The 122,989-nt window shown below is 44.5% G+C and overlaps 6 protein-coding genes across 15 annotated transcripts; 1 reads left to right on the plus strand and 5 right to left on the minus strand.

Moving 5' to 3' along the window:
* Positions 1-16,965: 16,965 nt before the first annotated feature.
* Positions 16,966-22,990, minus strand: LOC111858981 (ovarian cancer G-protein coupled receptor 1-like). The gene is made up of 2 exons (XM_023841250.2): positions 22,643-22,990; positions 16,966-19,939 (listed from the first exon to the last, which is right to left on the minus strand). Exon 2 carries the CDS (start codon positions 19,899-19,901, stop codon positions 18,831-18,833), a length of 1,071 nt encoding a protein of 356 aa, XP_023697018.1. The 5' UTR covers positions 19,902-19,939; positions 22,643-22,990; the 3' UTR covers positions 16,966-18,830.
* A 4,758-nt stretch (positions 22,991-27,748) lies between these two features.
* On the minus strand, positions 27,749-68,891 carry LOC111858983 (protein Daple-like). 5 transcript variants are annotated; one of them, XM_072702621.1, is made up of 30 exons: positions 68,858-68,891; positions 68,199-68,623; positions 66,097-66,197; positions 64,580-64,688; positions 54,574-54,643; positions 52,648-52,706; positions 51,499-51,582; positions 51,237-51,377; positions 49,418-49,611; positions 46,334-46,415; positions 46,062-46,220; positions 45,181-45,327; positions 44,931-45,075; positions 44,030-44,211; positions 43,732-43,869; positions 42,545-43,573; positions 42,176-42,303; positions 40,568-40,709; positions 40,253-40,417; positions 39,392-39,553; positions 38,980-39,257; positions 37,518-37,661; positions 36,562-36,748; positions 34,993-35,138; positions 34,777-34,866; positions 34,424-34,674; positions 32,431-32,610; positions 32,300-32,359; positions 31,633-31,826; positions 27,749-29,430 (listed from the first exon to the last, which is right to left on the minus strand). In XM_072702621.1, exons 2-30 carry the CDS (start codon positions 68,256-68,258, stop codon positions 28,531-28,533), a joined length of 5,727 nt encoding a protein of 1,908 aa, XP_072558722.1. In that variant the 5' UTR covers positions 68,259-68,623; positions 68,858-68,891; the 3' UTR covers positions 27,749-28,530. The 5 variants fall into 5 exon arrangements, with proteins under 5 accessions (XP_072558722.1, XP_072558724.1, XP_072558723.1 ...); XM_072702623.1 differs by having other exon boundaries at positions 68,199-68,399; positions 68,858-68,873; XM_072702622.1 differs by having other exon boundaries at positions 68,199-68,399; positions 68,482-68,873.
* Positions 68,892-69,411: 520 nt separating this feature from the next.
* Positions 69,412-82,948, minus strand: LOC111858985 (serine/threonine-protein phosphatase 4 regulatory subunit 3-like). Its single transcript, XM_023841254.2, has 15 exons — positions 82,142-82,948; positions 81,619-81,674; positions 81,302-81,400; positions 80,503-81,120; positions 78,797-78,874; positions 78,544-78,660; positions 78,237-78,353; positions 78,000-78,131; positions 77,744-77,846; positions 77,154-77,312; positions 76,618-76,787; positions 75,406-75,548; positions 73,225-73,415; positions 72,318-72,553; positions 69,412-71,174 (listed from the first exon to the last, which is right to left on the minus strand). Exons 1-15 carry the CDS (start codon positions 82,281-82,283, stop codon positions 71,073-71,075), a joined length of 2,463 nt encoding a protein of 820 aa, XP_023697022.1. The 5' UTR covers positions 82,284-82,948; the 3' UTR covers positions 69,412-71,072.
* A 2,236-nt stretch (positions 82,949-85,184) lies between these two features.
* Positions 85,185-88,941, minus strand: eif2s1b (eukaryotic translation initiation factor 2, subunit 1 alpha b). The gene is made up of 8 exons (XM_023841241.2): positions 88,781-88,941; positions 87,590-87,832; positions 87,391-87,470; positions 87,075-87,226; positions 86,675-86,781; positions 86,295-86,392; positions 86,050-86,193; positions 85,185-85,944 (listed from the first exon to the last, which is right to left on the minus strand). Exons 2-8 carry the CDS (start codon positions 87,828-87,830, stop codon positions 85,819-85,821), a joined length of 948 nt encoding a protein of 315 aa, XP_023697009.1. The 5' UTR covers positions 87,831-87,832; positions 88,781-88,941; the 3' UTR covers positions 85,185-85,818.
* A 1,166-nt stretch (positions 88,942-90,107) lies between these two features.
* Positions 90,108-100,448, plus strand: atp6v1d (ATPase H+ transporting V1 subunit D). Of its 2 annotated transcripts, XM_072702780.1 has the most exons (10): positions 90,108-90,331; positions 98,184-98,301; positions 98,387-98,466; positions 98,564-98,631; positions 98,720-98,764; positions 98,944-99,047; positions 99,247-99,313; positions 99,413-99,491; positions 99,746-99,875; positions 99,930-100,448. In XM_072702780.1, the coding sequence occupies exons 1-10, from the start codon at positions 90,291-90,293 to the stop codon at positions 99,942-99,944; spliced, it is 747 nt and encodes a 248-aa protein (XP_072558881.1). In that variant the 5' UTR covers positions 90,108-90,290; the 3' UTR covers positions 99,945-100,448. The 2 variants fall into 2 exon arrangements, with proteins under 2 accessions (XP_072558881.1, XP_023697040.1); XM_023841272.2 differs by having other exon boundaries at positions 90,109-90,331; positions 99,746-100,448.
* A 1,669-nt stretch (positions 100,449-102,117) lies between these two features.
* Positions 102,118-117,351, minus strand: pals1b (protein associated with LIN7 1, MAGUK p55 family member b). 5 transcript variants are annotated; one of them, XM_023841269.2, is made up of 14 exons: positions 117,275-117,351; positions 111,182-111,691; positions 109,657-109,865; positions 108,347-108,424; positions 106,132-106,281; positions 105,710-105,871; positions 105,535-105,612; positions 105,270-105,453; positions 105,085-105,156; positions 104,908-104,979; positions 104,011-104,178; positions 103,119-103,321; positions 102,819-102,929; positions 102,118-102,602 (listed from the first exon to the last, which is right to left on the minus strand). In XM_023841269.2, the coding sequence occupies exons 2-14, from the start codon at positions 111,555-111,557 to the stop codon at positions 102,426-102,428; spliced, it is 2,040 nt and encodes a 679-aa protein (XP_023697037.1). In that variant the 5' UTR covers positions 111,558-111,691; positions 117,275-117,351; the 3' UTR covers positions 102,118-102,425. The 5 variants fall into 5 exon arrangements, with proteins under 5 accessions (XP_023697037.1, XP_023697039.1, XP_023697038.1 ...); XM_023841271.2 differs by having other exon boundaries at positions 117,238-117,287; XM_023841270.2 differs by lacking the exon at positions 117,275-117,351 and adding an exon at positions 117,187-117,263.
* Positions 117,352-122,989: the final 5,638 nt, after the last annotated feature.

Genomic DNA, 122,989 nt, shown 5'->3' on the forward strand with positions numbered 1-122,989 from the left:
GCCATCGGGGCCAGGGGTTTTATTATTTTTAAGATGTAAAATGACATCATCAAGTTCTCTAGGGGTAATAGGCATGTTCAGCTTTTCCTTTGCACCATCAGGTAGTTGTTTTACATTAATTTGGTCTAGAAATGTTTTTATCTCATTCTCACAAGTAGAGACCCCTGGATTGGTGTAAAGAGTCTCAAATATTATATTAAGAGACTTCAGATATTGTAATGTCAAGAAACTTTTGCCTGGCAAAATAAGTCACCTGTCCAACACGCTGTAATAAATTGCCTGATGCATGTTATGGCACCATAAAGGGAGCATACATGTCTATTTATCAAATTTATCAAAATAACCACTTGAGTTCATTGCTGAGTTCATTGAAAACAATTTTCTCAATCTTAGCCATAAACAAACGATTTGAGACAGGTCTGCAGTTGTTTAACACAGAGGCATCCATGTTAATCACTCAATATGTTTGCATCAATGACTTAATTATCTTGAGGTAATCCGTGTTTTAAAAAAATGAGTAAACTTAACTAATTTGGGTTTACATTGTACAGTAACTGTCTCTGCGTTCATGGTTGGTGACTTAGCTATGTCATCCTTAAGCTGAGTTCTACCATCATTTATGTACATTTTCTTAACAAAAAACAGAACTTGTTTGAGCATCTGGAGTTATTAAGAAGTCAAAAAAAAATATATAAACTGGAAATGTCAAGAGCTTTAGAATTAATTAGACCCAAAGTATGGCCTTGAGTGAGCTCCTTCACATACTGAGAAAACCCAAAAGAGTCCAGTAGTGCCAAATGTTCTTTAATGTCCATGTTGTCATCAATGTGGATGTTAAAATCTCTGGTTATGATAACAGAACTCACAATAGTTCAGCAAACTCTTGGAGGTTTGTAAATGGTTACTAATAAAATTTCGGGATTACCCTTCAATATTTGAAATTCCATCTCCAAAAGTGATCTATTTGCACTGGTGTGCATCTTAAATAAAGCAGCTTCTCACCCTCCTTCCTTACCAGGTCAGAATGCATCCATAACACTGAAGTCTACTTGTGCTGATTCCTTGAGCACAATATAGCACCACTGCCATCTACTCACCATGTCTCAGTAAGAAAGAAAAATCAACATTACAAGATGTTATAATGTCATTAACTAAGATCGATTTCTTAGCTAAAGATCTGGCATTAAGTAGAGCTATATTTGTAAAGAAGAGATGATTTGTAGAGATGATTTAAGTGTGTAAAAGCAGCCTACCTGCCTTGCTGGAGAGACACTGCTGCTAGACCGGAGAGCAAGCAAAGTGAAACAGACTGACTGTATCTGATATCAGCGGAGATCAGAAGTGAAAGTTGCACATGCAGCGAAATTCATACAGGTACTTTCAGAGGAGGACATTGGATTAATCCAGGCCACCAAAGTAAAGTGGGTGCTGTCCGTTTATGTGCGTGTGTATGCTGTGGTGGTAAAGTCCGATCTGAAGAGTCTCGGGAAAGATTGGAGAAAAGCGTTATGGACAGATAAATCTAAGTTTGAGGTTCACATCATAAAGAGAAACATTTCTGAGGCATAGACCAAATGAAAAGGTGCTGGAGGAGACCTTCACACCATGGAATGTCAATAAAATGCGGTGACTTATAGCTGAAATAACCACCAACAACACAAAGTGTTTCCCCTACAACCGTACAATGAGCCAGAGCACAGTTCCAAACTATACAAGAACTGTTTAGGGAAGAAACAGTCAGCTGGTACTCCATCTATAATCAAGTGACCACTACAGTCACTAGATCTTAGCCCTATTGAGCTGTTGTGGGGTTAGCTTGACCATATGGTGCGTAAGAAGTGCCCATTGTGGAAGGAAAATTGTTATGGGACTGAGAAAAGGTGCTTAGTGGGATTATTGTCATGTTTTAGGCTTTAGGCACAAAGAGTTTGTTTTTGTGTTGTTAGGGGTTGTGTACGTGCTTCCAAAGAGCTTGTTGAAAAAACATGCTGAAATAGCAAGGTCATGAAGAGAGCAAGAAGCTGAAGAATAGGGAAAGTCTGGTGGAAGGAGGAACTTGCAGTTTTGCCTTGAATAAATAATCTAGTGGGCTTGGGCTGAGTTTGAGAACACTGCAAAGAGAGACTTCAGTTGCAATATGACATAGCTGTGCTAATGCGGAAGATTTTGTGTGCATAAGTCGACATATATGCTTGAGATTACAATGAAGAAGCAATATTAAATTGAAAGGCCAGGCAGTGCAAAATGTACTGTGGTAAGAACGTACATTGAAGGGAGTCACGTAATCATGAGGTGGGGCAACAAATAATAACTGATGTGCATTTTCATAAGTGATGTGCTTTTTGAAGAAATAACCAATAATCTATATGCTTTTTGGTAACCTGGAGCAAAGTGTATAAATTGCTGTTTTCCTTTGTTCAATGTGTCACCACTTTGGTAGGGGGACACTATTTGTTTTTTCTGCTTACTAAAGAAAGTTTACCTTACAGAGTCTCACTTTGAATTATTTTCAAGAAGTTGAATAGCAAGCCAATCCAACTTGTGGGAGGTGCTTCAGGAAGCATGGGATGAAATCTTCTCAAATGACCTCAACAAATTGATATCTAGAATGCCAAAGTCTCCACAGCTGTAATTGGCCAGGTTTGTATTGCTCCAAACATCTGTCATATGGCAATAACACATCCTCAATGTGTTAAATACTCTTCATTGACTGTCAAGCTGGACTCCAAGGCATCAAGACCGCATTCTTTGTCTCCTCAGTCCCCCATCTCCCCAGTTAAAAACTCTCTAAACCCCAACAAGTGAAAACGGTCACACGTATTGCAGCACCTAATGGGCAACAATTTAACAACAATTAATGAGTTCATCCCAGATCCTACACAAAAATTTATTGCAAATAGATAACACACTCAGACCCTGCTGTCATACTAGCCACATTATTTATAAGATGCAAACATACAAACTTCATTCTCAGATTGTTCAAAGCATTGCCAAAACCCATTAGGGGTCTCTCTACATTTGGAAAACAGAAGGATTGAAGACTCAAAACACATTCGGGGACTTTATGAGGAATGCCAGAAAGCTTCATGAAGATTCCCCAGCCCCTCACATGCTATAAGTGACATAGGTGGGAAGCAGGACAACATTGGAAACAGAACTAGGAGAATCAACAAAGAAACACACACAATGACTCATTAGGGAACTGGACACAGAAAGGAACCTAAATACACCAAACAGATCTGGGCTAACGAAGATGCAGGAGTGCAAAATTAAGTAATCAACCACTCACAGGAAGCACAACGTAACATGCAATAGGTGGAACTAATCAACAGAGGTAATCACAGAACTAGGGAATTTAACAAACAACTAGAAGACCTTAATCAGACACTAAGAACACAAAGCAAAACTAATCATAGAATCCAAAGATATATACAAACTAGAAAACAGTGATCTAATACTTGGACTACAAGGCTAATTACAAAATTCAATAGGTACAAAACAAAACCAGAACCTAACACAAGGAGGGTACACCATGGGCAGGAGAACTCAGACAGAAAATAAACAACAGGAAAGCCAAAAACCAAAACTAGAATTTAATGATCAATTGTCATTGCTGACACACCACAACAAAATGTGTCCTCTGCATTTAACCCATATGTGAACCATGTGACATAGCAGGGGGGCAGCTAATTCAGCGGCCAGGGAGCAGTGCTGGGGGGCGGTACCTCGCTCAGGGTACCTCACTAGTGCCTTTCTGGTCAGGGATTCAAACCTGTAATCATTCAATTACAAGTGTGCTTCCCTAACCATTAAGCCACCACTGCCCACAATGCACTACAACAAAAGTCAAACACAAAACCCAGTACAGAGCAGTCGGGGACTTGCCAGCCTCAAACCCACCCCCACATGTGCACAGACTCTGAGTCACATGCTTAGCCCACTGAGCTACATGGTAATCCAAGCACAGAAAGAAACACATAAGGGTAAGGGATACAATTACAGAGAAGGGGGGAGGGGGGGTTAGAGTGGCGAGATATACCTGCTTGCCAGACGGGGAAGAGGAGCAGGGCGAGGTCAGAATGGGCACTGTCTGTGACAATTATCAATTCAATTAAAATCATTATTTCTAACTTTGTAAAAGACTATTTCCTATTTCTTTTGCTATATTTCCTATTCAAACTCATTTCTTGTGTATTTTCATGGAACGACGTCAGCTAACACCAGCACCACATACTGGCCAAGCCCAGAGTCAATAGCCAATCATCTCTCATGATGTGTGATGTGTTTTAGTTTTCAGTACGGTTATCCAGTGGCTAAAAGCATACTTATAAGACAGCGGCTTCTTTGGGCGTTTTTCCACCACACCAGGTGCCGTACTTTTGGTACTTCAAGATGTTCGTTTTCCACTGCCGTAAAAACTGGTACTGGTTCCGAATGACATCACAATGCGAGGCGGGATATTTTGTACTGAATTTTAAAAATGGCTGTAGTATATTATAGGGCTGCATGATGTGTGATATTAATACCAGCAATGCATATTATGCACATGCATTTCTCATATTGCTAGTCAGTTAGTTTAAGATCAGATTTTTACTTACAGTACTTTTGACATTATACCGCAGTCTCGCTAAAACAAAAACCCTACCTACCTTTGCTATTTTAATTTTAATTCCTCTTATAGATCATCTAAGATAATTAACAATCAGTTTAAAGTTTCCGTCTGCTGCATTTGCATTATTGCTGCATGCATACTATAAGACAATAACAATTATTTTCATCCTTGCTGTTTAAAGCACTCCTAGACGGGTTTGTGAGAAATTTATGAACTTTTTTTGCGTTATGAATACCCCAATATTTTTACAATAAAATCACATCGCTAGGACAGCACGCTATATATTACACAGATCTACAAAAAAAAAAAATTTCAGGTCCCAAGGTTTTTTGAATGGATTTAGGGTATTTTGAGGGTGCTGAATTCAAAAATCACATTACTTTTGCTGAATACGTTCTAGTTTTTGAGATAATGGACATCCATGAAAATAATGCATTCCCCCAATGCGACTTGTGTGTGGTAACAAATGCAATAGCTTTTGGTCTGTCTTTTGACTCTTTAACAGTGTCTTAGGTAATGAAACGAATGATGAAGCATTGAAAGAGAGTCTGAAAATAAAATTTGAGTAAAGAATCAATGTGCGTGTTTGCATGTTCATTTAATGATGTTATTACTGTGGTGGTGAATATTTACCCAGATCAAATCTGCCAAGTCCTTCCAAAGGAAGGGCATCATGGGAACACCTGTCTGGTATTTAGCCAGGAATGGTTGAAATGCTTGTGATAGGGCCATGAAAAAATGTAGTTTGGCCAGTTGAAGGGGATCCATTCGGGCTTCACAAATGCAGTCCAAAGAAGACGTCCCTGGGTTTTTCACCTTTTTGACTTCACCAAGTCCACATATTTCACAGTAGTGGGCCAGACTTCCAACGCTCGTTCGACAGCTGGCAAATTTTCGAGCCACCAATGGCCACAGAAAGGTAGAGGGAATCTTGGATGATGTTGCAGCTGTGAAGTCCTCTCTTCTGGCTGGTGCAGCGTGGAAAAGAAAATGTAGTGCTTTGAGCAACTTCTCCACCATCCACACTTCACAACCAGTCTTGAATGAGCTGTGAAGGGTATGTAGGCCACAACTTCCTACAATTATTAACTGTGTCCCAGCAAATTGCTCACCACAGTGTGAATGTCATCATTGGACATATAGGAGTGATGTCAGCTAACCGTTTGCAAAGCCCATAGCACTTCTGCTTTCAGTGTGTCGGTTGAGGAGAATGTACTGAAGGCATTGCTTGTCGTGGGATCCGGAGACACTGCCAAAGCAGGTGTAGGCCTATCTGTAGAGGTTGTACTTGCAGGACTGGCAAACAGCTGAATGGGGACAGTTGTTGTCCGACTTTCGACAAAACGCTTGTGCTTCTCTCCCCTGATATGTGAGTCGATGGCTTTAGAGCCCATTGTTGCCAGTTTGATGACTTTTTTACAAAGGTTGCATCGCGCTTCATATTCATTAGTCATCTTTTTCAACCAGCCACAGTACTTTTTTTTGAAGCATTGACATTAATAACAATTAATGACTAATTAATATTGTATTATTTAATCAAATCATACATAACTTTTTCCTGTCACTGTTAGATATTTTAAATTTCTTTTTTGTATGATATTAGACATTTACTTACTAGTTGTAACTAAAATAAAAATATTCTTGCAATTCTGAATGCTTTTCAAACGTGTTGCATTAATTAATTAATTAATTAATTAGTTAATTAACTATTAAATATCTCAGAAACTAGAGCCACTAGAACCGTTCAGACATCGTTGGCACCAAAATCACTGTATACCAGTGTTATATACGCTATATGCATGCTGTCTTAGTATATTAAACTAAATACTTTTTATATTTCTTCTGATCTTTTTTGTATTTGTTCTTCCAAAAAGATCACAATTAATAATACCAAAGAAGTACTCCAGCTGGTTTGGCACTTTTGGTACTAGTATTCGACTGGAAGTCAATGGAAAAGGAAAAGTACCAACAGTACTGTATGGTACTTGGTGCAGTGGAAAAGTGCAATTTATTGCAATTGGAAACTGTTTCTCAACATCAACATTCCTGACTTATGGTGTCCCCCAGGGGTTGATCTAAGGGCCTTTATTGTTCAACCTTTATATGCTCCAATTAAGATAAATCATTAAATTCAGTAAGATTAATTTTCGTAGCTATGCTAATAACGGCCAAAGTAATTGATCCCTCTCACCCCATTTTATGGTCTCCATTGTGTCACGGTCGGTGCTGACTGACCCTGGCCTTTGTGTCTCTTCCCCGTTTGGCCAGCAGGCACTTCTGGTCATCCTGCTCCCCCCCACCTCTGTCTCATAGCCACTCTTACCTATTTTGTTTATTGGTTTTCTGTGTTACCTAGGGTTTGTTATCAGTTATCTTTGCTTCCCTGTTCTGCTTTGCCCTGCCTGTGTCCTGTTTGATTTTGGTTTCGCTTGTATATGTTATTTCTTTGTCTTTCATAGTGTAGTCAGCCTGGTTATGTTCCCTGGTTTCTTGTGCTGTGTGGTTAATGTTTCCTTGTTTCGATATTTGTTAAAGTTCCTTAGTTCTGTGGTCATTTATTGTAAGTTTCTCCACCTATTGCTTGTCGCCCTGTGCCTCTGTTGATTGGTTGTTTTGGTCATGTTCCACACACCTCCCCTCATTAGCCCAGTTGTCGGTGCATATTTAAGTGCCTGCCCTGTTCTTGAGTTTGCCACTGCTTGCTGTTACTTTGCCTGTTATTACTTTGCTTATTTTCTAGCCTGTTCCCATTGTTTTCTTAGTTCCTTTGCTGTGGTTACTTCCTGGTCTTAAGTTTAGTCTGTATTGTTTCCCATTTGTTTTGATCCCTCATGGTCCCTTTATTTTTGTGGTTTTCCCCAGTATGTGTGATAAAACCCTCTTGTCTTGGAGCGACACCATGGATCGTCACCTTCTTTTCACCTTCACCTTCACTTTTAGAATTGGATGTATCCAATATATTTGCCTTTTTCTTTTCACTTGTTTGCTCAAGATAAACATGAAAAACTCATCACTACTTACAGTGCTCGTAGCTTGTTTGACAATTTCATTTGGTACAGGCACTTTTCTCAATCAGTTGCAAAAATTTCACATCTTGTTCGGTGTGAAAATTTTTGATCTATCATACTCGCATCCGAATATTTCATCCAGTGAGAACGTCCTAATGACCTTTGAAGGACTCCAAAAAAATGTCTAGGGTACATTCAAGTGCACATTCAGAGGATGTCCTGGGGACTCTTTTTGTGTTAGCTGGGGCTACGTTGGTTGTTATCATAACCCTATACATAAATCCTTAGCAGTAAACTGATAAGGGTGCTCTATGGGACAATATGCTTGTCTATCTCCTACAGGATTTTGAGTGCAGTTTTCAATTAGTCCTTCATTGAACCCTGACATAGAATCAACAGGGAGAACAGCAGCTCTGGACTTAAAAAAAAATTATAAGGGAATCAACTACATACTATATGAGTTGTGTGCCTACCTGGATTAGGCTGGAAAGTACTTTCATGCCTCGTTTCCACCAACACAGAGCCGGTTCTGGTGCCTTTTCAGAACCTGCCACGTTTTCTTCCAGTTTCATAAAAGAACAGAATGGAAAGCAAGTCAGAGTAAATTAAAGGTTTATATGTTTTCTGTTTATTTTTTATTTATTTTGATCTGTTTCGTATTTTAAGAGTTTGACTCATTGCGCTCTGTCTCTATTGCCCGTATCCGCTTTTGTATACTTAAAGGGGGAGTCTATCCTCCAGGGGGCAGCAGAGGAAGTCAAATGAACAAAATGGCAAAGTTCCAATTCACACTGTCCCAATTTTAACATTTGGATCTCAAAGTGGGGGGCAGGTAGGTGTTGGTGCTTCTTCAGATGGCAGCAGGGCATACAGGAGAGACGTCACAGGCCAGAAAGACTCCACAAGTAGTGAAAGCATCGCAGGCAGCAGGGTAGGCAGAATATCTTGATAATTTGGGGTCTCCAGACAGCCCACCGCAGGAGGAGTAGGGGTCATAAAATGTGCAATTAGCTAAAGTAGGGGAGACTAGAGGCAGTTAGATGAGTGCAAACAGTTAGATGAGTGGAATATGTAAGCTCCGGCAGATATGGCTATGGCAGCATAAGAAAGAGGGAGAGGCAGGTGGGAATGCAGGCATGGGGAGTCCCTGAAATGTCAGAACTCCAATTCCACAAGGGGGTGTGAAGCTAAAGTGACAGCAATGACAGTTCAGTTCATCCAAAGCCAATGGCACCGATCCCCACCCAGCTCTACACCTCACACTAACTGGGAGTGAGCAGTTAGCTAGAGCTAGAACTAGAGTCCCTATAAGCTAGACTGAACAAGTGTGGTTTTAGTCTAGACTTGAATATTGAGAGTGAGCCTGAATCTCGCACATCCACTGGAAGACTATTGCACAGCTGTGGAGCTCTGTAGGAGAAAGCTCTTCAGCCTGCTGTAGGTCTTTCTACTCCAGCTACTAATAGATACCCTGCTCCTTCAGGTCAAAGCAGGTGAGGAGGACTGTAAGAGACCAGTAAATGTCTAAGATATTCTGGTACAAGGCCATTCAGTGCTTTATAAGTTAATATAAGTATTTTGTAGTCAGTCCGAGACTTAACTGGAAGCCAGTGAAGGGAGCACAGAAGAGGGCTAGTATAATCAGATTTTTAAATAAGTATTCAATAAGTTATTTAATAAAATTATTCAATGTTTCCCATTTTATGTACTTTTTGTAGATTACATGCATAGTATTACATGTTTGTTAGGTCCGGAGGTGAATTCACTGCTTCCTTGGAAACAGTCCAGTGGATGAGTCACAAGAAATAGAAAATCTCATCATCTGTGATGGCCGTAATGATTCTCAGAACGAATTAAATAAATCCCCTCCTGGAGCCGACACCTTATCGTGGTGGAGGGGTTTGCGTGTTCCAGTGATCCCAGGAGCTAAGTTGCCCGGGGCTTTATGCCCCTGGTAGGGTCACCCAAGGCAAACAGGTCCGGGGTGAGGAACCAGACAAAGTTCGGCTCAAAAGACCCCATATGATGAAAAAGATTTTGGAAACACGTTTTCCCTTGCCCGGACGCGGGTCACCGGGGCCCCCCCCTGGAGCCAGGCCTGGGGTTGGGGCTCGATGGCGAGCGCCTGGTGGCCAGGCCTATACCCATGGGGCCTGGTCGGGCACAGCCCGAACAAGGCACGTGGGTCCCCCTTCCAATGGGCTCACCACCCGTAGGAGGGGCCATAGGGGTCGGGTGCATTGTGAGCTGGGCAGTGGCCAAAGGCGGGGACCTTGGCGGTCCGATCCTCGGCTGCAGAAGCTAGCTCTTGGGACATGGAATGTCACCTCTCTGATGGGGAAGGAGCCTGAGCTGGTGCGCAAGGTTGTGAAATTCCGGCTAGATATAGTCGGGCTCACCTCGACGCACGGCTTGGGCTCTGGAACCAGTCTCCTTGAAGGGGGTTGGACCCTTTTCCACTCTGGAGTTGCCTGCGGGGAGAGGCGCCGAGCGGGGGTGGGCATACTTATTGCCCCCTGGCTGGGCGCCTGTACATTGGGGTTTACCGCGGTGGGCAAGAGGGTAGCCTCCCTTCGCCTTCGGGTGGGGGGACGGGTTCTGACTGTTGTTTGCGCTTATGCGCCGAGCGGCAGTTCACAGTACCCACCCTTTTTAGAGTCTCTGGAAGGGGTGTTGGAGAGCATTCCTTCTGGGGACTCTCTTGTTCTGCTAGGGGACTTCAATGCTCACGTGGGCAATGACAGTGAGACCTGGAGTGGCGTGATTGGGAGGAACGGCCCCCCCGATCTGAACCCGAGTGGTGTTCTGTTGTTGGACTTCTGTGCTCGCCACGGATTGTCCATAATGAACACCATGTTCAGGCATAAGGGTGTTCATATGTGCACTTGGCACCAGGACACCCTAGGCCGCAGTTCGATGATCGACTTTGTAGTCGTGTCGTCGGACTTGCGGCCACATGTCTTGGACACTCGGGTGAAGAGAGGGGCGGAGCTGTCAACTGATCACTACCTGGTGGTGGGTTGGCTCCGCTGGTGGGGGAGGAAGCCGGCCAGGCCTGGCAGGCCCAAGCGTATAGTGAGGGTCTGCTGGGAACGTCTGGCTGAATCCCCTGTCAGGAGGAGTTTCAACTCCTACCTCTGGCAGAACTTTTCCCATGTCCCGGGGGAGGCGGGGGACATTGAGTCCGAATGGGCCATGTTCCGTGCCTCCATTGTGGAGGCGGCTGACCGGAGCTGTGGCCGTAAGGTAGTCGGTGCCTGTCGCGGCGGCAATCCCCGAACCCGCTGGTGGACACCAGTGGTGAGGGATGCCGTCAAGCTGAAGAAGGAGTCCTATCGGGCCTATTTAGCCTGTGGGACTCCAGAGGCAGCTGACGGGTACCGGCAGGCCAAGCGGGATGCGGCTTCGGCGGTCGCTGAGGCAAAAACTCGGGTTTGGGAGGAGTTTGGTGAGGCCATGGAAAACGACTTCCGGACGGCTTCGAGGCGATTCTGGTCCACCATCCGGCGGCTCCGGGTGGGAAAGCGGTGCAACATCAACACTGTTTATGGTGGGGATGGGGTGCTGCTGACCTCAACCCGGGACGTTTTGGGTCGGTGGAAGGAATACTTCGAAGACCTCCTCAATCCCGCCTTCCGATGTGGAAGCAGAGTATGGGGACTTGGGTGTGGACTCCCCTATCTCGGGGGCGGAGGTCGCTGAGGTGGTTAAAAAGCTCCTCGGTGGCCGAGCCCCGGGGGTGGATGAGATCCGCCCAGAGTTCCTGAAGGCTCTGGATGCTGTAGGGCAGTCTTGGTTGACACGCATCTGCAGCATCGCGTGGACATCGGGGGCAGTGCCTCTGGACTGGCAGACCGGGGTGGTGGTCCCCCTCTTCAAGAAAGGGGACCAGAGGGTGTGCTCCAACTATAGGGGGATCACACTCCTCAGCCTCCCTGGTAAGGTCTATTCGGGGGTTCTGGAGAGGAGGGTCCGCCGGATTGTCGAACCTCGGATTCAGGAGGAGCAGTGTGGTTTTCGCCCCGGCCGTGGAACAGTGGACCAGCTCTATACTCTCCGCAGGGTTCTGGAGGGTTCATGGGAGTTTGCCCAACCAGTCTACATGTGTTTTGTGGACTTGGAGAAGGCATTCGACCGTGTCCCTCGGGCAGTCCTGTGGGGGGTGCTCCGGGAGTATGGGGTGCCGGGCTTCCTTTTAAGGGCTGTTCGGTCCCTGTATGACCGGTGCCAGAGTCTGGTCCGCATGAGCGGCAATAAGTCGGACTTGTTTCCGGTGAGGGTTGGACTCCGTCAGGGCTGTCCTTTGTCACCGATTCTGTTCATAACTTTTATGGACAGAATTTCTAGGCGCAGCCAGGGCGTTGAGGGTGTCCGGTTTGGTGACCTCAGGATTAGGTCTCTGCTTTTTGCAGATGATGTGGTCCTGTTGGCCTCATCAGACCATGACCTTCGGCTCTCGCTGGGACAGTTCGCAGCCGAGTGTGAAGCGGCTGGGATGAGAATCAGCACCTCCAAATCCGAGACCATGGTCCTCAGCCGGAAAAGGGTAGAATGCTCTCTCCGGGTCGGGGATGGGATCCTTCCCCAAGTGGAGGAGTTTAAGTATCTCGGGGTCTTGTTCACGAGTGGGGGGACGATGGAGCGGGAGGTCGACAGGCGGATCGGTGCGGCGTCCGCAGTGATGCGGGCGCTGCATCGGTCTGTCATGGTGAAGAAGGAGCTGAGCCAAAAGGCGAAGCTCTCGATTTACCAGTCGATCTACGTTCCTACCCTCACCTATGGTCACGAGCTGTGGGTAGTGACCGAAAGAACGAGATCGCGAGTGCAAGCGGCCGAAATGAGTTTCCTCCGCAGGGTGGCTGGGCTCTCCCTTAGAGATAGGGTGAGGAGCTCGGTCATTCGGGAGGGACTCAGAGTAGAGCCGCTGCTCCTCCGCATTGAGAGGAGTCAGATGAGGTGGCTCGGGCATCTGATTAGGATGCCTCCTGGGCGCCTCCCTGGTGAGGTGTTCCGGGCATGTCCCACTGGGAGGAGGCCCCGGGGAAGACCCAGGACACGCTGGAGGGACTATGTCTCTCGGCTGGCCTGGGAACGCCTCGGGATTTCCCCAGAGGAGCTGGAGGAAGTGGCCGGGGAGAGGGAAGTCTGGGTTTCCCTGCTGAGACTGCTGCCCCCGCGACCCGACCTCGGATAAGCGGGAGAAAATGGATGGATGGATGGATGAATAAAATAAATACTTTATATTGGTTTATTACAGTGTGTCATTTTAAAGAGCTAATTATTCAAAGAACAAACAAGAAAATAATTTTTTTCAAACAATACCAGAAACACATGAGAAATTTCCTGTTTGCGTAAAATGGATTGATATGCGTGAGTGGACATGTACGATTTTTCAACAAGTTTGCATGTTAGGCGAACAATTTTAGTAGTGCAGTTTCTGGATTTTACCACACAGTGGCGCTGAAGTACGGGATAATAATGACATGGCAAACTGAATACCAGCCTTCTTCTTCTTTCCCCGAGTTCAACGTGTCCCTGGGTCAACAGTCTTCCTTGTGTGACATAACCTGATTAATTAAAACCTGTGTTTTCTGTTAAGCAGCAAGGTGCAGATTTATAAAGTACCTGTTTTATTTTGCATACGTTTTGTTAAGGAATATACATAATATAGGAACATGCTTACCTGAAAAGGCTTTATGGAGCATTGCAAGGGCACACCTTTATATCATGATGATAATAATAATAGTGATAGTCTGGGGTTTAAGGATCTTGCATGTTTTTATTTTGCTGATGGTTTTCAGTTTATTTTATTCTTTTGTTGGAGAGACTTAGCCCATTGAGCCACACACCACCCTGAACCTTGGGGAAGCCTTCAGTTTGAAAATGAGAAAAAACTGACTAATATGGCGAGGTCATACAATGAAGACTGTGACAGGTTAAAGAAGTGAAACACAAGCCAAGACTTGCTGACCTAGGGACGGTTTGAACTCGGGAAAATCAGGATGGTCAACCTTCTACCCATTATTCTTCTATTGAATAATGAAACATCCACCCACACATTCATTTCCCATATTCGACTGTCATAGGAACAACAAGAACAATATTATTAATAATAATAAAATTCTTCACCCTGGCTATAGGCCTACATGTGGAGTTTGTATGTTTTCCTGCAACCTTTGCCAGTAATTTATTTCTGCACTGAAAACTATAATCAGAATTTGTTGTCAAAAACAATGACTGTATTTATAAAGTAACACACACCTTCTCTCGTCAGCAGCAAGTTGATCTGAATAATACGCAGACCTTCATGTGCACAGGAAAGAGAAGTGGTTTGTGTCCTTTACGTCAAACTCCATTTCTGCTGCAGACGCAAGATAAATTTTCTGCTGGATTTCCCAGTGTTGTCCAAACCATACTGACTAATTTACAACATAAGCTGTTTTATACCCTAATTTTTTGTCTCTGCCTCCCTGAAAAAAATATATGGCCAGTCAATTCCTGCAGAGTATAGGAATAAAGTTATTTTAGGGGATAGTACTGTATGGCGGGGTGTGTGTCATACTGTATTTCTTCTTATTGATTGGCAACCCTGCAAAATCCTAGAATGGCCCCTGAACTACACAGAGCAAAGGAATACAGCATTTATCTAAAGTCAGGGTCGGAGTCATGGGTTGGGGGAGGGGGGGTGGTTATTGAAATTCAATACCATTTTCGATACTCAGCAGAGTAACTTGACTTTACATTTCTGTAATCCCCATCATCAAGCGCTTTTTATACTTTATATGTGAGAGTGTCGTGAGAGTACAGCCAGGTTAAACAATGGATACAATTCCTGGAAAATGCATGGAAAATACTGTATGTCCCCACAACCCTTTTATCATTACATTTGTACTGACCGCTGCATCAAGCATGTTAATAAATACAATCTGGAGACAAGTAAGTCTCAACTGAGCTGTGTGGTGTAGCAGTATTTCAGCCATAAATTATTAACAAGATCCAGACATTATAAAAAGATCCAGCAACAAATTTATTTATTTATTTCTTTGTGCAATCAAGGACAGTGTTACTGTACATCTGATACACACCTATAATGTAAGAAGAGTTATATTGCCAAATCCATGTCTGTTCTTTTGAGCTATTAAATCAATATTAACATGCGTGTGATAGCTCACGTAGTAGGTAACAAACTGTTTTCAGAACTGCAACCTATTTTCCTTAGATTGTTTATTGTATATCAGAATTTTCACAAAGTACAATGTTGTATGATATGTTGCACACGATATATGAAAATTATTTTCACATGTTAAAAAAAGCCTTCCTTTCACTGTTTCAGCTGTACACTTTTTAATACCTGTAGACACATGGCATGAGCTTTAAGTGAGACTAGTGAGAAAAACATTCGCGTTTATCAGTTAACCGCCTGATTGTTTTTCACTGTGGATTCACCACAAATAACACAATTTGGTAAAACATGTTTACACTAGCTGTTCTTTCAGCAATGACCCAACAGTTTGTTTGGAACTTATGTTTTAACTGGAGTCAAAAATAATATTTGATATTCAGCAGTTTTCTAAATCTTACAATATTTTTGAGAAATGGCTGCCTTGTTTGTACTTCTCTCTTCCACCCAAGAACTTTCCATTTGCAATGAAGATTTCATCATATATCAATGTTCTTTTTTTTGCCTTTTTTCCCCACATCTGAATGGCCATAATGTAGTTAGAAGCTTCACATAATATCCACAAACAGCAGCTGACAGGATATCGGTCACGTGGCAGCAGTACCTCACTGTTTCTGTTCACACTTTATGCCTCGAATGTCACATGTAACTTGGAGGTCTGTCATCTGCAGAAGTTTGCAGATGTCTTCTGTGTCTCGGGCTGCATCGACAGGGAGATTAGGGGCTGTGGGAACTTGCTAGAGTTAGATGTTGGAGTGACAACTTCATAACCCTAAACAACAGGATGAGGAGGAAGATGGGGGGAGATTTCCATTGCGCTGGTGAGGCCCTCTCACCTATCACTAAACAAAGGCATCTTGTGGAGATGGTTCATACTAACAAATGTCCAGCAGTGATTCTTGGCAATAGTTGCAATGGGAAAATATCATAGATGCACAGGGACAGAGCAGATTTTATTTACTGTGCTAACCCTAACCCTAACCCTTCCTCATCTTCTCTTCCTCTCTAGGCACTGAAAACTGCATCCTTCATTGCAAGTCGAGTTTCCTAAACATTAGGCCACCAGCTTCCTTAAAACATACATTTGTGAAAGGTATGTTGACCTTGTGGTAGTAAGTGGTCACTACTCTACTGTCAAGCCATACAGTATTGCAGGGGTTTAAATATCTTTACCCTATCTAGGACCAAATCATTGCCCACCTCTCCAATATATATAGCTGCTTATGTCTATCAACCATTCATCCTGCTCAGGGTCACTGGAGTCTGTTCAAGACAGTTTGGGGCAACCCCCCAGACAGGATGCCAGTCTATTCCAGTACACACTGCAGGCAACTTTCCAAAACTCACTCAGTCCATGAAATACGTTTTCGAGAAAATTTCTATGGAAATTTAACTAGAGGTCTTTGTTGGATTAGATGAGGACTAAGTTTTGGTTCCCAATAATGTAACATATGACAAAGAAGCCTGACTTTAGGGTATTTGTGGTCACAAAAACAAAAAATGGACAGAGTGACTTTTGTAAATTTGCTCTACAGTTAGCTTGACTGCACATTTTTGGACGGCAGAAGAAAACCAGATGTGGAGAGCTCAGATCCAGAAAGTAAAAATCCAGACCAATATTTTGTTTCAACCAACCAGTTGAGTACTCTGTGACTGTGACTCTTTATGCTCAACTGCTGGGTTGAAACAAAGTCTTGGTCTGGATGTTTACTTTCTGTACCTGAACTATCCACCTCTGGAGGAAACCCTTGTGATATAAGTAAAACATACAAGCTCTATAAACACAGAATGGAGGCGGGATTCCCCAAACCTGCAGGCAGGAGGCTAGAGTGTGACTCACTGTTCTGCCTCAAAGCTGCGTAAATGAATGGTAACAGAACACAACAGTAATTATATATACCCCACAGCTTGACACGTCCAGATCCTACATCGTCAGGATTATTTGGCTGGAGATTGTTTAAACTTTATTTTTCATAGAAATGAAGAAATGCCTCTCACGCATTACCGGCAGTGAATACATTCAATTATTTGATTAAGTCTGAAAAAATAAAACAGACACTGCAGTGTGATGGGCACAAGGCTACAGGAAAAGCATGGCTGTGAACATAGCTGCCCACAGACACGAAAAACCCACATATTTCCTGAGAAACACAAGCACAAAAAAGATCAGTACACAGATTTATTTCATCACTCAGGCATACAGTTTTAGTTACTCACACCATGCAAGCATCTTTAAGTGCATCACAAAACCATTTTATTCCATTAATGCAGAACTAACATTTTCCTACAGACCTGTGCATCTGTTACAGTGTCACCTTCAAAGCATGAGTCACGCGTGAGAAGTGCAGAAGTCCCGCAGTGGCTGACAGTAACGGGATACCATCACACGTTTAGAGCAGTGAATCCCCAAGCTGCCGGCACTGCTGCCGTCTCCCTCACCACGCCAACCAGCACATGACGTTGGCACATCACCTTCTGACGTTTGACCCTTTTTCTTGCTTTGTAATGCCCGTCACAGGAGTCACTTGTGACCCAAAAGTGCTACTAACCCGGACATTCTGTGGGTATTTCCTGCCGATGACTTTTTGCCGTTTCTGTTGGAACTTGTTAAAAGCTCCAGCCCCAAAGTTACTAATTATTCATTTTGGTGGAAGTTTAGCTCAATATTGGGGAGCTGTGTGCGAGAAAACGTTAGGGTGAGAGATCATTATGGTGACTGAACATTAGGGTGAGAGAACATTAGGGTGAGAGAATATTAGTGTAAGAGATCATTAGGGTGAGAGATAATTAGGGTGTGAGAACATTAGGGTGAGAGATCATTAGGGTGAGAGAGCATTAGGGTGAGAGAACATTAGGGTGAGAGAACATTAGGATGAGAGAACATTAGGGTGAGAGATCATTAGGGTGAGAGAATATTAGTGTAAGAGATCATTAGGGTGAGAGATAATTAGGGTGTGAGAACATTAGGGTGAGAGATCATTAGGGTGAGAGAGCATTAGGGTGAGAGAACATTAGGGTGAGAGAACATCAGGGACTGATCAGATAATGAGGTACCCTTCATGACACAGCTAGCCCAAAATGAACGAAGTGTTTCTCTGTCGTAAGGGACGTGGATTTTCCTGACCTTCGTGGGTGTGGTGAAATGAGCTGCCATTGAGCAATGTGGATGACAAAACATTCATTCTTAAGTTTCTCTACAAATAGAGTCTAGAGAACAACTTCCATGGTAACACCGAGTAGTTTAGCTAAGGATATGAGACCCATGTCTGGAAGGTTGCTGGTTCAAATCCTGTGCCTGGCAAAGTGATCACGGCTGGGTGCTTGAGCGAGGCCCCAAATCCCAGAAACTGCTCCAGGAATGTCTGGTAAATGGCTGACTCTACACTGTGATCCCAAGTGTCACTCTCACCTATATATGCATGTTTCATGGCAGGCAAGAAAGGAAATGTGAACAACAAAGATTTTTCTTGCAACTTACACAAACAGCAGATAAAAGACCTTATTTATCTTAACATCAGTCAGTTTTTATCAGCTCTTTGCCTGGAGACAACATCCAGGAGCAGATGCAGAAGACCGTGATGTGAAAACATTTACCTAATGAGGTCAAGCAGTTTTCAAGTTTTGCAAATGAAAAAAAAATGTGACTTTCATTTAGAATAACAAAGATGGGATGAGGTATAGCAAGGGTTTTGTACCCCGAGGAAAATGCCCTGCTGGAATTCTTGCATCCATCATCATATATTATCATAAACGCTTATCCAGTAGAGGACCATGATGAACCTGGAACCTATCCCAGCTGGCAGAGGACGCGCACACTAGGGGAATTTTAGAGACACAAATTCACTTAAAAACCATGGTTTTGTACTGTGGTAGGAAAGCCCAACAGACAGTGGAAGATTATGGGAACTCCAGAGGCACAGTGTCACTCCCCAGTCAGTTACATGAAGAATAACATTGTAACTCAGTTGCTACTTAATGTCTTGTCAGCTAGCAAAGACTTAGCTTTGCCATCCAGTAGCTTTGACATCCCTTAGTTCAGAGATGCTGTAACCGTTATTGTGTTCTCAGCAATCCTCCCCACCTCCTTGATCTTGGACTGCAGTGGGATGAAGGAGGTCCCACTCTCCTTCGAGGAGGGGGACTTGCTGGAGATGCCGCAGTTCCCCCGACGGCGGTATGTTAAGAACTCGGTGCATGTGGTCAGCGTTTGACGCACACCCCGCCGCGAGCTCTCGCTGACGAAACAGTATAGCACCGGGTCAGCCAGGCAGTTGAAGCTTGTGAGCATCAGAGAGAAGTGGTAGTAGTTGAATATGCTGCTGATAAAGAAGCAGTCTTTCTCTAGTATGGTACGCAGCAGCAGGATGACATGGTATGGGGAGAAACAGACCAGGAAGATCACCACTGTACCGGTCAGCAGGTGCTTGATGCGGATCTTCTGGTCGTCCTGAGTGCCCGTGCTCTTACTCACGACCCGCAGTACTAAGAAGCACGATACAGAAAGGATGCCCAGTGGGAACAGAAAGCCCACAAAGAAGCGGTAATAATTAATGACGCGCTCCCATGGCATGATGGGATAGTGCTCAAAACAAATGGAGTGGTTTAATCGGTCTGTGCTAAGCTCCTTGGTCTGGAAGAAGACCGTGCCCACCACCAGCTCCTTCAGCCAGATGACGGCACTGGTCACCATGGCCGCCCGCATGGTACGGAAACGTCTGGAGCGCAGAGGGTAGACGATGGCCAGGTAGCGGTCGATGGAGATGCAGCAGAGGAAGCCCACGCTGATGTAGATGTTCTGGTAGAGCAGGAAGCCACACAACTTGCAGAGCCACTCTTTGTACGTCCAGTTGTCATCCTGGAAGAAATATTGCAGCCAGAGGGGGAGCGAGGCGAGATAGAGCAGGTCTGAGGCAGTCAGATTGAGAAGGTAGATGCCCAGCTGGTTGCTTGCCCGTGTCTGCTGCCAGGCATGGTACAGTGAGTACAGGTTAGTAGGTACGCCTATCAGTAGGACCAGGATGTAGGTGGCGCAGAATAGGTATTGATGGATCATGTGATTGATCTCGCAGTCGATTTTTCCATCTTCGGTTGTATTCCTCATGCTGAATTTCTTGAGATGCCTTAGGCCAGCATCCAACCCTGTAAAAGTTTAAAATGTCAAATCAACACAGACAGACCTGAACTCCCCCTTTTGTCCTGATTGGAAGACTGGGTTTCAATACTTTCCTGTTTAGTTGTTGATACTGGCATTAAGTTGCATAACAAAGCAATACCAGGTTTTTCTGCAATACTTGAAGCTACATCATAATTTATATAAAGGCACTTAGCAATAATGAGATGACATTTAAAACAGGCAAAGACAAGGTTGTCAGTTTATAAGGCAACTCCAAAACAACACAAACCTTTTTGCACAGCTAATGTATTGCACTGCAGAGTGCAGTGAACTGTGTAGTTTCATGACATAATGCGGAATTATTTAAGTCAGTTTGTGTCAGGCCGGAATATAGTGAATCCAGGTAAAGTGGGACATTTTTTGCCATTTTGATTTCTAGTGCCCATTGAAACATTAACCTAATTTACTTAACCCACATATGATACCTTTCTGCAATCCTTAAGATGTCTGCTTATCACATCAAAAGAAAAAAATGAAATTTCTTGCTTATGGGGACCGTGATACAAGTCTATACACTCCCTGCACCCGTAAGGTGAAGTGGGACGCATTTCAGGTAATGTGGGACAGGCGGTTTGGTGATGTGGGACAGGCGGTTTGGTGATGTGGGACAGGCATTTATTTAATACATCCAGACATCCATCCATTGTCTGAAACCGCTTAATCCCAACTGGGGTCGCAGGGGGGAGCCTATCACGGGAACAATGGGCGCAGGCAGGAACCAACCCTGGGCAGACGCCAACACACCGGAAGGGTGCACACACTCACATTATTTAATACATCAATGTCGAATATAGGTGCAATACATCAATACTGAATAATTTTCAAAGGGTTTTGCAAGTTTAATAGACAAAACAGCTCAATGAACAGTTGAACATTAATTGTTGATTATTTTTTATCAAAAATAGTCATTGAAAAAAGTCAAAATCCATTCCATTTAATTTCATTTTGGATTTTGTTTTGTAGAAAATACCTAAACCAATACATGTAAAGCTTATACTAACACTGCAGTTGTTTGAAATCATTTAGTCCTCCTGCCCCTTCACCTCTCTAACCTTCTTTTCCGCCGCTCTGCCTTGGTGCCATCAGACACTAAAACAACTTAACAAATTCAAGTTGGCAAATTTTTCCCATTTCATAAATGAATAAATATTATTATTTATATATTATGTATAGTTACTGAATATATTTAGGAGTTGGGACTCCATCCTGTCAAACATGTACTTACTCTCGTCTTGGGAGCCTATAAAATTGTCCCAAATTACCTGAAACATACTGTCCCACTTTCCCTAATTAGTTTGGTAAACTGGGACACCTGAAAAATAACTCTATTTAAAAAATTTAATAGAACTTTGTCAATTTAAAGTATTTAATTTACTGCAGTAGTATATCATAGACATAATTACATAAAAATTAGGTGCAATGCATTTTAACCTTAATATCAATACAATCAAAAGCACATGTCATTCACCTTAGACCGATTTCTGAGGGACGTTCCCCCAAAATGCTTTCCTCGTCCTCAACTGTGACCTCAGACCAATAAAACCGTGCTTTTCGGATCATGTGCTTTCTATACCAGTTCCCGATAACAACTATTCTAATTGGATCTACTTTAGCCGGGAAATAAGCTTAACTGTCCCACGTTACCTGATGTCCCACAATACCTGAATTCACCCCCTACGTATAATATGTGCGTGTTTTTTCCGGAATTGTTCATTTGCTGTATTGTACTTTGCTCCGCAAGTTTATAAATTGTCCCCTCAGAACAAAAAAAAAATGAACTGAATAGAATTCAAGGCAAGTCAAATGTCAACTGTGGGCCGCTTATGTCTTACACTATCAAATCCTTCTAACACACATATAGATTAGTATCATCAAACTATTTCATCATCAACTAAAGCATTATTTACAAGATCCAAAATTAACAACATTAATAAAATAATGTTTTTATAATCGCACAGAGAAGAGCAACTTGACAGTGGAACACGTTTTTAATCTTATATATAAATCGGAGCCATAAATGCTTAAACAACCAACTGAAGCATCAACTGAAGCATTATTTACAAGATCCAAAATTAACAACATTAATAAAATAATGTTTTTATAATCGCACAGAGAAGAGCAACTTGACAGTGACGTTTTTAATCTTATATATAAATCGGAGCCATAAATGCTTAAACAACCTATATTTACATCCCAAAACACCCATCAGAAAATCTCCAACAACCCGCCGCTTCTAGGAGGCAGCGACTCCGGTAAAAGCATCACTTGCACCGATTAGGTCAATAACATAAACATGATGGACTGACGTAGCTATTTCCCGACCAGCAAAACTTGCAAATAAAATGTCAAGCGGCACCGGCAACACTGACAAGAGCAGTTACACCCGAAAGTACGTCGATGGAAAGCCAGAAAGTCATCTGCTTCTCTAAGATAAATCGCTGTGAAAAGTCGCATGCTCTGCTTATCGAACCACGTTTATAAGCAGCATCCGCGCACCGGCTAAAATAAAAATGTCTAAGTAAAAATTATTAAACGCGATTTGCGACACTAGCGAAATATGGATATGTGAATCTTTACTCTGTGTGTGTGTATATATATATATATATATATATATATATATATATACACACACACACACACACACAAACACGCACAAGCTGAAAACTTACCGTTAGTATTTAATAAAGCCGTGAGACGCAGAAACACTTCACTTTCTGTAATTCACCTTCTCCAGTATGACACTCGATGACTTTTTGTTGTCCATTGAGGGGGCGGGGAAACTCTCCAGATCTAACAGCCAAAGGTAAAGCTTTTCGTCAGAGGACTTTTTTCTGTGACTTTTGTGAAACCTTTTAAGACAGATAGAACTCTTGGGGGGAGTCCAGTAACAGTTTGCCATACTCACACTTCTCTGTCACTATTTATAGTGGCTGTCATAGCCCCCCAGGCCACAGCAGGACTGATTCCCTCCTAAAGAAGGGCATAGATTTGGGTATGGGCAGTAGGAACACATCCGAACCAAGATTTTGAGTTTGTTGTATGTTTTAATTGCTGGGGTGGTGGTTGAGTTGGCGCTGGCTTGGTCTCTACAAATGTTGAAACTAACATTTTCTGCATTTCCTGTACATCAGTGGTGTTGAAAGGCAGATCACCTCAGACTTCAATTTACCCAGTAACATTACAGAAATACGTTTATATCAGTCACATCAGGAAGAGAGCAGTTATTCATAGAGGAGCAACTGCCAGCCATTACCCATGCCTTATGCACAATGCCTGAATTGAACCAGAATGTCACTAGAGATTTGTGGAGGTTAAGGCTTAACTAGGGGGCCCGGATTTATTGAAAATGCTTTCTAATATCTCCCACCCATCACCCAGTCCCAGTGTGTAAAATGGTTTAATTATTATTACCTTACTCCATGAAGAACTATCAGGCCTGCTACCCTTTCCTATATTTAGGGTTAGGGTTTAGTATCACTAGTAGAAGGCAGGAGAACTGTAGTAGTACCTCTGGTGGCAATACTAATCCTGACCTGCTAGTATGTAGGATATTTTCACCTAAGGAATATTAACATTTGGGACAAGGGTTGCAGTAAACTGGTGTATTATGAAGGGATGCTGAGCAGGACCCATAAACCAAGAAGCGGCTCACTGCCCGGATCCTGCCAGGGTGCTGCTCTCCTCCATGTGTACAATTATCTGACCCGTCGAGGCATGGACTCCACAAGACCTCTGAAGGTGTCCTGTGGTATCTGGACTCCACAAGACCTCTGAAGGTGTCCTGTGGTATCTGGACTCCACAAGACCTCTGAAGGTGTCCTGTGGTATCTGGACTCCACAAGACCTCTGAAGGTGTCCTGTGGTATCTGGACTCCACAAGACCTCTGAAGGTGTCCTGTGGTATCTGGACTCCACAAGACCTCTGAAGGTGTCCTGTGGTATCTGGCATCAAGACGTTAGCAGATCTTTAAGTTCTGTTAGCTGCAAGGTGGGGCCTCTATATGAGTCAGACTTGTTTGTCCAGCACATCCAACAGATGCTTGATCGGATTGAGATTGAGATCGAGATCTGGGAAATTTGGTGTCCAAGTCAACACCTTGAACTCTTTTTCATGCTCCTCACGCCATTCCTGAGCAATTACTGCAGTGTATAATCCTGCTGAAAGAGGCCACTGCCATTGGGGAATACCGTTGCCATGAAGGGAGGGTACTTGGTCTGCCACAATGTTTAGGGGGGTGGTACACATCAAAATAACATCTACCTGAATGCCAGGACTTAAGGTTTCCCAGCAAAATGTTGCCCAGAGTATGACAATGCCCCCACTGGCTTGCCTTTGTCCCCACAGTGCATCCTGGTGCAGTTTCTTCCCCAGGTAAACAATACACATGCACATGGCCATCTACATGATGTAACAGAAAACTTGACTCATCAGACCAGGCCACATTCTTCCATTGCTCCATGGCTGGTTCTGACACTCACATGTTCTGGCACCTTTCTATCATAAACATAATTAACTTTTCAGTAATTTGTGCTACAGTAGCTCTCCCGTAGGATCGGACCAGACAGGCTATCCTTTACTCCCCATGAGCATTAATGAGCCTTGGTCACCCATGACCCCATCGCTGGTTCACTGGTTGGCCTTCCTTAGATCACTGTTGGTAGGTACTGACCCCTGCATACCAAGAACACCCCACAAGACCTACTGTTTCGGAGATGCTCTGACCCAGTCGTCTAGCCATCACATTTTAGCTAATGTCAGTCACTCAGATCCTTACACTTGCCCATTGTCCTGCTTCCAACATGTCGATTTCATGGACTGACTGTTCACTTGCCCAATATATAATGGCACACTCCACCTGTCAGTGGTGTTAGTGTTATGGCTGCTCAGTGTATATTGCATCTTGTCCTATTTCCCAGCACAATCACCCGCCGGGAAATGAGTCACGCAGCACGTCTCTCAGCGGAAACAAAGGGTAACGCTTCAGTCTCAGCCTCGCATTCGCTGTGAAAACACCGTGCATGTTTACACTAACTGAATACATATATTTAGACAGTAGAAATACATTTAGACAATTATAGACAGTAACAGTAATTATTATTATATAATAAAATACATTTAAAAATAAAGATTTCTTATTATTTTAATATTAATAATAAACCATTAATACATTTAATTATAATAATATTGTTGTGCTGAGCGGGGACGGAACGGAGACAAAGGCGCAGACATCAGGGTATCGGGGAATACATAAGAACATAAGAACATAAGAACTATACAAACGAGAGGAGGCCATTCGGCCCATCGAGCTCGCTTGGGGAGAACTTAACTAATAGCTCAGAGTTGTTAAAATTTTATCTAGCTCTGATTTAAAGGAACCCAAGGATTCAGCTTGCACTACGTTATCAGGAAGACTATTCCATACTCTGACTACACGCTGTGTAAAGAAGTGCTTCCTTAAATCCAGTTTGAAATGTTCTCCCGCTAATTTCCACCTATGGCCACGAGTTCTTGTATTTGAACTAATGCTGAAGTAACTATTCGGTTGAACAGCATCCAAACCTGTTAGAATCTTATAGACCTGGATCATGTCCCCCCTCAGTCTCCTTTGCTTGAGGCTGAACAGATTTAGCTCAAATAACCTTTCCTCGTATGACATTCCTCTAAGACCAGGAATCATTCTTGTGGCCCTACGCTGCACCTTTTCTAAGGCCGCTATGTCCTTTTTAAGATATGGTGACCAAACCTGTACACAATATTCTAGGTGAGGTCTCACCAAGGAATTGTATAATCTTAGCATTACCTCCCTTGACTTAAACTCCACACACCTGGAGATGTACCCCAACATCCTATTGGCCTTTTTTATTGCTTCCCCACACTGGCGAGAATGAGACATGGAAGCATCAACATACACACCAAGGTCTTTCTCATAATCAGCTACCTTTATTTCAGTAGGTCCCATAAAATACCTGTACTTTATATTTCTGCTCCCTACATGGAGTACCTTACATTTGTCTATGTTAAATTTCATCTGCCAGGTGTCAGCCCAGTCACTAATTAAATTAAGATCCCGCTGTAGCTGCTGAGCCGCTAGTTCAGTATCTGCTACACCACCCACCTTGGTGTCATCTGCAAATTTCACCAGTTTACTGTATATATTGGTGTCTATATCATTTATGTAAATTAGGAACAAAAGTGGTCCTAAAATTGAACCCTGCGGTACCCCACTATGAACGCAGGCCCACTGTGACATCGAGCCTCTTATAACTACTCGCTGCTTCCTATCCGTTAACCAGTTATCAATCCAAGTCGCTACAGTTCCTAAAATACCTGTCGCTTTGAGTTTAAGTGAGAGCCTCTTGTGGGGAACAACATCAAAAGCCTTTTGGAAATCTAAATAGATGACATCATAGGCCTTCTTATCATCAACTTCCTGAGTAGCTTCCTCAAAAAACTCCAACAGATACGGGGTTTAATTACAGGTAAGGCAGGCAAAACGCAGACGGACAATACAATGACCGGACTGGGGAAACTGAAACGCAGACTAAATACAGAGGACTAATAACCAGAAACAGCTGATCAAACGGGGATTCCACACGGGGTTAACGAGGGGGAGTGGCATACGGAAGGAGCGGACAATCTGGGCAGGACATATTGTTTTTTTTTTTTTAACTTTGCACGTTGTTTGGATACATTTATTTTCTTACTTTACAAATTACTGTTTTGATAAAAACAGTTGTGTTTAGTACAGTATATGCTCTTCTTGTTTTATCCGGTTCATTTTGTGTTTAAATGCTAAAAAAACATATTTAGGTGTAATTTTTGGGGGCTGGGAACCAATTAATTGGTTTTCCATTATTTCTTATGGGGAAAATTCGATCAGAACTTGAACTTTTTAGGATTTGACCTGGAGTTCTGAACGGATTAAGTTCGAGTTTTGAGGTATCACTGTACAGTACTGTGCAAAAGTCTTAGGCAGGGAAAGAAAATGTTTAAATTATCCTTGTGTTGGTGTAAAACTATGATATTATTCCTGTCAAAGTGTGTCAGCGTAGCCATTTCAGAACTAGATATCAGTAACTTTTTAGAAAAGGAGAAATTATTACTAGTTTTTATTGTGTTACTCTTAATTTGCATATGTTCTAATGTTAAATTGTGTTTTTTGTTCCAAGCCAAAGTACACTTGCTACCTAGATAAACAGCTTTAAACATTTCTTTGGACTGCCTAAGACTTTTGCACAGTACTGTATATATACACACACATATATATATATGCGTGAATATGCTACATTTATTATATAATATACGATTGTGTTATATAACAAGCTGTCCCTTCCTCCTCTTGACACTTTAGCAGAACAGAGCTTAGACGGCTTTATTTCTGTCGTTGTCCCTTATCTCAAGATTTGTCCAAACTGCTGACATCCTCCTCGTACACAGCTGCGGCTTTTATAGTTCCAATATCATGTTGCAGTTAAGTGGTATTGGTTCTTGGTATGACATTTTTTACAAGTAGGAGCATAAGAGCACAGTATCGGCGCATCCCTAATATTTGTAATTTATCAGTAATTTATTGTATTTGTATACATTTCATTTCCACCTGGCTAGATGATTTCACAGGCTCTGTACCTGTACTCATAAAAATGACAAAGTTCAATCTAATCTAAAATTCGTACATTTTTTCACATTTTCAAGTTCCCCTCCCACATTTCCCAATTCCCCTATTTGCCTGGTGAAACAACTAAACTGCGAAATGCATTACGACACAGGCAGGAAGTAAAAAGGAAGTTATTTAATAGAGTAAGAAAGCTATCCAGTGTTCAAACTCCATCCTACTTCATATTTAGACTTTAATGCAGCCATTTTGTTTTGACACATGATTGATACAGTAGACAGACACAATAATGCACCCGTTACCTCCCCCCCGCGGGCCTATCTAAGCCTGACCTGGGTTTTTACAACAAAATTATGTGCAACAATAAAAATGTTCAGTGTTTGCAAGAGCACTATGGGATTAGCCTCTCAAATGTGCACTTTCATTATTCTTCTTCTTTGGACACAGACACAGTTCAAGTTTTTTTGCATACAAAGTCCACCAATAGCAAACAAAAAGTTAAGTTTATAAAAACATCCAGTTAAAAGGTGGGTTCTTATCGTCCGTCATCCACACATCGTCACCCTTTGGTCCTGAATGGAACTGCTGGAGGCGGGCCAGTTCCCATTCCACATGTAGTCCTCACCAGGAAAACAATAACGTACTCAGCGCTAAAAGTCAACCGTGGACGTAAAAGCTTCCATCCAAGTGTAGATATTATCTAGTGTAGGACTAAGCTGCATCCTTCACATAATCAGTTCAGACTAAACTAGGGCCAGTTTTCTTCCACCCTTTGTAGAAGAAAGTTGAGTGGAGATTGCCTCTTCTTAGACGGTTCCAAGTGCTTGTCCAAGCCATTCAGAACCCTTCTGCCTTAAGAATCCTGTCCTGGGATGTGTGGAAGTGTGTGTCTGCAGGACGCTGCCAGCACACAGTCATAGGGCTTTCAGAAGCTCTTCTATCCTCTACACACAGCCATACTCATACCAGATGGTCTGAGGGTCCTCGCTGGGGGTTGGGGGGGCAGGAGTGCTCTTGGGATATTTGTCCGTGATGCTGAGAACCCCAAGTGCCTCTTGCCCCTTTATCTGGGGGGAGCTCTCCCGTCGGACGTCCTGCCACACCTCCCTCTCCTCCTCCTCCTTAAGAACCGGCACTGCTTGCACTGGTGTCACCATGGCTACCTCAGTGGCACGATGCTGAGGCAGCTGGGGACTGCCTCGGTTACCTGTGGGGGGCTGCTCTGTCACGTCATGCCTGGAGGTGTAGCCAGGGCTCCCGCATAAGGAGAAGGAAGAGGAGTGGTGCTGCGGCAGAGGCAGTGGGGATTCCAGGGAAAAGCTCTCCTTGGGTGGAGCGAGGGACAGTCTGCGTGGGTCCAGGGGCCGACAGCCCACATCCACAGGTGGCGTGGAAGGCCCCCCCAGTCTGACGGACTGAGGCTTCTCTCGGGCCAACACCCGCGCCCTCAACACCGCATCCCCTGAGCCCCAGTCACTCCCTTCCGGCCTGTAGCTCTCAGGGCCACTGGAATGCAGAAGGTCAGCCGATGCCAGGCTGAAGGTCCGACTCAGGCCCCCACGAGTGTCTACTGGCTGTGAGGGACAGGCCCTCATCCCCAAGCTGCCACCCACCCAGCTGGGCAATGTTTGAGACTGCTGTGAAGAATTAGGTATCTCTGGCACTCGTACGTTCGGTTTTACGCTCTGCCCTGGCTTTTGGGCTCTGGGCTCTCTGGTGCCCCCTAGGGGCAAGGGCTTCACAGTGGGCGTCGAACAACTGGTAGGTGCCTTGATTCCGTCCTGCAAAGATGGGGAGTGGCAGGCATCAGGGGTTGGCATGTCCTCCCAGCTACTGGCTTTCACCTAGAGATGGTGGAAAAGGAGTCACACAGAGACCCACATACAGAAAACACTGCAAAAATGAACTTCCATGATAACCCATGGGGGGCAATCTGTCCAGTGGCATAATTCATCTTACCAATTTCTTGGATTAGAAAATAAATTAGTAACTAGACATAAGTTTGTTGATTGTTTGGACTGATATGTGCATTGTGATGGCTCCAGATGTTTATTGGCGTGTATAGGAGAATCCTACATACATTAGTGTGCAATGAGCAATAATGAAAAAAGAAAGTCATATAAGGGCCAAGCTCAGATTCTCATCAGGCCAATTACATACTGGAAAGCTATTAAAGACAGCCAACTACATCTGAAGTTTGTGCATGTGAAGGTGGAGGAAACAGCAGTGTGTGTGTGTCATATTATATATATATATATATATATATATATATATATATATATATATATATATATATATATATATATATATATATAAATAAATAAATAAATAAATAAAACCTCCACAGAGACACACCCATAAACTGAGAATTGCGTGACACAAACACAATTGTGCTGTGGTCTCGGTTTTTCCCCAGAGCTGTGCGTGTGTGTACACACACACACACACACACACACACACACACACACACATACATATACACATCTACACAAACACTAACACATTGGCCAATGAAACTAACACTAGTAAAGTGTTTGCAGTTTCATACCCACATATGCACAGCCTGCTGCTCAGTCTTCACTGACTGCACATTCCACAAGTAAGAACAGTGTGTGAAGGTTGGATTAGCAGAGCATTAGCACAGCTGTACATAAAATACTGCAATCCACACACTATAATGGGAGACATATCAGAGTTTAAAAGAGGACAAGTTGTTGGTGTGCATCTTCCTGGCACATATGTGAGCAGGACAGTCAGTCTTTGTGGAGTATTGAGAGCGACATAACACCACAAAGGACAGACCACATGCAATAGCAGTACCTGTGGACACAAGAGGAAGGTGTGAACAGGATGTCCAGCTACTAACCCAGATTGTGTCCAAAAAACATAAAGCCAGAGCTGCCAAACTCACTGCAGAATTAAATGCACACCTCAACTCTCCTATTTGCACCAAAACTGCTTATTGGGAACTGCACAGGGTCAGTATTCATGGTCAGGCTGCTATACCAGCCAGCCTGCTGCATACCCACAGTGCAGCACCGAGATGGGTCAGCAAATGTCTGGGCTGCAACATCATAGCATTGCCTACACTCAGTATGTGTACTAGATGGGTGCGTCACTGCCAAGGACTACCGAGCCATTCTGGAGGACCATGTTCACCCAATAGTTAAAATTCTGTACCCTGAAGGTGGTGCTGTGTATCAGGATGATAATGCACCAACACACACAGCAAGACCTGGGTGTGAGTGTGGTTGTTCTGAACATGAAAGTGAAGCTGAACATCTCTCATTGCCTGTGCAGTCACCAGATCTGAATATTATTGAGCAACTTTATGGTGTTTTGGAGTGAGTCAAGAAATGTTTTCCTCCACCAGCATCACATAATGACCTGGCCACTGTTCTGCAAGAGGAATGGCACAAAATCCCTCTGATCACTGTGCAGGACTTGTATCTGTCATTCCCATGACAAACTGATGCTGTATTGGCTGCAAATGGAGGCCCAACACCATACTAATAAATTATTGTTGTCTAAAACCAGGTGTTTGAGTTTCATTGTCCAATCGCTGTGTGTGTATAGACACAATTATTTTGATTGCACCAATCGGTTCCTCTTGTAAGAAAGGCACAGGCATGGTTGGATGGGCTTCCAGAGTGAACAGAGCTCTGTTTATATCTGTGATCTGATCTTGTTTACATTGAATAAACCTGCTCCAAGCAGTGACGAGTGTTTCAAAGAGCCGAGGAATCCGAGATCTAGCCAAATCTTCAATGATGAAATCTGAAGGTTTGTTAATCCACATATGAAGAACACCCCCCTGCTCTCTTCTGGTTGTGTGGGTATCTTCCCACAGTCCGGAAACATGCAGTTAGGCTAATCGGTGTCTTTAAATAGCCTGTAGTGAGTGTGTTCATGTACTGATGGGATGCCAAACCCCCCCCACCAGCCTGACCTGGATGAGAGATTTTTGTTGACAATCAAAATCTGCTAATAAAGACTGATATTTTTTTTCTTTAAATCAGCACTGTTATGGCAGGCAGCATCCTTACAATAGGGGCTGAGAGAACACTGCTCTCCTGCAGAAACTCTGCCAGGGTGACCATCTCACTGCCAGGAGAAGAGGGGCGAGGATGGCCGGGGAGAGCCAGGCCCTCCTGTCGCCATGGGTCATCGGGGAATGTGACGCCCTCTTCTGCCTTCAGCTCCCAGTGTGGATCAGTGGCATCATCACAGGCGAACGAATCTGAGCATGAGACCAGAGGGAAGCAGAGAGGAAGAGATGAATTTCAATGTCAGGGAAGATGTGGGAGACGCACAACATTCACTGAAGCGTTTGTATTGCTGACCTTATGCTGGTTTCATTTAGGGAATAATAAAAAACAGAAGTTTGCAAACCATTAACAGCAGAGGTTATTTTTACGTCTGTCAGGGTGTGGGGAGGCTTCTGTTAATCAACTGTCAACATGACAGCTAAGAATCCTGGGAAGTCTCAGTTCTCTGTTTGAAGAGTCAGCCGGACCCCACCCCAGAACCACGGCCGTGTGTCACGCTAACGGTGCATCGCCGACGGCCCGGGGCCCCCGTAACCTTTGGAGCTGCTTGGTGACCCAAGGCTGGGTGACTGCCAGCTGACCTCAGCAGAACCGGGTCGAGGTGCTGAAGGGTTTCAGAAGGAGCCCCTGCACTTTCCCTCAGAGCTCAGCCTAACTCCGTTACCTTTGGTCTGATGTCCGAAGCTGGCGAGATGTGCGGCCGGGGAAGCTTCGGAGCTGAATCCTGGAGAAATAACAACCTTCAGCTTTCCTCCCCAGGCAGATTCAGAGAGATCTACAAACCCAGCAACCTACCCTGGGGGCTACAGCCTGGCCGGGTGTCAGACATGGCATGGATGGCTGAGGTAGAGTGTGCAGAGTACCCGAGTTTCACGCCCTTCTGTCGGCCAAGCACACCCTCTGGGCTGTTCACGCTCTCGCTGCTGCCCCCTGGTGTCCTGTATGGATCCTTCGCTTTTGAGACTGTGCCGTTGTCTGAAGTTAAGAACAATGGAAGGATGTGGTCAGCTCTGTGAAAGCATGGGTGATGGCATGGAGCAGTACTGAGGAGCACGCGAGAGAGAGAGGCTACAGGCAGATGGAGAAGCAGAGTTTAGCACACACAGGTTTTGCAAGAATTCTGCTTCTTTCATCATGTGGGGTCACGTTCGGGTGAAGCCCAGCAGGAAGGAAGTATGCATGTGCTGTTTAACCAGCAAATCGGGCAATTTTAATCAAAAAGTCTTTACAGGTGTGTTGGGTTTTAGAGTTAGTACACAACATCCAGAAGAGTCTGCCCCTGCGGATTCCAGCTTTTTGGGGGAGAACAGGGGCAGGATGGGTAGCAAAAGATGATCTATTGCATCATGTCGGTGGATGTCAGTTCTCATATTTCTCACGATAAGGATGAAAACACACATTTTTCAACAGAATCATTGGTATCAGATCAAAAGACAGAAAGAACAGAGCTGCAGCGAGCGCTTGGCGAGGAGACTGGCGATGGCATGGAAATGCAGGATGGTTACTCTGTACAGGGATGTCCCAAACTCAGGGATCATCCTTGCCACCCTGGGAACTGAACCAGTAACCTATTGGTGAGAAGCACAACATTGCAGATACGCGAAAGCAGGACGCCTTTTGTCAGCCTGCATTTAGCCGGGAGGTGCAGTTGGCTTGGGGCGGGGGGGCAGGTACACCCAGCATAAGCCTTTGCATGGAGATTCTACTTACGGCTGCTTTTAAACAGGCCCATGCCTGTGTGGCTCGGTGTCGGAGCACATCAGAAATGCTGACTGTTGTCTCACACTAGGGGGCGATGTCTCCTCGCTAGTGTTTATCTTTTATGCATGTGAGGCTGGTGGGGATCTGCCAATATGCAGGCAGATCCCTGGTGCGTGTGAGGCAGCGTGAGGTGTGGGAGGTGTATGTGGGGTTTGGGTTAGTCACCACTGGTGGAGGAGTGACTGAATGGAAGGGGGGGGGGGGGTGGATTGGATGCTGAGTGTGTCAAAACTGGCCAATCGGGGAAAAGGAGAGGGGCTCCTTGGGGCTGGACAGGGTGTCGGAGGAGGACCAGAAGCGCAGGCGGCTGGGCAGAGAGTGCCGGGGGGGGGACGTCCCAGAAGGCTTCATCCTCTCATGGCTCTTACTCTTCCGAAAGGGGAACCGTTTGGGTGCTGGAGCCATCGCACACCACGCCGAGACAGGTAGGGGAGAATGAGGGCAAATCACAGGTAGTCGGGTTAATGGTTAGATCTACCAGATACGACCCAAACAGCAGAACAGAGGAAGAGCAGAACGCTCCAATACTCAGCACCTGAAGTAAGACTAGCAGCAAAATCATCAAAACATACAGGAAAGAGGCAGCCTGTGGGGTAACGACCATGGTTAATGACATGGGATTCCATCGCCCTCTAGTGGATGAATGAGGTAGTTCCACAAACTTCCTTTTTCCAAGTTGGGTTCCGTGCACAAACAGCAATACTATCTTCTCTGAAAGTGTCATCCAGACCCGTTAAAAATTAAAACCCACAAGCTTAATACTCCCTTATTTGAAGCTTGCGTACATAATTGACGTACACAGTTTTACATCATTACCGAATGTGGCTGTCGATGCCATGCACGTTATGGCTGTAAGACACCTCTCCATTCAGCAGAATAAATATACACTTACGGAGCCCCAAACAGATGGCTGCCTGGAGCACAAGGCAAACCCACCCACACAAACTAAGGCTAAAGTCACACCATTACATGATCAGGCATTTAAAACCCCCCCCGCAAGCTGCAGCCTGCCCGGTGTGCCCCCTACCTTTGGCATTGTGGTTAGGTGCAGCTGTGGGGGAGGCGATGCAATTCTCCACCAATGAATGGGAGGCCACAGACTCCAGACTAAGGCAGGACTGCCGGGGAGGCAGAGGTGGGGACGCCCCACCGGGACAGCCAGGGGACAAAGGCGGTGATAAGGACATTTCTGGGACATTCTGGGCACGTTCCTGTAGACTGTCCTTCCTCGGTTTCATTATTTTTACCAAGGCTTTTGCACTAATCCAGTGGTTCTTCCTGATGAAGTGAGAAGCGGGAGACATTAGCTTATTCTGCAGAACATCTGTCTCAGAAATATTTCATGCAGAAATCTCAATATTGCCCAAATGGAAAACTCACTTTTTTGGAATTGGATCGTAGAATCTGTACTGTTCCATAATCTTCTCCTCCAGCTTTTCCTTCTGACGCCGAAGTGTGTTCAGTTTGTCACTGAAGGGAGGGATTACAAAACACTGTCGCATTTTTGTACTGATCACAGATAAATCCAGGGACTGGACCATCACACCTACACACACTGTTCTGGAATAAAACCAGGGACTGGACCCTCACACCTACATGTACTGTTTCTGTTCCTCATGGTACAGCTCCTTGCTCTCAATGCTCTGCTCCAGTAGGGCCTGATTCCGTTGGCCCAGGACCTGGATCTGCCCCATCAAGTGGTGGTTCTCCTCTTCGAGGTTCCCCTTCAGACGAGTCAACAGCTTTGGGATGGGGGGGTGGAAGAAGGGTGCTAGTTATGATTTTGTTTGTAAATTTCACCGCAACACAAGACAAGGAGTGGATGAGACATGCTGCTGTATCTCTGAGCAGGTTACGAATCACGTCAGGGGGAATAGGAATAAGGGAAAAAAAGCCCAAAAATGCACTTTTGCAAGGAAATATCACGTTCAAACTGAAATTAAATCAAGCGTTATCATCAGAGGTAAGTTTTTCTTCTGGGAAAGGTGAAGTAATCAGCCAATCCTGGGATCTGGCGCCCTCTGGTGATGCGAAGAGGATGTGCTTTAGATACAGTAGTTGGGTACAAGAGTATACAGGGTTTTTCCTGCATTGAGAATTACGAGACGGCTGCCTCCGTCGAATTTCGTGCCGCCTCCAGTTCTCGGAAAAATTCTGGTGGGTATCATAATGGAAAATCTACTTTCTAAGAAGCGCTGCACTCAATAGATGTCTGTCATTTGTAACTGCAATTTCGGCGTTCTTGACCAGGACCACACCCCTAAATGTATTGAAGCAACTGCCATGTGATTGGTTGATTAGATAATTGCATTAATGAGAAATTGAACAGGTGTTCCTAATAATCCTATAGGTGAGTGTATTTCGCATCCAGGCCTGTCCATTTCTTAAAAAGGTTTCCTAAAGAACATCTGATAAGAGTGCTTTGCAGATATGGCTCGTAGGGTCTGCGACTACTTTACTAAACGAGTTCGTGAGGAGGAGAATCGTGAGGGCAGGTGAAACAGTGCAGACTTCATCTGACGGGCAATTATAAAGTTATAATTCGTGTTACTGATTTGTGCAAGAGACGAGTCAATTCGAGGGTATTCAGCTGTCAAGTCATTAGTAGTGTTTTAACACAAAGTCTACCAGGAGTGCATGAACAAGTTTTATAAAATGAAAATGTAACTGACATTAACCTGTCAGTCGAATTTTTACGTGTTTATTATAGGGCACCCTAATTAAACGGAACCAAATAGTAGCGCATAACTGTTGTTCAGACATTCCCTATTATTGAGGTAACCTAGACGGAAGCACGTGTTTCCCATGTTCAGTTTGCTAATGGATCCAGGTTCGTGTGTTTGTCATCTAAGGATAAAGGTAACAGATGATTTTAAAATAAAGGTTAAATCCCTTCCATAAACAGCCAACAAGTTCCCAAGTGTGATACGTTTATTAAACATAAGGATATGCTGACTTTATACTGATTACTGACTATTTGGCATCATAAAATGCATCATTAATATTTTAGCTGTACTACTAATCAGATTAACATGAACAAATGACCAAATGTTTCATCCGTCATCTGAAGCCCTGCTGATTATTGCGCATGTGCGATACAACATCAATATGCTAATCGCCAGCCCTGTGGTGCAATATAGTTAAAAGCACAGCATCGGGCCGCACCTCACACTGGTTCTCCAGCTTGGTGAAGGAGATGTCCAGGCCTTGGTGCTGCTCCTTCAGCTGGTCATATCGTGCCCGCCAGCTGTTCAGCTCCAGCTGTGTCTCTTTCAGGGATGTCTTGAGCTCCTTCAAGTGCTGCTGCAAGATGGTATACTCCTGCCCCAGATGGGAGTGTGTCTGCGTCAGCCTGTAGGGGGCAGCAGGGAAATGGTCAGACAGAGGGCCATGTGACCTAAAGGAACCCTTTATGCTTAAAGAGAGGCATGGCGGAGTAGAATGCAAGGGTGACTATTTCAGAACACTGGTCTTTGAGTTTCATATTTCCCTATCATAAAACAAACTATTTAGCATATTATATACTAAATAAAACTGCAGCCACTTCTTTACACAGCCTCCCAGCACAGAGTGAATAAGTAACCAATCAAAGCCCACTGCCCAAGTCACATGGGTGAAAACGTAATGAGTGCATAATTCTTGCTTGTGTTCTGTTAGCAGAGATGAAAATTGTCCATAAAAATATTATCCCGACTTTCAGGAATCACACATTTCATTGATTTATGCTGACCTTACAGTTCATTGTCTTTTCTGTGTGGTTCTTAGAGAAAATCTTAATTGGCCAATGAAACTGATTCGAACTCCTGACCATGCGATCCAAATACCACCTATAGCCAGTAGAGGGAACTATTGTCTCAGTTAAAATTGTATGAAACTTGAATGAAAACCACTAACTGTCCGCTAGAAATCTTACAATTTCTTGCCGCTGTTTATGCAGATGTTTGTTGAAGATTTGTTAAATACCCAAGTAACTAAAGTAAGTTTTGAAAGAAACCACGACAGCGGCAATAAGACCAAAGTGGTTATCATCAGTCATTACTGCCCCCCAGGGCCACAGAGCGCCTCAATATGGGACATATTCTGCAGAGATTTGGGGACGATGCCAGCTGCTGCCTGCTCACCGCTCCGCCTCTGCTCTGAGGTTCTGGTTGTCCCCTTGGACCAGTGCATTCTTGCGAATCTCCTCCCCCAGGCTCTCCCGCTCCTGCCGCAGGGCAGCCTCCAGCTCCTCCATGGCCCCCTGCTGTGTCTGCAGCTCTCCATACCTGGGAGGCGGGTCAAAGGAGTCAAAAGTCACGGGGGGTGATGTCATTCAGCCACTCATCTGCACCTCCAAAGAGAAACACTGGTAAGTCACACGATAAAGAATTAAAAAAAAAAAAAAATAGATTCAAATTAATTGAATACTCCAGAGTGTCTCTTTCCCCATGGTTGGTTGGGGGGGGGGGTTCATCTCCAACAGACCACAAACACTGAGCCCTTAATTATTAACGACTGAAAGAGGAGCCACACCTCAAAGCATGTGGATATGTGGGGGGGGGGGGGGGGGACTCACAGAAGATCTCTGGGGATCCTTAAATTGGACCATGGAGACCGACACTTTAATTATTCAAACAGCACCCCCACTTTGAACCTCATTTAACGAGACCGAGCGGGAGGAAGCAGCGAGACAATGGAGGGGGGAGGTTCTTACGCATCTTCTGTTAGAAACTGTCTGGTTAAGGCCTGTGTGCTTGAATGAGGCGCTGCTGCCCCCCACGACCTTGAAGTGCATCTCTGATCATAACCCAGATCATAACCACTTTATCCCTGCACACAGGTGCTTTTTTTGGACATCTAATGTTATGACCAGGAGAGTCATCGGGGAAAGGCAAATGAAAACCAAAAATGACATTAAGTTAACCAACCATTCAACAACCAAACAACCAAATCAAGTAACTAACCAACTAATGAAGCCAAACCAACCACCCAACCAACTGATCAATGAACCAATCAACAGACTAACTGAAACTAAACCAAAGTAACCCAACCAAATCATGTAACCCAACCAACTAACCCAATCAAACTGAACAACCCAACCAACCAAAATCAAGTAACTCAATCAAACCAACCAAGCAAACCAAACAACCAGCCAGCCAGCCAAAACCAAGTAACCCCAAACCAACCAACTAAAATCAAATCAACAAACCAAATAACCAAGCCAACCAAAACCAAAAGTCAAGTAACCCAACCCAATCAGACTAACTAACCAAAAAAAAATCAAACCCACCAACCAACCAAAACAGCTGCCCTACCAAACGGCTAACCCAACAAACCAACTAACCAACCAAGCAAACCAAAAAAACCAACCAGCCAAAAATCAAGTAACCCAACCAAAACCAAGTAACCCAATCAAACCAACCATCCAAAACAACCAACCAGACAACTAACTAAAACCAAGTAACCCAACCAACCAGACTAACCAAACAACCATCAACCAATCTAATATCGCCAAATACAACAGCAGAGCCCGTAGGTGCCCTTCATCTGGGATGATGTTATTCACGCCTGTTCCTTCGCTGCATGGCGGGTATGTGAACGCACTTGCTCTGCAGCAGGCGGTGCTCCTGCTCGAGGGCACGGTGAGCGACCTTCAGGCATGTGTGCTGCCCGATGAGCTGCTCATACTCGGCTGCCTGCCGATTATGCAGCTCCAGCAGGCGCTCGTGCTCGTGCAAAGCCGCCTCACGGCCTGCCCGCTCCTCCTCGCCTTGTTGCCTCAGTTTCTCCGCCTGGCTCTCCGAAGCCTGTATCTGACCCTGCAGTGCCGTGTTCTGGGCCAGCAGGGAGGCACTCTGGGAGCCCAGCGCAGAGCTCTCCACCTGTAGGGGGTGACAAGCTATAGCTGACAGACACAAAGTAAGAGGACAAACTGTGCTGTCCTAGGAGCCAACAGCAGAGCAGATTAAACAAGGCTCATTTCGGAGGTTCTGATCCAGCCTGGCACGGGCCTGACCTGCAGCTTGGCCATTTGCATGTGAAGTGCAGTGTTATGTTCCTGCAGGGCGGCTGTTTGCCGCTGCAGAGCCAGGATCTGCGCACTCAGCTGCGTGTTCTGCACATCCAGCTGCTTCAGCTGCTCCCTCTGCAACTGCTTTTCAGTCTCCAGAGCAGCATTCTGCAGAAAGCCACAGGTTACAAGAAAAGCCAAAGCCAGAACTTGCTGCAGATGACCGTAGAACTTTCTGGAGCAGTGTCAGATAACTGCAACTGCTCAAAGACAAAATGGCTGCCTGTTAACTTTGCTGTTAACATTCCATATCTGCATCCTAAGGCTAAAAACTGAAGCTACAATGGCTGGAAAGTATCTATGACATATTTTGCCCTCAGTCTCCAGAACTATCCATAAACTGTGGATGCAGCTTAGTTTTACAGCTGTGCTCTCTTAAACCTCTTCATTCCACCTGTGCTCATACCCAGAAAGATATCAGCATCATCACCAGCTCAAATGAAACGGAAAATAAGCTGTGTCTTCTGTAGGTCCCCGATCCCTGCACTCCTGTACTGATCCGAAATATATGTCTACTTTTCCCTCCCAGTGCCCGTAGAGCAGTGTTTCCCAATCCGGTCCTCAGGGATCCACAGTCGGTCCATGTTGCTGCTCCCTCCATGCTCCTTGCCAGACAGACCACATTTTTGCTCCCAAAAAACGTGGAGCAAAAACATGGACTGTCTGGGGGTCCTCAAGGACCAGATTGGTAAACGCTGCCTTAGAGTCATGACCAGACAGGGGGCCTCTTAATCCATAGTCCAGCCCCCTGGAGTGTCTAACCTTAACCCAAACCCCCCCTGCCTCCTCAGCCGCCCCCAGTCTCACATTTTTCTCGACATCGATGAGCCGGTCTTTCAGCTTGAGCAGCTGTGCTGTCGCCTCCCTCTCCTCAGTCTCCCACTTCTCCTGGCTAGCCTTGGGCAGGCTGGGATGCAGGTGGGCCTCCTCTTCCTCCTGCCTCTGCTTCAGGGCCTCCAGGCTCTTCTTCACCTGTGGGGGTACCAGCTCATCGTAAGCTCTGTGGGGTTCCCCAGCAGTGACCTCTGGGTATGAATCCATGTGCCCCGCTGTCTAGGGGTCTGTGAGGAGAGCACTGGCCACATCTGCTAGCCCAGGTAGGAGGCCAGAGGGAGTGCTTACAGTGGCCAGCTCCGTGCGCAGCTGCAGGTTTAAGTTGGTAGATTCCTGCAGCCTTGACTCCAGGCCCTGGATCTTCTCCTGACGGATCTCCATCGTCATCTTCAGTGTCGAATCAATCTTGGTTTCCAGGATCTTATATTTACTGAAAAATCCCAGTAAACATATTAAAATGACACCCAAAAGCCTCCTGCAGTCTTAACAGTGGCACCAAGACCTATAGGACAACCTCCTTTTCTGGCGTAATTTGCCATACATCGCGGGAGACACTGTAGGGGTCAGGATTACGCGGGACTTCCTTTCTGAAAAAGGCCTGCATTAGTGATTTTACAGCAGCTGCATGAGACATTCCTTGAATTCACCGCTCAAATTTCAGCCTGAGGAAACCCTGGGTACACACAATCCACACAGGGGTCGTAAGCAGATTTGGCATGTTATGTGTAATTATATTCAGACTTAACTTTCACAGTAATTGACAGTGTCTGACAAGATCTGTTAATATGAGGTAAGAAAGCTGTGGTCCATATTACATAAGACCAGTTATTTTAATCTACTGGGAAAAGCTAACTTTAAATGCACTCAGAATAATCGAATGTTTTCTACATCGATTTGTCAGATTCTCTTCCCTAGTTGGGGGGTTTTACTCAGACATCTTTGGTGGACTTCGTACACACGTCGGAAAACCCCACCGATAAACTGCGGCTGGGGATGAAACAGGCTAGGTGGGTGCAGCAGACGGCTCCGAAAATTTACCATGATCACTTGGAAAGAGGAAGTGATACGACTTTACTGAGAGACAGATGGTCCCTGGAACTAGGAGCACAGACATGAAGCATTCTGAAAAACCCTTTAACCAAAAGGTTAAGTGATTAGTGATTGTTGACACACCACTGCACAACAATGAAATGTGTCCTCTGCATTTAACCCATAGAACCCACAGTTAAGACCAAACCGCCATGTTCCAGAGACATTAAAGGGAGTGGCCACATCAACATAAAAACAGCAGAAGATGCTATAAATCAAACATCCTCAAAAGCATGAGGGATTCATTAAAACTACACCATACAAGGCCTTAAGAGAACAGAATCGACCTGTATTGTTGCTCAAATTAAGTCAAACTGAATCATGGAAATCCACAGGGCCTGTGCAGGAAAGCGCTAGATTAGCAATCACTGTGTTCCATTTACTGAAACAGGCCGCCAATATACTGTATTATCATTGGCTGTTTGAGATCTGCCTAATGTATCATTTCTGCTACTGAAGGCAGGATACTGTTAGTGCGACTGATTAGTGCTGATAATATGTTTTGCTGGTGCTAATGATCATTCACAGTGGATGGGGTCACCTAGAGGAAATATTCACAGCATTGCATGTACGCAATCTGCAAACCTTACTTACTAAGAACAATATGAACAGCAAAATTATCATGTGAATTTATCAATTTTTACACACACTAAAGAAATATCAGTTTTAATCATTCAACCATAACTTGATAACTTTGATTTTCAATTCTAAAAATGGTCTCAGATGCAGGGTTCCCCATCCTAAAATGGTCAGTATTAACCGATAGCTGCAGTTCCGTCTGTGGCCTCCAGGAGTGCTCCTGCTTACATGTCCTCACAGCTGTGCTCCTCCTGCAGCAGCCTCTCACGGTTCAGCCCGATCTTCTCCAGCTCCTGGCTAAGTTTCTCCAGCTCATTCCATTGCTGCTGCCCCTTCAACTTCTCATTCACCAGGTCCTACGACACAAGCAGCACTGATTCAGTCCACCTGCTTACGCTTCCCTCTCCCCATAGCAACACAGGGAGAACATGCAAACTCCACACTCAAGGAACCCTGGCAGAGACTGAACCCTGGTCCCACTGGTGTGAGGTAACAGCACTAACCACTGCACCATGGCATAATTAACTTACATTTCACTGATAATATTAAGGTTATACTAAAGCCTCAAGAAAAATTTTGGTATGGATCCCACTGCACCTCTCTGAGGGTGGCGAGCGTCCTCTTGTCGATGGTGGCCTGCTTCTGCAGCTCCTTGTTCTCGCTCTCCAGCTCCTTAACCTTGGCTGATGTTTCCCTCAGGTAGTTCAGCTCCTTCTCTCGGAGGCACCCCTCTTTCTCCAGGCAGGACAGCCTTACCATGCCCTCATCCAGTGCAGTTTCCTTCACCTCCAGCTTCTGCCGCAGCCACCGCACCTCCTTCTCCAGCTGCCTCCTCTCCTTGACGGCCTGGCCCAGCTCCTGCTCGAGCACCTGCCCCTCCTGCTCCAGGCTCTCCAGACGCCTCCCTGCTGCCTGCCGCTCCTCCAGCTGCCTCCTCAGCTGCTGGCTCTCCTGCTCGGAGTCGTGCAGCTCCTGCTCCAGCCCCCTGACCCTCTCCCCGCTCTGCTCCAGCGACTGCTGCAGACGCTGATTCTCGGAGTCCAGGTCCTGGTAGCTCAACTCTAGGCGCTCTGCCTTTTTCCCCAAGCCCCGGAGCTCCTCCACGGAGTGGACAAGCTCCGCACGTTCATGCTCCAGCGCGGTGTTCTCCCGCTGCAGCTGTGGGAGCTTAGCGGCCGCTGGCCTTAGGGCCTCCACCTGCTGCCGCAGCTCCTCGTTCTCCTCCTCCAGGATCTCCAGCTGCAGAACAGTGTTCTGGGCTGTGTCTTCCAGCTTCTTCAACCGCCTGTTGTCCTGTTCTAGGGCAGAGTTATTCCGTTCCAGTGCTTCTGCATGTTCGCGGGTGGCCTGCAGGGCGGCGCTCTGCTTTTGCAGCTGGTCACAGCTGCGCTCCAGCCGGGCCACCTCCTCCTCCAGTTGCTCGGCTCGCTGCGATCGCTCCCGCAGCCAATCCTGCTCTACCTCTAGCTGGGTCAGTTGGGCGCTGACGGTGGAGACGCTCTGGTGCAGGGCACGGTTCTCCTCCTCCACCTCCCGCACACGCGCCTCACCCTCCACCTGTGCCCGCTGCCTCAAGGAGGCCACCGTCTGGGCCAGGCGCTCCTTCTCCATCGTCAAGTCGGAGATCTGGGAGGCGGACATAAGGATGTCACAATCACATTCATCAACTAAAGACAAACACTCGTGGGTTCTGTGCCCAGCTGATGTCGGATGCTTCAGCGACCTGTGTGAAGCAGACCGGCGGGAAGTCAGCGCTGCCCCTCGCAGAACCCCGTCGGCCATACCTGGCGGCACTTCTCCGTCTGTACGGCCTCCAGCAGACGCTCCAGCTTCCTCTTCCCCTTCAAGAGCTCCTCCCCTAGACTCCCCATGTCCTGGCTGGTCTGTTTCTCCTGCTCCAGGAGCGTCTGCAGCCTCTCCAGCTTGGAGGACACAAACACAGCTCACCTGGTCACTCAGTGGCAGGTTCACATGGGAGATACCCCCCCCCCCCCTCACCAGGCTTACGTGCTGGCAAGGTAGTTGCTATCACTATTGAAACGTGAAGCCTGTTTTTGTTTGCAAGACCTCCCACCCTAGTACCTTTTTACTGAGGCCCTGGTTCTCCTTCTCCAGCTCCAAGGCCCTCAGCTGGCTCTCCTGCATGCTCAGGGCAGCTTCCCGCAACTCCTGGATGGTACCCTGCAGGCCCTGGTTCTCCTTCTCCAGCTTCAGTAGTTGGCTGGATGCCGACTCGTTCAGCTCCAGCACGAAAGACTTGCATGCTGCCGGTGGAAAGGCGGCGTTGAATATCAGTACCAGTCTGTGCTTAGCCTCTGAACCCAAACTGGCCGTTCACTCATCACCACTTGGGCGTTCTGTGTAAAGGACTTGCAGCGATAACAGCAGGTTATTCCTGCTTTGTGTCAGTTTCCGTCTCCACGGACAGCAGGAGTGCTTAACACTCCAGGGCTTGCTTAGACAGCTGACCCTGGCCCACTTCAGGAGAAAATGAGCTGAAACACGAACAGGCATGGAAACAGCGCTTCACCCCAGAGAGAGGTCACATACTTTACAACCAGTTTCCTGAAACATTTTTCCACCATGAGCGAAATAATTGGTGGTGATGTTAGACCCAACACCCGGAAAATGTCTATGGTGACCAGTGAGGTGCCAAAACAAACCTGGTTATGATGGAAATATGTTGGCAATTTCCAAAAATTTCCAGTAGTGACATACAGCAGCCAACCCTGATTAATAGTTTTAACGTCGCATTTTCTGCTTGTGCAGAAGTCTTATTAGCTTCTTGTTTTGTGTGGAAGATGATTGCTTCAATACTGCCCAGGTATAAGTGTAAGCATTCACTGGTCGACTCTCTGACAGCTGTATGTTTCTTATGCGTTATATGCCTCACTTGTACGTCACTTTGGACAAAAGTGTGTGCTAAATGAAAATGCAAATGTATCGTGTGCCGGTCACAGAGTCTCGGCCAATCAGGGCTCACCTTGGCTGCCGTCTCTGATCTTCATCTGCTGCTCCAGCTCCCAGCCCAGGTGGGCAGACTCGTTCATGCTCCGCTTCTGTGAGATCTCCAGCAGCATGTTCTCCTCCACCAGCTCCTCAATGCGCTTCTTATCCATGTCTCTGTCCTGGGAGCAGAGCAGGGTCAGCGGTGGTGGAGCAGGGGAGACGCTCAGAAGGCCATAAGAATAGAAGGCATCCAGATTGTGACCGAGCCCCCCCGCCCCGCCCACCATCTCCATGTCGTGCAGCTTGGAGCGCAGCTGCAGGTTCTCCTTCTCCAGCTCATGTAGCCGGTCGCAGCGGCTCCGTGCCACCATCAGCTGCTCCTCCAGGAGGGCCTTGGTCTCCAGCAGGGTCACGTTGTCTCCCCGCAGCTCCTGCAGGAGGCTCATGCTGTCAGCACTGTGACGGGCTGCTCTGTCAAGAGCCGCCTTTGGCTGAGCGCTGGCTCTGTGCCCCCAGCGATACACGCTAACCGCAGTAAATAACAGGCAGCACTGCTTTGGCAGGACAGCAAACATCCCGCGGCTGGCAGAGTGATCTCACCACTGGGCTATTGAGCAAGGCCCTTAACCCCCAACTGCTCCAGGGACGGCCTGAGCCTGCCTTCTCAGCGGTACATTGCTTTGGATAAAAACGTCTGCTAAATACATAAAATGTAAAATGGCTAAAAGCTAATGGCTAACAGCATCTCAGCATGGCCTTTGGAGTCTCTGGTGTCCAGCAAGAGGACCCTGTCCTGAAAGACTGTCCCTTCTGGCCCTTTGTATTGAGCTTAAGATTAAAATGAAAACTTAATTCCTAGTTAAGAGCACTGCTGCATTAATCACAGCATGCAGGCTGCGAGCAGGGATTTGGGAAGGCCTGCATCAACCCTTGGTTTTTTTTTTTTTTTTTTAAACTGTGCCCAAGCAGTCAGGCCTTTTTAAAGCACCGACAGCTTTTCTGGCCACTATGTCTCGATTTACATGATTATTGGCTCATTGGGGGCCTTAAAACTGCTAAAAACCTGCCCCCACCTGCCTGAAGCTTAAAACACCCCTCCTGTGGCATCACTCCTGGCTGCCCAAGCTGTTGCCGTGACGCCCGCCTCCCGGCCCGCTGCACCCACCTCCACACGGGCCCTGTAGAAGTGCACGTCGTTCAGCCTTTCCTTGCAGCGCAGCAGCTCCGCCTCCAGTCGGTCCCCGCGGCCTGCGCGCTCCCGTAGGGCATCCAGCTCGTCCCGGTATGCCCGTGCTGCCCGTGCCTCCGCCAACAGCTGCGCACTCTGGGGGAGGGATTGGGACAGCGATTCATGCTCCCCATGTGAGTGGGCATGGACGTACCCCAGCACGGACTGTGGGGTCTGTCTTGCACGTATGGGCATCTTGCTAGGCTTACCTCCAGCTTCAGCCTCTTCATCTCAGCTTCCAGCCGCTCCACCTCGTTCTTGGCATCGACCAGCTGCTCAGTCTTTTCCTCACTGTAGCAGGGATATCACACCTCCTCAGGACGGGGAGGAACCCAGTGCCATCCCGAATCTCTCCCCCCATTAACACACAGCCTCTTATTTGCATAAATCTAATGTGAAAGAGAGTTGAGTCGCGGCTTAATGCAGTGGGCCACCCCACAAACATTCATCTCTGTAAGGTAGCACTGTGGCACTAGGGTAAAAAAAAAAAACAAAAAAAAACACTGCACATCATCCCCCTTCCTGCCTGCTGCCATAAGACACCACAGCGCCCCCTGTTGACGTGCCACTCCCCACCCCCAGACATAACGCGCCAGGAAATCATTGTCTTTGATGTAGTAAAACTTCGATGCTATCTGCTTAACGGCACATACCACTAATTTATTAATATCTTGAAATATTTAGTTCCTTAATATTCCAATATTCTGTTTTGCAGGATATTTGTGCATTTTAAAATTTGTTTGCACTATGTTTACTCCTGCTGTATGTACAAAAATGTATCTAATGCCTCGTTTCCACCGATTCAGTGCCAGAGCCAATGCCGCACTCTTCCCAATCTGGGACTAGTTACACATGTTTCCACTACAAAAAAAAACTGGCCCTGAGCTCTAGCACAGCACCACAGAAAAGCTTGTCTCAGAATTTGGAACCGTAACCTCAGCAGAAATGGAAAGGCTACTGCATCCAAACCTTCCGCATACCTGAAAAATTCAATCTATGACATATATAGTTTAGTCTAATATCACTGGTGCCGACAGTGAAACAACTTGCCAGTTTATTAGCAGAATAACGTTCATTTTTTATTCTGTGAAAAATGAAAGATTTATTAAGTCTGGCTAGCAAATCAATTATAAACTTTGCAGGTTGAATAAATTAAATACTTTGGCGATCAATTGGCGAAAAGATCATGAGGCAGACAGTAAGATTAAAGTTTTAGCAGACTATTATTGCACCATCCTTAAAAGGACAGTGGTAAAACACAGATGGGGGAGCCTTTAAGGAGGAAAAAGTGGATACAGGCAATAGCGACAGAGCACAATGAGTTATACTCTGAAAACTTGTTTTTGGTTCGGCAGCTTATAAAAACTGAACCAAAATCTGAAATGAAATGAAAAAAAAAAATCCAAAAAATGGAATACATGTGAACCTTTACTTTACTCTCACTTCTGGATAGGTAACGTTTCTGTTGCATTCTTTTCTGAAACTGGTGGAAATGCCGGCAGGTTCTCAAAAGACACCAAGTAGGAACCAGCCTATGGAAGTAAATTAATGACAAAAGTCGTTGATGAAAAAAAAAACACGTTGAATTACACTTATCGAATAAAAACGCATTGCATTAATGACGCTTTAAATTTTTGGGGACTGTAATTTAATATGTGCATACATTTAAACATTGAACATTTCAACTGAAAACATTTCATTTAAGCATTTCATTGCTTAAATATTCAGTACAAAAATATTCGGCTTCCAGCATTGCAGATCTCTATCGAACTCTATCAGCAATCTATGGCTCATCCTGCTAGTCCCGGATGTAGAGGGTTGAATTTCGGATCGTATTTTAAACCACTGAAATTGTGGCAGCGTATTTGAAACAGCGAAAATAACGGGACTGAATATTGTAAAGCAGAAATAAGAGGACTGAATGTTACTGCTTGAATAATAAAGATGCGAATAAAACACATGCAATATTTTCAACTGAATTTGTTCTTTTGAAATTTATTTTGAGGCGAAATTAAATGAACTGAATTCATGTGGTTGAATTATAAACATGCATTTTAAAATATGTATTTTTTGGAACTGAATTTTGGAAGCCGAATATTTTTGTACTGAATATTTAAGCAATGAAATTACGATTGAAATGTTTTCAGTTGAAATGTTCAATGTTTAAATGTATGCAGATATTAAATTACAGTCCCCAAAAATTCAAAGCGTCATTAATGCAATGCGTTTTTATTCGATAAGTGTAATTCAACGTGTTTTTTTTCCCCCATCAACGACTTTTGTCATTAATTTACTTCCATACCAGCCCAGCACCGGCTTTGTGTTGGTGGAACCTAGGCATAAATACAGTGGTGCCTGCGGTTCACGAACACAATCCGTTCCAGGAAAGTGGTCGTGAACCAATTTGTACGCGAACCAAGGCAATTTTTCCCATAAGAAAGCATTGAAATTCGATTAATTCATTCAGAAGCCTACCAAATAATAATTTTTGTTAATTAATTTTCTGATTTTTATAGTAAAAACTTTAAAGAAAAACACAATATAGTGTGGCAATGGGCGGACCAAGCCATCGCGGGTGCAGAGAGAGACATGGAGACCCTTGTATTCTTGTCAATGTTAATGTTAATGGTTGAATTTCCCTACTGTCGCGCGTGTGTTTGTCCATGTCTTGTATGTACCCAGTCCAATCCTCGAGTGTACTTAGCGTGTATTTGGGTTCGGTGCTCGTTAGGTGCCTGTTGTGGTCCTTCTATTTACAATTGCACGTGAGGCATGCTGGGACATGTGCCCCGCCGGTGCTGCACTAGTATAAAAAAAGGAATCTGCTTGAGGAATCTGTTTGTCGACCAAATTCTGTACGCGAAACAATCAAATTTTTTTTGCAAAATTTTTGAACCAAATTGTTCGTAGACCACAGTGTTCATGAACCGCAGGCACCACTGTACACTGACATAAAAAGTTTACACTGATGTTTCTGTAAGCACTTGGCCACAGAAAGCAATAGGAAAACAGAACCGGTGGCAGCAGAGGTGAATGTGTGGCTGATGATGGTAGTATCCCCCCCTAAGGCCCAGCCCCAGGCCCAGCCCCACACAGGTGTAATGTGTGCAGGAGGACATGATCTTGCCAGGTGTAGCATATCGTAAGAAGCAACAAGAGGGGAACAGGAAGACAATTTGCTCTGGGCGGAGTGAGCGCGTCTCCTGATGAGGAACCTAACCAGAAAGACAGGCCCACTTCCTGCCCGGGTGCAGACATCCTGTCCCTGGGGACGCTCAGGCTCAGTCACTCACAGCTCCTGGCGCCAGCGCCGTAGCTTGGCCTTGCAGTCTGCTAGCTCCACGGCCAGGTGCTGCCGGTCCTCCCGGCAGAGAAGCGTGATAGGGCCCTCCAGGGGGGGACATGCTGGCGAACGTGTCACTGGAGGGGGGCTGGAGGGCTGCTGTAGCAGCAGATAGTCCCGCTCCTGGCTCAGCTCCACAATCACCTGAGCATGTGCAGAAACATGGAAAAAAAATCTGAAGCTGATGTATGAATACCTGACTAGTGCCCAGAGGGGCAAACAAGGTTATCGGAGTTTAACTTTTACCAGCTTCACTTCAGTCACTGGGTGTCAGCCTCCCTTTCAGGAAGGGTGTCTTGACTGATCACCAGAGCTGCAGGTTTGCACCCAGACACTCTCCACTCATGAGTCCTTCAGTGAGACACTGAACCCCTCCTTGCTCCCAGTCAAGTAATCAATGCCTAATACCTCTGTCATCAGGTGGTAGATAACAGGCATGACTTATAAGTAAAACTGAGGACTCTGCTGTAGCAACGACGAGCCAAATGAAAAGAAACACACCACCGCTCAATTCGTAGGCATTTTAAAAGTGTTTTTCTTTGATTTTGTGGCAGAAAACTGGTGTATAATGTCCTCAAAATCCAAAATGTTCACTAGCACTGACTCAGCGACCAGCAAAGAGTACACACAGCCTTTGAGTCATTGCTGTGTTCAGCTCACTTCTGACTCTTTAACAGAGAAAAAGACATCTCTCCTTCACAGTTAGTTACTGACAATATTAAGAACAATCTGAAAACAACAAATGTCAGGGAATGCTGTCTGAAGTCCATTCTGCAAGAGTCTCTAGCTGCAGTGTCAGTGATTCTGTGTCCTTTGCACTATACTGGAACGGATTCAGCTCTGCCCTCAGAAGCCTTATCTAGGTCTTCAAGGTATGTGGAGGTAAGAACAGCAACCTTTATACAAACAATAATGTCAGAAGAGTCCTTGTCAAATAAAACAGTGTATGTCTCTGTATACATTTGTCCATGCACTAAGGCAGGAGAGAAGCTGATCTACGATGACATTAACATCTCAACTTGGAGTTGTGGCCTGCCACTCAATATTACTGCATTATCAGCATTCATCAGCAAAATGCCTATTGCTGAAGATCATGCCGATATGAATGCATAACACCCCTGACGTCGAGAGAATCTTTCTCAGTCTCGTCAAACCAGTCACGCAATGTCTGAATATACAAATGCAGCCCCTGCATTAGAATAACTGCCATTTGTAAGTCCATGTCACTTTTTTGCAAATGATCACTTGTTGCTTTAAACCTGCGTAGCCCCATATCCCATAAAACAGCCAACACTGCATTCTCCAATTTCCCAAGCTAGCAACACATTAATGTACGCTACACGACGTCATGTCAGAAAGAAGCTGATTGATAGCTCACAAAAATTCAGAAATGCAGGCTTAAGGGAGGGGTGGTGTTCTGCTTGGTGCCCCTCAAGGACATTGTGCTCCCCCTGATACATGCCCAAATGCCTAATCCGGGTCAGCAAATATTCACATTAGCAGTGTGTACATGTCAGTGTGTGGCAGTGGGTAGCTCAGTGAGTTGGGTTTCTGGCAAGAACATCGTGGGATTGGATCCTAAGACTAATAGTAAGTTCCAGTCTCTCCAGGGATGTTGGCTGACTCACTGCTCCCTTCTGACCCCAAGCTTTTGCATTAATATGTTACGATGAACACAAATGTCTCCTAAATAAATGTGGTTTTCCTTAACCCGACCCCCTCAGCCAACCCCAATTGGCTGTAGGATGCACTGGGCCCCCCCTGGGTACCTCTGCAGAGTTGTCCCGCTCGTCGATGAGCTTGCGCAGGTGAAAGGCCATGACCCGCGACAGAGAGTCCAGTTCCTCGGGCGGCAGCTCGGCCAGCACGAGCCACTGGAGGTCCAAAACGTTCTCCTGGTTGTGCGTCACCTGGGGACAGACGGCGTTAGACGGGACCATCTGAGGCCTAATCTCAGGTATTCGTTGACCAGGACCCATTAACAAGTATGGATAAGTAACAGACAGAGGAGTCCGTCCCACACTCATATACCTCTTGAATGTGTGAGACTATGGCTGCCTGCGTCTCAATGTCCAAAAGCTTGATCTTCTCAATGAACTCTTCCTTCCGTTCACACTTTGTTGTGAGATTGGAGCATATGATGAAATGAAAAATATAAATAAACCACAAGTTAGCAGAAGTGCAGAGTGATTACAAATACTGGTCAATGGGTGGGGTGGGGGGGGGGGGGTATTGAGACTCTGTGTGAAGTTACGAAAGCCACGATAGCCGTTATGGAGATGATGGTGTGGGAACCGGCACTTGTTTGCATCACCACAAGAATTTAACGATCCGTTTGTGCCTTGGAGGCTAAACCACAAGAGTCCTGCTCTCACACCAATTCTATAGGTTTTACGTGTCCCAGAGAACTGGAAAAACTCGTCCATTCAAGGCGCAGATAAAGTCCGTGATGCCAGGAAACCTGGATATGAACTGAATGCGTGAGGATGAACAGAAAAACACCCGACAATAAAGCTACTTAGGAGGAGGAAATTCAGAAACACTTTACTTGAGGTGCACAAATAATAATGTACTATTCTGACTTATGCATAAAGTCAGTCTAATTTACATACTGATCTCATGTTCGTACACTATAAAGGAATCCCAACATCTTTTATTTCAAGCAACTACTATATTTGTTATTGTATCTCTTAAATCAGCAAACCTTTGTGAACTACTGTAGGAATAACTGAAGAAACAAATAATGAATAAGAAGTGAAATACTGTCATGTTTGTTCATTAATAAATCGTTAAGCATTTTTCATTTCAAGTAGCTGCTATATTTGTTCATAATTTGTACTTTGTAGTAACTCAGTAATTAACTACTAAGTATTTGTGCCCCATCAAGTACTTGATGGGGCACACTTTAAACATTTTACATGTTTTATATGTTCTGTTGTGAATAAAATATCAGTTTATGAGATTTCCATATCATTACATTGTTTTCATTTACAATTTGAACAAAGTCCCAACTTCTTTGGAATTGGGGTTGTAAACGGTTACTGGAAATATCACATTACATTTTTACACTTCTAGCTGTTCAGCCTACACTTTTATCCAGCTGCATCTGGAAGAATCATTTCAGTCCAGAAAATGTCATCTGCTGGAATCACTGAGGAATTAGCGAGAAGGTCCAAGTACCTGAACAGCACAGCCCAGAATAAGCAGCAGAAGCCTCTTCATCTCCTCCATGGCCTTCTCTGTGTGATACAAAACCACAGAAACCGCATTCAAAGGAGAGTGATTGGGAAACTGCAAGTAAATGGTTCACATGTGTAATATCTGGGCTTAGTGCCCACATTTTGGACAGATAGATGAATCGTAGAGGGAGGCATGCAGGTTCTTCAGAACTGTTAGCATAATCCTATCATCACCTGTCTGTTCACTGATTAAACCAACTGTGCAACAATGTCAAGGAATACAAATCTGGGAGTCCCCCAGAACACTAATCCCCATTAGAAGGGCATCAGGGTCCCCAGACCCCTGTCCCACAGAGTGGTCTCCACGGAGAGCCAGCACAGGCATTGCGGATCCAGCCAAGCAGCAGCGCCACAGAGAGAAGCTTTTATCGTCTCTATCTTTGGCAGCCTGCGGGGCCGAGACGGCTCAGCCAAGTCCATCCCCCCAGCTTCGCAGAGCTGGCTGTCTCCCCACCCGCTTCTGTGGAGGACACCATATCCCACAACTCTGCTTATTGACTGGTACCACAGACGAATGTGTCCCAAGTTTAAATACAAAGACCAGTCTGCTTTTCACTGGATGCCACAGACAAGCCATTCCAGCCGCTGCTTTGTCTGGGACGCAGTGCCAGTTATATCAAGAGCTGAGAGCTGCCTGCTCACAAAGACCCTCCCCCCCAGCCATTGTTAGACTCCTATTGTTTGAGTGCCATTGTAAAAACTGGTCAGCGCCTCCTTCCAGTCTCAAATCATCCAGAAAACCAACAACAGGGGGACAGCCAGGGCGAATCACACAAAAGCTTGTCCCCGACAGGCAAAACTAACAGCCAGGGCAAAAACGAAACACCATCCAACAAAATAAAGAAGATGCAAATACATATTCGATTTCACAAAGAGGCCAATAATCTTAACACTAAGTGACTAAATGAGCTGTTGAAAGACATTAGAGGACAATTACTTCAAATCATTTGGTTGAACAGCTTGGTCTAAGTGTTAAATTACAACCATGACTTTCGGTGAGTTTTCAGGACACTACACTAGCATCTCTCTCTCTTAGGCTGATCCATTGGGGCGATTTCTGCCTATAGGCAATTTTACTTTTGCCCCAAGTTCTAAGTAAGGAGCAGATCCATACCAGGAAATACAAAGACTGTCAATCAAGTCAAATAGGGTTTATTGTCCGTATTCAGGTATAGAGTGGCGAGCAATGGTGTTCCCCTAACACCACAGTGCAACACGCAAGCAGCACTGACAAAGAGGATTGTCACAGTATTTATATGCAAAACACAGGACAGTGCAAAACAGGGGGCTGGACACAAGAGTTTATATACATAGTGCAATGTGTATTTATGTAGATATGAAGTAATACAAGATTAGCACAATGGGACTGTGAGAGATCCTTGAATCCGTGGGAGATCCTTGAATCCGTGGTCTCTATCATACTGGCCACCCAGACAGCAGAGAGTCAGCATGGTCAGCTGATGTTGCTTTCCTGTGTTTCCACATTCCCAATGTCATGAAAGATGGCTGTACTATGGGACTTCATGTGCCTGCTCTCACACGGTTCCCACGGTCACTACTCCCTCCCCTTAAACATCCCGAACGTATCGCTGCTCAAATTTCCCAAGTGTCCCCTAGCCTCAAACAACCAAACACACCTGTGCTTGAAGATTTCTGCTGAAGTACTACTGGGTGCTTGGAGGAACCACATTTCAAATGAACCAGTGATGGCATTAATAGACACAGGCTCATGTTCTTCTGACCTTTCGGTCTGCTCAGTAGATGGGCCCGTTTTAACAAGTCAAGCCTTATAGCTCCAGCGTAGAACCTACAGGCATTCTGGTACCAAGGTTAGTGCACCTCCTGCAGGTGAGGACAAGCTGCCTACCTGACAGGGGGTCCTTGCCGATGGCCAGCACGTTGGGCAGGTTCATGACAATCAGCTGCTGAAGACACTCCTGCAACAGAAGAGACTGGGCTACAGCATTGGTAGAGAACTGTTACGAGTGGAGGACTTTTCAGGGGTCAACGAGGACCCGCGGGGCCTGTGTTTTCCTTACCTTGGCAGCTACAGGCTTGATCCAAACATCTCAATGTACATTATATTTGTACAGCAATAATAAAGCTTTCTTATCTTACATGGGGGGTGCAAGATACGTCCAGTGGCATCCTGCAATGCAGGCATGAACCGTCATGCCTCTCGCACACACACAGTACTTCATATAACCTCCTGATCCAGGCTATCCAGGAGTTCAACGTACCTCAACCTCATGTTACCAGAAACTTGCTATAACATTCAGTCCCCATACAACCATTACATCATTACATCATTGCACAACTTCCAAGAAATAACTGCCATAAAGACAGTGTTAATAGCTTCTTATAAATCAAACAAACAAATGCTTCTCTTAAAGCTGACATGTCAAACAGCAAAGTTAAATTGTGTTATTTTTGGTCTGGTTCACCCATCCTGTCTCCCCAGATTGAATTGGGTTTGGGCAGAATCCAGACTATCGTGAAAATAATTAGAGCAGTACATTAAAACCATAACAACAGTATTGGGGAGTCCACAACACAGATAAACAAACAAACACATGTGTGCACCAGCCATCTGCTAGATGAGTCAACCCACCGCCCCCCTCCCCCCCCCAATCCCCAACAAACAGCTTAATGTAGGTTTTACTGTGGGGGGATTAATCGAGCCTGCTAATCCCTAAAAAGGTGGACACACCCAAGCATCACTACAGAAATCGTCTGGGGGAGGACTCACTTGACAGCTGTACAACAAAGCAACAGAACAAAGGTCCCCCCTCCTCTCCACAGCACCACCCACAATCCCATCCTCCTCTGTGGCCTGTGGTCCAAAATGATTCGACTAGCCCACTGAGGCTGGGGAGGGGGTGGGGCAAGCCCCCCTGGGAGACAGATGGAGAGGAACCTGTAAGGAATGTGCCGTCTGGCAGGAATGCACACACATTCTGTCTGATATCTGCAGCCCAACCTCCAAACACCCCCCCCCCCACCACCACCACCACCAACAACAAAACTTCCTTTGGCCCTGGATGCAAATGGTGACCGCCACACGCTTCCATTTCCAGCTCAGGTGACCCATGGGTCATTCACCCACGCTCAGCCATCGCAAAAGCAAATCATTTTCAGGCATTTTGTTTGCCCCTGGGATAATGTGAAAAATTTAAATTTTTATAGTTTCATAGTTCTTATAGTTTAGGATTTTCACTGGCTTAAAACTGAATGAGATTTTCCATTTGCTTAGGTCGGCCATTTTCAGATGCCTGCATCTTTGCAGCAGTAACACATAGGCACCGGGAAAAAAAAATGACGGCTATACAAGGCTTTGTCCTAATTCCAAATATGTATTCAGTGGAAAATCTCATTAAAATATGAAGCCAGTGTAAACCCTTAACGATATGAGAAAATTTGGATTTTCCATATTGGCCCAGGGGCAAACAAAATGCCACAAAATGGTTCGATTCTGAGATGGTCAAACGTAGACCATTTGTTGAGTTGAGCCAGAATGACCCCCATCTACCAATTCATTTGAACCTTTGGTAAGCGCAGATGGACATCTGCAGTGTGCGATCACTTTGGGAATCCCCAAGCGAGGGACAGTAGCGTGAAAATCATGAGCATGATATCAGGGCTGTTGCTAGAGAGGGGGACAGCGTGCGGCTTAGCCGGTTATGACGCTCGGCCTGTGATCGGAAGGTCACCGGGTTGAATCCCGGGGCCCGGCAGATTCATGCTGCTGTTGGACCCTTAACCCCCGATTGCTCCAGGGGCTCTGCATGCCGGCTGACACGGCGCTCAGGACACGGCGCTCAGGACACGGCGCTCAGGACACGGCGCTCAGGACCCTGCGCTCAGGACCCTGCGCTCAGGACCCTGCGCTCAGGACCCTGCGCTCAGGACCCTTCACTCTCACCTGTATGCATCTCAAAGGAGAGCAAGTCGGGATGTGAAAAGACACATTCCAATGTGCCTGTACTCGTATGTGTACAAATGGCAAATTAAAACGTCATATAAAAAAGTGGGTTGCTTGGTGCAACCCAGTAAAAGAAACCGCTCCCAGTTCCAAAAGCTGCAGTCCTGTTAGTTTCAGAAACACATTTAAATTGGATAACAGCTGAAACACCAGACGCACAGACATAGACCAAAATTCTAAATGGTCGTTTTAAGGGGGTGGGCTGAAAGACCGGATTAGGCATGTCACAGGTGTCCTGAGTACTGTTCACCCTGGGTGTCATTATAAATAGCAGAGAATACAGACCACAGGGGCTACAGACAGACCAGAACACAGCCATGCTGGACAAAAAGCACTTTACCAACATGTGTAGCTATTGGCAACCATAACGAGCCATTGGAAAAACTTAAGACTGTAGGCAGGCAAAGGAGGACACATTTAAATGTAAATGACTGTGCAAACTGCCACAAAGACCTGAATAGATGCAATAAGACCCCAAACCTCAAGGAACGCATGTACATGTCACAAAGTTAAAACCTCAGTCAAACTAAACAGCATTCATTTTCTCTGAGAACTGCAGCAAAACTTAATATTTTTAAATCCTCCATGTTAAGACTTAAGTTTCCTAATATCACTGCTATATAAAACAAAATATTTCATTTATTTTGGGGGGAGGCAATAATAAAAAACTAACTGAAATGAATGGTTCATAAACGCCAACAGAAGCTCACTGTGACAGTGATTTATCATATGCTACATAGTGTTTAGTTACATTAATGTTTAGTTACTCAGGCTCGTCATGGTTTGACCTACTTAAGATGGCTGTCGTAAAGTCCTCTTGGAAAATGAAAGGACATAAAAATAATACTAATGTGGACAGCTATGGATTCATGATAACGCCAGTGACATGTACATGAGGGACAATAACCTAAAGAGAGGCAGCAAATGAGAGGGACCTACAGGATTAAACAGGAAACACAGAAGAGCTTTAGGTCAAGGAGGATGTGCGGAACGTTCCATCACAGGGGTGGCGGGGGGGGGGGGGGGGGGGGCGCACAGGCTGATTATTCACACTACAGTTGACTAAGGGGACCGAAAAACATCTGAAGGTCTGTACCAATCTTCTGCACTATGGAGGGATGTCCCTTCCTGTTTTTTGCCTAACCGGAATTCCGGTGGCGTTGTGGGTGACTGAGCCTAACGCAGGATTATTTCACCAATTTGTTGTTTAGAAAAGCACTTATTCCACAGACACACATGTACACAGATGTGCTTTATTTATTTAACAAGTTATGCCAACTGCAAGAGCTGGATAGTCAAGGAACTCAGCGTTAACGGAACAGTGGAAGAGTAAGATGGTCACATGACCAACCAGCACAGCGATTAAAGGGTTGAGTGTAAACTGTCTCCCCTGCCCCAGGATGTGACTGGCATGTGTCCCATCTCACAGACAGCAGTGTCAGCACCTCTGCACTGATAGTGATTACACCCTACCTGCCCACTGCATGTTTGCCAGCTAGTACCATTATCCTGCTGGTTGGGGCCACGTTGCTCTAGAACGTTCTTCTGGGAAACACGTGCTGCAAACGTCAGTGTAAAGTTTCTGAATTACCACACAGCATCTTGCTGCTCTCCGCACTCCCCTGACGCACGGGTGAGCAGAGCCACCGATAGCCGACCCCCCCCCCTCCCATCCGAGGGTTTCTGTCCAATCACATCACATTTGTTATTCCAGTCATACAACCGAAAGAACGGGCATGAGGTTAAGCAGGTCAACTCGTCTCTAGGTCAGGCAGGCGTGACGGAGGGAGAGAAATATTGATGCCATGCAGTGATGCAAATTAATACAGGAAGAAAAATGAACAGGAATATACCACATCTCCAAACACACAGTTTATACATTACACCATGCAACGGGGGGGGATATGTTATAATGACAGATTGCATCTCCTCTTTACTGCGCCCCAAGCACGAGTAGGGGGACCTCAGTAAAAGCCAACCCTTCACAGGAACACATGGCCACACGACGCTAATCGACTTCCTGTTTGTCACAGAAGCATAAAAAAAATCTGTTCTGGCAATGAATCATACCTGACGTGGCCGAAAACAAGCCTGAAAAAAAGGGGCCGGCTGCCTTCCTGCCAATCTACAGATGACACTTGCGCTCCTGTTGAATTCAAAGCAGATGCTTGCTGCAGTTAAACTGAATGTGACATTCATGATTGGCACACGGTTAAACTAATACCCAGAAGCACAAGACTGGCTGGGGGGGGAAATCAAGGATTCTATTGGATGGGGGGGGGGGGGGGTCCATGGCCGTCTGCCCACATTTAGCGGGCAATGCTGTTTACTACTCGGTTCAAACATTAAATAGATCAGTAGGGACAGCAGGGTTACAATAAGCCAGAATAAAACACCGGGAGGAGACCCTCAACCTTCTAGACAGAGAACAAATGGGGGTATGATGCCCCAGTAAGACACTGCCAGTGACTATTCAGCTGCAAGAGGCCAAATGCAGTGGGGGCCTCATGGGGGGGTGATGAGGGGACACAGGGATGATCTACAGCTCTATGAACGCCAGCATTCGTGCCCCCACAAGAAAAGGGGGGCCTGTCATTATTTGAATCCAGTAAGTCCTGCCCTGTTTTCAAGTGTTACATTACTTTATGTACAGCATAATGCTTCTGCTGGATGGTCATGGGCTGCCTGCCCACTGGCATCATAAATAAAACAGCCCCCCAACAAAGGAGGAACAGTGAGGGCAAAGGGGCCACCTCCACATTGCACAAAGGCAGCCCAGAGAGCGGGCCGACCCCCGGAAAACGCCACCCGCATGCCGAGCGGATCGGTGACGCTGGCGGACCCGGGGCCATTTACTCTCAGGAACACTGACCGACGCCGGCCTGGTTACCATGGTGACAGCTGGGGGTAAATGAGCCAATAAGACACGGAGCAAAGTTCTGCTGGTGCGCCAGTGGGAAGTGCGCATGGCGGGTCACGCACGCTCCGCAGCCTGATCCAGACGCGAAAGGCACCGCGTGTGGCATTTCTGAGCAGGAAGCCGCAGTTTGCGGGCACGCAATGCCGCCCAGACTCCCGGAACGCAGTGCCGCCCAGACTCCCGGGACTGGGGAAGGCAGAGCGGGAAAATGGAATATTGGATAATGCCTGGGGAACCAGTCCTGTGAGATAGAGGCTAGCAAACAAACAGGCGCTGTGGATTAGAGCAGTTGTGATGGAAACTGTATGCAAACACAGCAGCACAAAGGCCCAGGGACACATACGGATACTTACTCACCAAATTACACCCAACTAGAGTAACCAGGAGGAGCCTGAGCAACACAGCACATGGAAGCTAGTTCTAGTATGACCACATTATTATAATAAACTGTACCATGACTGAACAGTGCAGCTCTAGAAACCACATTTGACTCGTTTTGCTTAAAGCTGAGATAACAAATACTAATTATTTATATCAAGGGTCTGAAAAGGCGATTCTTACACGAGAACTGTAATTTTCATACTCGGTTTATACTGAACTGGCCCCAAAACCAGCAAATTTACAAAGATGAAATGTCGATGGCGGCGTGCTGAGTGGGATACGGGCCAGACTGGCTGAGGGGAGCACGACTCCAGCCTTTTAACCACCAGAACAACAGGGTCCCAGTATGGCAGTTGTTGAAACAATGATGCAGGGGCCAGAAGCCCCCACCAGCAGTGTCATGTGTGCTAGATTCCGGCTCACGCTGCATTCTGGAGGCACACACACACACACACACACACACACACACGCACGTACGCGCACATGTGATAGAATTATGCATCTGCTCTTTAGATACGGCTATAAAAAGCAATAAGCATCATTACCAGTGAGAAGCAAGAGTTACCTGAGCTCCGATAAACACTGTTTAAGCCCTATATTTAAAACCAATTATATAACATTAAGAGAAAATATGATCATTTAAAACAAAATAAATAAACAAACATTCCTCATCATGATCAGTGTCATCAGGTACAGCTACACGATGGCATCTCTGCGGTCAAACGGCCAACCGGAAACCACCAACCTGCACCAGTGCATTTCCTCTTAGAGGATGGTGCATCCGCAGGCGAGCGGCCTACGGCGTGACGAATGAGGGGACGGCATTGCACAGCGCAGCAAGATGCAACCAAAAGGCACAAACAAGCCCCCCCCAAAACATGTGCTGGTGGAAAGGAAAGACCGTCTGATCCAGAGACAGGTACCAGACAGGCAACAAAACCACAACTGGTTTCCACTCTCGCTCAGAATGAGGTTAGCTGACCTTGAGAACAAAGGTACACGCACTAGAAGCACAGGGCAAGTTGAACGACACGCTTCGGAAGGTGAATGATACAGAGGCATGGCGGAGGGGGTGGGGGGCAGACAGCTGCTCGCTGTGGCACGGGGGCGAGACCCAGATTAACCTCTCAGGAGGAAACGAGTCACCCCCCCCCAAAAAGCAGCTGCAGCACCAAACCTGAAACAGACACCAGGACTCAGACTTGGCCTCACATATCACACTGTGAAAGTAAGGAGCCAAATGCGGGGCTCAGACTGAGAGAAAGACGTTGGTACTGACAGATCATTCTGTGGAAGTGTGGGTAAGTAAGGGAGGGTTAATACATTCATTGAGATGGAGAGAACATGGTATAGATCAGAAAGAAAACATGCCAGTGAAGAGGCGTGTTGGTGAACAAAAACGCAGAGCCATGGGATTTACGCATGCACACACAAGAACGCATGTCCACCCTACCTGTGGAGCGCTCGTTGACCTTAAGCACCCTCCTCACTTCCTTGACACTGAGAATAGCACTCAGTCATGTAGCCCTATCTACATCTGGGCCATTTCCACCTGCATCATGCTCAGGCAGCGCAGAGCGGATGCAGTCACTGGGTACAGCTCTCTGAAGATGGTTATCCTGCACCCAACTTCCGATGTGAACGATCACTCTCAATTGCTGGCTGCACAACACCGCGTCCTCCACAACCATTTCTCATTCATGCTGGATAAACACTGGTCCAAGCTGAGTAGATACCATGTTATCCAGGTTCATAGCCACCTTCAGCTGGCAATGAAAACCAAAGAGGAGAGTTCATGCAGTCCTATCTTGCTTTAAAGTGAAGGTGAGAACCAAGGTTTACTGAATAATTTAATATACACCGAAGTAGCCACTTAGGCTCTCATGGCAAAGTCTACATGGAGAATTAACTAAAACACATGCTTCCATAAATACCCATTTCAGTTCACAGAAAACAGTAACCCCAGTCTGTCAGTGGCCCAGTGGCTTAGTGGGCTGCACTGTCACCTCGTATCTCCAAGACTGGCACTTCTATCCAGGCCCTGCTGTGCGTGTGGAGACTGCATGTTCTCCCAGTTTCCTCCAGACTTTCAGTCTAAGGACATGCAGTTCAGTGGTGTGTGTGTGTGTCTGTCTGTGTTGTGATGGACTGGCATCTCACCCAGGAAGTTCCCCTGCCTTCTGACATGTGTTCTTTGCGTCAGGCAGCTAGTGCCCCCCCCCCCACCCCACCAGTCTGTTCCTGCTGAATGAGCCTCAGATTGCCACTGGAAGCCCTCCAGGGTGCTGCTGTTGACCAAACCGCACCGTTTATCAGATTACAGCCCCCGCTCAACCGGCCAGCCAAGTGCTATATCCCGGGGGCATAGGGGCCAAAGGATTCATTTACAGCTGCAAAAAAACACATCTGGTTCAAATCAGATACGCACTGACCCCAAACAACCCAGGTCCTGTATCGTCACAGTACATCTAACAGCAGGATCAACGGTGATTATTTTTTAAAGATGAGGAGAGGTACTACTCTTGCACAACTATACTGCTTTTTGTAAAAGAAAAGAAAAAAAAAAACTGTATAATTACCATTTGCGACAACTAGCCTAAACACCAAAAAGGTAATAATACAGTCAATCCCAAATATCTGCAATATATGTCAACAAGCACCTATGCAGTAGTGATGGTACTGGGATAATGGTGATATCTACTGAAAGACTTTTAATTTGAAGGACAAAAACAGATTCAGCAAGATTTTTTTACTGGGGCTGTGGATCACAACACCACCCCCCATCTCCATCCTCCATACCCTGTCATCAGTCTCTGCAGAGTGGCTGGGATGCTATTGATCATGGTCTCAAGTTGATGAAATGAGCAACATTCTTTGAAAATCAGATGTTTTGCTTTATGAAATGAAGAACATTAATTAATAGGGGTGTAACAATACATCGATTTGTATCGTTATATCGATTCGACAGCAAACAATGTAATGCATCGAAGTGACTGCATAAATATCGATACATGCGTTTTTATTTTCTGGCCTGTTCCAGTATTGTTTTCATGATCCACTCCGAAGTATACATAGTCTACACCAGGGGTGCCCAATACGTCGATCGCGATCTACTGGTCGATCGCAAAGGTAGAGTGGGTAGATCGTATGGCATAAAAAATAGAGGATGGATGACGCGTTCAACCGCGCCAGCTGCTGCAAGCTACCAAGTCGCCTAGTTAGCCTCCAATTTATTTCTACTAAACTTAAGAAAGGGTATAAAAATTAATGGGGGAGCTGGACCAAGTAAGAAGCCTCTAGCACACGAGAGGGTCATAGGAGCAGGTCATGATGGTTATGGACGTACTTTTATACTTTTTTTACACTTTTGTATTTGTCTGGAGAAGACGATTCAAAATAAAAATTATTCACCATGTTAATCTACATCCAAAGTTTTTATTTTTACCTTATTGCACTTTATTTTGTTTGATTTATGGGACATACTTGACTACACTAGATTTTGTTTACAGTTCCCAATAAAATATGATAAAATGCTAATTATATTTGCCTTTTTTAATCCATTGAAATGTAAAGGATTGTGTGAAATTTTATCATTTCGACTACTATCCCCAGTATCAAACTGAATCGAATCGTATCGTATCGCATCGTATCGTGGGAATTTCTGAGGTATCAAAAAAAAAAAATCGAACCTTTGTCTTAAGGAATCGATACTGTATCGTATTGCGAGGAAAGCTGTGATTTACACCCCTATTAATTAAATCAGCGATGAAACGCTCAAGATTTGTGCTCATCATCCAATGATACATATTACAAAAGACAGAGTCCACATGGTGAAACCAAGGCAGACACTGAGGAGCATGCATGAACACTACCCAGAACTTGTGACCTTTGACCTGGAAGAATTCCATGCATATAGTCAAGAGCCAAAGGGAGTTGTTGGCAAACATGGAGGGAGTTCATATTCCCAGCACAGCTGCACCACTATCACTCCCAAAAGTTCCAAACACATAAAGAGCCCCACTTTAGCTGAACACTTTCATTAAACACATAGTAGTGCAGCAGTGATGACTCTCCCGAAACCAAACCAAGGGCTCCCCTTCAAGCCCTCCGCTGCTTTACATTCCAGATAAGTGCATTCCTGTCTCACCTAGAGGGAACCACTACAAGGATGAGAAGAGAAGGCCGAGCAGAGACCCAAAGCAACCCAGGGGCGGTGAAACCAGAGAAAGATCAGCACTCGGTTATTGTGCAAAACCATAGAAAAGTTAACCCCTTCTTGGGGTCCCTCCAGAGCTGACGCTGTTCACTGCACAGCTGCTGTCTACAGCTCTGAAACATCAGGAGCACTGAATGACTTCGAATGCTTGTCCACTCATAGAACAAGTGTACCACTGTATGAAAGCAACTGCACATTCAACTTCTACTAGAACTGCTGTTTCTCTGTGCCAACCTTTGTGCAAATGTCCACTTACACACAACCACAAAATCTAAGGTCATCTTCTTGTGATATACGCCTTTGGTAATAGACACAGCTTTGTGCCGCAGACTATTCTGGGTGTCAGCAGACAGGAAGAGGTTAGGAGGGCCTACCTGGTAGTAGGTCTTGATGTGCCTGACGACAACATTGAGGTTCTGCACTCGCAGGTTGACATCGTTGTTTACATGTTTGTTCACCCTCTGGTTTGTGGGGCTCGGATCACTGAAGAACAGAAAAAAAACACGAGTGGAATATTTATTTCTAGAGTTTTACAGGTTCAGAAATTCACTCTGGAGGAATGCATTACTTTGGACTTTCCAAACACATGGCTCTTCCAGATGTCACACTATGACTAGATTCAGAAAATATATATTAACAGAAACCTGGGAACCAGAAAACCCCTCAGTCACAGGGAGACGGCTGAAAGGAACTTGTGAATTTCTTAAAGTGAGGTGAATGGCTGAGAATATGAAGGACTGGACTGGACTCTGCACAGACAGCCAGTGGTTGATGCACAAGACCTGGTACAAAGAGAGGGTGACTGGACCATCAGGGCTTGGAGGGTGTCTGAAGATGACCTCTGAATAAAATATGATTTCTTTACTTCCAAAGTAGTAATGTGTCACTCATTCAAGCAAAGTACCACAGGTCAAATCCAGGTTCCCAGCTTCAAGATTCCATCCCAGCAGATGGTGATGAACAGCACTGAACAACATCACATGACCTCAGACCCCCAGAGTGGCCTACTCTGCAGCCAACTCTGGCAGCAGGGTACAGTCCCAGGCCATCTCTCCCGGAATACGGTAACGTTTACTTAACACAGCTTATTAATCACTCAGGGCCATTGAGCAAGTTGGGACCCGTCCACGGCAGGTTCATCTCCCCTTTTCTGTTACATAAAGCTCAGCCTGCATGTCCGAGGAGATTCTGTATCAGTCACCTCAAGCTTACCACACCAGACCACTGCAGAAACATCCAAATTTTGTATTAAACTTAAGCACCTTACACCTTCAATAATAATAATAATAATAATAATAATACTAATGATGATAATAATAACCATAGAAACCTGGAAACACTCACTCCTATATACAACAAGGACCATGACTTGCAATAAATCCCCCCTGTGAAGAGGCACATGAGCACACCAGGAGTAGAGAAGCAGTAAGTAATGAAGTAGTATCAGCAGAAACAACACGACAGAAGCTGCTAGAATGTTACTTCTGTTCCTGACTCCAACTCAACACAGACCAATTCACACAACTGACAGCATATACTGATCAGACAGTGATTTTGGACCAAGAGTATTTAACTGTATTACCTGAATGACTAATATTACAAACATAAGAGTAACAATCAGTATCAGGGTGTTGGATGCCTTTTACTGGTTCTTTATCCCCAGGCACTTCTAATAAAGACTTCACACCTGACTTATTGCCATACAGTATGCCTACAAGTTGTGCGGTTTTGCTTTTAACATTGAACAATGGTGGGATTTCACATGTTGCAATATGCACTGCATTGATACATAATACGACGATGCTTGAGCTGTTTTGCCCCCTCCAGACGTTCCACAAATCAAAATTTACAGTCCCATGTGTTGGTCTGATATTAGCTGGTGGGAACTTACATGTGTGTCATGATCTTATGCAGGAAAACCCCATCCACCAGTTCCATGAACAAGGATAGGTTATCTTCAGAGTTGCTGGTAAGAGCTCCAAATGTTTTGACCTGAAGACAGAGCAGACGAAGTGAGATCAGACAGTTTAACATGGGGGGGATGATTACATAAACAAACTAATGTGTCTTCAAACCATACCAAAAGCCCTCCTTCAAAAGTACCCTTGAAAGTCCTATAATTATCTTAAAAAAGAAACTATGACTTGTCATACAACTCATTATGGACAAGATATTATGGTAAAGTTCAGGCTTTATCACAGAAAACACCCCTTAGAAACTTCAACCTTCTTACTCAAGTCATTACATGACTGAAAACTGCATTGCAAAAAAAAAAAAAAAAAATCATCAGTTCCACAAAGATATCAGGGCCAGCAAACATATATATATATTAATCACAAATATTCCCTTTTTTGGAATTACAGCTTTGATGGGGGGTTTCACATTTCCTGCTTGGGAAGGGGGTTAGACAATCAGCCCGGAGCTGCTCACAAAATGCCAACATTCCTCTGCGCCCAGGCACGGCCGGCCTAGCAACGCTTCAACAGTGCTGACGCACACCCAAAGTGTTCAGCTAGAGCGTCTCAATGGAGAGGCCCAGCCGCCTGCCACCAACTGAAAGGTAATCACTAAAGATCTAGGGGCGGCCTTATGCTTCATTAGTGGATTCAAGTGCCCAAAGTCCAGCTAAGTAAGTGGCTGGACCACAAGAGGACAAGTATGCGCCTGAGCATCTCAAAAACCATCTCAGCACTTTATAATTTATGGTCTCATGTTGCCTTCCTGCCATTTTTCATTCTGTTTAGTTTTGCTTCCAGTGGATTTTCCAATTCCTCTCACATCAGCGCAAATTGTTTCACTGAAAAAAAAGGAAATATTTCACTAGCACAAAAAAAATTCAACTTCAGCTCCCTTTTCTATAGGCTTATTCAGGATTTTCTAAAAATGATAGTGATCATATAGAGTGATAAATATGACTATAATACTGCACAAGTCAATGTCTTGTATTTTAAAAAGAAAGACCATCATGGAAAAAAATAGGTCTATATGAAGAACAGGCGTCTATTCCATGTTTTATTAGGAGGGCAGCGCGGCAGAACTGCAGAATTTAAAACAACGGGCCAACCTTCGCTGGAAAGTCCAAAAAACACCCGCAGCTGCAGGCAAATCTAATTCTGCAGTTATCAGACTGAAAGCGCACTTCCTGCCCCATCGTATGCCTCATAAATGCAGCAGCTCAGCCCGGAGGTATCGCCGCCGAGTTTAAAGGAGAAACGGGGCGATGCTCAGCCCAGCCATCGCGGGGGGTGGTTTACCTGGTTGGAATATTATTTTAGTCTATTTAGGATCTTTGTTTTATATTTTCTTTCTTTTATACTTAATGACTCATGTTAGCGGTATTGCTGTGTGCCATGACAAAACTTGATTTGATTTTGAGTGAATGCAACTCGGCACGTGGGCTTTTCATCGTCATCCTTCCATCCCTATGCTAACGAATGGCTCTTAAATCATCGGATTATTTCTTATTCCGAGTACTGTCCATCCCGATAGAAACCCTTGCTATTTGTCAGCCCGATACACTGATATTAAAATTCACTGTCTGATATAGGCCGTAAATTGAAAGTGATTTTGGTTTTGCTTATTGTATACATCTAACTCTGTTTACATTGTATAATAATGAAAACAAAACTTAAGATAGAGTACATCTCCTGTTGATAAACCACAATATTTGATGCAGGGTATTCATTTTAAAGCGTTCTGTTGCTAGAATACAAATCGGATTACGAGTTAGGCAGACTTTGCCAAATCGGTACTTTCATTTTGCTGATTTAAAAGTGCCTTAGTTTTGAAGCTGCATAAATGATGCTAACAGAAACAACGTCGCGGGGAAGTTTCAAGTTAGACAAAAAAATAAAACATTATAATAAATAAATAAAAACAGCACAATAGTATGGTAACAGTATATCCACTGGTATCGATATCAAGCATTTCCCCACTGCAGGTGACATAACACAAATAACAAGCGCTTACTGTGCTGTGCTATAGTCTACTTACCCAGACCACCAGAGGGGAATCCAAGAAGTTTGTCATCAGCTCCGAAACGGTAACATCCATTTTCACAGAATTAGCAGTCAACACAAAACAGTGGAACCTCCGCAGGGACGGGGTCCCGGCTGCGTTTTAAGAAAAGGAGCAGGCAACTAAGGCTGCATGGTCGCTCCGGGGCAGAACAATAGGCATCGCAGACCAGCTATTCTGTTTAAACGATGACAAAATCTGGTTAGTTTGTTCGTTTCTTCAAGCTGATACGCGAGATCGTCGGCCTTTTATTCCATACCAGTAAAGACTGACTGTCTTTTTTGAGAAGTTGTGAAGGAACCGCTTTCTGAGTAAACTTCAAAACGATAATGATCCTCTCCCCCCGTTTATCGCTTCAGTCAGCAAAGCATCAAAGGTAAACCGCAGGTTAAAACGCTTCACTGCAAAATACGTCCAGCGTTTTATTGGATGTACAGGGTAATAACGAGATTCAATTGCAAAGTAGTTTAACTTAATTTTATAAGAGGATTGCATGAATGTTTTATCCCACACACCTTAAAGTCTTAAAACAATTTTAAAATGTACTTTTAAAAGTACTATATACATTAAATAAATAACACAAAAATAGGTCAAACGTAACCGACAAAAACCCATCACCTCCCAAAGAGAAATACCTCGCGCTTCTTTTCACACAACCTCTAACCTGCATGCTACCGGACATCCAGAGCAGCCAATCAGCGCAAAGGGCGGGGCTCCAGTTTAATCAGTGTGCGTTACCCCGTTTCTTTTAAATGACGTAACCAAGACCGAGCCATCATTAGGACACCCTCAGAAAGGGGTCCAAGGTAGGCTTGTAGAACGGTGAAAGCGCTCCAAAGCTCCCCCTGCTGTTTCTGAACACTGCAAAGTTAAACGTGTGTTTTCCGGTGTCTATTTGCACGAGGCATCAAGGATCTACTTTGGGGAGATAGATATGCAAACACTGACTGTTACCCACGCATATCTTGGTTATTCCCATTCACTAACGTTAATTTATCCCCAATTTGCCCAAGTGGTTGGCAAATAACTGGCATGAACGCTCAACGAAAATGAAACAAAAATGCCAGCACTACCTGTGCAAGTATTGTGCACCACGATACATGTTTACCTTAAAGATGATACCGTTATTTGTTCCATTTAAAGAAACCTTTGTCAGAGCTCTAGAAAGAAATTAAGCGTTTTATAAGCATTTTCAGTTCATCAGACGTTGTTATTCATAGTGAATTTATTAAATTCAGGACACATTACTACTGTACATGAGTATAACACGTCCCGTCCAGATATATTGAAGTATTAGAAATATAAATATAGCCACTTAAAAATTTTTTGGTAAACATTCAAGTGAAATGTATTTCTTGACATTGGTAATTACACCAAACACATTATGTATGTTTCACCAGCTTGGTGCATTTTTTTTTCCAAAAATGCATGATGTATTTCAGTACAAAGGGCTTTTTTAATAATTAAAATTTTAAATAATTGATCAGCAGGTAATATCTGGCCTCTAAATCCCATCAATATTGATTACTGGACACAATATCTGGGCTTTAAGAAGCCTGTGCATAACAGCGTATTAAAAACAGACTAAATGCTCCTCTTAGATAATATGGATAACAGTGCATATAATTTCAATAATTGGCTGCTCTCTGGCTTTTATGCAGGCCACTGATCACCAAATTTGTTTTCTGGTGAAACTATGTGTAAATTAAGAGAGATAAAAAGTGACAAAAATACCCAAGGGTCATAGCTGGGGGACGAGGGGGGAGGGGGGGGTAGAAGGCCTTTGTATAGCACAGAAGCTTCATAGCAGTGTTTAAACCCTCTGGAATTACTGCATGACAGTTTTACATTGCAGTTTTATTGTAACGGACATTTGACAATTTCAATATAAAACTTTTAAATCACAAAATAGTATTGCTAACTGGATGCATTTATGTTTTTGCTGAACCCACTGACTTCTATCATCATGACGTGACAAGAAAATAAAACATGCTGACCATCAGCATAAAAGTGAAATTATATTACAAAAGTATTTTAATGGTCCCAAATATGCTCCAACATCCAAGACTACTCTCATGGGGGAAAAAATAAAAAGACAAAATGATCACAGATAAAATTTCACTACATTTTTAATCAAGAAGGGGGTGACATCTCAAAAATCTGCAGTTTCAAAGGGCAAAAGAGAAAAGAATAAAGCCAGAGGCTCATTTTCCAGCTGCACTCCCCCAGAGAATTTTAAAAACCCGTTCAAATGCGACATAAAAGCGTCCTGAACATTTAAAGGCAGGTGTTTCGTTAAAAAAAGAAGAAACAGAGAAGAAATTGCTGGCATTTCAAAGGAAGAATGCCCACTGAGGGAAGGCCGCCTCAGTCCTCAATGTCCATGTCTGGTCCAAGAAACAAATGAAACTTTTAAAAAAGAAAAACAGACAATGGAGTCTGATCTGACTGACGTCAAAGTCCGAGTGGTGATTCTGGGTTTGCAGACCCATTAAAGGCTGCAGCATTGTCCATCCCTGAGAGGAGGGCAGTGAGCATGGTCCAAGTCTCACACACCTTTTGCACATCAGTCTGTGTGTGTATTTGCCCCCAGCATTTTTGTATAACTGAATTTTTACTTTTGTCCAAAAAACATCCCATTTTTGTTTCTTCAGGTTGGCACTTGAATAATAAAACTGTGTGTGTGTGTTTGAAAGATTTGTCTCTTCAAACGCCTCCTCTAAACATCCACTGGAACAAAAGAGGTCAACTGTTAATTTAAGGATATGCCGTTTGAAGAGTGCACCAGTGGAACTTGGGGCCCGGGGGGGGGGGGGGGGGAGGGGGTGGTGGCGTGAGGGCCAGCTCTTTTTATGAGCTCAGCTTTGACTTCTTGGTAAGGGGCTGGTTCCTTTCTATATCATCTTCCTCCTCCTCATCATCATCAGGGTAATCTACGAGCCCCACCAAACCCTAGAAGGCCAATAATACTGTCAAATATCCATTTATTCAGTCATGCTATTATGCATATATACTAGGGCGGTCCTTAAAAACAAAAATTTGAAAATGCTAGTTCTCACCACCCCCTAATTTGTTGTCTTGTATAAGAAAACCTAATAGGATTTTTTTTTCCCAAGCATCTTTAGAGGTTACTCAAGCAGCTTGAATGGCTAAAGCCTAGTTTGATCATCCAACTGTTGGTCTCTTGGGTGATTCATTTGATTATTTTTTGGTACTTATTTTGTTTTCTCAATTGCAGCCAGCATTTTTGATTTTGGATTTTTAATTTCGCCTAAAAACATCCCATTTTCATTTCTTTGGGTTGGCACTTGTGGGTGGGTAGGTGTGTGTGTGTGTGTGTGTGTGTGTGGATGAACACTTGGTTCATTTAAATTAAAAATAGGCCAGGAAAAATACTGTTATTAAAAAATGTTGGTAGTAGCCATGCAAAAAGAATGCTTTTCATTCTTATTAACTTTTGTCACTTATTTTGTTTGGGATTTTAGAGTAAACACAGTTTCACATGTGTTCAGATTTTTACACGCCGTTTCATTTGGTCAAATTTTATGATTCTTGATTTTTTTTTGTTGTTAAATTGACCAAATGTTAAGTAACATGGTAGAAAGCACTCTTGATGCTAAACTTAAAAAAAAATAAAAATAAAAAATGTTTAGCACATTTCTGCTAGCAATCAAATGAATGACCCAAGAGATTAACGAGTATTACCGACAGTTAGCCAACTTGAATGTTCAACCATAGTGTCAGTTTACTGATTGCTGATTACAAACTCCACTGTTTGTTTTGTTCTTACCTATTTGTAAAAAATGTTTGTGTTGCTGTAGCCGTTTTGTTTTCAGCAAAGTTTGGCTGAAATTTGGTATATTTTGATCATTTACAGTTATAGACTTTGATCTTGTTGAGAAACCTCTAAACACTGAAAATTTTTGCCAGGAATACTTTCTTACAACGTATCACAAAATAAAAGGGGGAGTGAATGAAAAGCTGCCATTTTAAAATTTGACTCATAGCTAAGGACCACCCTAAAATACACACAATCATGCATCACAATCACAATCACTCTACATCACTATCCTATGATGATAAGGAACACGACACCTTGGCGGTGACAGCTGCCACGGGGTGTGAGCTCTTGGGTCCAGAACCAGGAGACCCCGCCGAACCTGGAGATCCAGGTGACCCAGGTGAGCCAGGTGAGCCAGGATGGTGGCTGTTAGAGGATGGAGTGGCGAGGCTGGGCTTGGTGGAGCTGGAGAAGGACAGCTTGAAGCTGGGACTCTGGCGTCCAGTCAGGCTTGACTTCCCCAGCACATCTTTCTCTTCAGACTCTTTCACTAAATCAAAAGAAAATACTCGTAAATGACAGAGGACACAAAACACACCTCTGTACTGTCACACGTACCGTCTGTTGGCAAACATTTTTAACCTTGGAATTAACTTTTTGTTGTTGGACCAACCTAGCTAATAATAAAACTGCATGCGTGCGCACGTGTGTGTGTGGATGAACATTTGGTTCATTTAAATAAAAAATAGGCCAGGAAAAATACTGCTATTAAAAAAAATTAGGTAGCAGCCATGCAAAAAGAAATTATAACTCAATCGATTGTAAGCTGCTGCTGCTCACTAGCTGCTGATGTGTATGCAACTGTTTGATGATACTGATTCCATTTAAACCATTTAATTAAGTTATGTTCTTTGATGTACAGTGTACACATGCAGATGTCGCCTGACCACTAAATGACGGTTCACGGTCAGGTGCATGGACCTGACTTACACTATGACGGAAACACCTAGTATATATTTCAGTGCTGGAGGCCTGAGCATGCAGGTCTACAATGAGTCAGCTCATCACACCAAAAATGCTGCCACAATTTAACAGTAATTGCACTCTCTAAGCACTGGAGGAAGCCAGTCGCACTATGCCGGTGGGGTGTGAACACTGCGTGCCGTCAGCCCCCACTTTGTTTCAAGGTAACTACTGGTCTAACTCATGTGATGCACACACATTTCTTCCTCTCCATGAACTTGCTGAACGGGTCCATGAGATCATCGTCAGCTTTGGTCTTGTCAGGAGGAGACATTATGGCCTCCCCATCCTCCAGGTCATCCTCATCTGTGTTGAACCACATCTCCTCCTCATCCTCCAGCGTGCGGGCATCCCGCCGGTACCGGTGGTTCCGAAGTATGGACCGCATGCTGGTTACATGGATACAGAAATGGGGGAGTCGGAATCAATAGTATGTCAGTCAAGGTTAGAAAGGACTAGTAAGTCTAAGTAACATCTGTCAGATAATTCTGAATCTTGACAGTAAAGGATGATGGGCTAACAAATATTTTTCAGAAAAAGGTATTGGACGCTTCCCTAACCATTAAGCCACCACTGCTTGGGCAGTATCATTTCTTCTAGACATTTCACCCCAGTATACGTTATATGATGGTATTTAAAAAAAGAATGTCAATTATGTAGGCTACTATATACTCGGAATCAGAGATAGCCTCAACGGGCTCATCAGTATGGAAGCGGAACGCTAGGGAAACAAGGACAACTCCTTGTTGACGAGTTAAAAAGATCAGCCTTTGTTTACCAACACTACTTCGCAGAGCACGCCACATAAGCACCCCTAGGCAGCATGGGAAACACAGTTAACTAATCTACTAGTAGTGTGAATGTAAACACATAAGAACTTGAGCAAGGTCACTGAGAAATATATTAAATATTGGTCCTGTGTGCAATCGGTCACCACAAGCAAATTATCTATTCTACTTCCAAACAATTCTTCTGTTCCCTGCTGCAATAAATTCATTTAATTTAAGGTTTGCATTTTCCATCAGTAAAAAAAAACCTGTTACAACTCCTGTGTTTCAGATAATTTTATTCGCATGCACAATGCTGTGCACCACAATACATCGCCTCAATACAGCGTCTCTGTATCAGTTTAATATAAAAAGGAGTGTATGCATTTATGATGGTATTAAAAATAATACCTTCAGGATTTCTAAATACCGTAATACCATCATTCCACCCAAGCCTACTGGACATCTGATGGGGAAATGGCCAAATGCATTATACCATATTTCCTGAAATAGTGGCCGGGACCCTTTACCTAAGCCACAGAAGTAACAGGATTGTATTTGTGGAAGGCTTATATTAGAGGCAGGCCTTCATTTACCTAAGCCACAGAAATAACAGGCCTTTGTTTGAGGCAGGCTTGTATTAGATGCAGGCCTTTATTTACCTAAGCCGCAGGAGTAACAGGCCTTTGAGGCAGGCTTGTATTAGATGCAGGCGTTTACTTCTAATTCCCTCTGTTACTGCATTACAATGTTAACACAAATTATATATATATGAATGAATCATGTCCCCATAGTGTAAGTTTGTATTCAGCTGTATAATGGTATATTACAGTATTGCAAGGACATCGAAATTCTAGGAGCTGGCTAACAGTACCAGTAATTCTAAACTTCTAAAAGTACGAGGTCACAACATAAAACATTTCAAGACTAACCCAAAATATTAATTGACATTCTTTTTTAACAGCAGAGTCAAATATCTAATAATGGTCAAATTTAACTACAAGCAAAATCCAAACTGAAAAACTAGGATATTACCTATAAATAAACAACATCGTGGCTTACTTTGATAAAACAAATGTTGAATGTTGATTGTCAATGAGATGTTTCTCTTTTTGTCACTTTTTTTTTCTGTTTCTAATGTTTCTAAAACTGACTAAATGCAGCTTAAATTTTCACCTGAACTCTACATGTCTCCTTTTTCTGTTTTCTCCAAAACATTTGTATGACTGCTCTAGACCATCTGTAAATGTACAAACTTTTTCAGGGTATGTTTTAAGCCATCGCTCTATAAATCCCAAAATGCTCATATGAATGTTTCATGTCTATTTCGTTCGTACCAAGCCTTTATAGATAAGCCCCAGGAGTCCCCCCCCCCCCCTTTGTTTTTTACCCTGATCGGTACTTGGGGCCCAGCCTTTCTTTGTTCATGATGACCACACGCCCCGGCTATTAACTGAGACCCAGTGTAAAACTGAATCCCGGTTTTTATTTGAGGAAATACGGTACATAAACTTGATAGATTTAAGTTATCAAATTTGTGTTGTGCTTTCAAATTGCAAATATATACAGATCCAGATGAATACCCTTACACACAGCACCCGCTTCCCCTCACCTGTCCAGCTTGGGGTTGTCCTGTCGTTCCCTCTGCTGCTCGTATCTCAGCCTGAGTCCTTTAAACGTTTGAACATAGTTCACATCTTCAAGTGATTTCCAGTAGTGCTCTATGATGTGGGCCGTCAAGGACTTCACATCCTCCTGGGGGAACAAAACAACATGTTTCCCCCACTTTCCCCATTTCCTCAAATGACACAGAAAGGAGCTTGGAGCTCATCCCAGGCAGCACAGGGTAAGAGGAAGGGCCACACTCTGGATGGGATACCAGTCCATCAGAGTGCATGAGCATGTATACACACACACTCACAAATAGGGGCAATTTAGCTAAACAGCTTCCTAACGTATTTTAGTGGTCTTAAAATATAAAGGTAAAACCAAGGAGTGAGTTAAAAAATCTTTATAAGCACAATTTGAGAAAGGTCATTAAGCATCATACCTGCATAGTGGCATTTGGACTGCTCAGATATTAAATGAGCAGCACATTATACCAGGGGTAGGCAACGCTGATCCTGGAGCGCCGGAATCCAGCAGCTTTTCTATCCTACCTGATGAGTGACTGGGTGAATCTCAACACCAAGAACGCAAAGACCGTATTTGTGGTTTTGGCAAGACCGGTCTTGCAAACTTGCCTTCCAAGAACGATCTCGCAATATCTCAAGAACAGAGAATGCACCAACTGTGAACTTAGACAGATGTGTACTTGTGTACTATGCTGTATGCCCAGCTGATTGCCCCAGCCATAATTGTTATTATAATATATAATGACACATGATCAAAATATCCAGTCTACGTGACTAATTATTCCTGCTATTGTGCTTTTTTCACAAATAAAATTCACACTTAAAATAATTGTATTTATTTCAACTCTGTAGAAATGCTAGACGCAGCCAAAAAAAGTGAAAAACAGCGTCCTCTTTTCTTGTGATCTTAGTACTAGAACTGGTCTTCGGCAATGGAAGATGACGTAAAATGGGTAACCGAGAACACAAGTAGGGTGAAGTACGCATATTGTAATTCAGGCACTATCTGCCTGAGATCAGGTGTAGTTCATCAGAGACCAGGTTGGATGAAAAACCTGCTAGATACCGGCACCCCAGGATCGGGTTTGTCTACTCCTGCTCTATACTGTAGCAACACAAGGAATTATCACAAATGCCTCATGCACATCTCCCCACACAGGGCACGGACAGAGAGGAAATGGGGCACGTACCACCCGAATGAACTCAAACATCTCGATGACGGCGGAGTTCATGAGGTTGTAACGCGACCCGTTGTTCAGGAAGGCCTTCACCACCGGTTCAATCAGAAAGTTCCGCATGATGTAGCGATTGTAAAACTCGTCCTTCAGACCAACGATTTTCCTCATGAATCTGAGTGCACCTGTCAGAGTAAAGGAGAGAGTGCCGTTCCTGTACTAAGGACCCGTCAACACTAGGTGTCAGCACTACTTAACTCAGACTCGTCACAAGCCCAGAAAGTTACATCAGGGCAGTTTGAAAGAGAACAGCAGCAAAGACAACACAGTATGAATGACTTCTTCAAGCAGCGTGGGTGACAGAAGGCCTGTGACACTCCAATGAACTAGAGCAGTGTTTTCCAACCTGGTCCTCAGGGACACCGCAGCCAGTCCATATTTTTGCTCCCTCCCAGTTCCCAGAGCAAAAATGTGGACTGTCTGTGGCTCCCTGAGGACTGGATGGGGAAACACGGAACTAGAGGACACATAGAAGGGGCTCGCTGACTCACAGAGAGCAAGGAAGGCATGCTGGGAAGCCATGAGCACCAGCACCCTGCGCAGGATGTCCTTGTTGATGATGTAGTTCTTGATATGGTAGGTGTGGTGCTCCACGCAGAACGTCAGCAGCTCCAGAATCAGCGCCAGCAGCTGTGACGTCTGGAAGTCATCTGGACATGGAGAGACGGTCAGTTAGAGCACACAGGCAGGAGACACGCCGCTGCCTCGTGCCAAGTCGGCTGCCCCGTGATGAGCACAGACGTCAGATAAACTGCCTTCTAGTAGAATGTTCCCTCACAATTACTTAAGTGTAGAAGCATCTGCTGTACACCTTTAGTAAAGGGGACATATTTCAGCACCTGTCATCATTTTATTGTGTAACTGGGATGAAAGAAAACACTGAGATCACACACGGATTCAGCATCACAGTGGTGTGTCAATCAACCACATTTACTTTGTCTGAAGCACCACCACCCCACAACCACCACCTTTTAATGCTTCATCTCAACACCCAAAGAAGGAACGCAAGCAACATAACTTTAAACGAGGCAGAAACACAGGACAAGAGCGATGGTTTGGTGGTGGGGGGAGAAGGGGTCACCTTTGCTGGGCTTCTCTTCTGTGGTGTTGGCCAGCAGTGGGGCGGAGAGCACATGCATGCAGTGCTTATAGAAGAAGCTCAGGAACTCTGTCTTCTCAGTTTTCTGCAGTTATGTCGGAGAATGAAGAGAACTTCAAATCACTTAATCCGCTATGCAAGCAAAACTTTAGAAAAGGTTCATTTACAAAGCTATCATTTCAGACATGAGGTGGTACCACATTAGAGTGTATATGTAATAGAGGAAATGTATCCTCACGTTGGCTGTGGCAAGCATGTTCTCCGGGTCCACTAGGGTGCGGAGCAAGCCCATCAGCTGCACGGCGCCACCTAGCTCAGGGTCCGTGTCACAGATCATATGCTCAATGATCAGGTTGATCAGAAGGATATCCTGAGACCACACGGAAATGGATGCCAAGTTTATCATACATCAATCTGTCAATCTCCCAGACCAGGATGAAAGCTGCTGTTTGAATGGGACGTTTCCTCCACTCACGTCGTCATTCTGCTGGGACTCCTGCATCACAAACTCCCGTACCATGGAAGGGTTGTACTCCACCAGGTAGGAGAAGATATCCGTGGCAGCAATGCGCACCAGGCCGTCATCCATGCCCTACCAACCACCAACACCATGAGGCAGACCTTCTTACAATCATACACTCCATCACCAACAGCATGACTACAGTGGTTTGGAGCAGAACAAATAGGTGCTGTATTATAAGGCTTTGCAGCAAAGTTTGTGGGACATTACGAAAACACGGAGTCTAACAGTATTATAACAGATCTTCCTGCATCTGACTTACCAATATGACCTCTAGGGCCGGGAGGATGCCCATGTTTGACAACGTTTTGAAGAAGGCATCTCTATTTTGAGGTTGTAACGTCTGAGAGAATGCACAAAATTCCTTAAGGAAGTTAACCTGTAGAAAAAGAAAACCCCACCATGTTATTCTTGATGGGCTGCAATGCGATGGACTACCTTCACAGAAAGATAAGCTCTACATTAACACCACAAATGCCATTGCACTGCTGCCACTTTCAAGGTGCAATTCATACCAGTTCTTGTCTCTTGTCATCATCGGTTGCTTCGTCAGTTAGCTGTGCAAAGAGGTCTGTCAGGAACCTTTCATCGTCCTAATCGACATGGAGGGGGTGGGGAATGAGAGAGGAGTTTAACTGAGGTTACTGAACCAGCTTACTGACAACTACACTCTGCCATGTGCAGTGTTACTTATGAGATTTTTAGAATGCAACTTGGTACTACTCTGCTGGAACAGTATGTATATGCTACAGGTACTAAACAGCAGAGGGGTGCTCCACAAAGCAGGGTTAGGCTAGAGGTTATGATTGTCCAATAGGAATGCTCCTCACCTAAACTCTTACTGGACAATCATGACTTCTATCTTAAGTTAACCCAACTAACTGAGAAATCCTGCTTTGCGGAGCACCGTCAGGTCTCTTCCAAGAATGAAAATAAACATATTAAATACATGCAAAGACATCAAAGCCTACCGTGCAATTTTTATTCAGTCTCCTTTGTGGATAATCAAATATTTGTTCAGGAAGGAATGTAATCTGAAAGCTATACAGCCTTAAATAGCTAAAAAGTTGTATATTTCAGATGGTGTAATATTGTACAGCATTAGTTTACACACGCACAGAGCCACATATCCACACTTGCCAACCATTTACAGAAAGCTATGACATGGTGATTCAATTCTCACTAGCAGAAAAGAGCCATTGGTGATGGGCAATCTTGAACCCCACCCAAAAAAAAAAAAAACAATGGGGAAACTCAATATGATTGTGATGACTTTCATCAGTTCTAAAGCAAATTATATGGCTTTTTAATCAAATACCTAATACGCTAAGAACCCTTCCTGCTAATATGTGTTATGTCATATTTGGACCACAAGCAAAATGCACATTATTAAAAACATAACACATACCGTGTGCTATAAACTATACAAAACAAACATTATATAAATTCACCAGTAATGCAAATATAATTAATAATATACATTTAAAAAATCATCAAATCTTAGGATTGCATAACTATTTAGTAAGGTCAAATTTAAAAATATATATTTCCAAAACACAACACAGAATATAATTAAATATGGCTTTATAAAAACATACCACTACAAAAGAAAGGGAACAACCCCCTGACAGGTCACATAATGTTGTCACATCACAGGACACCAGCACGCAACCTGGCTGTGCGTGTAATGTGTGGGTTACTAACTCTGTTTCTTAGTCATGATGAGTCACCTGAAACCTGACAACTTCTTTCAATGTCCACTTTTCGTTTCAAAGTGTTTAATAGGAAAGTATTTTGTTTTCGTTTAAGACAAACATTTGTAGAACTGAACATTCCACCTCACATTTTCTCCTGGAATTGGGAGAATTATATATGAGAACTGAAGACTGGTCATTTGACACTACTGAGTTCAGAAACATTAAGGTTTTTTCCATTCCCTTAGGTATTTTCCCAGAAATGTTTTAATAGTTTCACCACTTTTTACACTGAAAAAACACTGACATAAATACAGAAAAATATTGGAGAAAAGCAAATGGATTAAGCATGTTCAACAGAACAGATAAAGAGAAAACCTAATTAATACAACAGAATTACAGCTTTCAAAAAAGCAAAGACTGAATTTCACTTTAACAAGAGAGGACAGACACTCAGCTCCATGATGAGTATAGACATACATCTTAAAAGGGAGAAAGATCCATCAAAGGAAGAAACGACCACTTACCTGCAGCATTCCGACAATTTCCACTTTATTAAAAAAAATAAAGGAGTGAAGAGTGGAGAGCATGTTTTCCTCAAAGACAGAAGGGGTGGGTAGGACCATATCCTGAATGTACTGTACTCGGTACGTCTGGTGAATTTTCTGCTTGAGTTCAGGGTCTGAAATGGGGATGACCTCCTTGAACTTGGCAGTCTTAGTCAGGAATTCCCTGTGTCTCCGGGGCTGGGGCAGGGAGGGGTCAAACTCCAGGCAGCCAATCACATCCATGATACAATCATCAGAGAACATGACCTCAAAAAGGGCAGTCCGGTTGAGGAGAAAAATTCCCTTAATGATCTCAAACAGTTGGTGCAGCCCCTCGTGGTTCTCCAGGTCTTCACAGACATGGAAGAGCTCCAGGAGCTTCTTGATGTAGCCTTCATTCTCTACAGCTAGAGCCAGCTTCTCACGGCGCAGTGGTGAGGGCAGTGACGAGGCCACCAGCTCTGCTACCTCCTCCAGCCGGTTCAGCTCACAGGGGGGCAGCTCGAAGCCAGGGGATGACATGTCATCAAAACGCTCCTCCTCAGACTCCTCCACCAAGTCCTGTGTGATGTCCACAGAAGGGTCCTTCCCCTGGACCTGATCTCACACAATATAAATGTCCAAGGTAAGTCCAGTTTGTTAGGACTCAGTTCTGGGTAAAATTGCTCAAATGGGCCTAAAACTAAAATATATTCATACCTAGGAGTAATCACATGGTGCAAACTGCAGATGAAAATGATTGTATTTGCCACACATAACTTGACTTAAAATGCCTTACCTGGCATATTTTCTCCCAGATTTCATCACACCCCACTTTCTCCTGAAAGCTAAGCGCCAGGTCATAGTTATCAGCTTCGGACCACACTATTAATGTGTCCTGTGAATAGCAAAAGACACAACGTCACCCCATGTTCAAAAAACAGAACTTGAGCTTACAACCATAGTTGAAATCTCTCCCCAAAACTAGTTAGTTCAATCTTTAAATAATAGGTACATTCAACGTCCAGGAAGTTAATCTACTTATTTTATTTTTGCCAATTCCAGAGAATGAGAATGGAAACACCTGCCCTAGATAAAGAGTGCTATATTACTGACCTGTTGTTTCTGGTAAGCAGTGTTTGGGTTTATTTTTGATTCCAGCAAAAGAGAACCTTCAAAGAAAAGTCAAACATGATTTTATTGATCAACTCATTAGATGTAAACTATACAATGTATATATTCAGGGTGTCTATTGTTTAGTGCTCTATGTGCACCAAGACCCCGAACTAGACAGTTATGATTTGAAAAGCCCTTGAAAAAAGTAAGTCTGATATGAATGACTGGAGGAAAAACATGGAATTCTATTCTACAGGAAACGTCATTTTAAAAAATGTTTCACAAAACCACCACTGGTGCAAGCGCATGACTTGGGTGCAGCGGAGAAGTGAAAAATAAATGAATTGCCGTGAAAAGCACGGTGCAGGACACGTGACCCAACAAGAACAACACTGACACGCGCCACACGTAAACAGCACGAGGCACGCTTGTTTGTTTACTCCCTGCCTAACAAACCACGCAGCCCTCCTGTCAGATTCACAACCAGGATCATTTTCTCCCCAACGGCCATATGAATCCTTACCGTCGCTTTCGGCTCGTACCAGCAAAGATATCCCTTTAAACCTCTCGACGTAGCTGGACGAGACGTGCCCGGTACCCCGATCGTCCCACTGCCTGTCTTCATTGAGGGTGTAAACCTTCACTCGCCGGCGTGTGTCCGTCATCCTGCACACTGTCCTGATTGTTTTTTAGAGCGAAAAGGGCTTCGCTTTCCGACCCTTCCTCCCAGACTAACCACACTGTGGTACCTTACCTTATAGTACTTTGCTGTTTTTTTCGACGAAAATCAAGTAATTTCAGCTCACGAAACTTCTGGAGACCAGTGTCGAAAATTTACAAAATCCTCAAGGTAGGAAAATGGATCTGCAGACAGCCCTACTTATCACCAGCCAACTAGCACTTCGGCTAGCTAGCCGATTGCGTTCCTCATTTCTTCGAAACCAGTAAGCGTTCGAACGCAGCCAAGGCCGTGTGACAGCGACATTATCTTCATTTACAGACTCGTCCGATTTGCGGTTCAAAGTGAAGCTCGGCCGTATTTCTGTTTAGCTTGTTACCCTAAAATTTTATGTTGCATGAGAAGTGTTCCGCCATGTTCTGTCTTCGGGCCGCGTCTGCTAGCCTCTTTTCACTCTTTGGCCAGCGTTCCAAAATAAAGCAAGCCAAAAGCGCGTAATCATTCATCTCCCCTACGCGGAACATGTCACACACCGCCAGTTGTTTACGTTAATCCCCAGCGTCTTCGTTTGATTAATGTGCTCCTGCCAGTTAGTATTCAACCATTTTGGTTCCCCTCAGCATAGCAGTACGGGGATTCCAGCTCTGTTAGCGCAAGGGCAGCCTGACGCCCTTAAAGAAGCAGGGCAGTCATTTCTAGCTCAGGGTATAATCATACTGAGAAATCATGTATGTAATAAGGGCTCGATGTACTAAGTCACGGCACATATCATAATATCTTAGCAATAAAGACAAAGCGATGCGCTAACAATTACGTGCTGTTCGTTTTTTTTATTATTTATATAAGTTTAATGTTGTCATGTTTGTGTGTCTATGTATGTGACAGCTTTTGTCAGTGTACAGTGTTCCAGCGTATGCTGTTTCTCATGGCAGTATCTCAGTGATCAACGCTGATTTGGTTCAGGATTTTATAAATAAGTAAATTATTGCTGTGTGGGTTATGTCCAGACCGTCATTGGTTCGAATCCTGTGGCCAACAGAATAATGGTCTCACTGCCGAGCCCTTAACCCCAAAAACTGCTCCAGATAAACAGCTGACTACACTGTGAATCCAAGTTTTGCTCTCACCTATATGTGTCTAATAGGAGTATAAGATGTGTAAATACTGAATTCTGTTGCACTTGACTTCATGAAGGCATTCTATTCTAATTGAAGAGAAATGGGATCAAATAGTTATAATTTTACTCAAAATATTTCATCCCACCAATCTTTCTGATTTATTTATACATACAAATGTAGAAATTACACTATAAGTAGATGGCTTTTGGCTATTATCTGTAATACAACCATAGTATAGAAAGAAGAGGATTTATGCAAAACAAGAGGGGCTGTTCTGCTTAGAATGGGTCACATCCAAATTTTGAATTAGTTTTTCTTATTGTGACTGCTATTTTGCACACAAAGCCTCCGGGATAGGCTCTGGACCCCCCACAACCCTTAATAGGATAATAAAATGGATATAATAAAATGGATAAAATAAAATGGATGGATAATTGTGGCTGATCAAACAATTAACTTTCCATCCATCCAACCATTTCCTGAAACCACTTGTCCTATTCAGGGTCACAAGGGGTCCATAGCCTATCCCAGAAGCTACAGGCACAAGCCAGGAAACACAATTAGCTTAGTAATATAGTGGTAGTAGAAGACTAAAGTCTGAATCAGTTTTTTTTCACATTCATTGGAAATAAATTTGATCTGTTCTGAACAAGACATCAGAACTGCATTTTCTTATTGATGTTCACCTCTTCAAAGCTATGGTGTAATAGAATTGTGATGATTAATTCTATACGCTGGTTATTTACCTTGGAATGCAACATAAGTGTGAAGAATTTCTTCAAACAATGCATATCCAGAAATACAACCGAAGAAAGAATGGCCATTTGTTTTTCAGAAAAAAACTAATTTTTGCCTATTAGTTGCTATAGCAGCAGCAGGTGAGTAGTGTAAACAGAACTAACAGCACTACATTTAGTTTGGAAGCATGGAAAACAGAACCCACCATTTGGGAAAGGGCATTTTGGGAAAGCAACAATGGTGCAACAAACAAAGCTGCAAGTATCAATTAAGTGCCAAAGATGTTTTTAAGTTACAGAACAGAATAGTGATACTTTATTAATCCCCATGGGGTAATTCCCCTTTCACCTGTCCCATCTTGCTTCCCATGAGACACAGAAACAGGTCAGAGCAAGCTTGGGGGTGCAGCATCCTTGGAGCTGGGGGTTATGGGCCTTGCACAGGGGCCAAACGGTGCCATCAGGCTGCTGACCCTGCTATTCAAACTGGCAACCTTCTGATCACTGAACTACACACTGCTATTAACGAGTTTTCCATTTGGTCATTATATCAACCTGAAAGGTTACTCATCAAAACATTTATCTTCTAAATTACCCATTTTGGATTTTTTTCATTATCTCAACCAAGCTATAAGCTGCCTGATGCCTTAGCCCAGCTAACAGTTATTTATAAGCTTTTGTTTAAGCACAGTTCTACAAATTCAGCAAAATTCATCAGTTTGTAACATTAAAAATATCAATAAGGATTATGTAATCATCTTCCCTAATACTGCTAAATCTGCATATTCAAATCCCACCAAGACATACAATACAAAAACAGGTGTGTTGAAAACTAGGGGTCAAACAATATGCTCCACATCTGCACACATGGTCTACAATGCAAAAAAAATGTAATATTTGAGTTTCTTTTGAAATATAAATCTGTTTACATATTGTCCTACTTAAATAAAATTCAAAATTTGCTTTTCAAAACTCACTGGCTTCTGAGAATACAGTATAAGTAGCTGGGTAAATTAGTATCAACACTTAATATCAATTATTCAAAACTTCCAGAGCTTTATTGATTCCACATGTGCTAACCCAGAACACAATCCTGCAACCACAAAATTGAACAGAAGAGGTATGGTGTGAAAGTGACCCTAACTGGGTTCTAGGTGTACAAACACCACGACTCCCAGCTTCCCTCTGCAGGCTGAATGGCGGAAGAACACTTCTAAGATGACTAAGAACTTTGGGTTTTGTCGTTGCAAGAAAAGGCCACTGCTTATGAGTCCATGTCTGTCCACATGTCTGTGTGTTAGATTTATTATAAACATCCTCTAAATCACTATTCCTCATTCTTTTCCTGAATTTATTAAACCTCAAGACAGGTCATTTGCATTAAAAGGTATGTCTCCTCCAGATGAATTAAATTCCAGTCTTTTGCTTCCCCTTAGGGCATTTTAATCCACATGTGTATTGTATGTACAAACATGTCTGTGTTAGTGGCTGGGAACCTGCTTGCTCAGAGCTGCAGTCAAATCCTGCTGGTATGTGAAATACTTTTCTTCATTCTGCCTCTGTGTGTGTGTGATTTCTTAACATGTTGCGTTTGTCAGGCTGTGTTATTGTGGCCAGATCTGTCTGCGTCTCTCCCTCGATTAATCCTCTCTTTGGTCCGTTGTCGCTAGTCTTCGGTCTTGGCCTCCATCTCCTCCGCATCGTCGTCGCCATCGACCTCGGCATTTTCGCGTTCGAGGCGCTCGAGCTGCCGTGCCAGCTCCGTCTCATCCGTATCCGTGACGACCTTCGGCTGCGGGGAGAGGCCATGGAAACGCTTACACCAGCCCGGAGAACGCTTTGCTTGTAGCTAACCCTTCACCCGTCAACCACTCCTTCTCCCTGCCTTTGCACCCACCTCCATCTGGATGTTGAAGACTCCCCTCTTCTCTTCAATCCTCTCCTTGATGGCAGCCATGGCCTGATGCAGCACGGACAGGCCCTCAGTGCGCTCAAGTGTGGTTGTTGTCATCACATAGCGTGGCGGCGCGATCAAGTTGATCTGTGGGCAAATACGGACGGCTGGTCAAACCACCAGGATATGTTATTGTGCACAGAGGAACCTCTTTGTCAGAGAGGGTGAAGCTCGCTGCTTCAACTCACCTTGATCGGCATGGCCTCTGTGGAGCAGTTCAACCCGGCTCTCAAGGCATCTTTTACAGCATCAATACCCTCATAGCCATAGCAAGCCACCTCAATGTCTGCCGGGGGGAAAGGAAATGGATAAACAACTGACCAATGTTTTAACTGTTAATCTAACACACTGATCTCCTTTAGACACCTAGGATGACAGAGATGAGCTCCATCATCACTGCCTGCAGTCACGTGTGAATGTAATGACTATATCAGAGTATGAAACACATTAAAGAGATTTCTGAGAATGCTGTCAGTTTTTCTGAAACGATATTTTGCAGACCTCTGTGCAGTACTGAAAAGGAGTTGATAACTGAAGGTTAGGAGGCTGTGGTTACATTGTGTCCTACCTGCTCTGATTTTGACAGCCTGCGGTGTGAGCCGTCTGTTGATGTTGTCGATGAGGACTGTTCTCTCCTCCTCCGTTAAGTCGAGTCCATCTAGGATGGATGGGTCACTGAATGGAAGCACACACTGATGTCAAGACATAATAGATACTTTCTAAGTATAAAGGTCACAGAGGGTTAAAATAAATTGATGGCTTTTATATTAACTTAAATGCATGTTCAAAATCCATTAGACACATGTCTCTTTAAACCAGGAGCAATTCTCCCATATTACTTGATATGTACTGCGATTAGATTACCATTTAAAAAAAAAAAACAATAGAGACAGCATCAGTTAGGTTAGTAACTTCCCATTGTGTATTAATAAATAGGGGTAAGTTTCCTAGCTCAGAAATCTACTCACGACACTGCCTGCTTGAAAACATCGTAGGCCCCATATCCAGGGCGCTTGTGCTTCTCATCGAAGACCCAGGCGGTGCGCTGGAATAGGCTCTCAAGCTGCTCATCCTTACTGTACTCCAGAACCTCTGCCACATGCCTCAGGATGCTGTAAACCTGCAACATCACACCCACATCATCCCAAGAGCCTCACGTCAAAAGCAGATGGAACATTAAATTTATTTTTCATCATACAATAATTTATAGATGGAGACAGCCCAAATCTGCCATACTGCTCTGCACACTTCAGAATCGACTTTAAAGGAAGAACCAGTGCTTACAGTTTTTGATTTGGTGAATTTATCTTCACACTTAATGGCTTCTTCAGGTGAAACTCTTCTCTTTGATAAATCAATGTAACCTGTGGGGCACACACACAATGACAGGTGAGAGAGTTAGTCTGCAGTACCAATAAAACTATTATTGACATGTTACAAGAAGCAGAAATGTCAGACAGACGACACAGCAACATGCCCTCACCCTTCTCCTTATCAACTCGTATGACAACCACACACTCATTGCGGCCGATCCTGATGAGCTTGTTGATGGAGCGAATGCGTCGACGCGACAGCTCGCTAAGGAGGATCATTCCCTCGATGTTGTTATACTCCAGCAGGCTGACATAGGCACCCATCTCAGCAATAGAACGCACGTTCACCATCACCACATCCTCCACTTCCGGAAACCGGTGTTGGTAGAATCTACAGCTGAGGCCCGGCATCACTAAATGTATGAACATGGGTTTACCACCACAGACAGAGAAACAATGAGTCGGTTACCAGGCAGGGTACTCACATGGAGCACAGATATACAGAAAAAGTACAAGTTGGGAAAAACAAAACACAATGAGTTTTACTGGTTCAAAACAAATTAGATTAACGTACTATTTCTGCATACTAATTCAGCTTAACTCTACACAGCTGTTAATTTAAGAAAAGGGTGAAAACGAATCATTATCATCCTTAACACCGATTTTAATCTTAATATTTTTTTGTTTGCCAAAAATACGTGTTAAGAGAAGTAATAGAAGATAATAAAGTAATAAATGTGATTAAAGGAAACGATTACGTTTGCGTCACCTTCCTGAACAAGGAAAGCATGTTAATTAAATCATGCTAAACAGTTAAACAACGGAATAAGTCAGTAACTGAACAATACATGTCGGTACGTCAGACTACTGTTATTTAAAAAAATATTTCACGCTGACAGTAAATTAGTAACCTGTTCGTGGTTTTGGAGTGTGTCAAAATTTCAACAGACGCACTATTCAGGCAAGTTACAATATTCCTTCTTGGGCCAACCTATATCCACATATGACTTATGATAAACATCTTCACTATCCCGGGTTAAAGAAAATGTACGACGCCTATTTCACTGCCATTAGACTAGTAAGATATGGTAATAGTATAACTAAGTAGATTAACCAAAAACGGTACATTGATTATTTTTAAAATAATTATACGACAGTCAAAAACGACGCCAGGTGATGCTAAGGGCTCATCGTGCACTAAAAATGACAAAAATAAATCCATTATTGGTTATATGGGTAGCTATGGGCTCCCATGCTGCAGTCAGCACCTAGCTAACATGCAAGGTAGCCAGCTAGCTAACGGTTAACTTTTCGCCTTGCATATCATACACCTACTTGCATTTCAGAACAAAAGAACTCACCTATATTAGTGAATCAAACTTTGAATGGCGACAAATTACACTTTAGTATATGAATAAAGAACGTTTCTTGTAGGTTTAGTACGCAAGGAAAAGCCTGCTATCCAATGCTTTCTGGTACATCAGTGCACAAGAACGTATGATAATTAACCCGGAAGTGATGTCGGGACATACGTGACAAAACAGCAAAAGAAGAAGAGACAAAGTTAAATACCTCCACCAGAAATGTGTTAGCGCCGTCTAGCGGAAAAACAAACTTAATATCCACACGGCCTATGTAGCCTGTATGTTGCTAGTTGAATGGTGTGTGAGGGTGCCCTCCATTAGCTTGGCTCCCCATCCTGGGTTGTTCTCTGCCTTGCGCACGTAGCCTCCGAGATGGGCTCCGGATCCCCTGTGACCCTGAATAGGATAAACAATTACAGAAAATTGTCGGATGGATTTACAGATGGATGGATGTTATTGGTTTTCTGCAACTGGATTTTTAGATTCAAATAATTTTCTACTGCTGAAACCAGTCACTATCAGTAAATAATTTTACACAGTTATAAATAAAATATAACTCTTTATTGATCCCTCATGAGGAAATTCCTTGTTGCCCACCCCACTTTTCTCTCCATTACACACAGACACATACATAGGTTAGAGCAAGCTTGACAGTAAAGGGCAGCCATCTACATCAACACCTATTAAGTTTGGGGTTAAGGGCCTTGCTCAAGGATGTGATGTGATTATTCTGCCAGACTCAGACAAGCAACCATCTAATCACAGGCAGAGAGGCTTACACACACACACACACACACACACACACGATGCTTTGGGATCTCTGCTGATATGATTTTGACTGTTATATCTTAGCACTTCTGTTGTGCTTTGACATAACTTGTTTCAAAGACATGACTCACCATGAGAAAGGAAACTGTACTCTATAGTCATCTTCGATCCTAGCACCGCGTTCTGCGCAGATGCAAGAATTTTTTTTTTTATATAGAACAGATAATCTGCCTTTTTCATTTTAATAGATGAAAAACTTTGTACTATGTGCACTGTCTTTGTACCTCGATTGCTTGGCACTATATGTACGTTCGTCTGTGCACTATATGTTCTTGCGGCTGTATATGCATCATAATGTACGTCTGGAATCATTAATGTGAGCCGTCAAGTGACCGCCAGAACAGCGGTCTCTTAAGTACAAATTATACGGATATTTATAATACTATAATACTTAGCTGAGAAAAAAGGAACATGTTCAGCAGCACTGACTTGCTAAACTGTGCTGATGTGACTAGTACCCAGTCTCGCCATAACCGATCGCACCAGAAGCGCTACCGTCCAGTCACGTGACCCTGCGTCAGCTGACCGACTCGGCTTCACTTTGACAGCGGAGTATCTCTTGTAAACGACAAGAACTGTCTATACTTCCCAGTAAAACATATCATTATACGGTGGACACGTCACGGAGAACTAAGCGTGAAAATATAAGAGACGAATCGCTAAAACTACAAGAAGCAAGATGTCAGGAAAAGAAAGGATCGACATATTTCCGTCTCGAATGTAAGTAGTAAGGGTACATGCTAAACTGCTAACTAGCCACTCGACTAGTATTTCGCTGTGAAATACTTTTCTGACCAGTGATGTCACTGTAATATTTAAGCTGCATTGTATTACTATGTACGTGACAATTTATTTGGGCGAAAAAGTAAAATACGACCGTATAGGTGATTGTAGGTTTTAAGGTGCCCACATTAGATCAGCAGCAAAATGTCTAATGAGTCACTACCTACTGTAAGATATCTGCAATTTCACAGGAAGGTGCTGAGATAGGTGGTATTTTTCTGTTAACGTGTCCTTTTCGTAAGGCGCGCGTACAATTCGACCGATTTGCATAAAGTGCAGGAAAACTCTGCACAAGGTCAATCAGAATGGTTGTGTCACCCGGAGCCATTAGTTACAGTGTGTACAGTTGACATTAGTTACCCATGTACCGACTGCTTTTTGATTGAGAGTCGTCAGTCCAAAGCAACAGGGATACCGCGGATACTTCGCTGATAACTTATCCTAATTGGTTCAGTTCTGATTCAGCTTCCAAATTACGGTATAATAAGTTTCTCTGCACAGAAAATTAAATACAAATCACATTTTAACAGATTTATGATAAATTAGTTAAGTACGTGGGTATATATACATTTTAATAATACCACTACTTACTTGAAATCAATTATTGTACGTTTTGTATGTTATATTTGGTTAATCTGATAGATACGTTTAGATTTAAACACCGACACCGAGTAGTTTCCATTACTCCAAATTGTAGCTGCAGGTTACTCATACCTTGGAAATTGTAATGCTGGCTTGGATACAATTCCAGCAAAAGTATGCTGGGTGTAGTGTAACTACAGCATAAAGTAGTGTTACTTAAACATGACCAGACCAATAAACATGCTCAGATAAACTGCACATTGAACTGTATTAAGCCATGAGTAACAGAGTAAAAAATGCTCTTTTGTCACATACTGATCTGATTAACATCATGTTGCTGTTGAACTGCATCGCACATCCGGGAATGTCGAATCAATATTCAGTAGTGATGTCTCTGTGATATAGAGATGCTTTGCTGATGGATTTTCAACCTTTGTGGGGACATTGTGCTAGTGCATGTGTGCTGTCTGGGTAGTTATATCATTTTAATGTTGCTGCTGTGAGACTGCAAGAGAGTACAACAATCAAAATCTATCACTGTACCTAATATCACACATTCATTGGGCACATTCAGAAGTTCGGATGACCATAATCATAAAAAGAATATTAGGGGAATTAGGCTGCATTTGTCCATTAATATTTTCACGCAAGACTAAAGGGTAAGGAGCCCATTTTATTTTCCGTACTTTTAATTGCGTTATTTAATTTAAATAGGTAATTACACTCAGTGACAAAAAAGTTAAGCACCTACTGTAGTAGTAATGGTCTGATCTGGTACATATGCAGACCAGCAATGGGTATGTAAATGATTCGATTTGCAAGGAGCTGGCACCTCTAGTCACCAGACACAGAGGATGCCTCCTAGATGCATTAGACAGCATTACCAGCACTTGACAGAGTTTCATAGGGGTCGCATTGCGGGTTTGCATGAGTCTGGATGGTCATATCGTGCAATTGCCCAGCATGTGGGGCATGCAGATGTCACAGTCAACCAATGTTGAAACCAATGGGCACGTGAGGGCACCCACACACGTCATGAAGGTTCTGGTCCCCCAAGACAGACCACACCAAGGGAGGATCGTCATATTCTGTGCCAAGCATTACAGGACTCCATGACATCTGTGCCTGCCATTTGGACGCAGGTATTGGACTCTCTACAACACCTCATGTCATCCCACACTGTATCTCAACGACTGGCATCAGCCAGACTACGGGTTCACTGTCCCATGCCAAGGTAGCCGACGACTGCATTTGGAGTGGTGCCATAACCGGGAGGCATGAACTAATGATAAGTGGCATCGTACCATATTCAGCGATGAATCTCGGGTCTGCATTACCACGGATGACTGTTGTGTGCATGTATGGCAGTGCCTATGGGAGAGGACCAATCCTGCCAATGTTGTGGAGACACACCAGCGTTACTCGTGGCATCATGGTGTGGGGAGTCATAGCATTACATCAGTGACATCCTGCGTCCACATGTCTTACCCCTCCTGAGACAGCACCCTGGTACAATCTTTCAACAAGACAAAGCCAAGACAAAATGCTAAAAAAAATGATATAAAATCGAATCCTTCCTTCAATTGCAGCTGCTTTATGAATGTTTCCCTTCCTCCTCAATAAGTTAGATTGCACATTCTGTCCTTATACTTACTTGTAAAACCTACTTCGGTATTTGCCCTGCCTATTTTTTCCTTTGAGCAGCCAAAACCCTATTAAAGTCAGGTTCTGTCTTCCCATTCCTACTTCCATACAGAAGAAAAATATTACTTGAGGTGCCCGGACTAGGTTAATTGAGGGGATGCAGAAACATATCCGCTGTAGTAGATTCATGGCCCAATTAGTCCGGTATTCTTGCAGACATCTGTCAGTGGTGTCCTAGCTGCAGGGGTCCCTCCCGTTAATGGTGGTGCAGTTTTAAACAATAATGATTGTGGATTGTGCATAGCCGAAATATAATTATAATGCCTTAAAGTCACTGACCAATATTACAGATCGATGTATGTCTTTCTAATGTCATACAACGAGTGATGTTTATATTTATTTGTTCTGTTCATTTTGCCTGTAGGCCATGGGCATTGCTAGACCCCTTTTACTGGGGCACTAACTAAAACATTATTGAATGACTTCTGTAGATGGATATAAGGAAATTCTTCGGACGAAGCAGAGACAGGGAAGCAGTAAGGATAGATGAGGATGAGGGAAGTAAGATCTGGCTGTAGTTGGTGATAAGCTAGTTAGCTCGCTAACGTAACATTACTTGCATGTGTAAATGCCTGAATTATAAATGAATTATAAATGTAAATGCCTGAATTATATACATTTGCGGAGGGTATAGTCAGATTACGTTTGTTTGTTTTCATCTTGCTCGATAAAGTCATGTTCCCAACCTTGAGAAGGGTCATTCAGATCTCCCTGACAATCCCCGTTGATAGTTGTAGTTGTGGACAGACATTGGGTGTGCTGAGGATTCTCCACGATTGGCTGAGGTGCACAATAGGATAAGATAGGCTTCACCATTTCGCTACGCTAGTCTTGTGAGATGGTTGAGTGGCGCTGTCCCTCACGTTTGGCCTTACGTATCATTACCCAGGTCCTGAACTGTGAGCTCCAACTGGTGGCCAATAGAGGAGGAGAGACCAGAGTGTTTGTTGGGGTCAAATGCAAGCTTTCGTTTAGTAGTACAGGCCAGAAGCTCAGCATGTAGGGCTTTGACGAATAATGTAAAGCCTAAGTCTTTATCAAATTTCACACTGGTGGAAATAGAGATTGCCTCTGTGTAGCAGAGATCCTTATCATTGTAGGATATGGCAGAGGCTCAGGATAGAGCGCTGCATGGGTATGACATGTATCCTCATTCCCATCTGTTCCTGCGAACATCTAAACCACCCCGACTTTTCCCATTCCCACGGATTAACCAAGATATCTGCAGCATTCCCGCTTTCCCCATTCCCCCAGATTACCTGAGATATCCTTAGCATTCCCGTTTTCCCCATTCCCACGGATTACCGCTTATATCCACAGCATTCATGCTTTTCCCATTCCAGCAAATTGCCACAAATATCCACAGCATTCCCACTTTTCCCATTCCCGCGGATTACTTCACATATCAGCAACATTCCCGCTTTTCCCATTACCTGAGAAGCATACCGGAGAACCTGAGAAGCATCCACGGCATTACTACTTTCCCCATTCCTGTGGATTACTGCAGATATCTGCAGCAATCCTGATTTCCCCATTCCTGCCGATTACTGGAGATACAGTAAACTGGTGAAATTTGCAGATGACACCAAGGTGGGTGGTGTAGCAGATACTGAACTAGCGGCTCAGCAGCTACAGCGGGATCTTAATTTAATTAGTGACTGGGCTGACACCTGGCAGATGAAATTTAACATAGACAAATGTAAGGTACTCCATGTAGGGAGCAGAAATATAAAGTACAGGTATTTTATGGGACCTACTGAAATAAAGGTAGCTGATTATGAGAAAGACCTTGGTGTGTATGTTGATGCTTCCATGTCTCATTCTCGCCAGTGTGGGGAAGCAATAAAAAAGGCCAATAGGATGTTGGGGTACATCTCCACGTGTGTGGAGTTTAAGTCAAGGGAGGTAATGCTAAGATTATACAATTCCTTGGTGAGACCTCACCTAGAATATTGTGTACAGGTTTGGTCACCATATCTTAAAAAGGACATAGCGGCCTTAGAAAAGGTGCAGCGTAGGGCCACAAGAATGATTCCTGGTCTTAGAGGAATGTCATACGAGGAAAGGTTATTTGAGCTAAATCTGTTCAGCCTCAAGCAAAGGAGACTGAGGGGGGACATGATCCAGGTCTATAAGATTCTAACAGGTTTGGATGCTGTTCAACCGAATAGTTACTTCAGCATTAGTTCAAATACAAGAACTCGTGGCCATAGGTGGAAATTAGCGGGAGAACATTTCAAACTGGATTTAAGGAAGCACTTCTTTACACAGCGTGTAGTCAGAGTATGGAATAGTCTTCCTGATAACGTAGTGCAAGCTGAATCCTTGGGTTCCTTTAAATCAGAGCTAGATAAGATTTTAACAACTCTGAGCTATTAGTTAAGTTCTCCCCAAGCGAGCTCGATGGGCCGAATGGCCTCCTCTCGTTTGTATAGTTCTTATGTTCTTATGTTCTTATATCTGCAGCATTCCTGATTTCCCCATTCCTGCCGATTACTGCAGATATCTGCAGCATTCCTGATTTCCCCATTCCTTCCGATTACTGCAGATATCTGCAGCATTCCTGATTACTCCATTCCTGCCGATTACTGCAGATATCTGCAGCATTCCTGATTACTCCATTCCTGCCGATTACTGCATATATCTACAGCATTCCTGATTTCCCCATTCCTGCCGATTACTGCAGATATCTGCAGCATTCCTGATTTCCCCATTCCTGCCGATTACTGCAGATTAGGGATGCTCATTTCGATTAATTTTCCCAACCGACAACCGCCGTTCGTTAACCGAACATTAACCGTTAACTGATTAGATTAGAATATTAAATTCCTCTGGGGTCGGCGGTCCCGCCGGCGGGATCTGACAGAAATTTCGCCAAACCATTTAAATAACTCTGCGAGGTTTTATCATATACACATTTAAAAAACACCTTCAGAAACCTTGGACGGTCTACTTTTCAAATATATATATAGGTAGAAACGAAATATATTTTTATAGCTTCGTGATACGAATAGAAAGAACAAGAGTGACTGACTTAAGCGTCTGTGTCTCGAAGCAGCTCTGATCGCCTTCCCACTTGCAAATTGCGCTATTCGCATGATAACAACATGATAATCCGACAGTTAGTATTGGATAAAGAAATATGTGAATACACCCATTGTAACCGAAATAAAACAAGAGCACATGTCTGGGTAGTGTTTACACCGATCGGCTACAATATAGCACACGGATACGTCTCTGCCGCTGAAGCTTTGCGCCAATGTTTCCATTTTCAGCAGCAAAGCTCGTACCTGTGTTCATAGCTCAGTGGGCTAAGCCTGTGTGCCTGCAATCACAGTCGCCGATTCAAACCCAGTGTATTTAGAACGTGAATAGCGATCTTCAGCTGAGATGCCACAAAACTTCATACTACTACTAATAATTAAAATATATATAAAAACATTTTAAACCGTTTAACTGATAGTAATATTCGGTCAAAATTAATTATTTCGGTTAACGGTTAAACGGTCAAAAGGAGCATCCCTACTGCAGATATCTGCAGCATTCCTGATTACTCCATTCCTGCCGATTACTAGAGATATCTGCAGCATTCCTGATTTCCCCATTCCTGCCGATTACTGCAGATATCTGCAGCATTCCTGATTTCCCCATTCCTGCCGATTACTGCAGATATCTGCAGCATTCCTGATTTCCCCATTCCTGCCGATTACTGGAGATATCTGCAGCATTCCTGATTACTCCATTCCTGCCGATTACTAGAGATATCTGCAGCATTCCTGATTTCCCCATTCCTGCCGATTACTGCAGATATCTGCAGCATTCTTGATTACTCCATTCCTGCCGATTACTAGAGATATCTGCAGCATTCCTGATTTCCCCATTCCTGCCGATTACTGCAGATATCTGCAGCATTCCTGATTTCCCCATTCCTGCAGATTACTGCAGATATCTGCAGCATTCCTGATTTCCCCATTCCTGCCGATTACTGCAGATATCTGCAGCATTCCTGATTTCCCCATTCCTGCAGATTACTGCAGATATCTGCAGCATTCCTGATTTCCCCATTCCTGCAGATTACTGCAGATATCTGCAGCATTCCTGATTACTCCATTCCTGCTGATTACTGCAGATATCTGCAGCATTCCTGATTACTACATTCCTGCAGATTACTGCAGATATCTGCAGCATTCCTGATTACTCCATTCCTACCGATTACTGCAGATATCTGCAGCATTCCTGATTACTACATTCCTGCAGATTACTGCAGATATCTGCAGCATTCCTGATTACTCCATTCCTACCGATTACTGCAGATATCTGCAGCATTCCTGATTACTACATTCCTGCAGATTACTGCAGATATCTGCAGCATTCCTGATTACTCCATTCCTACCGATTACTGCAGATATCTGCAGCATTCTTGATTACTCCATTCCCGCAGATTACCGCAGATATCCTCAGTATTTCCATTTTCCCCATTCCTGCGGATTACCGCAGATATCCTCAGTATTCCCGCTCTCCCCATTCCCACAGATTACCACAGACATCCTCAGTATTTCCATTTTCCCCATTCCCGCGGATTACCACAGATATCCTCAGTATTCCCGCTCTCCCCATTCCCGCGGATTACCACAGATATCCTCAGCATTCCCGCTCTCCCCATTCCCGCGGATTACCACAGATATCCTCAGCATTCCCGCTCTCCCCATTCCCGCGGATTACCACAGATATCCTCAGCATTCCCGCTCTCCCCATTCCCGCGGATTACCACAGATATCCTCAGCATTCCCGCTCTCCCCATTCCCGCGGATTACCACAGATATCCCCAGTATTCCCGCTCTCCCCATTCCCGCGGATTACCACAGATATCCCCAGTATTCCCGCTCTCCCCATTCCCGCGGATTACCACAGATATCCTCTAATTCAGGTCAAGCAAGCGTGAGGTTCCATCAGAAACACTAAACTCTGATCAAGCTGCTTATTTTCATCCACACTGTACTTCATTCCTCTAAATTGCATAAAAACCCACATAGCAATTAATACAAAAAAATTTAAAAAGTTAACGTAACATCCAACGTTATAGATCGTAAATTGGCACAAGTTAAATTTATATAAGATGTTCCATAGAATTATTTATTTAATCTTTCATATAACGATGTGTATGATATTGATAAATGTGATACTGTGCGTGGATCAGTGGGTTGGGAGTATAATCAGAAGGTCGCAGATTGCTTTCACCGAGCAGCACCTAAGCAAGGCCCTTAACCTCTAATTGCTCCGGGGACTGACCGATCCAGCCTTTCACATGTATACATCTTTCAGTAAAAGAGTCTGTTAAATAAGTAAATGAATGGAATTTCCCTTTTTTAAAAGTTGCTTTATCATCAACTTTGTTTTTAATACGTTTCTTAGGTGTTGACCCCTTATGTACAGGAACATGATATTTAAGGAAAAATACCTAGAAAAAAAAAATCTCTTGACCGTTGACTAACCTGATTGGCAGGGCGCAGACCATCATGAAAGCACGTCTGAAGGGTGCCCAGACAGGGAGGAATCTACTCAAGAAGAAGGCAGATGCCCTGTCCATGCGCTTCCGGCAGATTCTCCGCAAGATCATAGAGGTAAGGGCGCTGGGGGTTATGGAGGGGCATCACAGAGTGAATTGTCTGAAGACCGAACTTACAAGAGACTTTCATCACTGCACAGACCAAAACGCTGATGGGGGAGGTGATGAGGGAGGCAGCCTTCTCTCTAGCGGAGGCCAAGTTTGCTGCCGGAGACTTCAGGTGAGGCGGGCGGAGCCAGAAGGTGCCCTTTAAGTCAATGCTTCCTGCCCTGGGTGATCCCTAACCGTTGTTTTCATCTGGCCTTAACCTTCCTCAGTACCACTGTGATCCAGAACGTGAACAAAGCCCAGGTGAAGGTGCGTGCCAAGAAGGATAACGTAGCAGGTGAGGCACCCGGGGCGGTCTGTGCTTCGCCTGCCTGGCCGCTTGCCTGCGATCGATCCCTTACCGCTCTGTTCTGTTTCCTTCTCAGGTGTTACTCTCCCAGTATTTGAGCACTACCAGGAAGGAGGGGACAGTAAGTCTGGGGCACCTTTCTCCGCAAATCCCACACAGACACAGGACCCACTCACATCTAGTCTATTTATGACATTATAGGTTTTGCTGATTTTTATTTAATTGTGATTTTGATAGGGTTTGACTCTGACTCCTATACTTTGAGGGCAGCCTCCTGATGAAACTCACTTTACCTCCCAGGCTACGAGCTGACTGGTTTGGCAAGGGGAGGGGAGCAGCTGGCTAAGCTGAAGAGGAATTACGCCAAGGCTGTGGAGCTGCTTGTTGAACTGGCCTCCTTACAGGTAGAGGGGCACTCTTAATTCTCACGCATGTGTCTGAGCCTTTGTGTTTAATACTAGCTTGGCTGTGTGTCCCAGTTGAAAAGCACAATCCTCCTTGATCTTGACATACCATATCTGTCTGTAGTTTACTTCGTCCCAGGATTTAGTAGTGATGACATGTCAGATAGGATCCAAGAAATATCTTCTTTTATCGCCGCAGACTTCATTCGTTACACTGGATGAGGCCATCAAAATCACTAACCGTCGTGTGAATGCTATAGAGCACGGTAAGTCAGAGATACCAATTAGCTACTTGAAAGAGTGTGATTGGGAGGGTGCGGTGCATTATGTAATAAGGTCACTCAGCATGTCACGTGTCCCCCTAGTGATCATTCCGCGGATCGAGCGTACCCTGTCCTACATCATTACGGAGCTGGATGAGCGAGAGAGGGAGGAGTTTTACAGGTGAGCATCTGCTTCTTGTGCACTGGACCTGCAGTCCATCAGCCTTCCTGGCTGCATGGTTTGTTTCAGTGTAGCCATGCAGGTTACTGCATGTCCAGATAACCCCCTCATCTCGACACCCCCCCCCCCCATCCCCATCCCCATCCCCATCCCCATCCCAACCCCCACCTGAAATCTTAAATCTAGCTGCAATGAAGGCTTACCTTCTCCAACTCGTGTGACCTTGCGTGTCTTTCTCCTGTGCCGGCGACAAGGCTGAAGAAGATCCAGGAGAAGAAGAAGCAGATGAAGGAGAGGACAGCGCGGGAGATGGCGGAGCGGCTGGCAAAGCTGGGACCCATGGCAGAGCCCACCAACATGCTGATAGAGGAAGCGGACGAGGACCTGCTCTTTGAGTGACCCGTCTGTGTCGCCCCGACAGAGGCAGCGGACGAGGACCTGCTCTTTGAGTGACCCGTCTGTGTCGCCCCCACCCCACCTTGGATGTATACCTTATTTATTTTCTCCGAGGCCATATTACTGTTTTGTGAAACAAAAGCAGAGATTAATTTGTGTTTCATTGTATGTGTTGGTGGTGGTTTTGTTTCCATGTGTTCGGCATTGCACAGGATCAGTGTCAGACTAAACAATTGCCTCAGAAAATGTGTCATATCTTGTATCACAGGGTGCATTTCACTGTGTTGCACCAAAAGAACTTTTCATAACCACAGAAGGCAAAAGTGGGACCAAAATGGGCCTGTACTTTGGGGTTTGTTAAGGCAGGAGGCTGGGAAAGGTGGGAGTTTGACTGTGCAGGTTTGTTCGGTGTTGGGTGTCATTGCATGCAGTAATTTGAGCTGTGTCACAGTTGTGTTCTGCATCTCTGTAGGGTTCACCTGAGTTTTGATCCTGCAAGGCTGGAGCATGTCTCCCCAAGAAAGAACTTTTATAAATTCAAAGTAAAACTCTGACAAACAACAGTAGACTTGAGCAGCATTCTTAAACATTGTCTGTCTATTCTTTTGAGTCTTGTACACACAACAGCAAGTCTGACTCTGCAGCAAGGTGTGTTACACCTTCTGCAACAGCCCCCCCCCCAACCCTAACCCTCTCATTTACAGCATATAGGCAAAAAGATTTTCATGCCGTTACTTTAATATCAACTTGGAAGCTCTTCATGTTGAAAAGAGGAGAAAATGACTGTGAAAGCTGTACATTTCCTTGTGTAGAAATTCAGCAGAAAGTCTGGTAATACTCTGCAGTTTATCTATGTACTGTGCAGTGCATCACAGTACAGCAGTTGCATAAATCTCCCCAAACACAAGAGGATTCAATTCCATATGCTAGACACTACGTAACTGTCAGTGTTAGTCTACAAGAATGTACTGTTATTGGAAGCATGTTATGCTTGATTCATTTACAGACTACTCACAGCAGTTTTGTTTAGTGCAAATTGATTTAGACATTTAATAAAATATCGGTTTGACACAAGGACAGAAAAATATAAGGTTGTAAAGCTCTCCCAAATGGAACAGGAATATTTAATTTGGACTTCATTTAAATCAAGGTTTAATACCTTTAGAATATGTGCAATGTGTAGATTCATAAACTGTACTTCCAGTATTTGTCACAGGTTTGCAGGCAGGCAATACAAGCTGCACCTAGCCCTGGAGATCCTCCCCCAGGGGTCGGGTGGGGCTACAGGACAACCTACAGTAACAGTACATATATATCTTTCATATATGTTAGCATATGCTATATATATATATATGGCTGTGGGGCAGGTGCTAAAAAAGCTTTGCTTGTTCTCTTCACCGGAAATAACATCAGACATAGAATATATAATAGCTAAGAATCTTTGGCATGACAGTTGTAGATCAAGGGACTGTAGTCCTCAAACAACCCCAAAGAATTCAGAGGACAAGACCTTGGTGTTCCATTATAACACACCACCACAATCCAGCACAAAACACAAACCAGTGATTAAAAATATTTTCTACTCTTACCCCAATGGGTTTTGTTCAGTGGTGTTTTTAAAAGATTACCCTCCTCACACACTTCAGATGTAATCTGCATGGACAATGGCAGAATGAAGCCCTTTAAAACACTGGAGTATCATACCACAAAGCTACTGAACTTTTCTTTCTCACATTTATGTATGTACATTCATCTACTTCCTCATTTAATGGTAAATAATGAGAGATAAGGACTTCAGGTAAGAAAAACATGGAGATTACATCAAAAGGTCCACTAAAAACAGGGTTTTTACTCTCGCTGTTTCTACTTCATTTACGTATAGTTCGTACCTCCCAGCGGGCTGTCCATACCGCCCACTGGAACAGTTCATGCTGAACCTTAGACAATTCACATTTCCCATTGGCTAGTTTCATTACAACCAATTTATCCTCTGAGTAAGGTCAGAGTAGGCTTGGGTGGTATTGTGGTTATACAGTATGTTTTTTGAAATCATGGCAATAAATTTGCCATTTGGTGAAAATAATCATGTGGGCCCACCCTGCTCTGCAGATTTTAAATTGGCAAGAAACACCAGAATAGAATTGGTACCATAAACATGCTGCAGTATAATGTCTGGACAATATGATGGTTTGATACTGCCCAAGCCTAGATCAGAGCCAGGGAAACAACAGCCGCAAATATTTATGTATTTTCTGTCTGCAGAAAAGCAAAACATGAATATAAAAAGTAGCCAGACATACTGCTTGTAATATTGCGGTGATACGTTTATGATATGAATATGGAATGGAGGAGGGATCTAACTGGACAAGACAATGGAAGTGTCCTTCTAAACATAGGTTTCATGAAGGAGAGTCTGTCCCAACTCTTAGCTGTCATTCAGTCTGTTAACAATTAATTTAATTTTAATTAACTGATCTGCCACCCCTCTGCAATGAAAAAAGTGCCAATACCCCCTTTGGAAGATTCCATGTGGCGGCTTTAGCGCAGCCAGGGGGAGGGAACCCACTGGGGCTCCATGTCCAACTTGTCGATCAGCCTCAGCAGCTCCTGCAAGGCTTTCTCCTGCTCCGTCATGACGATGGTGGCATCAAACAGGTGCCCGAAGTTCTGCTCCATGTCCCGGGCCTTGTCGATGATGTCCTTTAGCTCCTCTGGCTGGACAGAGGAGAAGCATGAGCAACAGTTAGCAGTTGAGGGTGAAGAGAGGAGCAGAAGAACATGGAAAACAAAGCTTATAAACAACGACCTCCAACATAATCTCCCACAAGCTCTCAGATCAGAGTAAAACCAAAATACAGGCTGCACAGATTCTTTGTTGTTAAGACGTGTTATTTTTAATCTCTACTGGAAAGAAACCAAATTCTTGGGTACCTTCGGGTTCCTGCCCTGCTTGGCCAGGAGGGCGCGCAAGCGCTCCTGAGATGGAGGGGCGATGAAGATCACGTAGGGTTTCAGTTCTGGGCAGCGCAGCACTTTCAGGGACTGGATAAGATACAGGAAGAATGTCAAAGGCACCACAGTTGCAGATCCTGGCATTTTACAACAACGATAAAAACCTGCACCAGGCAAGGAAAACATTTCTGAAGCCACGATAAGAAAGACTAAGCAAGAGAAAGGGAAGGGCTTGGCCTTGACGGAGAGGGCCGTTTCTTACAACCCTCCTTCCGTTACCTTAGTGTGTGGAGACAGCAGGCAGATCTTCCCCACGTTGATCACCTGCCGGACAGAGTCGGTGCTTGTGCCGTACAGGTTCTTCTCAAACTCCCCCGACTCGAGAAACTTGCCCAACGCGGCGTCCGCCTCAAAGGCCTGCCGGGACACGAAGTGGTACTCCCGCCCGCTGACCTCGAGCTCCCGTCGGGGGCGTGTGGTGTCTGCGTTACGGGAACGGGGCAAAAGTATCATGGCCACAGTGCCAACAAATCACACTGCCTTTCAAGATGATGGCTAAAAAAACTACAGTACTACAGCAGTCATTTTTCTTCCAGACCCCGCAGTATGTGAAAATGAGTAATAGTGTTGTTGCTTAAATAATAGAAATTCAATTTGCGCAACATCTATGTACTGGAAACATTTTGCATATTTTATGTATTTTTTTCCATGACCGCAAAGAGCTCCACTCATGAGCTCTTTGAGAAATGTGTGTATGTGTGTGTGTGTGTGTCTATATATATATATATTTAGTTGAATCGTGGGCATGTTTTATTAATTAGTTCCCACCATATATTAAAATGTGGTCACGATATACATAATTTTTATGGGTATGTCATGAGAGGGGCTCTGTACAAAACAATTATTAAATAAAAATGAATGAATTAATGAAAACAGTGTGCAATTTATGCAATTTCTTTCATTTTTACATATGGCAAATAATTTAAAGAAAATCGTACTTGAGGATTTATGTGTAAAATTGTTTTTTTTTTTTTTTGAACCCACTGTACTTTGATTTCACACAAATCCACAGGGAACACATGAACTCATACAATGAAAGGGATGCTGAGAGCACATTGTCAGCTGCCTCAGGACCTCTGACCTTCACACTCGTGACCTCTAGTGATCTTACGTGGAACAGCACCACCAAATCTCTCTGGCTCGTTGGACAGCAGTCGCTGTCGCAGCTCGATCTGGCCACAATTTGGAGGACCGATCAGGGCAATGGGGCGCTTGTGGCTGGTCGGTTGGTGGAACAGTGACATCTCCTCGTAGGTCAGGATCTCCTCATTGACGTACTCTGGCAGGGGAAACGTGTGAGCTTTAGACTGGAGAATCGCATGGCACTGTAAACACTTCTGACTTCTTCTGGATTCTGTGAATGTGAGTGTGGATGGGTGAATGTGAGGCATAACTGTAAAGCGCTTTGGTACTCGTAAGAGTAGTAAAAAGCGCTATATAAATGCAGTCCATTTACCATTTACCATTCCAGAACATCCATGGTCACAACACGTCTAGCTTGCAAAAGGAATGCCGCAAGTAACAATGACCTTTTCTTCTTCCTTATGTGGTGAATTCCAGCTCCGCTTTTTCAACTACTGGCAGTGGCACTCCCAAATATTTATAAATGATGCATGAGAAATACGCCAGAATAAAACACAGACAGACTAATGGAACCGGGAAGACACTGAATGAGTATGGAGGGCTCTGTCCTGAAGAACAGGGCCTTCCACCCCCCCTGTGTGTTTGGAGACATAGCAGTCCAGGCAGCAGGTTCCCTGGTTACGGAGGCATTCCAGTGGAGGGGGGATGGTGACAGATTGACACAAGACAGTGTAGGGATGGATGAGACTGATGGAAGCTGTGGTACCACAGAAATATAGCTTCCACATGCTTGGCCTGTTCGTCTATAAGTACAAGTCTCAGGTACGTAAGACAAGGTGCCCTTTGAAACGTGGAGACCATCAACCTTTGGTTTATAGAGTGTGTTATTACACAGAATGCCTAGGTGAGAGGAAGCAGAGCTCACCTCCGATCTTGTGGGCACTGTAGATCACCTTCTTTCTCTTCTTCTTGTTCTTCTTTGCACACCAGAGCTTTTCTGAAAGACCCAACAAATAAAATAAATCACCACCTCAAGGAAACAGTATTCACTTTCCTCCAAAGCAAAGCCAGAAACACCCCGAGAGGCACGGTGGTGTCTCACCTGGATGCTCTGAATCCCTATCCACCCCTATCGTTCGCTTAATAGCCTCCCGTTGCTGCTGGAAGGATCTCCCTGCACGGAGAGACCGACTCCGAATGAGTGCGGGCGAAGGCCCGGGTTCTGTGTGCCCATCGGCCCCCATATGCCACCCATCTGCCACAGGGTCGGCCCCAGCCCCACCCTACCCGGGACTAAGCCTGCGAGCGGCTGGTTCTCCTCGTCCCCATCCCGGTAGGCCTGCCACCAGCAGGGGTCGTCCTGGCTGATGATGTGCAGGATGTCTCCTTTCTGGAAGGAGAGCCCCAGCTCACGGCAGGGCACGTAGGGGTCGTCGGACGGGTCGTAGTCGAAATAAGCTTTCACGTGCACCTAGACATGGGGGGTGAAGGACAGCGCAATGCTTTGATCCTCATAGACATGCTGACGGCAGTGGAAAAAGGGGGTTCTTACCACAGAATCCTGATGGGGTGGGGGTTTGTTCTGTGTGCTGGGGATCAGGACGAAGGTCAGGGGGCCATGCATATCCGCCTGGGGATGGGAAGCCACATCATGTAGGATCCACGGGTTAATGCCTGGGAAGATTCCTAGCAAATGGCTCCCCTAAGGTTTGCACAAACCAGCGCACCAGGATGTCAAAGACCTCGTTGACGTCCCTGCCACGGATCTCCACGCCATTGATCTCCAAGATCTCGTCCCCCTCGAGCAGCAGGCCGCTCCTCTCGGCTTCCCCGCCCCTCATGACGCGGCTAATGACCACGCTGTCCAGCTCGTTACGCACCGTCACGCCCTAAAGGCCCACAGCATGGTCCTCATTGGTAAGTTCCATTTTGGTACTGTCACTTCACATAACATTCCTCATATTCTGTTCATTAGACTGAAGGTACTATATAAGGGTGTTGTACACATGTGCGAGAGAAGGTCATTCGTAATGACAGTTTATATTGAAGTTTATTTGGTTAATGTAAATTTGCATGTGTTATATGTTTTATCAACTTTAACACCATTGCTCACACTATCAGGGTCACCACGATACAGCTTTCATCTCACCAGGGGAACGTTCTTTGACTTCTCCAGATGCACCAGCTTGATGGTCTCCCCCCAGTAGTGCGTCAAAGTTTCGTCGGGCACCTCCGGGGGCAGCCCGGGTCCTGGATGCATCTCCTGTTCGGCCACGCTGTCATGGGCCAGCATCAGCGCCTGGGGGTCGGGGAAGGGAGGCCGCCAATTCAGGAGGAATTCTTCATCGCAGAACTTGGTATAATTCACAACTACTTCAAAAGCGAACTAGCCAAGGTACCACCAAGTCACCGAAAGAGGCGCACATCACATACCATGTCATTCCTCCCCTTTGCTCTCAAACAGTGTCAGATAGTGTGTGGTGTCCTGGTGGGAAAACGCAATGAACTCCAACAGATCAGGAAATGCAGAATAGCACTGCCTGTCTCTACAACTCAACAGTGCACGGTATTTCTCCAGCCCACGCCTCTGAATGCAAAAGGCATCTCATACTGGTCTTCAAGGTACAGGTCTTTGTACAGCTTCTTACCTCATAGACCTTTGCTGTCAGCTGAGAAACATGACAGCAGGCACCCAGCCAAGTCAGATACAGTGCCATGTCTGGACCAATGTTACTGTGGACTGGTTCTGCTCTTGATCCGTGAGACACTAAGCTTTCATATGGACTTAAATACTCACATAATCTCTCAGCCAATTAGCAGTTCAGAGGCTCCAAGATCAACACTTTGCATAGTAAATGTTCCTGCTGCACAGATCTCAAACCTAACGGCAAAAGCAGTTCTCTAGACCTGCTGGCGAGCATTTGACACTGTCGCCGTGGCTTCAGAGCATTGGTCTGTCTCCCAGCCAACACACATGGCTGGTCTATGCCGAGATGGAGCAGAGTGTCTGTACGGGTACCTGTGGGATATTCCTCCCTCTGTCCTAAAGTTGTCTCACAGGCTGCCCCCCCCCCCCACCCCCCCATGCTGATTTTGGTATAATAGGATTGGAGAGGAGAACAGGCTCAGTGTGTCAAAGGGGACGCTACACGCTCATTTAGCCTGACAGAGATCTGCCATGTTACCCCCCCCCCAACCCCCCCGGGGGCCTGTACTTCATACTCTGTACGATGTGCTGGCAACGAACAGCATAGCACAGCAGAGGACAGCACCAGGCTGCTCACTATGGCTACATTAGCGCCGCGCTAAGGTGAACTACGACAAATAAATACAAGCACATGTTTCCGTCCACTATCCAACAACATACAGTTCAGTCTCTTCACTAATATTTTACCTGTATTCTCCCAAGTTTGAATGATAAGACAAAGTTATTTGATTTGAACTTTAAAAGGAACTGCTCATCATGTGTGTATATACAGATATTCCTCGTCTAACGTCCGCATTACATTCTGTAATAAAGGACGTTAAACAATTTGGCCGTGAATATTGCCACAGTCACTTAGAAAGATTCGGCTACTCTGCCCTGCCGTAGAGTAAGATGCCTTTAATTACTGTATGAAGCAGTTTAGATACTTTACAGATAATGCTGTATTTCAAACTGTGTGGATTATTAAAGCACAATATCAAAACATTTAGTACAATGCATTACTGTACAATAATTCTTCTTATCTTTTTATCTTGTATAAAACACAAAACACTTACCATACATAGTAAACATGAAACCTTTTCCGTGCATAGTAAACACAGGTATTAATCAATAAGTAAAATGTGGTCAACTAGAGTTCATTACAGGACATTATATGTCATGCAGCGCTGTACAGTGTCTTTGTTGACTGACAATGCTAGCTACCGCCTGCTCGTGCATTTTAAAAAACAGCAGCTGTTACGTCTGGCATTAAAACACATATATAATCTTTATTGTAAGTTTTTAAGGCACAGCCGTTAATGTGAATGGACATTGATCGAATGGATGTTACATGGGGGATACCTGTACCCTGTGAAGGGCTGGCATTCCTTGCCTGGTGTACCCCTGTCTTATACCCTATTATGCCTGGCACAGGATCCAGGCCCCCACGATTCTGCGCTTAATAAGTGTTTGTAACATAAGTGTTTCCTGCATAATATTAAAAGCATTTTAAAAATACACCATTCTTCCATCTGTATAAAAAGTTACATCCCAAGGCAAACTACTGCTTTTCGGGCGCAGATTTTTAAGAAGTGTCTTCAGAACAGATGGCACGGACAGCCTGTGACAGCCATACCGGCTCAGCACCAGCAGGGGTCGCTATTGAGGCTGCGTTTACCTGCAGGTTTGGTGACTTCAGGAGGGCATTCAGCTCCAAGCCCTCCACCTGCTGGCTGGACTGAAGCATGGTCTGCACCTGGGGCAGTAACACAAGTATCAGGACACCAGGAGAACCCCCCCCCCCCCAGCCCTTCATCTCTCCCTAATCCATTCATCATCATAATCAGTCTGGTTGACAAATTAGAGTGTTTTTAATCTAGACAATCATTACTCTTTGAGTCTGAATAGCTCCCCAGTGCAGGTCCAGCTTCTTTTCAGTAACAGTTAGATTTCATGGTAAAAGTGGCTTGACATTTATTTGGAGGTTTGCCAGCATGTAAATAACAACATAAAAACATCACCTTACATTATACAAAAACACTTAGGCTTATTATGCTGGCATGAGGTCACATGACGGGCTGTGATCAAACAGTGCCGGCTTCCCTCTTCATTTGCCCTCCATTAGGGCTGTGAGTTCACGTCGCGACGTAACCGCAGTTTGGGCTGAGGCCTACAGGGTCGGTGGGAGGTTGGGTTTAAAATCTAGGTCTCTATGGAGATAAGGAGGACCCCCCCCCCCCAGATGCACTTCTCCATTGGCCTGTGCTATAATAGAACAAGGCGTCATTATCCACAGGAATGCAGATACCCCAGTGGTGACCGTGTATGAGGGCTTGAGTTTTATGAACAAGCTGCTGAATGCAGCAACTGGAATGAAGGTGGTTACCAACTCATTAGCATAAGACCAAACAGAGGGAGGAGCCTGGCCGTGCAGCCGGGAGGGGGGGGGGCAGGTGTGGGGGAATCACCACCTCAACTACACATATGCAAAAAGATAATCTGCTGGAAGCACATGCTCGTTAAATATTAAAACACTCTAAATGCTAAAGGAAAAAACTCGTTAATGAGGATTCCTGTTTACGCTGACCTCTCAGGGCCAGAGCTCTCTAATTACACCACCCAAGGCTCCCACTAACAAGATTGAGTAGGCTGGCCACCAGCCCACCCTCCACCCCCCCCCCCCCCCGAATGACAGGGTGTTGTTCAGAAACCCTGTGAGCTGTGGGATTTTCTATTTCTGTCCAGGATTTTCTTCCCTTTCTCATGGCAGAAATGCCACATCCCCTTCCCAAATACCTCTGCTAAGAGGTATAACGAACCCCGCAGAGACCTGTGACCTTAAAGGTGGGCATGTGTTTGAGAAAGCAAGTGTGTGTGCGAGTGTGAGGATTGGATGAAGGACACATCATCCTCCAGTACTGTGACCTCCAACCCCACGCTCCAGCTCTGGAACATCAGTCAAGCATTCCTTTCCTGTGTGCAGCTTACCTCCTGCACCAGGTCCTGGGCCTGGGCTGTGAGTGGGATGGGCATTCCCAAGCTGCTTGTATGCAGAGCCACGGTGTTGTGGACCTGCACAGCTTTCTGGAAGTCAGCCTTCTGCAGGAGAGCCAGCACCAGCTGCACGTCCTGCTGGCTCTGTGTGTCGTCTAGGCATTGCTGCACCTGCTTCAGAGACGTCAGCAGCTCGTCCAGCTCTGACGGAATGAGCGGAGTCAGAGCATGGCCCAGCAAACAGGAGGAGACCTGATATCACTGCTCACAAACCTCACCAGACTGCAGCAGTTACAACACAGGTGATGTAAAGCCCAGAAATTCTTAGAAAATGCTTTTCTTTGCCTACTATCCAGTAGCCTCCTATGGCGCTTTTCCACTGCCACCAAGAACCGAGCCGTAGCACGAACTGACGGTTTTCCATTAGGAAGTATGAGAGCTGTACCTGAGCCGTAACCATGCCGACATGGTCCTGCTTACTAGCAGGGCTGAAAGGTGACCAAACCGAGCTGTTTGCATCACCACCATCTGATTGGTCGAAATGCATGGAGAAACCAATGTTCTGCGTATGGACTATCTGAAGGAAAAAGCGTATATTCAATATTCATTATTAGTAGTATCACACATTGCGATGTATTGAGGCATATCCAATAAATCAGGACTTGAAGATTTCGATCCTCCTACTTAAAAAAGTACTATAGAACAGTTGAATGGATTCATAATGCAAATTTATGCAAGAAAACGCAACATGTTTTCCACTAGCGTCTAATGCTAACATAACACAGCGATTCTCACAGACAGTTATAGCATAAATTAGCACACTGTAAAAAAATAATTGCACATAGTAAATCATGATGTACACCATGTGAACAGTAAATAAGCATCTCTTTGGTTTTACGTTACTGTCACTCTCTAAACCCGGGAAAGTCTTTACCAAACCGATCCTGCTGAAGTGAAAAACCGACGCAAGCTGGATCTATGCTGTAACCAGTGTCTCTTTGTGGTATGCCTCAGGTACGGGTCGGTCCCTGTATGCCAGTGGAAAAGTGCCACTAGATAATCTAGTCATTAAGTTTTGTGGTCTGCAACCTTTGATGGCGTGAGCACAAAATGCTCACGGCATCTAATTTCTGGGATTTTTGTGTTGACATTTCAGGCATTTTTAGGTGCCAAAACCAAAAAGTCCAGGAAAAAGAGGAAATATGGTCACACTACTAAGTGTAAACCACCACCATACCACGGCTAATATAAACTTATGCATGTAGGGACTGAGAAACACAGACTTCTGTATAATTACTGATGCTCTGCACCTGTTTATCTATATGTAAGGTGGCTTACAAAGGAGGAAAGGATAAATCACCAGAGTAACACAAAGAAAAAAATCACAATGCCTTCCTTTTCTGGTCAGTTTTGTGTGTTGCTCTGTGTACAGGGCGTTGGGTGTTTTCACATCCATGTTCCTCCCCAATTAACACTGTTCTGGAAGCTTCCCCCCCTCCACCACGCACAGTACGCTCACCCAGTGGTGCTGCGAAAGCTCCTGGATCCTGGGTCCCCTTCTTAGCTCCGGTGTGCCCCTCTAAGGCATCGAAGGTGGGATTGTCGATGCCGACCTTGGGCTTTTGGGAGAGCTTCCTCAGTCTAACTGAGGCATTGAGCTCCAGTTCCTGCATAGGCCTCTCTGCCTCCCCTCTCCTCCTCAGCTCCTCCTGGGGGCACTTTATCTTCTCCAGTTGAGTGCCGTGCCATGTGGGCAGGGTCCCCAGATCCTCGGGACAGTCAATCCCCACTTCGCTGTCCCACCCCAGCTCATGCCAGCCCTTGACCCTACCCCTGCTGTTCTCATTACCCACAGGTCTGTCTGTCACGTGCCGGTTGATGTGCACCGTGGTCATCCGTCCTCCCTGGCCTGATCCCGAAGACGCTGTGTTTGGTAGCTGCTATGAGCAGCTATTTCCGAAGCACCTCTGGGGGGCAGCCATGATTCTCCAGCTCAAGGAAAGGCTCCTGTTTGAAACGGGCAGCACCCCTGCGATAAACAGAACCTTAAATGTAGCTTTGCTAGAGTATCAGAGGCACGGTGTCACTCCTAACATTGTAGGAAGTCTGAAGGCATAACACAGCAAGTGTAAATAATTGCCCTGATGTCACACTCCCTCAATACCAAGCTTTTCTCGATGGAACTGCTGTTCCCCCCAGCACCCCGACAAAGAAACAGCAAGGAACAAGACTGACCCTGTGAGTCAACAGAAGCTAAACCAGCTGCATTCAGCAGAGGCAAGTGGTAACCAAGAGAGCTGGAGGAGTAGACCTGGGGGGGGGGGGGGGGGGGGGGCACACGGGAAGCCAGGGAGGCAGTCAAAGGATTACTGTAAATCTCCCTCCCCCCTGCCAAATCAGACAGAATTTTGCAGCACAGTCATGTGAGTCAAATCTCAGTTATTGTATACACCCCCCCCCCCCCCCTTGCAGACACAGACACACTATCCTAGTCATAAGATAAAGGGAAAATTAGCTGTTGGTAAGTTTAACTGATGTTCTCAAGTCCTTCTTATGGATGTGATGCAGAGCATGGCCAGCCTAACATGCCCATCTCCAGGCCACTGCATCCCCCCCCACCCAACACCCAGCCAGGGCAGGCGGACCCCTGCTCCTCTCCCAGCATGGAGTCAATGGTCTACGAAATAAATGCTGGAGCATTCAGTCCAGACTCTGAAAACCCCCGCATTCCTCTCTCCCTTTCATTTCCTTTATTCCTTCGATGGCTCCTCCCACTCCCACCCCCCATCCTGTAAAGGATTCAAAGCCTCCCCCCCCCCAAATTGTGTTTTTGTTTAGGTCATCAGTGTAGTGCGTCCTGCTCGGTTTCCAACTTTGAGGGACCTGACTCTCATTCCAACAGAGTCAGTGATTCTAACCACATTAAACATAACGAGGACATGATCCCATCATGTGACTTACTCACTAGCTGTGTTGGGACCTGTCCTTAAATTTATTGCATCACAGGTGCCCTCAGTTGTAACATGTTATTTATTTAGAAGACGCTTGTACCCAAAGCGACGTACGACTGAGTAGGCAGGGTTGGCCGGACCCCGGAGCCCCTGGGGGTTAGGGGCCCTGCTGAGGGGCCCACTGGTGAATTCACCCTGCTGACTCACGGATTTGAAATGGTGACTTTCTGATCACAGGCGCAGTGTCCCGACACGCTGAGCCACACACCACACTCCCGTTTTTTGGCATGCACCCCCAGCAACGCCAAGCAAGGGCAGCACCATCTTAGGCCGGCCAAGCCTGAGCTCTTTCCTCCACCCCCCCGCTTCCTCATTCTAAAGCAGCTTAAATGAAGGGTACGTCACCAGAACAGCAGCTCCAAGCTGCACAATGGCAGCATGACCTCCAGCGGCCCCCGTCTCAGATTCATTCATCGCTCTGATTACTCAAAGCGGAATGATTGTGGTCCTGCTGCAAGCTACAGAAGTGATGAACCTCCACCAGGCCATGGTGGGGTGACAGTAGTGGTGGTGATGGCGCTTTTTGGTACCAAGAGAGCAGAATGCCCAACCCTCCTAGGTCAAATTTGAGTCAAGGAAGACTTGAAATCATAAAATAGATGCGACTGCTTTGGTCTGAAAACAGCTGCTTTAAAACTAATAAGCGCAAACAAAAATGCTTTATTTGCTCTTTGCAAGCTGCTTTAGACATTGGAATGATTTTCTTTGCTGACCGCATCTTGCTTTCCATAGCTTGGGGGTCACAGTGCAGGGTCAGCTAATGTGCAGCACTCAAAAGACAGGGGAACAATGAGACAATCCTGGGGGGGGCGGCTGTTTTTTGTGTGTATGGGCCTGTCATGGACAGCATGAAGGACGTGAAGAGAGGGGAAGAACATCCACCAATCACCGGGGCGGGAAACTCTAGGGGGATCCCGGCAGAAAGTGCACCACCTGCCCCCCATCACGGGGCTAACAAGATAATTATGTCTGGCACTCTCTCTCTCTCTCCCCTCACCCCACCACCACCACCACCACCACCACCACCAAAACCTACCTCATGGGATTTTTGTTACACATAAAGACACAGGGCTGAAAAACACCAAGGCAGCAACAGAGCCATCGGTCACCCAGGGCTTAAGCCAGGGGTGTCCAACTCCAGTCCTGGGGGGCCGGGACCCTGTGTAGCTTAGTTCTTTCCCTGTTCCACCATAAATGATTCAGCTCAACAGCTGCGTGGTAATTAGCACAAGGAGTTGAATCAGGTGTGTTAAATCAGGGGAAACCCAAAAATGTGCAGGGCTCCGGCCCCCCAGGACTGGAGTTGGGCACCCCAGGCTTAAGCAATGCTTGAGTGCCTGCTGAGTGCAGCTGCTACCACCGGGGGGCACTGGTGTACAGCAAGGACATCCTCCTTTTGAATAACGGCTGTCTGCTATGGCTGGGGAAAGAGGAGAAACGCAAAGGCGCCTCGCAAAAAAACATTTTTTAAAAATCATACTTAATCTAGCTCTGCATTCTGGACCAAGAAGCTGGGGAAGGAGGCTATAAAACTAACAACCAGTGTCCCCTAGGGCTGGAAATACTGAGTGATTAGCCCCAGATTTTATTACACTCACAATACATAAGACACTCAGTTCACCATTCAACTTTGCTTCATAAGTTCAGACTGATGAAGGTTCAGTTCAGCTTCTGATTTATTCTTAAGTATAAACTTGTGCGTCAGTGTCCACTATAAATATCAGAACGACCTTCACTTCATAAATGCCAGACATTTCATTACTGGCATCATTTATGAATTATTCCTAACACCAATATCTACAATACAAATCATGTGAGCATAGCTGTTCAGTATCCAGCTCTTTTGATTATAAAAGTGATAGTAAAGGTGCTCAAAATTAAGGTTAGCCCTGCACAAATCTTGCCACAAAACCTAAGGTTTGGGTACGAAGCACCCGATCTTCCCAATTCCCCAAACAGCCCTTATAGTCATGGCAGTATCTTGGAAGAATGGCAATGAAGTGACACACACATGTAGGCAGGGAAATATGGAATTTGAGAAATGGACTCCTGCTGGCTTCAAAGGAGAATGACCCAATACAGTTGTCATTCTAGCACTCCAGATTGTCACATTCCTGCACTCCAGATCACAGCCTGAGAGCTATGCCATACGTACCACCCAAGAGAGAGGGACACTCAAATGCCCTGTTTCAGTCCACTTACAGGGAAAGCAAGAGAAGTTACAGTAAAGTTGTTAAACTTACAAAATGACAAATGATAATCCCTTTTAATGATAATTGATAAATATAGGTGTGTATGTAAAAATTCTGCAGCATGTTAACAGAAATGGACTATAATATGTCATCCTACAAACAGACTCGCGAGTCTCCTTATCATTACTGTGTTTCTTAAATGTCTGATGGGAGAATTTAACAAACACCTCCATGCAGAAAATGCTCAGATTATCCTGAAAATTCATTATCAGATCAGGAAGACCTGGCGTCTTTGGAGCTTCAGTACAGATATGCCAGATCCACTGCGTTTCGTCACTGCATCTGCCACTGCATCTAATCTTCAAAGAAACCTTTTTATCCCTGACACTTCAGCACTACACGTTTATTGGGAAAATGTCTCTGTGACTGGCTTGAGGGTGAGGATTGTCTTAAACGTCTCTCTGAAACGAAGATGGGGGGCGGCTGGGGGTGCACCTGCACCCTGAAAAATCAGACATCCGTCTGCGTGGCTCTTGGGCATCTAATCCAAAGCAATTAAACTCCAGAAACATCATTATTTCAAGAAGAGCAAGCAAGGGATCAGGGAATATTTACCATATTCGTAATTAGATGAACACGGTAAAACTGGCCATCGCACTCATGTGTGTATCTCGTACAGACTTCGGGTTATTTTCAATGAGAGCTGGCACATTTTTATAGTATTAAAAAGTCCAACTTGTTTTTACATATGACATTTGAAAAGTCGAGAGAAAAGTGTTCTGTTAAAATAAAAGACACTTGCGCTTCTTTGCAGTTGAGATTTAGGCTACGGTTGAGTTAGATGAATCGGAGTATGTGTGAAAAACTTGGAAATCTACTGAAATTTCAACCATTTCCCCAACCGTGTTAGTTTAGGCTAAAGCACGTGACTCGAGTTAGACGAGTACAGTGATAGAACGGTAATTATTAACAGCATAGACGGACGGGGAAAAGATTGATACTGAACGCTTCAATAAAATATACCATTTGTTAATTAGCTTTAAGTTTTTGAACATTAGGCTACTACCACACCTGGTTTTACTTCAAGTAAAAGGGTTCAATTGAAACACATAGAATTACCACAAAACATCTCAGCGACCACCTGAACAGGAAAGCAAAGAAGTAACTTCAAACGCGGAGCTGCTGCCGTAAACTTCCGATCCGTAGATTGATCGGTCGTTACTTGAAACATTAGCCTACTATACTTACATGTATCTGGTAATTATCTGCAATGGATATCGATTTGATCCTGGTAGTTATCCATACCGCATTCCTCCACTTTTATATTTTATACTTTATAGATTCATTATAGCAGTGACTCTGCCAGATGCCGCCTGGCCATGCTCTCCTATGTCTGGATAAGTTCAGGGATCCCAAGGAAATGCATAATTGAACTGGCTACTCACCCCTTTGAGGAAACAAGGAAGAACTGACTAGTATTTCTGTATTTTAAGCAAACTTTTCCTTAGTATTCAAAGGAAAAATTCCGCATCGCCAGCTTTGGTGCTATTCTTCTCCCTGGTCGGATTAGTTTGGGACCAGCCCGCAGACGCTGCTCTGGTCGCTCCACAGCGCCCCCTATCATTTTTACAGTTTGAACGCGGCACGGGTAGAAGCACATTACCCCTTACAGTACTCAGCCTAGGGGAAAAAGATACATGTTTCTGTCTTTAGGTGAATGACCGATATTTCTAATTTCCACGAGACTCGTATTTTTTACCTTTTCCACCCCTCGGTTTTTCCATTTGTTTATCCAGCTGAATTACAATCTTTTCATTTTAAAGGGGCAGTTCATCCCACAATTTAAAACCATTTTTCAGATATGCTGTAGTGATATTTATCCATCTAGACCAGGGGTCGGCAACCTTTTTAAAGCAAAGAGCCATTTTTTCTAAATGTCTGACCCACTATTTACAAAGAACCGCAATGGGCAGAGACGGGGGTTTGAGATACGATTTTTAAAATGTGATATGGGTAGGCCTATATATGCATTTACCACAAAAAAGTACTTACAAAAAATAAATTAAACCAATTTCACCCGGACACGTAACAGGGCAAAGGTAACTAATATTACAACACATTTCAGTTCTTTAGCGATAGTCTTCACTCTCATCCCTTCTTTCGTTCGGCTCTGCAGCCGCCAGCCCTTCACTCTCCACTTCACTACTGCTGTGCTGACGAGCAGTGCAAATGTAGTCACAACTCAGCTGGCTATAATATGTAAATCGGAGAAAATATAATATTTTTTTACGAAAACATGGGAAGGCGTAGTGACGATTTACTGCAAAAAGTAGATGGAAGAATTAGGAATCCCAATAATCGTTGAAGCGTACATCCAGCCTCAGGCACTGAAGAAAATTGAAAGCACACCATTTGACCGAAGACGTAATCTCGTCATAGAGAATGACTTTGAGGAAGATGTAAATCAGCGGTGGCCAATCTTATCCGCAAAGGGTCAGTGTGGATGCAGGTTTTTGGGGTAACCTTTAGGTCAGCTATTCAACCCCAGGTGTGAGGACTCCTCAGCCAATCAGTCCTCTAATTAGTAATATAATTAGGGAGCTGCAACGAAAACCCACATACACAGCGGCACTTTGCGGATAAGATTGGCCACCCCTGATGTAAATTATACAGTTAAGACATCACAGAAGCGCGCGACGGACCGCTTCATTCACATAAAGCTAAAAAAATATCTAAATGAAAAATAATAATATTAACACATAAATAAATCATTTATATTTACGAATGCATTATCATAATATGTTAAGACATGAAAATGTGAACGTGCTTATCGTTCTGAGAAGAGCCGCAATCACGTGGTCAAAGAGCCTCATGTGGCTCGCGAGCCGCAGGTTGCCGACCTCTGATCTAGACTGTTGTGGTGAGAGTTGCTTAGCTTTGGAGATAACCGTAGAAATATCAGACTTCTCTCGTATATAATGGGACTGAATGATATTCTTTCTCTGCTGATTAAAGTGCCAAAATACATTTAAAATATTCAATAGCAATGTCTCCTCCCAAAAATAATTGACCCGGTTACTTTAGACGACAGACCACAGACCTTGTAGTGAGCAGTTTCATTTAGGAACTATTTTCTATGGGGCTATTACTGTAGCAAAATTATTTGCAAATGTGTGTGGAGTACGCATTTACAAATTCTTTTATATATCTACAAATCTGATTACCTACACACGGGTTGAGATACAGTCACACAACTCTCTATACACATTTGCAAATAATTTTGCTACAACAAATAGCCCCATAAATAGCCCCATAATTTTCTTTCTACCGAACTCCACCCACCAACCGTATAACTGCGCAGTGGATAGCACGGGCAGATAATAGATATTAACAATTTAAATGCTATTTTTTTCTTTATCGATTTGTTCCAACTATATCGATATAATCGAAAAATATGTGTGCAGATGCCATGTTTAGTTACGCGTGATAATATTTCCATCCAGTGGTACCTGAGGTACTAATGCTGACATACCATGACTGGGTAAATGCTGAGTTTAGTTATGCTTGATAATTCTGCCGCCTAGTGGTAGCGGTGGTACTGCACGCCTGGTATCCCTCAGGTCATTCCAGCTCAGCATTAAATCTATCCGGTTTTCCATGTAATATTGACAGAGACGCGTGAAGCATAAGAGGAAGCAGAGAGCTGAGTTGACAGATGTTCCTCCGGTCTGCTGTGTAATTATTGGGAATGCCCATGTTGGCTTTTCCTGTTGAAACAGGAAATGAACAGCATTCCTGCTACTGAACAGTGATCCTGAAACTTGGAGCGTTTTACCCAAAGATACCATTGCCTTTCAGGACTACTTGAAGCAGGTCCTGGACATTGATCTCCAAGCACAGATTCACTTTGGACGAGTTTTCATGAAGCCAGGGTAACTGTACTGAACTATACATAGATGAACATAATCTCTGGTCTTCATTATGGATGCTTCTGCTGTGCAAATGGTTTTATTTTTTTTTTTTCTTCTTCTTCTTCTTCTTCTTATTATTATTATTATTATTATTTAGTAAATGTAATGTATTACACATTTCAGGATTCCTGTTAATTTGTAATATACCATCTTGTCAGTCATCATGCTACATCAAGAAATAGTTTCCCATTAACAGCAGGTAAATCTATTACTGTTTGCTCTTTTCCACTGCTACCAGGAACCGAGCTGTACCTGACTAATACTGCAAACTGCCAGGTAACACCCTGTCCTCCATGATGACCTACCCAGGCTTTGTGCACTGGAGAAGCCACTGCAGCTCTGCTATGACACAACACAGGAAATAGTAGGTTACCAGTGACTGGCACAGAGCTCGACTGGCGCAGAGCTAGATGCCAGGGGCTGCTTCTGGCAGTGGGAGAGGTCATCGCCCCTCATTGGGTAGCTACCACCTGCTTTGAGCTTCACAGCCCCCAGCCAGTCGTTGTCTCACCACATTCACCACAGTTCACTGGGTGTGAGGAGTTTCGGGTGAAAACCGACAAGCATATTGACAACTGCACACCAAGAAGCAGGAAGATGGGAACTTATACCCTGAAGTTGTGCACTTGGAATGTCAGGACAATGACACCAGGTCTGTACGACAACCTACAAAAATGTGCAGCATTCACAAGACTACAGCTATTGATATGGAATTGAGTAGACTAAGGATGGATATTGTCACCCTGCAAAAGACCAGGGCCCCGGGATCAGGATCTGTGGGAGAGAAGGATTTTTCCTTTTTCTTGCAGGGAAAGCCTTCTGATTATGTCAGAGAACATGGAGTGGATTTTGCAGTCAGGAACAGCCTGCTGGGATGTATTGTTCCACCCACTGAGGGAACTGAGCAAATCTTGTACCTCCAGCTGAACTCTTCTTTAGGAACTGCCAGATTAATCAGTGCTTATGCACTAGCCCACTTCCTCGTCAGAGGCAAAGGACAAGTTAGACAATGACCTCAGCTGTCGTGCATAGGACTGGGGAAGCAGCAGCCAGAGCTGAGGAATCGGATAGACTAGGGATTTATTTAGCAAACAACACGGGACATGAGGCAAAGCAAAAGACGGACGTCACCACATTAGTGACTGGACTGGGGAAAACATAGCTATCGCAGACTTAAATACATTGGACTAATCAACAACAAGAAGAAACAGCTGGTAAGCACAGGGATTCCACACGAGGTAGTGAGGGGGTTTGGCACACGGGAGGATTGGACGAGCAGGGCATGACATAAGCTCTTCCATCAGAATAATCCCTGAAAACAAACCTCTATTCATCTTAGGTGACTTTAACGCCAGAGTCGGCACCTATTACAACTCCTGGCCTAATTGATTGGGTCGCTTTGGCATTGAGGGATGAATGACAATGGCCAATGCCTACTGGAGCTCTGCTTCCATCATGGTCTCTGTGTGACTAACACATTCTTCAACATGAATTTCCAGCATCAAGTCTCCTGGAGACATCCTTGATCCTAGCACTGACACCAACTTGATCTAATTTTGACCTGGTGCTCCAGCTTGCCCAGTGTTATGCTGACATGTAGCTACTAGAGTGCTGATTGTGATACTGATTACTCCCTGTTATGAAACAGCATGCAAAGAAAATGTACTGCTTGTCAAGGATATTTTCTACAACACTGCCATGTCCACCTTTGACAAGAAGACCAACAAGTCAGCAGACTGGTTGAGGCCCACTCCGAAGAACTATTACCTTATGTCAAGCAGAAGAGACATGCACTTGTCGCATATAAGGCCAGCCCCAATAAATGGAACCTGCAGATTCTTCGTGCTGCTTGCAGCAAAGTTCAACAGTGTTAGGCAATGCGCCAAGAACTATTGGCTCCAGCTCTTTTTTCAGATACAGATTGCTGCTGATGCAGGCAACATCAGGAGGATGTTCAAAGGAATCAGGCAGGCTCTGGGACCAACACCGAGGAAAACTGCCCCTTTGAAATCTGTCACAGGTGAGATAATCTGGGATTGGGCACAACAGATGGAGCGCTTGGTCGGACATTACTCTGAGCTGTATTTCAGAGAGAATACTGTCACTGAAGACACCCTGAATGCCATCGAGTGTCTGCCCATGCTGGAGGAGCTCAACAGAGAACCAACCTTTGATGAACCTGGAAGGCTCTGGATCGTCTAGCCCCTGTCAAGGCACCTGGGGAAGACGGCATCCCTGCCAGTGTCTAGAAGTGCTGCAAAAGAATGCTTAATACTGAGTTGTATGAAATCTTTTATCTTTGTTGGAGAGAAGGGGCAGTGCCAATAGATATGGGAGACACCAACATGGTCACACTGTATAAAAGCATGGGCAACAGGAGCGATTGTAATAACTATAGCGGCATCTCACTCCTTAGCATCGTTGCAAAACTATTTGCTTGGGTTGTTCTGAAGATTCTACAAGTACTAGCAAAGAGAGTCTACCCAAAATTGCAGTGTGAATTCTGAACCAAAAGATCTACCTTCAACATGATCTTTTCCCTCAGACAGCTGCAGAAGAAATGCAGAGAGCAATGGCAGCCCTTCTTCATAGACTTCTTAGACCTCAAGGCTTTTGATCTGGTCAGCAGAGATGGTCCGCTCAAGATCCTTCCCAAGATTGATTGTCTGCCCAAGCTCCTCAGCATCACCAGGTGTTTTCACACATACATGCACAGTAGTTTACGGTGGGTCAATGTCAGCTAAGTTTGCTAAGTTTACTTGAACAGGGCTGCGTTCTTGCACCAACACTATTTGTGATCTTCTTTGCCGCTCTGCTGAAACACGCATTTGGATCTGCCACAGAAGGCATATACCTCCGAACCAAGGTGCAATGAAAGCTCTTTAACCTTTCCAGATCAATAGCTAAGTCAGTTGAAATTCAGTTGAAATGCCTGTGGGACTTCCTCTTTGCTGATGATGCAGCAGTTACCAGTCAATCAGCCGAAGACTTTCAGCAGCTTATCAGCTGTTCCAATGAAGCTTACTGAAACTTAAGCCTCACCATCAGTCTGAAGAAAACCCAGGTCATGGTACAGGACATGGATATTCCACCTGATATTAGTATATCTTACTGCGAACTAGACATTGTCCATGTCTTTGTGTATCTGGGATCAACAATCTTAGATTCACTATCGCTTGATAATGAGCTCAACAAACGCATTGGAAAGTTAGCTACCACTATGTTGAGACTGACAAAGAGAGTTTGGACCAATGACAAGTTGACAGAGTACACCCAGATCAAGGCTTACAGAGCTTGCATTATGAGTACCCCTCTGTATGGCAGCAAGACCTGGACATTACTTGCCCAACAGGAATGAAAGCTCAACACTTTCCACGTGCAATGTCTCTCAGGCATATTGAACATCATGTGGCAGGACAAAGTGCCAAACAACACTGTCCTGAAGAGAATCCCTAGGATGTATACCCTGCTGAAACAGACGCATGTGCTAGCTCCGCCACGTAGTGACGATGGACGATGACTGGATTCCCAAGGGTCTCCTCTATGGAGAGCTGGCAAGGGGAAAACGTCCCACGGGCAGGACTCAGCTATAGTACAAAGATGTCTGCAAGAGGGATTTGAAGGCTTTGGCCAATGACCTGTATAACTGGAAAGGTGTAGCCTCAGAACGATCAACTTGGAGACAATAGGTATCATCAAAAAAGGTATCATCGAGTTGAAGAGACACTTGCCCTGCAGACAAAGAGGTTTAGGAAAAAAACCCAATAACTGTCTGACAGACTAACATCCAAATATTCATATGTGCTCATTGCATGATTGTCACTCTCACATTAGCCTGACCAGCCACCTTCGACGCTGCAACTGAACTAGCATGAGAACCTTCATCCAGTGCAACTCCATAATCTCCTGAGACTGATGGATGCCTACTACTGTGATGCATTGATGCATTCCCAATAACTTGGAACTTGAAACTTCCTACTTTAAAAAGTACTATAGAACAGCTGAAAAGAATGGATTTGTAATGCAAATATAGACAAGCAAATGCTAATTCCGCTAGTGTTTGATGTTACCATAACATGGCAATTCTCACAGGCATGCTAGTGGAAATTATCACATAGTAAATCATTATGTACATAATGTTGCATTTTTTGGG

The sequence above is a fragment of the Paramormyrops kingsleyae genome, chromosome 19 (assembly GCF_048594095.1).
Source record: "Paramormyrops kingsleyae isolate MSU_618 chromosome 19, PKINGS_0.4, whole genome shotgun sequence".
Taxonomy (NCBI): domain Eukaryota; kingdom Metazoa; phylum Chordata; class Actinopteri; order Osteoglossiformes; family Mormyridae; genus Paramormyrops; species Paramormyrops kingsleyae.

Excerpts from the sequence above, each read along its gene's own strand:
- LOC111858981 (XM_023841250.2), bottom strand. The coding sequence starts at position 19,901 with ATGAGGAATACAACCGAAGATGGAAAAATCGACTGCGAGATCAATCAC.
- LOC111858983 (XM_072702621.1), bottom strand. The coding sequence starts at position 68,258 with ATGGATGTTACCGTTTCGGAGCTGATGACAAACTTCTTGGATTCCCCT. Across the intron at positions 43,574-43,731 it reads AGACGGAGAAGTGCCGCCAG|ATCTCCGACTTGACGATGGA; the intron begins GTATGGCCGACG and ends TCCGCCTCCCAG. Across the intron at positions 32,611-34,423 it reads ACCTAACCACAATGCCAAAG|ACAACGGCACAGTCTCAAAA; the intron begins GTAGGGGGCACA and ends TCTTAACTTCAG.
- LOC111858985 (XM_023841254.2), bottom strand. The coding sequence starts at position 82,283 with ATGACGGACACACGCCGGCGAGTGAAGGTTTACACCCTCAATGAAGAC. Across the intron at positions 81,121-81,301 it reads TCTGGGAGAAAATATGCCAG|GTCCAGGGGAAGGACCCTTC; the intron begins GTAAGGCATTTT and ends GTGTGAGATCAG. Across the intron at positions 77,847-77,999 it reads ACATGCTTGCCACAGCCAAC|AAAACTGAGAAGACAGAGTT; the intron begins GTGAGGATACAT and ends ACATAACTGCAG.
- eif2s1b (XM_023841241.2), bottom strand. The coding sequence starts at position 87,830 with ATGCCGGGCCTCAGCTGTAGATTCTACCAACACCGGTTTCCGGAAGTG. Across the intron at positions 86,782-87,074 it reads GTTTTCAAGCAGGCAGTGTC|TGACCCATCCATCCTAGATG; the intron begins GTGAGTAGATTT and ends GCTTCCATTCAG. Across the intron at positions 86,194-86,294 it reads CAGAGGCCATGCCGATCAAG|ATCAACTTGATCGCGCCGCC; the intron begins GTGAGTTGAAGC and ends ATTTGCCCACAG.
- atp6v1d (XM_072702780.1), top strand. The coding sequence starts at position 90,291 with ATGTCAGGAAAAGAAAGGATCGACATATTTCCGTCTCGAAT. Across the intron at positions 99,048-99,246 it reads TTGAACTGGCCTCCTTACAG|ACTTCATTCGTTACACTGGA; the intron begins GTAGAGGGGCAC and ends TTATCGCCGCAG. Across the intron at positions 99,314-99,412 it reads TGTGAATGCTATAGAGCACG|TGATCATTCCGCGGATCGAG; the intron begins GTAAGTCAGAGA and ends GTGTCCCCCTAG.
- pals1b (XM_023841269.2), bottom strand. The coding sequence starts at position 111,557 with ATGACCACGGTGCACATCAACCGGCACGTGACAGACAGACCTGTGGGT. Across the intron at positions 105,613-105,709 it reads ACGAGGTCTTTGACATCCTG|GCGGATATGCATGGCCCCCT; the intron begins GTGCGCTGGTTT and ends TCCCATCCCCAG. Across the intron at positions 102,603-102,818 it reads AGCAGGGCAGGAACCCGAAG|CCAGAGGAGCTAAAGGACAT; the intron begins GTACCCAAGAAT and ends TCCTCTGTCCAG.